This window comes from Sciurus vulgaris (assembly GCF_902686455.1).
Source record: "Sciurus vulgaris genome assembly, chromosome: 8".
Taxonomy (NCBI): Eukaryota; Metazoa; Chordata; class Mammalia; order Rodentia; family Sciuridae; genus Sciurus; species Sciurus vulgaris.
The window spans coordinates 96,226,993-96,371,171 of record NC_136468.1 but is presented as its reverse complement, the minus strand read 5'-3'; the positions used below and the strand labels follow the sequence as shown (position 1 = coordinate 96,371,171).

General features: G+C 35.1%; 1 protein-coding gene across 2 annotated transcripts; it reads right to left on the bottom strand.

Annotated features, from left to right (window-relative positions):
- Positions 1 to 23,353: 23,353 nt before the first annotated feature.
- On the bottom strand, positions 23,354 to 116,152 carry SEPTIN7 (septin 7; the record flags this gene model as incomplete). 2 transcript variants are annotated; one of them, XM_079151506.1, is made up of 14 exons in its annotated part: positions 23,354 to 24,249; positions 25,119 to 25,258; positions 29,144 to 29,279; positions 34,754 to 34,879; positions 38,900 to 38,951; positions 40,593 to 40,689; positions 41,806 to 41,898; positions 44,995 to 45,112; positions 50,602 to 50,736; positions 51,806 to 51,906; positions 62,750 to 62,856; positions 89,654 to 89,756; positions 98,486 to 98,490; positions 115,964 to 116,024. In XM_079151506.1, the coding sequence occupies 14 exons, from the start codon at positions 116,022 to 116,024 to the stop codon at positions 24,210 to 24,212; spliced, it is 1,314 nt and encodes a 437-aa protein (XP_079007632.1). In that variant the 3' UTR covers positions 23,354 to 24,209. The 2 variants fall into 2 exon arrangements, with proteins under 2 accessions (XP_079007632.1, XP_079007631.1); XM_079151505.1 differs by lacking the exons at positions 89,654 to 89,756; positions 98,486 to 98,490 and having other exon boundaries at positions 115,964 to 116,152.
- Positions 116,153 to 144,179: the final 28,027 nt, after the last annotated feature.

The window sequence follows — 144,179 nt, the reverse complement described above, 5'->3', positions numbered from 1 at the left end:
AACTGTCTGAGGAAAGGGCAGTAAATAATCACCCATAGACAGAATGACCAGCTGCTGTAACCAAGAGCCATCCATCCTGTGTAGTATCAAGTTCCCTATAAGACACTTGGCACACACTAAGCAGTCATTGTTGATATCAGACTCAGTAGTCAGGAAACTTTTGTTCTTAAACTCCATATCCAAAATAGATACACTATGTTTTTTGGGGGGTGGGGTGGTGTACCAGGGATTGAACTCAGGGGCACTTGACCACTGAGCCAGAACCACAGCCCTATTTTGTATTTTATGTAGAAACAGGGTCTCACTAAATTGCTTAGAGCCCCACTTTTGCTGAGGCTGGCTTTGAACTTACTATCCTGCTGCCTCAGCCTCCCAAGCCACTGGGATTATAGGGATTACAGGTGTTCGCTACCATACTTCCAAATGTTACATTAATTTAATGTTTACATTGTGAGACTTTTTTTTGGTATGATTTCTGCTCCTGGGAGCTTACATTTTAATTGAAGAGATACAATGTGAAATTTTAAAGCAAGAATAACAACAACTAAATCACAAGATGATAAACATGCAGGTCAGTAAAAAGAATAAAAGAATTGAAATGTTTCTAAACTTTAAACTCAGCTAATTTTTGCAGCTCAAGAAAGAAAGTCTTAGGCAGTCTATTTTATGCAAGTCTATAAGACTTAAAAGAAATGCAAAGCCTTTAAATATCAATTTGCCACCTGTAGTACAGAAAGCTACTTCCAACATGGCTTAGACAGAGTGTGTGAACTTCTGGAACATTCAGACTGCCTTCCCAAGTACAGTCAGCCCTCCATTTCTGTAGACTCCTTATCCATAGATTCAAACAACTGTGCTCAAAAATTTCCAAAATAATTTGAAAAGAAGATAGCATCTGTACTGAACATTTATAGACTTTTTCTCACCATTATTCTTTAAGCAATGCATTATGAAAACTATATACTTAGCATTTATGTATAATACATAATATTAGGAATGAAGATTGTAAGGAATCTGGCTTCCCTCACCACCTGTCAATCTGCGTTCGCCCGCCTCTCACTTTACAGGAATTTCCGGCTTACGTTGCCGTAATCTTCCTGTCTCCCACGTTACGTTCTAATATGTCATTGGTCCATCAGTCAGTCTGTAAGAATTCTCCTCCGTGATTGGTTCCTCTCAGCCTGCGAAATTCCTATGACTGAGAGAAACTTTGCGCCATGTTCTCTCTTTCTTTCTTCCCTTTCCCCAGTGCAGACGTGAATCATCTGCATAAAATAAAAGTTCCTTGTGTGAGACCTGTATCTGTGGAGCGTTTCTGGGAGCTAGCGAGGAACCATAACTGCGCCTTAACGCCTAACAAAGATGATTTAAAGTGTATGGGATAATGCACCTGGGTTATGTGCAAATGCTATCCCACTTTAGTAGTATTTGATCTCAATTAGAACTGGAGATCCAAGCATTTTAGTGTCCTTTCAAGTGGGGAGGACATCCTCCATGGATACCAAAGGATGATTGTACCTGAAGTGGGAGGGAAAATAAACATGCCAGACAGATGCTGTTTCCTTCCATGAGCACCCCTCTTCTGCATGGTTTGATATTCAGTGACCCAGACCTTGGGGTGGAATCCCACCACACTGGTTGGACCAGAACTGAAACCTAGTGTTTTCAAGTTGAGAGCAGGAGCTTAACCTAGCAGTGACTTGGACTGCTTGAGTGTAGTAGGACTGTGAAGTTACTATCTGGGAAAAGTCAGTTTTTCATCTGATTTCACTTTCTGGTTGATCCCTTACATCCTCCCTGTGCAGTAGGCAGGGCCAGTACTTTGATCCCAATTTTGCAGAAAAAGTTACTGAATCTTTTAAAAGTCATCACAATTAGTTCAAGCTCACCGACTAAATTCAGAAGCATGTTTTAAATCTACCTCCTGTGACTGCAAGGACAATACATTATTTCTATGCCCTTTCTCCTTCATTTGTTGTTGTCCCCAGAGGGAGCTAAGCATGGCCCCTGTCAGATATTATTCTTCTTGTATTCTTTCCTGGTACCCTGACCCTTTAGTTTGCTATGAATTCCACGCTGAGTTTTGTCCCTCAATATAAAAATGGTATTTAATTTTGGCAAAGCACATATAATATAAAATCTACTCTCTTAACCATGTTTAAATGTGCAGTTCAGTAATGTTAATTATATTCACACTGTGTGCACATGCTACTCTTAATGGATTAGGGAATGTAAAATAAAAACAAAACAGAAATTCTGGACTTTACTGCTTGTCATTTCTACTTTTCACACACAAAAAAATGAAAATAAATGTTTTTAATATTCGTGAGGCAAAAATCTGCTCGTCCCCTCTGAAAAGCTCCCTTCTCCTCTTGACTTGGCCCCTCCCTGCAGGCCCATGGCTCAGTGCACATTTCGCTCCTGCTGGATCCAGTCCCAACAGTCCTGACTGGGGCTTGCTGGTCCCCAGACCAAAAACTTTGATGGTTCCTCAGATCCTGCAGAAGAAAGTCCATGGCTCTTTGTGTTTTAGTCAGCTTTTTTACTGCTGTGACTAAAAGACCCAACCAGCACAACTGTAGAAGAGGAAAAGTTTATTTGAGGGCTCACAGTTTTAGAGGTCTCAGTCCATAGAAGGCCAGCTCCATTCCTCAAGGCTTGAGGTGAGGCAGCTGAAGAGTGTGGCAAAGGGAAGCAGCTCACATGGTGATCAGGAAGCAGAGAAAGTCTCCACTCACCAGATACAAATATATATACCCCATAGCCACATACCCAATTCCCACCTCCTCCAGTCACACCCCACCTGCCTCCAGTTACCACTCAATTAATCTCAATAGAGAGCAAGCCACTGATTAGGTTGAGGCTATACCCCAATCGTTTCTCCTCCAAACCTTCTTGCATTGTCTCACATGTGAGCTTTTGGGGGACACCACATCTAAACCATAATACTTAGGTTAGTGTTCACGAATCTTTATCCAGTGACTCCAATGTTGTGACATTATTCAACTGACCCAACATTCATTCCCAAGCCCCTTCTCCTTTGTTATCTTCCTGTATAAAGGTTAGAAAAATATCAAAACTCACTTTCACAGTCTATCTTGTAGCTATGAGTGACTTCAGGAAAAACTTTTACATTCGTAGTTAAAAGAACAGAAATAACTGGGACCACCTCTTCATCTCTCTTCCTGTCTTGGATGAGTATGTGATCTCAGGAACTGTGCCACCATTTTGTGACTATAAAGCAACAAGCATGAGAGATGGAACACCACATTGATGACATCATTAAGCCCCTGCATCATTTCTAGACTAGAGATAACATGCCTACCTCTAACATTCTTAAGTGAGAAAAGTAAATGAATAATCGCATATTCATTTAAGTCTCTGTTCATTTTCTGACTATTCTCTGATAGAAACACTCTTGCCCTAAAAATATAAAGAAACGAATAAGTAAGATAACTACATTGAAAAATGTTTTGTGAGTGCCAATGGCTATAGAAATCATTTGGCAAAAGTTGATGGAAATTTTTTTATAATATAGGATCAGGCTGAAGCACTTGAATCCTGGTCAAACATAACCAAAAGAGCAACAATTTTGTGCAACTGGTGTACACAACTGGGAACACTCAATGCTATTTATGAAGAGTTTTTGCCCAAAATTCAACTGGAATCTTACCGAATCCCTAAAGTTAATTACCAGATTATAGGAAATGTAAAGGAACCAGAAACAAGTTAAACACTAGCATGGGGTGCCATCCGGAAATCCAGAATGTGGAAAGTTCTGGAGAACATACCATGATTCTTCAACAGATAAAGAACAAGAGAAAGTCCCCCCTGACTAAAAAAGGAAAAACTAAATGGAAAGAAAGAGGAAAACTATTGATTGAAGGATCTAAGAGACATAACAATCAAATGTTGTGTTTCAACTCTGTTTAGTGCCTCTTTCAAACAGACCTGTACTTTAAAACACCTACAGGGCTGGGGGTGTGGCTCAGTGGTAAATAAAGCACCTGCCTAAAATCTGTGAGGCCCAAGGTACAATTAAATGAAGAAAAAAGGAAAACCTTATTAAAACAACCTCGCAGGGAATTTGAACACCGACTGGATACTTGATGTTATTGAAGGATCACTTCAATTAATTTTTACCTAGAGCAAGACTATTGTGGCAATATATTTTTAAAAACTAAGTTTAAGATACTGCAGTAGCATTCCAATTAATAAAGATAGAAGAAATGATAGAAATCAGAAATCACCATGAGGCAGATTCCATAGTCATATTAATTGTTCAGGCAACAACTATTAATGGATGCTAAATTTAGTGAGTAAAAGTAAGAAAAGAAATCTTGAAGTATCTTCTCATAATTATAAAGGGAAAAACAGAACTTTACAGAATAATCTGTAGCACACACCTATATTAATATTCCATTGCTACTGTAACAAATCATCACAAAACTTTAGTGGCTTAGAACAACTCATATGTATTTACTTGTAGTCTTGGAGGTTAGACATCCAAAAAGGAAATTTTCCTTCTATTTCTAGTTTGCATATTTAAAAAAGGAAACCTCAAAGCACATTTATGAAAATTAACAAGAGCATTTAGCAAAGTTACTAGACACAAAACAGAAAAATTATATTTCTACATACCTACAAGTTTTCATTGTAACTTTAAGTAAGGCACTTATAATAGCATAAAAATATTTTAAAACACCCAGCAATAAGTCAAATGAAAGATGTGCAAGATTTGAATGGTGACTATTATAAAACTTCACTGAAACTCCTAAAGATCTAAATAAGCTGAGAAATGTGTCATGTTTATGTATCAGAACAGTGGTTCTTAAACTTCAGTATCCATTAATACCCTAAAATACTAGAGGACCCCAAAGAGATTTTGTGTGAGTTAAGGCTACCTCTGTTTACCATAGTGAGTTAAAAGTGATATGGAAAATGTATTAATTTGTTGAAATATAACAACAAATTCATTATATGCTAACATGAATAACATTTGTATGAAAAATACATATTTTTTAAAAATAGTGAGGTAAGTAATTGCACTGCATCTGACAGAAAAGCGGACCCCTGAATAGGATATTGAGTCCTTCTCAATCCAACCATACCAGCAAAGCCTCAGTTCCATCCAGCGGGATCAAGTCTACTTCCGGCTTGTTAGGCTCACTTCCGGTAGGTCAGGCCAACTCTGAGAGGATCAAGCCAACTTCTGAATGGTGCTTAGGCTGGGTTGGTGGCTTCTGGAGAATGAGGACTGCCTTAGGCAGCCGGGGCTTTGGTCTCTGGCACCCCCTTGGCTGTTGGGGGAGGTTAAGCCTATGACGTTCCGGATGTTTCCCGATTTGGCAAGTGCAAGAAATGGAAGGAAGACAAAGCTCGAGGGGAAGAACCCAGCCTTCTGCACTCCATTATTATCTCCCCTTGGAAAGGGCCAGAGAGGAGGCAGCCCTAAGGACTGTCAGGCTCTTTAGTTCTTGCAGGTACTGCTATTGCTGCTAGAACAATTGCTAACGCCAACTACACTAATTCTATTAATGATAACTGCCATGGATAAGCCCTTATTTTGAGCCGAACTCCACAGGAGAAGATTTAGAATTCTTATTTAAACCCCTCATTAACATAAGGGGTGTAGGTGATAAGACTATTTTACAGGTCAGGAAATTGAGATGCCAAGAAGTTGAGTACCTTTCCTAAAATCTCATAACTAGGTGTGTGACAGCTGGTCTGAGCTTTGCTTTAGGCTGTTGGGGTCATCATACCTTCCGAATGCTGTCATAAAATGGGACACTAATATTTCTGTCAGCTACAGAACTCCTCACCCTCAGGGGAGAGGCCATCTCCAAATGCAGCCTCATTGAAAGAGAAAAAAAAAAGTTTTTTTTATAGCCTAAAGTCTGTCTGAATGGATAAAGGTACTTAGGAACCTCTTCTGGTACTTAGAAAAGCTACATAGCTCATGATCCAGCTGCTCTACTGCTAGGAGTATATCCTGAGGAAATAAGATGTGGAGACACATTTGTTCACAAGGTGCACAATGGAACATTATTTGTACTAGTAAAAACCATCTTCATGTCCAATGATAAAATGCTGATTAAATTATACATATAGTTCATATACATCCACATTATAATAATTGCTGAGATGTACTGGGTGATCTACCATGAGCTACTCACTGTTTTAAGAATTATACATGTACTAATTAATTTAACCTAAGTGAGAGGTTACAGAGTGATCCTTAGGAATAGATTGAACCAGGATATTTATGAGTTGAGAAAATGTTCATGATCTATTGTTGAATGAAAAATACATATTGCAAAACTACTTTTAAACTTAGATGTAAAAAGGCAGTAATTAGAACAACACGGAATTACTGCTTTTATTTTCTTCTTTGTGATTTGGATAATTTTACAAAATTTCCACAATAATAATCATCTATTGCTTTTTAAAAATAAATATATAGGACATGAGACCATGCCTGAGGACCTCATGGCCAAGCAGGGTCAGGCCTCTCCAGGAGGTGGGGCCACCGATAAACAAATGGGAGCCTGAATCTAGCTGGCGCCATGGCTAGGGAGCCAATGACCCCTGGGGCTAACGACGAGAGTCCTCAGCAAAGCCAGCAGACCCAAGGCAGCCGGGGTGTACCCTGGGCCGCGCCCCCTGCCGAGAACCTCCGCTGCTTCCGCGATCATCAGCGAGGGCGCCAGTCGTTTTGGCCAGCGCTGAAAAAGATCCAGAGCCTGATACGCTCAGGACTGACATCAGAGGTCTTGTTCCTGCTCTAAGAGGCATTCCCTGTCCCGCTCCTGCGGACTTCTTTAACTGTTTTCCGTGACTCCCCAGCCCTGCGCTCCAGAAAGGCCCTTTCCCTCTAACTCCCCAGGGATCCCTGGTGCTTTTTCCTCCTTCTCTACAAACATTCCTTTCCCATCCTCTGCTCCAAATATACATTTTCTTTATTCTCAGGCAAGGGATGATGCTGACAGAAATGACCACGGGGTTTATACACCTGCTGTAAGTGTAGTAGCAAAAATTAAGTAATTTCTCCAAGGTCAGCCCAAGCCTATAAGTGACACAAAGCACTTCCGCATCCATGACCTCCCCACATCTGTGAGGATGGCTGGGCAGGTAGGATTGTCTTTGTTTTATAGAGAGAAAGCTGAGTGAGTCTGGTTGCTGGGAAATGGTGGTGGTAGGAAGGGGCGGGGGGCGGTTACAAATCCAGGTTTCCTGAATCCCAGTGGGGACAGAAAGCATGTCTTTGTGGCACACTTGTCACAGCTGCCTGAGTCTGATTCAGAGCAATATGAGGTTCAGAATTTCCTCTCCTCTCTAAAACGTATCCTCTCTAAAACGTAATTCTGAAGGAGAAACGTAACCCTACCTCCAGGTGAGTCCTGTGTTCCAGGGTGGATGTGCTGATAAGCCAGTGCACAGTGAATACTTACGAGCCTGAACGACCTGTCTCCTTGCCCCCTGCGGTCTCCGACTGTTATTTGAAATATCTGACTTATTTCTTCCTTACAAACCCTCCTGGGTCACAGGTTTGTTGTGCTGTGTTGGCAGGCCTGGCCCTGGGGCTCATCTTTCTTATAAAGTGTCCAACTTGACAACTTCTAGTCAGTGTCTCAGGAGAGGCCAAAAGCAGTGCAGAAATGGAAAGAATTTTCAGGAAATCCTCAAGCCAGATCCTTTGTGTGACTTCACCTGTCACCAGGACTGGGACTCTGAGCCCACTCTTACTGGTCCTGAGTTCAATCAGGCCCCGTGCCCTGCTCAAGCTTGGCAGAAAAGAGAGCTTCAAAAACATGACTCCAACTTGAGGAGCTGTATAGAAAAGATTTCTGTAAATATATACATATATATTTTGGGGGGGGGGGGGCTGGGGATCAAACCCAGGGCCTTGTGCCTCCAAGGCAAGCACTCTACTGACTGAGCTATCTCCACAACCCCTGTAAATATGTTTTTGACAGACACCTGACTGACATTCTTTTCTTTTTATAGGGAATGTGGCACTCTGCTGGGGAGATTTATGAAGGAGTAGGTGACTACACCTTTTGTTTTATTTTCATACAAAGGGGTTGAATGAATTGAAGAATTGACATATTTTGCACAGGTGTTTCAGACAGCACATGAGCAAAATTGGTCCACACATGTATCCACACTTCTTGGAAAAATTCATGCCTAAAATATGTAGGAATTGAATCGTATTTTTAAATGCATCTATTAAATTTGAAATTAAGGGCATTCCACTATGAATAATTTTAAAATTATTAGCTCCTCCATTTTTTGTAAACAGCTTTGTCGAGATCCTCACATGCTGTATACTCAGAAATGTGCAAGTCAGCGGTTTTAGGTATATGCACAGTAATGTGGCCACCACTACAATCAAACTTAGAACATTTTTATCACCCCCAAAAGGTACCCTGTACCCTTCAGCTACCACTTCACAGTGTCCCTACCCCCTCCCAATCCTAGATAATCACTAATCCTTTTCCCATCCTTATAGATTTGCCTGTTGTGGACAGTTTATGTAAATGGAGTCATGCTCTCTGTGGTCTTTTGCAAATGATTTCTTTCATTTAGCAGTGTTTTCGAGGTTCTTCTATGTTGTAGCATGTATCAGTATTTTGTCCCTTTTTGTGACAAATAACATTCCACTGTATGAATATACTATATTTTGTTTACCCATCACTTAATGAACTTTGTGTTCCTTCTACTTTTGTGCTATTATAAATAATGCTGATATGACTATTCATGGGCAAGTTTTTCTGTGGACACATGCTTTCCATTTTCTTGGGTGTATACCTAGGAATGTGTTAAAACAATTAATTGGGAGGCCTTAGGCTGAAACATTTCCAGTAGCTTGGGTTCCTTCATAAGCAAACCCAAACCTAACGCAATGTAAACAGCAAAGCAAAACTTGAGTTCCACCAATCAGAAACCACCCACGAACCTCTAACTAGAGACTTTGCCAATCAGAAAGTTCCAAGTAACCTCCAACTAGGACTTTCCATTTTAATCAATCAACTTTTTCTTTGTCTTACTTCCTTAAACTTCTTAAAGTTTCTTCTTATGCCCTCTTGCTGAACTTCATGCCAATTCATGAATCGCTGAATGCTCAAACAAACTTGTTAAAATTTTAATGAGCCCAGGTTTATAGCTTAACAAGTGGAATTGTTGGATCAAACTGTATCTTTACCTTTTGGAGGAACTGTCAGACTATTTTCCCAAAGTGGACGCACCATTTTACATTTCTACCAGCAATGTATGCTTTCTGCATATCCTCACACCTGTTATTATGTGACTTTTTTATTAAAACCATCACAGCAGGTATGAAATGACATCTCATGGTTTTGATTTGCATTTCCCTCATGGTTAGTGGTGCTAAGCATCTTTTCATGCATTTGTATATTTGAATAGCTTCTTTGGACAAATGTCTGACACCTTTTGTCCACTTTTAAAATAATAATTAGGTTCTTTATCTTATTATTGAGTTACATGTATTTTACATTCAGGTTTCTTATCAGATATATGATTTGCAGTATTTTCTCCCATTCTGTATAATGACTTTTCACCGTCATTTGTCATGCGGTGCACTTTGAAGCACAAAAATTTTAATTTTGATGAAGATTATTTTCCTATTGTTGTTCATGTTGTTGATGTTATATCTCAGAAACTATTGCTAAAGCCAAAGTCATGAAGACTTACCCCTCTGACTTCTTCCAAGAGTCTTCTAGTTTTATCTCTTACGTTTAGGTCTTTGATCTGTTTTGAGTTAAATAGGAGTCTGAGTTAATTCTTTTGCATGTGGATATCCAGTTGTCCCAGCATCATTTGTTGAAAAGACTATTTCTCCTCATTGCATTGTTTTGACACTGTTGAAAATCAACTGACTATAAATGTAAGGGCTTAATTCTGGATTCTCAGATCTATTCTGTATGTCTGTCTTTATATCCAGTATCAAACTATCTTGGTTACTACAGATTGTAGGTTTTAAAATCAACTTCATTCTTCCTTTCCAATGGGAAAAACTGTTTTAGTTATTCTGGGTTTCTTGAGTTTTTATGTGAATATTAGTACTAGCATGCTCATTTTTGCAAAGAAGCCAGGTAGGGACCTTCCAAGGATTGTGTTAAATTTATAGACCAATTTGGGAAGGATTTCTACCTTAACATTTAGTCTTCTGATCCATGAATATGGGATATCTATTCGTTTAAATCGTCTAACATTTATCAGCAATGTTTTATAGTTCACAGAGGATAAGTTTTACACTTCTTTTATGAAATTTATTTCCACGTAGTTTGTTCTTTTTATTATAGTATAAATGGGAATTGCTTTTCTTAATTAAATTTTTAAGTTTTTCATTATGAATATATAGAAATTTAATTTATTTTTGCATATTGTGTTTATAATCTGCACCTTAATGAACTAATTTATTTGTTTCTAATAGTTCTTTAGTGGATTCCTTAGGATTTTCTATACACAAGATGATGTTATCTTCATATAGAGATAGTTTTACTTTTTCCTTTTCAATCAGCTTGCATTTTATCTTATTTTCTATACCCCTAATTTTTATTTTATTGTGTGCTATGTTGTTATATTATTTTATTTTATTTTACTTTTTATGTTATTTCACGTCATTGGTTTTTATGTTATTTTGTTATTTTATTTTATATTATGTTATTTTAGTTTATTTGGATGGGGTCTCACTGTGTAGCCCAGGCTTGTCGTAAACCTGTGTGCTCAAGTGAGCTTCCCTCCTGAGTAGCTGGGATCACAGATGTGAAACAGCACATCCGGTCAATCCTAATTTTAAAAAGTAAATCCTAATGTTCATATTTTGGTTTGCTTAAAACAAAGTCAAAAGAAAATATAGGGGAAAAAAAAGAAAACAAAGTTCGATGTCAAGTATACCTCATTAAAACTATTTTTTAAGGAAACAATTTAACTTCTCTTAAAGCCATCACACAGAGGAAGGGAAAGTGTTTAATATGCTAGTCCATTTCCTTATGAATTTTTTCTAGGTGAGTATTTAGATATTTAGCTATAAATATAATTGAACTCATACTATACAGGTAATTTACAACTCTATTCTTGGAAACTCATTGTTCAGTCAAGCCCTTTTCAAGATTAAGAGACTTTATGGATGTCTTTTTAAAAAATTCATAGCCTCATGGGGTGGGGGTGTTCTGGAGGGTTGTGGGTGAGGCTGACCCCAACCCTGCTCAGTGTTGCATGGTCACCAGGGATGACACACTGCCACAGGGCTTCCAACTGCCTTTCCACCCATGAGGAGCAGATGGTCCCTTCTATGGGATGAAAATGAGGATCCCACTGGCTGCCTGGATTTCTTGGACTTGTTTAAATATTCAAATACTCTTAATGTCTGTTTCTTCTGGTGCTTTTTAATCCATAGAGGAGGGTTCAGAGGCTGTTGCAGATGACCTCGAGGCCAGGGGCATTAGAAGGTGGGGAGACATAACCCTTGCCCACAGCCTGGCTGGGGAACTATCACCTCTCCAATCACTGATGGCCAATCAACCTGTGGTTTGCCAGGAATGAGGCTCTCCCTCTGCACCATCCTGGGCTGATCTCCTCTGGCTCTTGAGATATGAAAAGCAAACCAATCAGCTCTGGGATAGAAAACAGTTTGTCCTGCCAGATTTCTTTCCAGTGGTTTCTTTATGTGGCGTGTTTGTGCTTTTGCTTGTCTCTCCAATCAGTTTGTGTTCTGTACAGAGGCACTCCCTAAATGTTAGTTAAATAGATGTGACATTAGCATGTTTCCATGTCAATAAGAATACTTTCATAGGTGCAAAATGTTACATTGTCTGGTTATATCCTAACCAACTTAACTACTTCCCAGAAAGACACTGGAAGCACTTTGGAGAACTCAGCACTAAGTTCTTTTTCTTTTCTTTCTTTTTTTCTAAAAAAAAATTGAAAAAATTTTTTGAGGGCTGGGGAGATAGCTCAGTCAGTAGAGTGCTTGCCTTGCAAGCACAAGGCCCTGGGTTCGATCCCCAGCACCACAAAAAAAAAAAAAAAAAAAAAAAAAAAAAAAATTTGTTAGTTGTAGATGAATACAGTAACTTTATTTATTTTTATGTGGTGCTGAGGACTGAACCCAGGGCCTCATGCATGCTAGGCAAGTGCTCTACCACTGAGCCACAATCGCAGACCCTGAGTTCCTAATGTATTTCTTTGGAGAAGGCTGTGTGTCACCAGCACTTTTGACCAGAACTACCGTTATTCACCCCAGCTCTCCAACAAGGACAATCCACTGACAAACTCCAGCACTTAAGGGTTAGCAGCCAGATGTGACAAAGACAGTCTAGAGTGTAGCCCTCAGTTCAGGTTCTTCCATAAAAACCCACAAAGCCTGATAAGGCCAGGGCCACAGAAAAAGAGTTCTCCTAACGGGGTGTGTCAGGAGTCAACATTTAAGGAGAAGCTTTACATTTAATGTCCATCTTGAAAGAAGTCATAAGGCAATTCCTGTCAGACACAGGCTGTTCATGGCTTGGGGAACTTGAGAAAGTGCCAGGTGAGTTGGTGTGGACCCAACCAAAGGCATCTACCAGGTACTGAGCTCTGGAGGCATCAACTCAGGACACTTGGAATGAAGGCAGGGCAGGCACAGGTGCAGAAATCTCTGTGAACCCAACGACTTCCTGAAGTCACTGGTGGCTGAGTCACTGGTGGCTGAGTGTGGACACGGTTCATCACTCCTCATGCCTTGATCGGTTTCCTATCAAGGAAACCAAAACCACAGGAGAAAAAGACACTTCAGCTGGTGCTGACTGTGGTGATCCCAAGACCTGAGCAAACGTTATCCATGTTATCTCTGCATGTCACTCACAGGGAATTTGTCTCTTCTGGGTACAGAGAATGTCAATTTTTACCCCCTCTGATTTATTGTGAACTGGTTCCAGCTCCCGGTCATGAAGCTGATAGGTATTTAAATCAGGTGCTAGAGGATTCCTCCTTTGGATCCTACAAAATCCCTGGGTCATGGTGGGGGTTCCAGAGCCCCAAAGAAGTTCCCCAGGTGTTCAGACCTGGGGTTGCTCCCCACATCCCTACCCCCATAGCAGGCCTCACCCTGCCAAGAAGGGAGCTCTAGGGGGACTCACTCCCTCCAACCAGGGCCGCCTAGGCCTCCACGGCCCCATGGGACAGCAGCTGTCTTATTCTCTTACCTTGCCAGATTCGCTCAGCTCTCTGCTTGGTCCCTGACTCTGGGAGGCAGAGGCTGTGGTCCCTTTTCCAGTCTCCAAAACACAGTGCATTCATTCTGCCTCCTTGTCCCATGATGGGGCATCCATCTTAAAACCACAAAGGCACCTCTGTTTCTTTTCTGTCACTGGGGGACAGGATAGAGTGATGACCTTGAGCACAGGGGCTGTGATGTAGCTCAGTGGTAGAGTGCTTGCCCAATATGCATGAAGCCCTGAGTTCAGTCCCACTACCACAAAAACAAAACAAAGAAACATAAACCAGAGACCTTGAGAACAATAAACCTGCCTCTCTTCCTGGGAGGGGGAAATACCTCTCATTCTTTCTTAATAAGCCATGAGTCCACTCTTCCCCCTTCCAAGAGGATGAACAGAACAACACAGCATCCCTGGCTTCAGGAACTGCAGAAGCTGTGTGTTCCTGGGCCCCTGTTAGTGTTTTGGATTTTAAGACCTAAAAAGATTTTTTTTTTTTTTTTTTTTTTTTTTTTACTTCTCAATGTCACTCAACATCCTGTGGCACTGATGTTTATTGAGCATGTACTGTATCTGGATACTCTGCTAGGTAGATAACTAGATACGCTCACATTTTATTATCGCAATAATGCTGTGGGATAGAGATAACAGTTTCCATTCTCCAACTCATGAACATGAGACTTAAAAAAAAAAAAGTCAAGCAGTAGAGTCAAAACTGCCACCTACCTGTGGCTTACAGTTGAGGTTTATGTAAACACTATGGGTTGAAGAGAACTTTATATAACTTCATGCCTTTTAGAAAGTTGAATTCTGTCTGCAAAACCTTTTTCTGGCTAAAACTAAGGATGATTCAGTAAAGCAAGCTTGGCCTCACTGGGTTATTCCAGCACCTTCTGCTTGCACCATCCCCCGCCCCCCATGCCTGGATATATTCAAAACCTGGTTCTGCCAAAGCTTGGGGAATTCATCCTGTGGTTGTGTTATTCTGTGCTGGCCTCCCTGTGCTTTCAGAAAAGCTTGACAAGGAGTTCAGTCACCAGAAATGAGTCTCCTCTCATCTTACTTTCAGAGAATGGGTTATCATAGAACTTGTTGGTAAAGGGAAGGCTCTGGATTCAAACATCCCACAGAAGATAGCTACAGGCCGCCTCCCACTGTTGACCCCATGTGCTCCCAAAAGGAAACTCCCAGAGGTGGCTGAAGTGTCCTCCACCTGGTTAACTGGTGGAAGCAGGAAACATCTCACTGCCATCGTACGTTCCCATCTATGGCAAATGATTCCAATGGACAGCTAGCTCTTCAAAGTTCTGCCCTAACTGTCTTGTTTCTTCACCGTAGGGACTTAGTGACTTGGCCAGCTGCCTCTAACATAGGGAAATCATTTCATATGGGTTGTTGCTTTTTGCACAAGAGACCTTTGAGCAGTAGGTGGGAAGAGGTGTTTTAGTCCGACAGATGGAGAAACTGAGGCAAGGAGTAGATGAAAAGTTTGTTTTTCATCAGACAGTAGAACAGAACCTGGTCTCATTTTTATTCCCTGGACCAGATTTTTCCACCTGCTACTACATGGATCTGCTCCAAGGTCATGGCTCTCAAAATTTCTAACTTCTTAAAATCCAAAAACATTAGTATGGGCCCAGGAACCCAAGGATCTGGCAGCTACTGAAGCCAGGAGGGCTGTGTGAAGGGACTGACGCTGGGGCAGCACTGCCCCCTGGTGCTCAAGTGGATATATTCCCAGCTCTCCAAGGGGCTGGGTCCACACTTCACCTCCTTCTTCACCCTTCACTCACACACGCCATCTAAATGGGAAGAAGCAGATAGGGAACACCCTCCCATCCCCATAACCAAACCACCTGCCACATGATGCCAACAGGCTTTTAGAGCCAGAATAACCCTGGTGAGGGCCCAGTGTGTGTGGTCACAACTCCAGAAGGTCTGTCCACAAGTGTCTGTCAAACCCCAGCTGAGATTGTCTTGTCCCAGAGAGGTCCTCCATCCACCAAGGACAGGGTCTGAGAAGGGGCTAACTAGTGCTTCCTCCTTCAGAGTCACCAGGGAACTGATGCCCCTGCCTCTTGTCTTGGACCACTGCTGTAAATGGGAGCCACTACAGCGATCTGCCTCCCTCCCCTTCCCTCCACACTGGTCCCACCTTTCCTGAGCACTTCCACAGCCTGCTCTGGCTGCCCTGCTCCCCTTTCCACAGTCAACTGGAGGCTTCCACCTTGTGCTCTTCCTGGCTCTTCTCAGCCCCCCATGGAGTGAAAAGGTGGAAAGAAAAGATGGGCCAGTCGCATGCAGTCCATCTTCTGTAACAATATCTTTATCTTTTTTTAATCTCAAAATTTAATCTTTTTCCATTCTAAATTTTTTGGAAACTTAAGCAACATAGGGCAACACGTCAGGCGATGTGCACGGGGTTAGTTAGGAAGGGAGGGAAGTGTGAAAGGTGCTTTGATGCGCAGCCTGGTCCAGGCCAGGTATCTGAGGGTTGTGCAGGGGAGACTGCCCACTATGAGCTGGTTGGGTTTGTCATCAGCTCAACCCCATCTTCTGTTTGCAAGCTTACAATGAAACCTTTCAATTGCCCTTGACCTCAGAGATAGAATGGGAAGCAGAGAGTAAATTTAGTGTTACTTCATATGAAGTACAGTCCTCACTTCTTCCTCCCGATGTTTCCACCCTTCCAAACAGTTTCTGCCTAAGCAGTAATTCCCTACCTCTGCTCCTGGTAACCTCAAATCTACTCTGTCCCTATAAATTTGCCTACTTTACTTATTTCTTTTTTTAAAAATATTTTTTAATTGTAGATGGACACAATACCTCTATTTTATTCATTTATTTTTATGTGGTGCTGATGCTTGAACCCAGTGCCTCACATGTGCTAAGCAATGAATGCTACCACTGAGTTACAACCCCAGCCCTACTCTATATATTTCATTTGTAGATTCATGCAGTATTTGTCTTTTTGTGTCTGGCTTCTTTCACTTTTAGGATAATGTTTTCAAGGTTCATGCATGTTGCAACATGCATGGACCCTCTCTCTCTCTCTCTCTCTCTCTCTCTCTCTCTCTCTCTCTCTCTCTCTCTCTATATATATATATATATATATATATATATATATATATAGAACTCAAGAGTGCTTTACTTTCTGCCCTTTTTGTTGTTATTTTGTTTTGTTTTTATTTTTTATTTTGAGACAGGGTCTGTTAAGTTGCTGGTGAACTTGGGATTCTTCTGCTTCAGCCTCCCCAGTCACTGGCAAAAAAGGCTTGTACCACTGCATGGGGCTGGACCCTCATTATTTTTTAAAGGTTCAAAAATACTCTATTGTATGGCTATACCATATTTTGTTTATCTACTCATCCTTTGATGGGCAGGTGGACTGCTCCTGCTGCCCTTTGGCTGTGGCGAATGGTGCTGCTGTGAACACGTGGGCGAAGTCTCTGTTCTAGTCCCTGCCTTGACGTCTTGTGGACACATCCTGGGAGTGGAATTTCTGGGTCATACGAAAATTCTACATCTAACCTTTTGAGGAATCAAAACTTAGTTTTCCTTATGCTTGGTCATATGTTCTGAGTCTCGTTTTCTTTTATAACATTCCTAAACCTCTTTCTAAAAAAAAAAAAATATATATATATATATATAATATATATATATATATATATAATATATATATATATATTATATATATATATATATATATATATATATATATGTTTAAGGTCCTGCAGTATGTCCTGAAGTATTTTGGAAATGAAATAAAATCTGGGTGGTGTAGGAGGCATGCGCATGCTGCCACCTCCTGTCCCCATGGTCACTGCCTGCATGACGCTGGAATGGCAGCCCATGAGAAGAAGGGCAGCGACTGTGAGGGAGTAAGATCCCAGCCCGCTTGGTCCTCAAGCGACCCAAGGCCCAGGAGAAAAGGAGCCTGGGAGGCGCGGGAGGCCAGGACCTTGTGCAGGCAGCGACCGCCAGGGGTCGCAGAGGGGCGCGCCCGCCTGAGGCCACCTCGGTTTCGCCGTATCCTCGGAGCCACCGGGAGCAGGCAAGAGGAAGTTTTAGCGTCTGCGGAGGGTACCTGGGATCCAGGCCGAGGTCCAGCGCCGTCTTGGACGTAGGGACTAGAGCCTGAAAGGTTGGATCTTTACTGGAATGTTGAGCACACCCGATTTTCTGCTGACGGTGACCCAGCCCTTTGTCCCCCCAGAATGTCTCATGCCTGTTTCTCTCAGAGGTCGCGGGTTCCTAGACGGGGTAGGAGCATCGCACAGAGCAGAGCCGGCACAGGCAACCTATGCCTTCCCCATGACACTGTGATGGCCCCAATACTCAGAGAAGGTTCAACGGAATGAAGGAATGAATGAACAAATAAATGAAAATAATGGGGATGTTCCACTTGATGGTGAAAGAAGTGAGCTGTGAACCTGGACCCTAGACTCCAGCGTCAACCTACAGGGTTTATTGGCACCCAAGGGACCCAGGATCAAGGACTGGAGATAAAACACTCCTTAAATTTCATTTGAAGGAATGTAGTGTACTAATTCAAAAATAGTTCAGAAGAAAAGTACTTTTAGCAATTATGCCAAAAATTATGCCAAAATTATGCCAAAATTGAAAGTCAAAAGAAGAAAAAAGTTCTTGGACATTGGAAGCCAACCCTGGAGTGGGGGTCTTTGGGTCCACACATGGCCTGTGGATCAGGGGCCAGTGTAAATCTATACCCAGGTTGAGTAGTGAGAAGGGAAGGAGATGAGGGCTTATGAGGGCTCAGGTTCAAGGTCTGCCTGAGTGTGGGAAGAAGGGGGCACAGGTCACAAGCCAACACAGCAAAGCCCCAGGATTGCCTACCTGTTAGGCCCGGAGCTTCTATTTGAGGTGTAAGTCAAATGGATTCAAAGGCTCAGATTGGCTGCAGAACTGAAATCTTTTATCCACAATCTCTAGGGGTAGACAAGTTAGCAGCGTAGGGGGAAGGTGCTGTCTCATGTGTTTCTTAGTGACCATGTCTGTGCCACCCTTCATACTGGGACTGTCAAAGTTCTTTCCTGGGGTTTGTCAAGTACTATGGCAGAGGGAAGACCAAGTTCTCTTGTCTGGTTGTAAGCCTGGGGTTAACCAAGACCTGAGGGTTTGTACTATGAGGACATCTGATTTAAGTGTGGAGGGGTCAGGGGATTAAACATTCTGCATGATGCATCCCAGAAAACTTGTTAAGAGCCATGGTTTGAGAACTTTTCTACAGGCTGATACACAAGCCTACAGAAACTCTTGCATATTTGACCAAGGAGTGTACACTGCACATTAAGTGTGAAACTATGAAACTGTCTATTAGCCAGAAAGTGGATACAATGTTGTGGTTAAAACTCTCTAGTACTGGAGCTCTTGTACAGCCCCCTCCCACACTGAACAGGACTGAGCTGCAAAAGCAAGAGCACACTGGGAAATTATATTGTATGACTTTCAAAGCTGGGTAATAGAAGACATTACAGCTTGTGCCTTACTCTCTTGGCTCACTTGCTTTGGAAGAAAAGCTAACCACCAAGACATAAGGACACTCAAGGAGCCCTCAGGAAAAGTCTACCTGGCAAGGGACTGAGTCCTCTTAATGTCAGCTTGCCAGTGACATTAGAGAACCTCCTGGAAGCAGATCCTCCACCTCATTCAAGTTGGCTATGGCCTGGGTCAACATCTTTAGTCAGAACCTGCTAATCTGCTTAATTCCTGACATGCAGAAACTGAAATAATAAATGTTATTATGGTTTTATTATAGTTTAAATGTTATTGTTGCCAGGATTGAGAGGTATTAGCTATGCCACAATGGATAACTAATGTTACATAATTACACAGAATTTTAGCCTGCTTGCTTACAGAGGTTCAGATGGCCATGTCATGGAATTTTTAAGTTTACTTGGCTCATAGCAGGTACTTCACAAACATTTGTGCTGTATTTTTTTTTTATTTGCTCCCTCCCCTCAGATTTCCAAGTGAGTTTTCTCTCCCTTGACATATAGGAGTCCTTCTCAGTTTGAATATTGTCTGAAATACTCACATTCAGTAGGATGAGTTAGTTCCTGGAGTTAGGAAAGACCATCTCCTCTTCAGTATGAGCTGTAACCAGGCTAATCCAACCCAAACCAAGGTCCCAAAAGGTGAATTCTCATCAGTGACCTCCACTCTGTTTCTTCTGAGGGATGGAGTCTAATTTGGCACCAAGAAGGTAGAGATTCAGGTGAGAAAATGCCAATTTGAATTCCAGGAACCTCTGCCCAGCAAACTCCAGGGTAAAGGATTTCATTTTTGTATCTCAATGAAAGAAATGTGTTCCTGAAATGTTGATTACAACATTGTTTTTAAGTAAAACACAATTTAGATCTGTAGTCACACTAGATTTATTTCTGGGAGAGAAAAATGGGCAGTTCCCGCTATTCCCAACCAAAATATATTCCTTGATTTGTGAAAAGGGGGGGGGGGGAGCTCATATTAACACAGGGGCCATGCCAGAGTATCCATCACTTCACCTACCACTTGCCGAGTTGCTTAAGTCACTGGATTATTCAAAACAGGGACAATGGATTTAAATGCGAAAAAAATATTCTTTGCCAGAGCAACTGAGTTACTAGCTCATAGTTGAAAGTCAGACACTCAACCATGGGGACTGTGTGCCCTGCTTTTTACTTGTAAATATCCAGGGTGAAGACACTTCTGCTTAGTTAGGGAGCTAAGCAGGGTCCACTTTGAAGAGAAAGAAGCTACCTCAGCTAGCTCCCCATCCTGTGCAGTTGCCACATACCTCTGCTCTCAAAGGGTCAACTACTGGCTTTCACCACCACAAAGGATTTCAGGAAACAGGAGGGGCATTAGAGCCTACCAGTCCACAAACGCTGATTCTAAAACAGAGGTTCTGTGTGACCAGTAGTGTTTCAGGCTACCCTTTGAGAGTTGGGAGCAGAACAAGGTCTCCTTTCACTTGACCTTCCTTAGCTAATACAAGACTGTCTGGCTGGGTTCAGCACCCTACAGGGCAAATGTTCAGGCCAAGAATAGCCTTCATTCTTCCCATGAAGCTTTGAAAGGCTTCTAAAGAACACAGGAAATTGTTGAGCACTATTTTCTGCTGAAAATGGCTGACACTTGGTTCTTCTATGGATTAATCCCAAATTACAGGGAACCAAATTTCCTTCTTCATAAGCAGCAATGTTTTAATCAGCAATGACTGACAAACTGTCTCACCATTACCTGCAAACAATGACATTTTTTCCCCACAAGAATTAAGGGCAGAGTTTGGCCCTTGTATGAGCCAAACCCCCAACCCTAAATGGCATATTTTCTAACTCCCATTGCTAACACCTTTCTTTTCGTGACCAGTTGCCTTATTTCCACAAAGTGCCCTAGTGTTGAAACATGGTTCATTTATTAACTCCAAAAGGCTATCTCAAAGAAGCAGGACTGGTAATATCGCAGCGCCATGTGCACTTACTGAAAATGAATCATCACCAAAAACTGGGAAGAAACCAGACTTTTTGGTCATTCATTCAAGGACAGACTATCTTCAAAGGTCTGGACATGTTCGAGTAAGCAGTCACAATGTAATCATTATCTTAAATCAGCAAAAGGCATGAACTCTTATTTGCCAAGGAAAAGAATATCCAGAAAGAGTAACAAGCCCAATTCAGAGTGAGATTTGAATTCGGTGTTTTTTACTTCAGGCTGACCATGCTAACCAGTGAGCATCTGCTGTGCTAACAACCGTAGAACCTCATACTTCACAAGTGTGGAAGTACATCATAAGACTGAAGCACAGAGGCATTTTTGTCACCAGGACCAGTTCAAACTCAAAAACTGCCCATTACTGTTTATTGGTTAAGTCACCAAACAAACACCCCCCAACCATATCTGTAGGATTCCCTATTAAGGACTAAAGATAATGTGTGCAAACTGCTTCACTTACAGTCTAGAACAGTAGTTATGGTTAGTTATGATGAAATGGTCAGGGGAAAAATCATGAATGAAGTATAGGAACTTCTGCTTACACCTGCAAGCTATTTATTAGAAATAACTTCAGTTTACTGGTGCCAAATTTTCCTTTCAAATCAAGTAGGATCTCACAGCAGTCTTCATTAGGACTTTCCTTAGGGATTCAGCAATAACTGAATATTAACCATCCACATACTACTGAGAACAATGACCCAGAGATGGAGACTACGAATAATCCATTGGAGCCTGGGAAGAGTTAATTAACCTTTTAATTTCATGCTTAGAACTATTTTCATAATGTTCATGGTACCAGAGTACATTTACGTATTTTTTAAATTAATACATGTAATTATAGAATCTCAAAAATATTTTAATAAAAAGGGTCAGGTTTGGAGACAGTGTGGATATCCAGGCAACTGTCTGAGTCAACACTGCTCCTGTTGCACTCTGGCAGTTGTGCCTTCTTTTCTTCTTTCCATTTCTCACCTGACTTTATTCCTAGTTGTTTCTCTAAAAGGTTACAATGTATGAAAGGTGTAGCAAGTGTGCGGCTGGTGTGACATCCAGGTAATGAATCCAAGAGGAAAACGTCAACCCTCCCCCCGCAAAATAAGCAATGCCAAATTAATTATTGATGTAACCTGTTAAATGTAAACCTGATAGGAAAACAGATACCATTCCAGTAGGTGGCGGTAAAACCCTACCACAAGGTTTCCAGCAATTCAATGGGATCAGTGCCTATATTTGGTCAACCCCAGTTGATTAGTGGAAAGAAAATCACTGAAATCCTTAGACTGTATAGTGAAAATAGCCCTCAATATGCTTGAAAATTCTGGAGTCAACAATCAAAAGACCCAATAAAACTACAGAGAGCCCTTACATCAACTCAGGTAAAACTCTGGGCATGACATGGATAAAAGACAAAAAAGTTTCATTAGGGTGTTAGAATAAAGGTGATTGAACAATATATCATAATAAATAGAATTTTTAAATGGCAACTATATTCCCGAGGCAGCAGTACTTCACCAGTTAGACAGGCAGTCTATGTAACTTCACTAGCATTCTCCAACTTTGTTAGGTTGTTCATAATTCCCTAAAACTAAACCTTTGTGGCTAGGAGTGGTAAACCCAACCTCTAAACACAAGAACCAAACCAACAACAACAAAAAAAACATTCAAACAAACAAACAAACAAATCTTGCTATTGTAATTTTTCCTGAACATCTGATTCTGGTCTTGGAATTGTTAACAGCCACACTTCCGGGTAGGTATAGGGGAGGAAAATCACAGTTCTGCCTTGCATAAGACATGCATAACATACTCTTAAGCATATTTAGTAAGCATATAATCCCACTGAGATTTATTTTTTAAAAAGTCACACAGATGACATTTTAGAATTAACAAAACTTCCAAAGCAATTTTTAACTAGTCATAGCCATCAAATAAGGGTAAATGTTTAAATCATGGTTTTAATGCCTCATGAGATCTACTTCAAAAAATGGCCCTGGGGAGGTAGTATTTATGTAAAGTTAAGATTCTGTGAGTAATTTTTGTAATATGTTTAAAATTCAGATCTAAATATCTCTGAAAAGCAATAAGTATCTTTCCAGCATACTGATTTATTTAAATACTTCAGCCTCTGAATTAAAAATAGTGGCTAATTAGAATGATCACTTACTTCTGCTTAATTCAAAACAGTAAACATGGTAAAACATTTTGCCTTTAGTGGTGGTGGTGGGGGGGGGGTAATTTCCAGAAACTTGAATATGCCTAATCCAAATGGATTAGAAATTACTGAGAGAAATAAACATAGTAATGAGTCAGAGATGTCGTAATTCTTAAATCAGAAAGTCAGCTCATATGCATTCTAAACAAGACAAGCAACATTAGAGATGTTGCTGTGATGGAGGCAAATTTCAAGCTGAAAAGTTTCTTACCAAACGTAGTCTACTTGTGTATCAACTTTAGAATATTTAAGACTCTGCACTCTATTACATCACAACATTGTTTTATTATGTGAATTTTTTACAATACAACAAAAAAATACAGAAATGCAATATATGGATACAGCTAAATGCAGAATGGTGACTTTTTTCTCTTTAAGAGGCCATGATGCCCATTTCTAATAAAATAAAGAGACTGCATATAGGTAGAAACAGGTTGGTCGTTAGCTTCACAATTTGCCTAGAAATGATCTATAAATGCATTTTCCCCCTGCTACTTACCATAAAATGTAAAAAGGGAGTTAAAGGAAAGTTTCCTTGTTGGTTCCTACCATATGAAAGATGCTATATTCTATTTTAGCAGGGCCAATATATGGAAAATAACTAAATTAAATGTTATTACAAAAATGAAGCAGTAATGAAATTCTGACTAAAGAGGGCACTAAATGAGAATAATATATATTTAAAGAATCCAAAACAAACAAAAAAGAGGTTGTTATAAAAAAGCTCTAGGTGCACTGTAAGCATATAGGTTTTTTTTTCCATGTGTATTTTTAAACAATGGAAGTGTCAAAAAATAGGGTCAACTGTGTTAGACTAAATTACATTATTGTATAGGCTGCATTGAATGGAACCTTTGTATTATAATTATCATAGAGAAGCATAGTTTGCATCATATTATGGCAATTTATCCTCGATGAAAACCTTCAAGAGTCCTTTTATTCTGGAATATCCTGTAAACAATCAACCACCAGAACATGATTGTACAATAGTAAAATGTTCTCTTGCATTAAATTGAAGACGTCTTTTTAATAAAAATTAAAAAAAAGGAAAAGAAAATGTAGAAAGGTACTTAGAGCTGTTACTAAGTACACAACACCCTAGACAATTCAAGGCATCTTAATCTCCATCAAGAACAACAAAAAAAAAATAATTTTTGTCATGCTGTTAAATCCATCATTATGGATAAAACTGGTGCAAATTGGTCAAACGGATCCAACAAACACTGATGTCCAAGCTGGCATATTGGCAACTAATACATAACTGGTGGTCAAAAGAAAGTTTAAAAGATCTTCCCTTTCTTCTTGTTCTTTTCCAAGGTCCTGAGTGATTAGAAGAAAACATCTGAGATGAGTGACCATGTTATAAATATGAAAGACAACATATGGTAGCAATTGCTAACCAACTACATATGTTAGATTTTCAAACACTACTTTTTCATTAAAAAAATTGTAAGATGTAAACTATGAAGACAATGCTACTCTATATTAGTACTTTCAACCAAATATTAAACAAAATTTCAGGATAAGCATTAAAATATAGCAAAGCCATCTTAATAATTTTAATATTGAGAACAGTTCTTCCCAAATGAAATAGCACACTTTGAAAAACTTCAGCTAAGGGTGCCCTTTTCTTCTACTGCTATTTGCATTATGAAGTACCTTTGCTTTTCCAAATATATTTTTCATCATCTTTGAGCAAAAAGTTAATATATACTAAAATTGAGGAGGAATAGATTAACCGTAGTAGAAATCAGATATACATCATCATATCTTAAGCAGTCTATCTTAAAGAAACCATTTAATACAATTAAAATACCCCTGAATGTATAAACACCTTTTAGTAGCACTGTTCTCTATGTACACCAAAACCTGAAAATAACCATTATGTCCAACAACTGGGGGGAGAGAGGTAAGAAATCAATGAAGATGAGTAAACTGGAGAGAACATTATTGTGCTGTTAAATTGTAATTATAAATTATAGAGTAATTTATGGAAAATGTACTGGAAAAATACTGTTATAGTACACTAATGAATCCATCCATGTAAAAACCCCCATGAAAAAAACTGCGTTGAGGATGCATTATAGTAGGTGAGAACTTTTAACATGGTATTCTAATGTTTTTTAAATAGGGAAATAATTATTTAAAACATTAGTACACATATTTCTTAAGAATTTGATATGAGTTACCTTGAAGAGTTCTGTTGTTCTAAAATACGTTGTTGAGCTTCCCAGTTTGCTTTCTCCTCCTCAAACTGACGACGTTTTTCCTCTAATTCTTTATGCTGGGCTTCCAAATTCTTCTTCATTTGCTCATGGCGTCGCTGCAGCTAAACCACAGTATGATATATAATAAAAACTGTTTAAGAAATCAGAGGCAGAAAAATTTTCCATCCAGGCATCCTAATATTAAAGAGTATGGACACTGAGACATACTGCTATAAATTCAGAGTGCCACCTGAAAAGCACTGCTGAGGATTCCTCCTACTGTAGGACCTGCCACCCAAAGTACCAGTGACCCAAGAAAATAATCTTGGGAGACAAAAAAAAAAAAAAATGCAACAAACTTACAGTTGTGTAGTACTTTATAATGGACAATTATTATCTTATTATCTCATTTTTCTTTAGTCACAAATATGTTGGAGGCTGAGCAGGAAAAACATCATTGCTTCCACTGTACAGATGAGGAAATAGTTGCAGAATTTAAGTGACTTGCTCAAGATCACTAGCCAGAAAGTGACAATACCAGGACTTGAACCTAAGTCTCTTAATTCCAAGTTCAGAAAGCTGAGACAGGGGGAAAGAAAGAAGTTAATTAAGGACCTAAGAGCCCCAAGATCCCAGTAACGGGTAATGTCCCCTAATTCTTGTAAAGGAGTGGTTCTCAAACACTGGTCTTCATAGGAATCATCTGGGGTGCTTTTTAAGAAAACAGAAACCTGAACTCATACAGATATACTGAATTAGAACCTCTGGGTCCATAAATACAAGTTATAAATAAACTCCAGTGATTCTAATGCAGATAATGCATACTACACTAAGAATCAATGCTGTAAATAAAGACTGCTGACTGAGAGATGGGGAAACATTCATGCAAACTACCTTCACAGCCAAAAAGCTTAAGTCTAGTGAATCATTAGGTAAATAATAATTTCACTAAGAAACTAGTCAATCTATTCTGAATAGTCAATAAACAAAAAAAAAGTTTAGATTAAATCCTACTATACCAAATGCCCAAGGATTATTCAAAATTTTCAGCTGTCCAAAAATTATGTTCTATTAAATACTTATTGGTGAGTTAACATCTTGAATTTGGATAATTCTGCACACAATTTTTCTTATTTTACAAATCCACAAAAACTTCATATTTATTGCTACTGCAAACACTTCAAGCAATTCCTAGAAAAGAAAATCACCTAAGATACATTTAAGCAAAGATGAGTCGATTCTGAGGTAAAATCTTCCCGATGATGGCAAGTTAGTAAGAAAATAGGAACATAAGAACATGCTTCCAGTTATTTTTAAATGCCAGGGAATAATGCACATACAACTGATGCTGGATAGTTACTTCTAGTATTAGGAAAGAGAGGGATACAATAAGGGAAAGACTTTAAATGAGCTGATATGGCTGTATTTCTTAAGCTGCGCAATAGGCTCACAGACATTCATTACTCATAAACTTACATTTACATACAAATAAGCAATTATAGTTTGTGTCAACTGCATGTAAATAAAAATACAGGTCATAATCCCTTACTCTCAAGAAACCCTTGGGTCAAATATGTATTGAAGTTGAGAATTTTTCACATATTGAGGAGGCAATAACTACTTAGGAGGAGGTATGTAATGTTTAAAAACACCTCCTGGGCTATGTGGGTAACAACTGTAATTGAATACCTTGTTTTTTGCTGTAAAATGTGAAAATACAATAAGCAGGATAAAAACTTATAGTTCACACTGCATTTTTCACAGCCTTTATGCTTTGGAAATTGTGGAAAACAGGATTATGGACCTGTCTTGTGATTAATAGGAAATTTAAGCGTTAAGTGGGTTCAAATGCTGGCTTATGACTATGTAGCACTGACCAATTTAATTATCCTTCCTCTGATCTGAGAGGCGGATGAACAGTAATACCTACCTTGTAGGGCTATAATGTGGATTAAATAACATAATGCACAAGAGGTGTACTGTACCTGACACACTGTACTGCTAGGTATAAGTGGCTATGCCCACAAATATTTCCAGCAGAAAGAATTTGAGGATAAACTGTATTAAGCAAGGCTAAAAGGGTTTATTTTTAAAAAATCTGTATGTTTATATACATATTTATATGTCATGATGCTTTTCAAACTTATTACCACAGTTATGTTGGTAAGCACATCCTGGGGTGGAGAGTTCCACAAAACAAGAGGAATGAGCACACTTAATTAGATAGGCTTAGAGTATAGGGGGAAACTTGGCTCAGATCTCTTCACAGGTCCCTTTCAATACTTTCAAAAAGTAATTTCTCAAAACTGCTCTTGCTATTCAGAGTAATTATGAAAATTCCTGAAGGGGCCTTTGGCTACTGTTCCACAATTGCCTGTTTTATAATACTTAAGAACAGCTCCTAAACTATGTCTACATCAAATTAAGTTGAACTGTATCTAGATTTTTTGATGGACTCTCATTGTGGAGATAAACCAGTTGATTATTATTACTTTTCCCCCTCCTTTGGATATGGATTTTTCATATTATGCCATTAGTTAGGAGGTAGAGACTCAAAAGGTATACTTAAATGACATGCTGATAAATAAAGAGCAAACTTGACTCCAAAATATCCTCTTAATTATTTTAATTATTCATATTATAATAAGCATAAGAGAGATTCTTAATTAATTCTTAAGTAAGGGTATATGCCTGCACATTTTGGTTGGCAAATGATTAGGAGGGCACTACTACTAGCATTTAATGGCAGGTGACAGGGATGCTTTCCTACAGGCTCAGTAGTTTTAAACCAAGAGGAATTCTTCTATATGCCTACTAAATTAAACTCACAACAAATATGATAATAGTGAAGATTTTCATAAGAAATTACAAGAAAAGTTCAGTAATGTATGAGAAATGTAGAATAAAAACTTTCCTCAAAGTTATCGGATATTGACGTTATGCACTCTATCAATGGATTAGAGTGCTTTTGGTTATATTTTTAGTCAAAAAAGGTTTCAGTGTATTATTCAATAACTACAAAAGCAGTAAGATCAACTCTAAGGATATAAGGAGGAGATCTGAATATCTTTTTAATATATTTAGATAAAAACATTATTGATGAAGACACAGAAAAGGGATCTTGCTAAATTTTATCACTAAAGATTGTTTTAAAAATATTTGTTATTGTCATTCTATATGTTTAAAGACCATTATTATTTTATAATTTTTACTATAATAACTAATTTATATTGAGCAAACCTAATACTGAAATCACTTATTCGGGGCTATGAGTTTTCTTTGACTGTTCTCAGACATCTATCAAAACTATTCAAGGGATTCTTACCTTAAATATATCTTTCTCCATCTTTTCTTGTTACTTTAATAAAGGAAATTTCTCCAATTTTTTTTTTAATTAATAGAAACTACATGTAAGTCTCAACATCATGACGATTTTAAGATAGCACCATTGTGCCCTGATACTTTGGCACCACTGTGCCCCAGTATTAGGAATTAATTTGATATATATTATAAATAAGGTCCAACTTGTTCACAAGAATAATATTCCCTCATTTTCTCCCTTGCCATTGTCCATTTTATTCAGGCATGCCCTTAGTTCAATTAAGATATTTCTCATCACATATAAATTTGTTCAATTATTATTCTAACTAGTTTTTATTTTTACATCAATTCATAACTCTGATCTTCAGTTTTTAAATATTGCTTATGTAGAATGGCTTATATTTTGTTTTTCGTAAATCAAAAAAGTTTTTCATTGCTCATTATCACTCTTAATAATTCATTATAAGTATTCTGACTACTTTATATTAGGTCTCCCACCTAGCATACTGTATCCAAGTCCTTACATATTGAGTATACATTATTTTATAATAAATGTAACACTTGTTTTGATTTCTCCATTTTATTACACTAGTGCATGAAATTAATTTTGAAAAAAAATGCAAGCAGAAAGTTTACATTATTATTTTAAAAATACTATGTCTGTAAGAGATGGAATATTAGATTACCTCAGCTTCAGAGTCCTTCAGTTTTTGAACTTTTTCTTTGACTTTCATCTCAAACACCTGCTCCATCTCCATTTCCATCTTCTTCATCTTGGCTACATGCTCCCTCCTTTCTTCTTCCATTTGTGCCAGAGGGCTCCTGTCATGAACATTAAAAATAATCATTAAACATTTGTAAATGAAAATTGTAATACCAAAGTCTGAAAGAACTAAGGACACACATGAAATACTACAGACACCATTATTATTTATATGTACCAAAATAATTTTTGAAATATTTTACTTACAACATTTTAAGTGACACACAACATGGATTCTTTTATGTACAAATGGGTTATAAGATCCTTAGAAACTTTAAAATTTTAACCTAAAACTTCCTTCTGTGAGGAGTCACATATAAACTTCAATCACTAGTTAATAATTATAAGACCTAAAATAACCAAAGCAACTATGAGATGGCTCTTTGTTAACATCAACTGTAATGATACACAAAATGAACTGTAGAAGGAAAACAGAAAGGAAACATTCCCCAAATACAGTCACAAAATGGAAAAATAGAAAAAAATTAATTTTGCATTTTTTTTAAAGAAAAATTGAAATTGTGAAAAAAGAAACTGAGTTAATACATGAAGTATATTTTTAGTTCCACTAAAATTTCAGGTATTATAATCTCTGCAATAACTACTGCATCAAAATTACATTTTACTACAAAAATTCAAACTATCTGATAACTGAACTGATAATGCTTAAAAAAAACAAAAAACAAAAACACTACCAGTCAATACCTAGAATACTATTCAGGTGTGCAGAATATTTCTAGGCCTCTTACAATTTTAATGACTTTGAAATTTCATTCTACTGCATTCAAATATTTCAGTGTTTTAAGTCTTTAACATGTTCAGTGCCTTAAACACATACACGTGCATGAAATAATGACCAAATATTTTAAAATTCATTTTTGAAATGCCAGAAAATAGGCATTAAGCACAGTTAAATAAAAAAGCTTATTTTAGTTTAATTTGGACATTAAAGTTCATGAGTTCAAATCTCTCTGCATAATTAGGTTACCATTTTTCACATAATGAAAATATTTACAGGTAAGTTTTATTTTAAAGCTAGCACATTTAAACATATAAGAGAATGCCAAAATATCCAGGGGAGAGTGAAAAGTGGGTTCTGTTGTTTTGAGGCTATCTGAAAATTACCGAATACACTTAAATGGGTGATTTTATCTTAAGTGTTTTTTTTTAAAATTTCCCCATAATTTAAAGAGCTAATCACTTTAACCTTGTTGTGACACACTCTTATGGTGACTTCTCTCATTAGGCTGAATATTTCTGACTATCCACAGTACTTCTTTCCTATCAAGGAGGAGCAATATATACTAAATAAGTAAACAGGACAGAATATCAGCTATTACCAATATTTCTTAGCAAAAAGGGAGAACAAAGATGTACTGCTGTGATCAAGATGATTTGCTTATAAAGTGTAAACTAGAATGTTATTTAACTCAAGGATATTTCTTTCCAAAAGAAAACTTACTTCTATCTGCAGACCTGTAGTGTATTTTACCAATTAAACTAAGCAGAAGTTATGAAAATGAACTAAACCACGCATACTAACTTAGAACAAAAGCCTGCATTTATAAAGCAGGAAATTTTGTTGAAGGAAATTTTCAAGGGTAATATCATTATTTCATTAAAAGGTGATGAGAGCCAGGTGTGGTGGTGCTTACCTATAATCCCAGCTACTTGGGAAGCTAAGGCAGGAGGACTGAAAAGTTTTAGATCAGCCTGGGCAAATTAGTGTGGACCCTTTCTCAAAATGTTAAACAATAATAAAATAAAGGCTAGGAATATAGTTCAGTGGTAGAGTGCCCACTGGATTCAATTTTCAGTACCACCACAAGGAAAAAAAAAAAAACCCTTCTTAATATTTCTCATACTAATGGCAGGTGTTTTTAAACTATTTTTTTATTTTTTATGGTACTGGGGATTGAACTCAGGGGTACTTTGCCTGAGCTACAGCCCAATGCTCTTTTTTAAAAATTTGAGACAGTTGTACAACTTGCAACTCTACTGCCTCAGTCTCCCTAGTCACTGGGAATATAGGGGTGTATCTCCACACCCAGCTAATGGCAGGTGTTTTTAAAACACAGGGATCTCAGATCTCTTGGGCAGAGTGTCGGTGACTACCCTGAAGCAGCATCCCAAAAGATGTGTGCTTGAGTTCATTTTTCTGATTAGAGGACCCAAAGCTTTTGTTAGCTTTTCAAAGGGTTTCTAACCCCACTTCCCCCAACCCTCCCAAAAAAATCCTTGTTAGACTCTATAATCTAGTAACTATGCTTGAATTGACAGTCTTTAAATAATTGAGTATGTATACTTAAGCAACTTAGATTATCTAACAATATAGCCATGATTCAAAAACAAATATTTCAATATTATAAATAAATTAATTAGGACTTGAGAGAATCATAATTATTTTAATGTTAAATACATATTCCTACTTATAATAACCTATCTATAAAATACTAATTTTACTTAACTGGGAAGAAACAGGCAATTCACATAAAGAATTTACAGTAATCCATACATATTAAAGGCTACCAGTTTACAAAGAGTAAACCTTTTGTCACCTCAATTATATTTACATAACTATTGAGGAAAAATATGAAACTACAGAGAAACACTTAATGACACTTTGAAATCTACTTTTGAATTCATATTTTAAATATTAAGAATCTACACAGCAAAACTGCTTATATCTTTGGAAAAATAAATAATCCTTTACATGCCTTCCAACTGCATCATACCTAAAAGAATAAAAAATGGAGAGATTTAACATGCTTAAACAACACAAAAAGCAGCAAATAAAGGCAAATGTATAGCTTTGAGAATTAAATAAGGTATATGCCCTAAGTTAAAATTTCATGATAAAATTTGTTAAAATTTATTCCCCAAATTCTATTGTTAATAACTATTCCCACATCATTATGAAAATATGCTATGCAATTAATTATCTTCTGACAGCCTGTTCAAAGTTCCAAACCTATTAAATATGTGTACTTTTCAAAGAAATCTGCAATAGTTGATGTATGAGATACTTCTTCAGCCTTATAAAAATACTTGATCTCTGATCACATGAACTAATATTCAAATATTATGAGAAAAGTTCATGCATACCTAAATTAAATTTTTAAATTCTTCAATGTTTTATATTAGTATTCTACTTCCAGTCATCTTTATTAAAATATTTTAAAACTTTAATACAAAAATTGTGCTTATAATGTAGAAAATGTAGAAAAAAAGGATCATTTTTTGTCATCACACTTAGTATTATTTCTTTTTCACCAACTAAACCTATTTGATAGCTGTAAAAATCATTTAAATTTTATTACTGCCTGTCTGTTTTTTAATGGGAAATTCCTCTACCCCACAGATATACTAAAAGCTTATGAACCCAAACTTGTCAAAGAAATTAATAGCAACCCAAAGAAATGGAAAAGTTCATAAAAGGAAAAGAAAAAGGCTATTGTGTAACCTGAATATCAAATTAAATTCCCAAAGATATAATTTAGTTCCTTTCAGAGTTCTCTTTAACAGGGTTAGAATTCTTTAAAACCACCAGACAATTCACCCTTTGGGTGACCAGTAACAGAATCACAGCAAGGGCCACATGAAGCTGACCCAGCGAAGTTCTACCAGGCTTATATTTCATGATCCATATTTCATTCAAATTATGTGTGTGGTCTTCCTGAAGACTACGTTAAGCTAGTACCATTTAATACTTTTGCTCCAATGGTTAATTAGACACTATGTATTTGACACACTGTAGTTTGCTCATAAAATTTTCCAAAGGAATTTCATTTTAACTGAGATGAACAAAAATTTCCAAAAATTTTGGGAAACAGTATTTGTCAATATTTTATTTTGCCAAATGAAAGCATTAAAACCAATCATAAATAAAATAAAACCCCAACTATTATATTTTTATAAAAGAACACTTGAACAAAGAATGAAGGACATAATTGAATAAATTTAATTTTAGGGGGAAACTTTTATAATTGAAAACCTTTTCATGAAGAGTTATGAGGATTAGCTTTGGAACCTTTATTTTTATTCATTTTTAGGAACTTGGTTACTTGTAAAGTTATCCGAAGACCAGACGTGAAGAAGGCTATAGAAAACAGAAATGAACTGACAAGCAGGAAAGAAATAACAGGATGTGCCCCCAAACTTGGAGTGTTATCAACCGTCTTAATTAGTGCCCATGATAGACAAGAGTTCAGAAAAAGTGTCACCAATAAACCATGATTTTTAAGTAAAAGGTACAAGAAAGATAAAGGAAGAAAGCAGAAGATAAAACTCTAAAAAGCAGATTAGAAAAAAAAAAGTATAGCTCTCCTTATTGGGGATCATCTCCTTTCTTTAAGGAGCTCTGCAATCTGGATATGGCACTCTTCTCCTCCCCACCCCCCTTTTCTTTACAACCCCTTGTTGAATGTGTTTGATAGGGGAGGTCTCGCTTTCCGTGGCTTCCAACCACCTACCACCCCCCCACCGCCACACAGGAATGCGTAAGATGCACTCTCCCTGAGGATTTAAAAAGTACCAAAAACCTTTGTTAGATACAGGTAATACCTGGCTAGATATCAAGACAGTAAGTCTTTCTTGAGTCTCTAGAGAGCTTTAGACAAGCTAGTATTTGACTAGAGAAGCTCAGCTACCTTTCAGTGTTTAACCACATGTTCTCATTCTTAAGTCCTTCCAGAACAATTGTTCTAGGACCAATTTTCAGATATGCAAAACAAATATATTTTTACTTTTATTCCACAGTTCAGCACACTGTTTACCTAAAACTGCCTCAGAAATTAAATGATAAATTAATCCACCTTACCATCCAATGCCTAACATTTTTTAAATAATTTAGCTTATATTCTAAACCAAAATATGAATTTTTTCTTCTTTTTTGGGGGACACTAGGGATTGAACTCAGGAGCACTTGACCACTGAGCCACATCCCCAGCCCTATTTTGTATTTTATTTAGCAATTCGCACTGAGTTGCTTAGTGCCTCAACATTGCTGAAACTGGCTTTGAACTTGAGATCCTCCTGCCTTAGCCTCCTGAGGCTCTGGGATCACAGGCGTGCACCACCACATTTGGGGACAACATTAAATTTTGAATGCCATAATAGATCTGAAGTAATGGCAGAAAAAAAAAAAAAAAAGGAGTATTTACCTTAAAAGTAAAGTGATCTTAATGATAACTATTCTCTTTCCTCAAAAAACTTATCTGCTAAAAGATGTTTAGTTTCTAACTGGAATTCTATTAAATATGTGGTACATGGATTATTAAGATGATGGCAAATGAACAGAAGAGAAAGCATGATTAAGAAACAAAATTTAAAAAAAAATTCCTCCAACAATTAAAAAGCAATATATAAAACTATCAAAAAAAAAAAAACAAAAAAAAATTTCTGCTGTTATGCACAGGAAACTTTATCCAAATTTTCTAATGAGTACTAAGAAGAAATTTGATGAAAATGAAACAATATGATTATTTATGATATAAGTAATACCTTCTGTGGAGGAAAAAGCATATATACTTACTTCGTAAGCTGCCCTTTATTCTTGTTGTTATCAACTCCATTATAAGTCACAGCTGCCAGTTTTCTGCTTCTGTAGTTCTCATAGTGTACATTATTAGTGACATCTTTCAAGTCTTGCATGTGTGTTCTATCATAAACAAATAGGAAGAGTTTGCTTTTATTAATGCAAATTCAAAATTTTACCAAGACAAAAATTTCATACTTAGAGCAAAAGATTATTCTTAATGAAGAAGGTTTTCATCTATCTTTATTTATACTCAAAGCAGACCAAGATAAGATACACCAACTTAACCAACAGAAATTTAGATTCCAAATGAAATTTTAAGAGTCACAAATCCAGTTTCTGAAGGATGAAATGAGTATTCACCTTAATGGTATATATTTAATTTTATAAAGAAGGGAAATATTAGCCATTACTAAAACTCAAAACCTTACATAAATTGCTTTTCTTTAAGCAATTATTATTAAGGCAATACTACTTGAGTTTTTGATAGATTAATATACAGGAACACTTCAGATCACATATCAAGTTGTTTTCAAACTGAGGAATCAATTTAGAGTAAATTTTCTGTTTATTCAAACTCTCCAGTGATGAGCTATTTTGGTTAAATGAATTTTTCCTTGCTGTATTTGTATCATATATAAAATCAATACATAGGAGATATACTATACAATTTATATGAGATGATTTCATCATTCTTTAAAGATTAGAGTTCACTGAAGATACTCTGAAGCGGCTCTACTGATATTATTTAGCAACACAGTGTTCTTCCATATATGTGATATGGCAGTACTCTATCATTCCATCTTTTCTTTTCTCGTCACCCCTTTCATTTTGCATTTCTTGCACCTGCCATCTTCCATCCTTACTATTTTACACATTTCTCTTCTGGAAGATAAATCTAAAGCTATGCTATTTTCATATTTCCTTTTATCCAGAGAACATGACTGATCACTTCACTACCCAACTTTTTTTTTTTTTTTGCGGTGCTGGGGATTGAACCCAGGGCCTTGTGCTTTCGAGGCAGGCACTCTACCAACTGAGCTATATCCCCAGCCCTACTACTCTCAGTATGTAACATTTAATTATTCTGATTCATCTCCTACTTTGACATTTCCATAAGGTGCTTAGTTTACTCACCCTAGCCCTAAGTGGGTTTTCCACAGTCTAATCTCAATACTCTGTCCCTTGATAATTCATCCTCTCTTTAGCCATGACAGTTCCATTTAAAGTTCCACTGCCCTCCAGTCAAGTCAGAGAGCTCTCAATTCCTGGCATATTGGTAGGTGAAACTGAAACTCATGCTAATTTGTCTCTTCTTCAAAGAGTTCCACTTTCTCTTGGAAGTCTTCTTCCTGGCCTTGAAGTTAAGGCACTTCAACTCATGACAATTTTGTACTTGGTTGTTACATCTTTTGGGGACCAATATAAGTCATAGGCAATACTATCTTACCTCTTCAACTACAGTATAAAACCCCTTTTACCAAAAACATGCTATTTCTTTCATATCCTCACTATAGGTAAATAATAGTAACTTCAAAAACACCTGACAACTAAAGAATGAAGCTAAAATATAAATAATGTTGACTTTTGGGATAAATTACTGTTACCAGTTTCTCTAAACAGAGAATAAAAAAAGCTATGGCAACAAAAAATATTTTATAATTTTCATTATTATACATCACATGTCAGTGTATCACTGAAAAATCTTTAAAGCGCTTGAGGAAAAGTACTTAGTAAGAGTACTGAAACACAAAATACTTGAAATACAGATGTATAAAATAAAAATAGGGGAACTCATTGTTAAGCTACTTGTATGTCATCTAACATTTTAGGTAATGAAAGATTTTCCTAAGATAATCTTTTAAATGATTGCATAATTCTGATTTGTTTTTTGGTGGGAGGAATACCAGGATTGAATCCAGGGCCTTGCATATGCTAGGCAGGTGCTCTATCACTGAACCGAGCCTTTAACTTTTGCCAGATATAAAAGTCTTTATTTCTATTTAATCATGTTTCACTTTATCCTTTTAAGATTCAACTCACTCCTCCATTCTTAAAATAATTTGATAATTAGCTATACAGTTTTCCCTACTTTCAGGAATGTCTTTTCCATTTTCCATTGCTGATATCAAAGTGTTCTTCTCTTTTGTTTTTCCTTCTTGCTGTTATTTCTGTACCACCCATTCCCACACCCTAAAATATTTGGAACATTTTCTTCCTCTCTTGTTTTCCTTGATTTGCCTGCAGCAACCAGTTCTCTTAATTAGCAAAATGACACTTCTTTGAGGTTGAATCTGTCTTAGAAGCAATCATTATGCCTCTTTGGTGTGCAAGATTTAAATTACTTGGGGTTTATAGACATCTGCAATATTAGTATTGATATTCCTTTCCTTTGAGTATCTATTCACTTGGTGTTTTTGTTTGGAAGATATGAGCTACAAAATACACATCTTTCTGATAGCGTATAATATCAGATATTTTTATATATTTTCATACATGCATACTGTCTTGCTGCTTCATTGATTAAATCTTCCTATAGACATGGTCAATTTATTATAGAGCACTATAATACTTTTAAACTAGGGAGTTCCCCTCACCAGCTGCCAGGCTGTAAACATTCAAAGTAGTTTCCGGGCTGGCGGAAGCTCAGTGGTAGAGCACTTGCTAGTTGGGAGATCCTGGGCAAAACAAAACTAAGTAGCTTCTGGCTCAGTAAAATTAGCCTTCCCTTGGTAAGGGAAGATAATTGTTGATTATATATTTTCAAATATTTAAGAAAAATTTATAGAGTACCACTGTCAAGCACCACAGATTTAAAAAAGAGAGTAAAAGTAATGGCAATGAATATTTATTAAACACTTCCTTCACACAGGCTACCATGAGAGACTGCATTATTACCTCTTTTAAAGTCATATCTTAAGAATGGAAGAGAAAGAGAACTGCCTGTAACAGAACTGAAGCACTATATTATATTATGAAAATTCTGAGGATACCCTCTCATAATGTGAGGCCTGGCAACCCCAAAGGTTTAATCAATCTTATCCTCTACTTTCTACCAGAAACAACTGGTCATGTTCTCCTTTGAAAAAATACCAATTACATGCCAATTTCTTTGATTTCAAAATTTCTCTCTAGTTTACTTTTTTCCTAATGTACTTCTTGAGATAACAGACTTCTTAAAATTTACTCCTCACTTGTTAAGACTAGACATTTTATTATTCCATGATTTCTAATCATTGCCCATGTGTATATTACTATTGTAAATAGCTCAAGAGTCCTATACAATGGGAAAGTGGGTGGTCTTTATTTCCATTTAATTATGAGGGACATAATTGGTGGTTGAAGGAAGTCTGATGTGAGAGCCTGGAAAAGCAAGATGAAAGGGAGAACTGGTAAGAGGGATCAGGTAGGGAGAGGAAGCAGTGTGTCTCAAGACAACACTGCATTTCATTCTGTGCCCTTTCCTGTTTCTTACTAATGTTTGTAGAACTATTCAACTATTTTTTCCTCTCTGCTGCTGCTGTTTTGTTTGTTTGTTTTTTGGAGGTTGGGTGGGGTAGTCTAGGGATTGAACCCAGTGTATCACGCATGCTAGGTCAGCACTTTAACACTAAGCTATGTCCCCAACCCTCCAGCTGCTGCTTTTCTAATTCAAGTCCCTGGGTCTCTAATCAGGATAACCTCAATATCCTAGATTTGCTTTTCTTTCAGCAGGAGTGAAATGCACAATTTAGGGCTGTTTTCTCACCAGGTAGGAAGACTGGTTTTGTTCACAGTGTTACTGTATGAAAATTGCTCCACTCACCAGCTACTAAACTCTGCATCTTTTAACATACAAAGTACAGTTTTCCTGTCTATTCCACTCTTCATACCTATTTTCAGTTTTAAACCTCAACACAATGTATGTTGATAAACGAACTGATTTTCCATTGTATACTTAGTCACACAACTTATTTTGTATTTTTGCTAATGACTTTAACACCTTGGAGAAAGAATCTAGGGTGTCTCCATGAAGTACTTACTTCATCACTAAAATGAAAATACCAATTTAAATTAGCCACATTTATATAAGTAATCTGTACAATTCTAACTTTACTGAAGTAAAAAAAAAAACTTGCTATTTTCAACACTGTTTGAACTTACCTTATCAACATATTTCTTAGAATTGTAAAATCACAATGTTCACCATTTTCAACTGTAAAAAAAAAAAAAAAAAAAAAAAATAGACCACATATATTATTTCCACTAAACCCAGTCTTTCCAAAGGAAATTTCACAGGAACTTCAGAGTAAAAACAATGAAAGAATATATATATATAACTGGTTAGATCAAATTTTCATTAAGGTACAACTCTAACATAGTACTCAAAGGAATGACAAATAATTGCACAAAAATATTACTTTTCTGTAGCTGAATCCTCAGTGATAGACAAGTAAACCTAATAAATGAGCTCTGTTGAAACAAACAATTCTAAAAATTTAAAAGGAAAACGTATGCATTTTCTCACTGGTCAAGAATATATTTATTCTGTAACCAAATATATTTTTAAAAGTTAGTAGTCTGGATAAGGGGAGAGTCACTTCATAAAAACTTCCTTCAGAGGCTGAATTTGTGGTTCAGTGGTAGAGTGCTTGCCTAGCATGTGTGAGGCCCTGGGTTCATTCCTCAGTACTACATAAAAAAAGTAAATAAATAATATAAAGGCATTTTGTCCATCTATAATAACAACAACAACAACAAAAAAAAAGATAAAGAAAGCTCATAATTTCTAAAAAAAAAATTAAAAAATAAAAATAAAACTTTCTTCATAGGTAAACAGAATAAAAAGATGAGCCAAGAACTTCAAAATTCTTTATTTTAAAAATGTGTGTGTGTGTGTGTGTGTGTGTGTGTGTGTGTGTATGTGATAGGAATGCTACTTGGAAGTGGGAGAAAGACTGCAAACCAAAGATATAATTTCTCTAGTGTATATTTCTAAGGTGTACATAAACATAAGTTCTAAAGTCTCAGGACAGTAACTGGAGGTTCCCTGGGTCCAACAGAGAGATGGGAACAAAGGACAGGGTCACTGGTGGGATATCTAGAATGGACAATAATCTAGAATGATATCCTAAAAATCCCAGAATTCTTCAAAGTAATGCCAATGAAGAGATAAAATAATCATACTAGTTTATTATAATACAGAGTACTAAGTATTAGATCAAACCGATATTACAAACATAAATTTGAGGAAACACTTGTATTGCTAAGAGGTATTCTTAAGGTTTGCTGCTATAACATTTTATTGGCATTTAAAACCCTTTACAAAACTAATACAAAGGATCTCTTAAAATTTTTCTGTAAAGATGTGATGTCAAAAAAAAAGTGATTTCTGCTTTGAGGACTGAGTTTATAAATATTTTCAATCATTCTTCAAGGTTCATGACCCATCTGAGACTCAAATAAAAGTGATGGATCTTCTTTCCAAATTGTTTTATTTCAGAGATTTCATTAGAACTCTTAGAAGCAATGTTTTGGCCCTGAGTAAAGAAGTTCCGAATTATAAGAATGTTTTCAAACAAGAAAACAGAAATTGACTTAATGATGAGGTGAAGATGACAACTGACTTCTAAAGTATTACAATGTTAGAATTTAATATACTTACCTTAGTAAGACACAAAGTTTGAAATACAGAATGTACTTATGAAGAAAATGAGACTAAAGTTAAATGAAATCAGAACAATCCTTGAAAATCTAGATTGCTTCAATGCAGTACATGTATTATACTAATTATAAATACACATTTTTATCACATTTATGAGATCTTACAAAAGTCATTCACTGAAGAAAACCTTACCTTCAGCCACACCCCAAGGATACTGCCTTCCTCTGACCCTTTTGCCATTAACTTCAATGATAGTATTACTACCTACCACAGCAAGAGGTAAACGGTCCTATAAAATAAAGTATTCTTGTTCAAATACATCTCTTAGTCCTCACAAATCCAAGAATAAAATCACATAAGTTAACAAATTAACAAGGAAATTGATATAATTCAACACTTTTGTAGGCCATCAATAAATACTTAGTAAAGTGCCACATAGGATATTACCACTAAGGTAATCAGTGAATACAATTATATCTTTTTTCTGAAAATTTAAAAATACTAAGGTAGATTTTATCAAATTATTTGCTAAAAGTCACTCCATACTGGGGGGAAATGGGTAAACAATATATTGGCATTTAGGGGGAAAAAATGAAGCTTGTGATTAATTTTATCTGTCCTATCAATAAACCAACACTAACAATACAATACTAAAAACAAGAAATATTTTATTTGCTAAACTGACTTCAAAATTTCATATCCAAGAAACTTGATTTGTGTTTACCCACATTAACTCAGAGTATAAACCTTCCAAAATTCTTGTTTGCTTCCAGAAACGCAAGTAGCTATTTTATAAAACCTCAGAAATTCTTCATTGGTCAGATAAAAATATTTCATTAATTCAAATATAACTGGGTTATTTGCTTACATATTGCCATTATTCAGTATACCATTTTTAGGTCCAGAGTATTAGAAAACAATGAATTAAAATACAAAAAACTTGTTGGTGTGGATTTTTGGGTTGGCTTTTATAAAAGGACCAACAAAATACATTTTGTCTGGCCCTTACAAACTAAAACATAATAGAATGGTTGGGCTGAGGATGTACTCCATGGAGCTTGCCTAGCATAACAGAGGCCTTGGATTAGATCCACTACAATCAATCAATCAATAACAGAAAAAATCCTCTCCCTTGTCATCACTCATTTCTTAAGGGGAAAAATTATATAATATGAAACCAGTTAACTGAAAACCATTTAAGAAAGGCATGTGCTATTCACCTATTTTAAGCAATGCCTCATTACATGTAACAGCTAACCTGCAAAGCTGAATTCAACATTAAACAATCTTATTTTATAAACCAATTCCTTAAAACATTGATATTTTGGGTCTTTCCCAAATATTTTCACACACAGGTATATAAATGTATATGTATATATGTACATGTATATATTAATGAATCTACCTTTATCTTTTTAACCAGCTTATTTTCTTCTTCATCATCTGTTTCTGGAAATTCATATATTTTAATTTTATGTTCTTGAATTTCTTTCATTATCTAAAATGGAAGAAATAGTTAGCAAAAGAGCTCCATACATAATTAGTATGTTGGCCCTATTTTTATTAAATATTTCTTGGATTTTACATGAGACCACAGCTTCTGGCCCTTTACTGTTTTTCAAAGATGTAAAATTGTAATTTAAAATTTTAAAAATAGTATGCTAGTCTGTTTTTCTGGTACTGGGGACTGAACCCAGAGGCACCTTACCACTGAGCCACATCTCCCCAGACCTTTTTAGTTATTGAGTCAGGTCTCACCAACTTGCTAAGGCTGGCCTTGATCTTGCAATCCTCCTGCTTCAGCCTCCAAAGTTCTATTTTTTTTCTTTTAACTATAAAGTTGACATACAAAAACCAAAATCCAATTTCTTCAAAAATGTTAAAGTCATTTGGTTACAAAATGATGAGTTCCAAAATTACAAGATTCCAGAAAGGGATTTCACCAGTTGGTTTCTACCATAATGGCCTTAGGTCATTTATTTATAATGACTGAGATTCTTATTCTAGATATAACTCACCAACTGTCTTATTCAGCAGAATCAAGAGAAGTTAAAACTCACCTAAAAATTTTATACTATGTGGCCAGGATAAGTGAAACTAAGAATAACATTGGCCCCAGGAGAAAAAAATTATACTCTGATAGGTAAATATCCTTGCATGTACAAGTGTATACACACAAATCAAAGAGCAACATTCGAAGAAATGTTATTTCTTCAAATATGCCCTAGAAATTAACAAGCTCAAGAGTTAATAAGAATGCAAAAAATCAAAGAAGACAACATTAGTAGTGACTACGACTGAATTATATTATCCTGTCTGAAATCACTCCAAATTCAAAATGGAGTACAGACATCCAAATAATTTTCAACTACTTATACTGTCTGAACTTGCAACAAACAAAGAGCTAATGTACCTAGAACTCACTTCCTTGCTTACACTTATATTTTGGTGCTACTCTCAACGCAGGTGTTCTCAACAGCAAGGAGACAATAAACAAAATGAGTTACATGGTTACTATACTAGATAGAAATAAAGAGAACTAAAAATTGGCTGGGGTGGGGCGAGGGGAACCACACATCTTTTACTACTGGGGTATGTCCTGCATAGAAAAAAAAAACAGTAGAATAATTGATGAGATGATCAATACAAGACCAGCAAACAAAAAGAAGCAACAGTACTAAGCTCTAAGAGCAGTGGTTCTTAAGTAGAGCTTGTATATTAAAATGAACTGAGTGAGCATTTTCAAAATAAATACTAAAACCCTATCTTCACCTACAGGAACTGGTAGGGATAGGCCCCAACAACTCATTTGAAAAAGTTCTCTAGATGATTTTCATAGGGACTCCTGGATAGGAACATTATTCGAAATATACAAAAAAGATAACTGGGGTTAGGAGTACATCTCAGGGGTAAAGCACACACTTATTCGCATGTGTAAGGTTGTAGTTTAATTCCCAGAAAAATATGAAAGAAAAATATGAAAAAAAGAAAAAGAGAACTGTTTGCAACTACTAAAATGTGAAAAATTTAGAAGTAGAGATCATCATTTGTCTTTTTTATCTCTAAGCTCTCCTTACAAATCCCAATGGAGATACATACAATGCAAGATTTGATTAGTATTTGAAACTCACACCACACTATAGAACAAAAACAGGAATGATGGAAAACAGAAACATATTCCTAATGAAAATATTATATATTATGTAAAAACAATATAAAAGACATTTTCAAAATTTAACACAACTTCAAGGCAAATTTCAACAGGTTTTTCTGTAATAGGTTTCAAGGTATTCTAAAATTTATATTGAAAAAATGAAGAACAGTATTTTTTTTACAAAGAGAACTATTAAACAGGAGATAATTAACTGTAAAATCTATTTTTTAAATATAATACAAAGTTGCTGTGGTTTAAAAAATAAAACACAGGCCTAAAACAGAAAATATAAATACTAGTAGAATGGGAGATAGTTCCAGAAATTGACCCTACATTTCATAAAATGTCATGTATAACAAATCAACACAACAAAATGAGGAAAATGTATCATTATTTAACTTAATATTATTGACATAACTGGGTATGAGTTTAGATAAAAGTTTAAACTATGGAAGATATATATCTCTAATATATGAGAAAAAGATATATCTTCCATAAAGTGCAATAAAAATTAAGATAAAAGGAGCGAAAGAAATTACACAGTGAAATAAGAGAGAACTAGCAGGGCATGGTGGCACACCATGATCCCAGTGGATCAGGAGGCTGAGGCAGAAGGATTGCAAGTTCAAAGCCAGACTGAGCAATTTAATTTAGCAAAGCCCTGAACAACTTTGTGAGACCCTGTCTCAAATTAAAAAAATAAAAAGGGTTGGGGATGTGCCTCAGTAGTTAAATGCCCCTAGGTTTAACCAAAAAAAGAGAGAAAACTAAACAGCCAAAATGAAAAGAATCCATAAAAATACATACAGGAAATATTTAGTACTATTTATTCTTCAAAAGTACAAACGTTTTGAACAGGAAGTTCATGAAAGAAATTTAAAAATGAAAAAATCTGCCTTAAAAAATGTTCAGTCTTTCTGGAAAGTAAAATTAAAAGCTAAAGAATGATCAGGTACTACTTAATTCCAAAAGGTTTTTAATACAAAAATGACAGTAATGTTGGCAACGTTAAGTGAAACAAATATACTCATTACAGGAATTTGGCTGTTTTATTGGGAAAACACTATACAAAATGCAGAGACAGGGTGAAAAGGCCATAAAAATAATCAGCTATTTTCAATAAGCAATCCTACTTGTAGCAGTTCATTCTAAAATAATTCTATAAGGTGTGGAGAGGGGTGGTGATAGGGTTATTAAAATCATTTAATTAAAAAGTCATTTAAAAAATTGACAAAGCATCAGGGTGCTATGATAATGGGTAAGAATTTTGAGAAGAAAACTAAGGCAGAATATTATTTTCAGGAGTTATTTTTAATACAATTTGACAATACCATAAATCCCAAAAAGAAATGTGTTGCAACAAATTATATGAAAAAATAGTAAAAACTGCAAATTACATGAATGACAGGAAAAACCCAGGAATTAACTTATTTTGCTCACCTGTTTTTTAAACTGTTGGCATTCTTCCGGTGTGAGTGTGTCTGCTTTGGCAATAAGTGGGATGATATTCACTTTTTCATGCAAACGCTTCATAAACTCAATATCCAATGGTTTAAGCCTGAAATACACAGTATTTAATATAAACTGATCAATTTGGGGAAACAGATTCTTCACATTCCCAATGACCAGTAAATACAATTAACTGCTTGACTTACTTATCAAAAACACTCTGATGAGGTATTAGGCCAGCCAACAGTTAGGTAGAACAGGACTTCAATCAAGAAACACTGGAGTGACTAAGAAGACTTTTTGATTCCTGCCCTTGAACACCTGGTTCATAGGGGTTTGGCCCTAATAAAGAATTGAAAAAACCAGAAAGGCTCCTAGTAGAATTTCTTAGAATCAGCTATGTATTAAATTTCACAATCTTCTCAGACAAGATACTCAAGAGAATCTTCAAAATTCCTTCTTCCATTATAATCTGGCTGCTGCCACTACTTTGCCACTATACTTTTCAAGTCACAAATATTTCCATGTGGTGCTTACCATCACAAATTGCCCATTATGTACATCTAATATCACTGCCTCATAAGCTCTTTTATGATCCTTTAATGTACTTCTTAGGATTCTCTTTGTAATCTAGCCCCTTAAAGAAGTACATTCCTCAGAATTCTCTACCTGGCCTTCTTTTTATACTCTATATTCTGTATGATTATCATCATTACAATAGATTTTGATTATCCTCTGTAGACCAACAACTCCCAAATTTTATACACAATCTAGATCTCACCCAAGTCCAGATTTGTTTACCTAATGGTTAAAATGGAATATCCCATAGGGTCCCTAAAATCAAAAGCTGTATGTTATGGTTTAGATACGAGGTATCCTCCAAAATCTCATGTATGAGACGACGCAAGAATGTTTTGAGGCAAAGGGCTGGGGTTGTGGCTCAGTGGCACAGTGCTTGCTAGCACAGCTCTTGAGGCACTAGATTTCATCCTCAACACTACATAAAAATAAAATAAAGGTATTGTGTCTACCTACAACTAAAAAAAAAAAAAAATGTTTAGAGGTGATTATGAGAGTTGAATGTTGTAGTTTAGATGAGGTAGCCCCCAAAAGTTCACGTGAGAAAATGCCAGAATGTTCAGAGGTGAAATAATCAGAAGAATCATGATCTAATCAGTGGATTAATCCACTGATATGGATTAAACAGATAGTAACTATTGGTAGGGAGGTTGTGGTTGGAAAAGGTAGGTCACTGAGAGCATGACCCTAGGGTTTATATTTTGTTCCTGGTCAGTGGAGATATCTCTTTCCTTACTGGCTATCTTGTCCTGAGCTGCTTTACTCCACCACACCCTTTCACCATGATGTTCTGTCTCACCTTGGGCCCAGAGTTATGGAGTTGGCTAACATAGACTGAACCTCTAAAACTGTGAGCCAAAATAAGCTTGTCCTCCTCTACGATGTTTTTGTCAGGTATATTCATCACAGTGATGCAAAAACTAAAAGAACCTGAGTCTCAATATTTCCTCCTCTTGTATGCTTCCCAGCTCAGTGAATTTACCTGATTACTCAAGCCTGAAATCTAGGATTCCTCTCTCGTCTAATCCTCACTTTTGAAGATAAACCAAGATCTGATGCAGGGGAAAACCAATACACATGTGCACACACCTCCATTTCCATTACTTTAGTTTAGGCCACCAAGACCTCTGACATGGATAACTACGTGAGCTTTTTTGATTTCCCTATAAACCATCTACACTACAGTCATCAGTCATTATTTGACCAAAAGCCTTACTAAAGGACAGACCCTTAGCTTGTGTGGCTTACATGGCTAGTGAAGACAAAGATCCTCCAGTTGGATTCATTTCTCAGCATTCTTGACCTATCTTTTGCCATCTCCCACTTCCAATGTGCCAGTCTTTATTAATTTTTCACAATTCCTTGAAAGTACCATAACTGAACTGCTATTCACAGGCTACAACCTTTACCTGGAACATCTCCCAATCTCATCTTTCTCCTATTTAGTCTAATTCCTATTCTTCCTTTTGAATCTGGTTAATTTCTCTGTGAATCCTTCTCTAATCTAAGACTACACATTTTTCTAAGTGGCCATAACATTTAATGAACTGCATATTAATTGCCTGCCTATGTATTTGTTTTGCCCATCTTCTCACTAAAAGATCATCTCGAGTAAGGGTTTTCTCTCATTCATCTGTATCCTCAGCATACAGCACAATGTTGGACACCGGTGCCCAAATATTTATGGACAAAAAAAGTAAACTACTATGATTTTCTCTACATTGTTTAGGAACTACAATGAAAACCAAAGAAAGTTCTTACATCTACAGTCTATTTAGAACTAAATATTAATGTTCCAAAGAGTAAGTGAAGATAGTAAAAATAGCATTCTAAAGTAATATTCCTTAATTTTGATAAAGCAGTAAGAAAAAGTAGAATAAAGGTCTGTTGTTCCATTGACTAACATTGACTTAATTATATTGACTATTATTTTTAAATAAATAAACATATAGTTACAATTGGGAAGACTGGAGTCCAGGGATTGATACATAATTCTTTATACTTTAAAGACTACTATAGTTCATTGTGGTAGTGAGGCTGACCAACACAAAAACAGAGGTGAAGAAGAAAAGATACAAATATGAAAATTTAAGATGGTTGCTTCCTACTGCCAATCTCCCTATCTTCAATTCCTTGGAATTTGTTACTGGTATTCAGACAATAGGAAATACCATGGAAAAGAGTACAGCTGGAATAACACTACACTATTTATAAGAATGTATTTACCTCATTAGTACTGACAGGAAAAAAAAAAACCTATCCATATTTGTAAAAATATTAAACTTAAAATTTGCTTATTATCATAAATCATTACATCTATCATTAAATATAAAGTTGTGGCCTATTCAGTCTCAGATTTCTAAAGATTTACAGTACACTTTCCAATTTATACCCATGAAAAATTTAAATCATCCCTGCTTTATTAAGCTATCATATGATAGGCTTATAAAAACCAGTGTTAAAAGCAGAATTCAGTTAATTTTTTAATTACTCTTAAGAACATTTCAGAAAAAAATTAAAGTCAAAATACAAGTTAACTAGATTTTATATTTAAAACCAAACAGGACAAATTGAGTACTTATTATAATACCCCAACTTTTAAAGAGAAAGGTACTTCAAAAATAATCATGACAGGGAATCAGGGAAGTCAATTTTCTAAGTATAAAACAAGGGCCAAGGAACATTTAAATCAGTTTTTACTTTAGGGTAAAAGACAAAACCTCATAAAAGTCTCAATAAAACTCTTCTGACTTTTTAAATTAGTATACAAATTTCACAAGCTTACAAAATGACAACAGCAGAAAACATTTAGTTCACATGTTGACTATACACATACTGGTCAAAATTTTTCCTCTGTCCCTTTAATTTTGTACAGGTTTATCTGTTCAACAACAAATTTAGCTTTCAAACCTTGTTTGTAACCAACAGAAAGTCCTCTGTGAAATTTTTAAAAGATAAACCCCCATTAGAGAGAAAAAATTATTTAATCTCAAAGCATACATAGAGCAAAAACAATGATTATGGAACAAATGACAAATACTACGCACATACACTATAAAGTATGTGTATGTTTCTAAGGGAGAAAAAACCCTGTATAAAGCGCACTGAATTATATGTATATATACAATTTTTTTTACAAAATGGTGAAGTATTAAAAGAATGAAACACCATTTTAAAATTCAAGTTCTGAGTTGGTTTATAATTTTAATAGCAGCTATCTAACAGCGAATAAATATATTACTGGACCAATTTACTACTTTTTCAAAAAGGAGTTCTTCTAAAAAGGAAATCAAGGAACTACCCAAACAAGATAGAAGAGTCTTGATTCATTTACTAAAATGCATGGATTTTCAGTCTTGAGTGAGCAGGGTATTTGGAACTCTACATAAAATCAATGTCATATTCTTTTACTTAATTACAGTATCACATAATGGGTAAAACTTTGTTCCATTTCTAAAAATAGTTAAGCTGAGAAACTGTTCAAAAGCATATTTTTGCATATAGGAAATAAAATTTTTGAACTCCCATTCCTGTGACAAACAAATAATCACTCAAAGCCTCGACACATCATTTCAATTATAATTTTTTTTTCTTAAAAAAAAGGGGGGAGGGAGGGAGAAAAACCTTCATATTTCCCATGCAACTTTAAGAAATACATTTCCCCAGGGGGAATGGGAAGAATGCAATTTCATGAGAAATACTAACACTTGGAGAGAGTCCAAAAGATCTAAAATAATCAATCTGGTTATGAGCTGACTAATTTCTACTGACTTAACAGAAGATTAAAATTTCATTCAGCTGACTTCCAGAAATAAGTCCTAACAAGTTAAACTAGGATGATTTAAAAAAAATTATATTCAAGAAATAGATATCCAAGTACTCATAAAAGGCTTTATATAAAATACCATTTTTTAGGATTACTTTTTCTGAACCTTTTAACTAGATGAGTCATTTAAATGATACAAATATATAAACTTCTGAGAACAATGCAGAATATTAAAAGGAATATTTTCACCTCTCTAACCAGTTAGTGCAAAACTGTTAACTATGTAATTAAGGTTCCCTGTTCTACCAAGAAAGAAAATGGGCATCAGACTAAATAGGGAAAGATGGAGAGAGAAGTCAAAAGTATTAGAGAAAGGTGGCTTAAAGGAAACTGCTTTACATTACTATAATTTGAGTATTAGAGGAAAATGTCATACTATTTAATAGTCTAGTTCTTTTTGGTGGAGAGGTGATGGAGTTATCATTAGGTGACTGAATTATTCTGACTTACTGACCCAAAGAAAAAATTGAAGAGTAATTAAAAACATGCCCAGTTGATGATGACACACATATTTACTCAAAATGACAGAAAGGTACCAAGGGGCAAAAGGGGCAAAGGGTTGACAGGCTAACTACTAACAAGCAGAATCAAATTAGATGTACATCTAGACACGTGGTCTTAACTCCTAACAAATAAAAGGTAAGTATTAATGGTATGAAACCAAAATAACGCAACTTTGATAGCTAAGGTGAAACAAAAGCCAAATGTACTAACTGAAGAAATGGCACTAGAGAACAGTGGCACTTAGCTTTTTTTTTTTTTTAATTACATTTTTATGATTTATTACCAAACTACAATAAATAACATCTTTGGAGTTTCTTAGAATATGTCAAAACCCAATTGTTACTGTTACCCCTGCCTATTTGGTAGTTCAGTTAGTGACAAAGTATAGTCAAAATAAACATGGAATCGGTCATGTTCAGACCTCAAACCATGGGGAAAACCCTGCCACTGTCCATGGAAACAGGTAAAATTCTTACACATGAGGAACTAAGGGGTAAAATGATTGTTAGTTTACTTAGGACTTAAAAAAGTTTGTTGAAGGCATTTCTATAAGGAATCTGGTGCTTTATTATTGGTATAGTTACATGTTCAGAATCCTTATCTCTAGAGTAGGATTCTAAAATATGAACATAAAGGTGAGAAACAGTGAACAACAGCAACAAATGCATCAAAAGAATCAAGGTACTGACCCATGTCCTGAAGGAGCAACGAAGTATAAACAACACTGCACTCTGTTATCAGGCATCTGACGTCTGTTCACTCGAGATTCTGCATTTAGGTAATCCTCAAATTTACTATCAATGTAGTCAATAACAGGCTGCCAGCTGTAGAATGCAGATAAACAAAACAATCAAGTTGCAATTCCATAAATGAATACAAAAGTGATAATATTCAATATTTTTAATTAGGTAAAAACCAATCTACCAGTAGAAGGATAACACATTATTCTACTATTCAGAAACAGGTAAAAATTATGTTGAATAAATATCGTTCATTATTTCAAAACTTTTAAAATGAAGAAAAGTAAGTATGAAGAACTAGTTAATTATTAGTAAATTATTTGAATTGATAACTACATAAATGCTAAGATACTTTCCAATATGAAAACAATTATAGACAATTTTAATTTTCAAATATAAAAACATCAGGATAAGCTTATTTGGATGTTTTAAGAGTTGAGAGAAATTACCTCAAAAACACTGTGGAACTCAAACAAACAAACAAAATATCTTGTTTATAAAATACTAAGAGAGCTAGGCTCAGTGGCACATGCCTGTAATGCCTATGGCTCAGGAGGCTGAGGCAAGAGGATCACAAGTTCAAAGCCAGCCTTAGCAACTTGGCAAGACCCTGAGCAACTTAGTGAGATCCTAACTCTAAATAAAATTTTACAAAAGGGCTGGGGATGTGGCTCAGTGGTTAAACGCCCCTGGGTTCAATCTGAGGGTTAAAAACAAAACAAAACAAAAAAATACTAAGTTAACTATCTTATACTAGAACTTCATGAGTTAATTTATTTATAACATGAAAAAACTAAAGGTCTAAAAATTAGGCAAATTAGGATGTTACAGAAAATAACATATAAACAATTATAAATTATAGTAAAGGGAAAGTTGGCATTTATTATAATGAGAATTCTTGTATCTACCTGTTTGTTCTGCTTAAGATTTGTGTTAACATAATTATATGACAGGTAGAAACTCCATTGTATAGAAAAGAAAATTTGTTCAAAGTAGTCAATATTTGTGGCAACACTGGCATATAAATCCAAGTCATATCACTTAAAGTTCAATGCTCCTTGCTAACATAAGTTTTAAAATGATAAGTAAAAGAAATCTAACCACACTGGTCTCTCAAAAGCCCTAGAAAGCACTGAGGACAAACACATCTTACCAATTACTATTATCCACTGCATCTCCAAATCCTGGGGTATCAACTATTGTGAGCAGCAACTGAACACCACCTTCTTTGATTAAAACTTTGGATTGTTCCACCTGTAAGGGTCGTTGGTGCAGATGTTAGTATCGTGCATTATACCAGTGATTTCTTAGAAGGGCTATAAATAGGGCACATTTTTCCAAACCAATTTGGAAATTATGTACAAATTAAATCTACCCAGTTCCACATTTTCTTTAGAATCAATCACTGCAGCCATTGGAGTCCTCATTACTTGAAAGAAAAGCAGGTATGTAAATAGTATACCATTCTCTTGGTAACTCATACTGGGTTTATGGCTCATACTTGGTATAAAAAAGGAAAGAGGAACTAATGAAATAGTAAAACCCAGTAAAGTCGTATAATACTATATGACCCAATGCAAAAACAATACAAATAATTTGAATAATTTGGTAATTTATCAAGTTCAGATGTGACTAACCAGACAAGCACCTCTAATCTACCATTTATAATAAATGTCTTCCTGGACTATTCTCCATTTAGTTTGGTCCAAACTAATTACTCAAGCAAACTTATTGCCACTCCCCAAATTTTTTTCAGCCTACTTATATACTCCATATTCTGGACAACACAATCAACAGAGGTCCAGATAATGAAAATGTATTCTGATAAGACTGAAACTCTACTAATTAAAATCTTCAGCTACCTTTCTAATTTTGATTGAGGGTTTTAAACTTACACAACAATGATTCTTGGCACAATTTGTTTTCTGTAATTCCCAACTCTGTACTAGAAGGTATACATCATTCATCCTGAGCATATTTTACTGCTAAATGCAAACTATCCATTTTTTGGAGCCTGAGATAAAACAGACACTTGATTCAAGCAGAAAAAGGGAATAATTCCACTAAATAACAAATGTTCATTAGGGCCCGAAGCTTCAGGCATGCTGACAGGCTAACTTAAGAGACAATAATTATACTTAATTCTTTTTTTTTTTTAAACCAACTTTTTTTTTTTTTTATTAACGTAACAAATAATTTCTTCCACAAATAGCAACTGTGGTTAAAAATGCCAATAATATTAGCCAACCTGCCAACACATCCTATGGTCTTTTAATTAATATAGTGCATAGACATTTATAAACTACACAGTCATACCAATTTGTAAGCAACTAATAAATTTTGAAATGTTAGGAATATAACAAAGTTACACAGTAATAGTTTATTTTCCTCTTTTCCTCATACTATTTTTTTCATATTCACATGACCCACACATTGTTTTACTAGACTCCATTAAATTCTAGATTTAAATAGGGCTAAGCATAAAACAAAATAGAGATGAGTGTGAACAAAATAGCTTTTATCAGTGTCTAAGCCACTTAAAGCTATTCTCTAAAAACTAAGTTATTTGAACTAAGGCAAACATGGAGAAAGCTGGATCTGAAGCTTGCATTCTTAATAGTTTGATCTGTTAAAGCCATGAGAACTTTCCAGACTCAAGTTCTGAATAGCTTCATGCCCTAAAGGGAACTATCACTAGTGGAATGTCCATTTGCTAAAGACCCCCAGACACATCCAAAAGGAGGTTCAACCTGCAGAATATGGGGAGTTTGGAGTGGTATGCAATCAGATTAACAAGTTTTTAAGCCCCAAAGATAAAATGATATTTTACCTAAACAGCAATCTCAAAGGAACCGTTAGCTTAAATCATATGAACTGTATAACACCCGAAGAACTTAAAGGTTAACATTCTACACCGAAGTAAAATGCTAACCATTTAGTCAGTTTTCCACAGTGAATCACAGGCTGACTTTCCAGTTAGGTCAGAGACTACAGTGCTCACAATCATGGTCATCACCTATACTTAATTCTTGAGTGTTAAATGCAATCAAATGGCATAAATGAAGGCCACCCAACTAAAGGAGAAAATGTGATCATAACCAGGAGAAAAGCAACTTCATTATGTTGACTAACAAGGTTTGGAAAGGAAAAGTGATTAATTTCTGGGTAGAAAAAGTTTGATATACCATTAGAGTACGGAAACAATTATTCTATTTCCCTTTTGCATTTTTTAGATACTTGCTCTTGCATATAAAGAGACTGAGAAGCTGAGATTAAGACTGCTGAGCAAGAACACTGCAGCAACTATACCCAATAGTACTGAGATGGTGGAATTGTTCTGTATCAGCTCTGCCCAATAGTGTAACCACTTGGTCCTGTAGCTACTCAGTCCGTGAAATGGTGACTAATGCAACTGAAGAGCCACATGTATATTTGCATATTATTTTAATTAATTCAAAATTCCTATGTGGCTAGTACCAAAGTGGACAATGCAAATTTATAGCAATCAAGAGCTTTTCTATAAAAGAAGTTTATTATTAAGAAAATAAATTGTTAAATCTTGAAAAGAAAAAGAAAAAAAACACTCCCTAAGATTTAGACATGCATGTCTATCGAGGAGCTTCCTATCTTTCATACAATTAAGAAGTCAAGGTCTTATCCTTCAGATCAACTATCTTCAGACTACCTTGATTTTGGCATAAGCTATCAAGTAAAAATTTTGAGCATCCCAAATATAAGCATATTAATCTAGAAAACTGGCAATCTGAATATTAAATATTAATAAGTATTAATTTATTTGCAGGTTTAAAAAGCAAACATCAATATATGTTATAATATTCATCAGTATTAAAACAAATTTTTAAATGATTTTCTCTCTCTCCTGGCTTAGAAATTCACATTTTATTTATCTAGTGGTCCTCCAGTCAAAGGATAACCTGGTCAAATCTAACATTTCAAAATATTTTGAATTAATTCCCAGATCCTTCATAAAAACATTTTTAATAATCAGACTGTCTTTTTACTTGATGTAGAACATATTTATTCTACATGAATATTCTCTCAGTTTTACTTGAAATCATTTGTTTTCCTTATTAATAAACAAAGTCCAAATGCTATATGCTTATTACACACCTAATACAACAGCTTAAGTTTTATTTTTTTCTTTTTTGGTGGTACTGGAGATTTAACTCAGGGGTGCTTTATCATTGAGATACATCCCCAGCCCTTTTTATTTTGAGACAGGGTCTTGCTAAGTTGCTGAGGCTGGCTTTACAGATGTGTGCCACTATACCAGGCTAATTTTAAGATGTTTCTTACTTTCAAACAAAAACAAACAAAACAAAACAGGGACTAGGGATGTAGATCAGTGGTAGAGCACTTGCTTAGCATGCATGAGATCCTGGGGTTCATCTCCAACACAGCCCACCCCGACCACCCCCGCCACAACAACAAAAAAAAAAAAAAAAAAAAAAAAGAGGAAAGAAAGAAATCAGTTCAACCTAATTATTTACTGACTTGATAAGAAAAATGAATATTGTATGTTCTTTAAAGAGTGTGTTTATAAAGGTTTTTTTCTTCTTTGGCCTATCAAGTTCTGTGTATCCATACATGGTCAAATACAAAGTCAGCAACATATGGAAGAAGTCCAAAAAACTTAACTGTAAACAAGGGCCATTCACAGGAACCAACTGTATCCTATCATCTGGTTTTTCAAGTATCCTCATGGGATCCATGGAAAACAAATTAGTTCAAGTCCAGGAATTTCAAACTTTTCTTAACAAATCTATTCCAAATGGCCACTTTCCCATGCACTTTCTTTAAGCAGGTCAGTCGCATCAGCATATTTTATGGCATCACTCAGAATTGTAAGATTAAACGCATAATTTAATACCAAAGGAATGAAGCAAGGACATTTTCAATGGTTTCTCCCTAAAGAGTAAATCCATTATATATTAAGTTTTCTGAGGTTTCTTCTGGCTTCCTAGGTTCCAGAAATCTAAGGTTCTCCCCTTTTTCTAATACCGTTTAGTTCTTAATCAAAGAGAGGAAAACATACTTTCAACGTTTATTATACCATTTCATAACCAAAAGATTGCTAAGTACACTAAAACTTTCTAATCTAATGTTTATAAACCATTATTAGAATAAATTAAAATTGTTATTTAATTAAATGCATACAATCTTGGTGAGAAGTTTAAAATTTTGCCAAGAGCTCACTTCTTGCTTGCTCAGTAAATGGCATTACGACCAAAGCTCAGAAAAGACTTGAACAGTCCAATGTATTTCACTGAGATCAAATACAGGAATGATTATTTAATAGCTCAAAAGACAAATATCATCTTAAATGCTTCTTTAAATACCATAAAAAAGTAGAAATGACTACAGTATAAAAGTTATGCCTACTGCTTCTTTCTCATCAAGACCTACAACTATTTTAGTTTATACAAAAGAAAGTTGATCCAAAGATTCTAATTCTGCCTTCTACTCTCAACCACTACCCACTATTTCTGTCTCCTTACTCTGAGACCTCAAATCCCATGTCACTTGTATTTTCTATTAGCAACCCCCTCTTTCCAGAACCTTTCTTTCCCTTCCAGTTCAGATCCCTGTCTGGATTAGTTTATCTACTCACCCTTCTGTTCCTGTACCATAAAATTCATGACTGTCAACCTCAAGTCCTTTTATATGTTTCTTAGTCTCATGTTTCTCATTTTCCAATATGGCCTTCCCAAAGTCCTCTACCATGTCTGCCAACTATGCTGGTCAAAATACCTCATTCCCCTTTAAAGATAGAGAATTCCGAATCTGTTTGAATCAGCACTGAACCCTCCCTACAGTTCAGTGAGAGATTTGATTTTTCATAAAGCTAATTTCTCAATCTGCTGGGGATCTGATAAGTTCCCATTTTGGAATCATCTTGACGACTGTTTACACTATTTCCCATACATATTCAACGTCTCATCTCTCAGAAACTGAACATAACTATTCTTGGGTCTTTTGGAAATAACCAAACCACTCTCTCAGACCTTTGCACGTACTTCCAGTTATTTCCTTTTATCCTTTTCAACTTATCTTCACTACTTCACTTACCATTCACTTTTTAACCCACTGCCTCATTTTCTCCATTCCTTTCCCACTTCACTAATATCCACCTTGCCAAGGTCATCTCTTTAGTACATGACAGTAGCATCCATTCCCACTAAATCATAATTGATTATCTGTTTTTTAATTGAGAACTTTAGGAACTGTGTCCATCATTAATGTATCCATAAAGGCTGAGATGAAAGCATTCAAATGTCTTGACTGATTCAAAAAATTAAAACTGGGCTTATAACTACAGGAGAGTTTCCTGACTGGGGTCTGTAAATTTTTTCAAGGCAACTATAAAGCATGTTTTTCTACGACTAGGATACACTGCTTTCACCTTTTCTCACCTCCACAAATTTTGTACCAACTTAATCTAAAGTAATGATTACAGGACTTCATAGACCAAGAAAAGGTTTTAAAGTGGACCAACATAAAGTTGCCAACTAAGAACTCAATAAATAACCTTAACACTGTAGTTTCACAAAACAATTTTTTTTTTTAAATTTTTTGGTGGTGCTGGAAATTGAACCTAGGGCCTTGCACATGCTAGGCAAGCACTTTATCACTGAGCTATATTCCTAGCCCCATTAATTCTCTTGGTAGAATGTATTAAGGGAAGATTAAAATGGACTTAATCTTGAACAAAAGTTTTTCCCAAAAAAAGACAGTTGACAATTCTCTCACTAAATGATTTTCAAATACAACAAAGTTGTGAGATAAAATTTTTTATCACACATACAATATATGTGATGTTTTTCTTAAACATTTTGTCAATCTAGGGATCTAGATAAGAGATTAGAATACAAAGTGATGCTCACTTGACCGATTTTTTTCTATCACTTAATTTTAATCAACTACTGAAAAAAATATATAAACCCAAATAAGGAACATGGCACTTTTTCATCCAATTTGAAATATTCTGAAAGAAGTAAGAAAAAACTCTTCCCTCTTCTCCTTTCCCACATAGGACAAAACCAGTTTGCAGTAGGCCGGGAATACTACATAACAAGGATTCTCAAAGTGTGGTACCTAGGCTAGCAGTAGCAAATTAATAAATGTAAATTTGGGGGAAGTTGCCTTCAACATACTATACAGTAAACTTTGGGGAAGGAATCAGAAATCCGTTTGATAAGCCTTCCAGGTGACTGTGATGCACACTGGTGTTTTGAGATGTCAGTTCACATCTGGAAATGCACATCTCAGGGGCCTTAGGTTCAAGATGGGAGGTTATGAATTAATCTCAGAGAGCTTCATAATTAATAGTTCAAATAGAACTACTGATAAAACAGGAGTCTCAGAATTAGCTCTCTGTTCAGTGTAATACTTGACTGTCTTCCAAGACTATGAACGTGAACAAATTTCTCTTAAGATACAAGTCTCTTATAAATAGATAATCCTCAGAGAGGCGAATATGAGATCATGAAAATTTCATTCCCTGTTTGGGCACATTGCAGGAGAGGATTTTTTTTTTTTTCTTGTTTTTTGTTTTGTTTTTGAGAGATGGAAGTTCCAGAAAGCATTGGGTCAGGAAAATTGAAAATATTTGCCTTCTGAAACTCAAGATTGTATGTTTTTATTGGTCTAATATTTCTAGTGATCATGCTTCCCTGCTGAAAGAATTTATTGGCTTCCAAGGGCAGATTATCTGCTAAACTACTAGGCTGGTAAAGAGACAGTCAACTGTAAAAAATAATTATTTCCTTGGTCTCCTGAATGATTCCAGTCTAGTATATGTCATGCTTAAGAGCATAGCTGGTCTTCAACTTGCTCCCATTATAGAAAGGAATACCTCCAGGATTCACTTTGGAAAGGACACTTCTCTAGGATACTAGTCAGGATCATTCTGATTCTCAGATATCATAGGTCATATTTCTGATAAGGAAGATATGACAGTGGTAAACAAAACTCTTCCTTAAAACTTTTGCTAGGGATATGTTCAACCCCCATTACTCCTTTGTCCTCAAGACAGGGAAGTCAGAAATATATTCACAATAGAAGAGGACATTTTTGGAGAGCTTCTTAAAGGAAAGCAAACTGAGTTCAGAGATATATTTTTCAAGCATGTCACATCTTCAGAACAGTAGTTAGGCTGGGAGAAGATACACACAATGCCCAAAATGTAAGCAATTACTATTTAGATAAGAAATTCCTATAAATCAGTAAGAAAAAGATAGCAAATATTAAAACAACCAGAGTAATTCAATGAAACCCAAGCAGTTAATGAATAGATACGCTGGTTCAATCTCATTAACAATGAAAGAAACATACTGACACAATGAAACACCTTTATATTGTTATGCATATGCATGTGATATGTTCACCAAAGACATAAACAAGAATGTTCCCATTGGTAAAAACCTGAAAATTCACATGCCTGTCTAAAACAGAAGAAAAGTCATGTGCCACTGCATGTACACACCTCTAATCCCAGCAACTTGTGAGGCCAAAACAGGAGGATTACAAGTTACAGGTCAGCCTGAGCACTTTAGTAAGACCTAGTCTCAAAAAATTTAAATAAACAAAAAAACAAGCAAACAAAGGGCCTGGGGATTTAGCTCAGTGGTAGAAGGCACCTGGGTTTAATCTCCTGGACCACAAAAAAATAAAATAAAATAAAATAAAAATAAATAAGAAGAGATATGCTGTGATGTATTCCTACAAAAAATTTTTATAGAATAATGAAAAAAAAACTTACAACTATAACCAACATAAATAAATAATACAGACATAATCTTTGGTAAAGAAACCAGCTCCAAGAGTCCAAAGAGTCTATATGAGTTCAAAACAGTCAAAATTAATCTATGGAGACAGAAGTCCACAAAGTATCTATCTTGGGGAGTACAATACTGAAAGGGAAACTCATGGAAACCTTCTGGGATGCTACAAATGTATTGTATCTTAATTTAAGCGATGATTCTGTGGACATATGTATACATATATGAAAATTCATAAAACTCTATGCTTAAAATTTGTATCCCTAAAAGGCAATATTTTCCAATTAAAAAAGAATGCCCACTATAAAACTGAGTAAGATAAAAAGGAAAAACATATTCATAATCACACAATGTAGAGAATCAGTGATGATAATTTCATATGTACCCCATTTAATAGACTTCTAGCAATATGTGGACCATGATAGAATAAGCACACTTATGATTATATTACAAGCAATCTTTCATTATTTAAATAAATATTTTGTTGTACACATCAAACTAGATTTCTATGTGCTATCTTGAGATAATACATGCTCAGATACCAGCAAAGGTTACTGCATAGGTTAATCAACAGAGCTTTGAAAGATACTTTTATTGTTTTTATTTTTAAAAAAGGAATATAAAGCATGTAAAGTTCAAAGCTTTCATGAGTTCAATAATTTCCATTATCTACCCAGCAACTTACTAAAATTTTCACATCTAGTACCTAAAGGGAAGTCAATACCTCCCCCTAAGTCCAGCTTGCAAATTCAAACCTTAAAAATAACACTTAACCTCATGTGTACCAATTGAGATTTAAAAAAAGGTCCTATCTATTTTAAGTAACCTTCACTAAGTGCCATCAGACACAGGTAAGTCATGTGGCTATACTGGCATTTTCTATGGTTTTGTTTTTGTGTTTTGTTTTTTTGGTACTGGGAAATGAACTCCCAGTACCAAAAAGAATTAAGGGACACTGAACCACTGAGCTCCATCCCTAGCATTTTTTTTGTATTTTTTATTTTGAGACAGGATCTTGTTGAGTTGCTGAGGATTGCTTTGAACTTGTGATCCTCCCGCCTTAGTCTCCCTAGCAGCTGGGATTACAGAGGTGTACCACCATGCCTGGCTTTATGTTCTTTTAATTACCTACATGAATAATGTATCTATGATGAAGAGATTACTTCACTGATCAAATCCTTTTGCCTTTGAGCAAAGTCTTAACTGCCTTGTTGGGAAAACTATGTCACTATGTCAAAATTTAAAAGGAAAATCCCAAATAAACCAAAACAACATAAGTGGTCAATTATAAGATTATACATTACCCATAGGGGGGAGAAATAGTAATGAAAAATTATTCTACTTATTAAGAACTGGTTAACTCATTCAGCTAACATTCATTAAGTATCTATGGTTTAGATACATACTACATACAGTTTGACAGAATATAGACTGCACCTGACTATTTGGATTTGAATTGTATCTCTGCCACTCACTAACTACATGATCTCAGGCATATCACCCACTTTGTACCTCAATTTCTTCATTTGTAAGCTGAGGATAACACTATTACCTACTACAAAAAAATTTTATTAACAATCAAATAAATTAATGCATCTAAAGTGCTTTGAATAGCTTCTGGAAAATAATAATAACTAAATGTTAAGTTTTACTATTAAGGTATGTCTGGTACTATGCAGAGGTTAGAACAATAACAAGAACTCAAAGTTTGCTGATCTTGAATTTAAATACCAAAATTAAGAAAGTTAAGTTCATTTTCTTGCTTAGGATTAAAATTTCCAATATTGATCACAAAATAAGCCATGTGGGATCAAACTTTTAGAGAATATTATTGCAGGTAATTTCAAATCAAGCACTATAAAGGCTATAAAGGTTACCAAAAGAAAAACAAAAACAAAAACAAAAAAACCCTGAGACATAGAGAAAACTTAATAAAGGAAAATTACTTCCTTGGGCTCTAATTACTAAACTGCATCATAGTTTGATATATGTGAGTTTCTTTCCACATTATGAAGACTATCTTTCCATTTGGACAAGGAAATAATTACTACAACTTTTCCAAACCCAGTTCTAAGTCTTACAGCCTCAAAAGTCTGCTTCAGAAACTGTTCACTTCCTTCCTCTCCTGATCATGTTCTGTATCAGTCCACCAACAATTTTTTTAACAGGTTAAAGCAGTGTTACCAAATAAAAATACAACATGAGCCAAATAATTTTAAATTTTTAGTGGCTACGTTAAAATAAGAAACAAATGAAATAAATGTGTTGAACCCAATGTTTCCAAAATATTATCAATGAACCAAATAATCAAAACAAAAATTATCAATGAGGTATTTTACAAGTGTTCAAAACCAGGGAGTATTTTTATACTTGCAGAACATTTCAATTTGAACTCCTCTCATTTCAAAAGGTCAAGAGGCTACTGTGCTGAAAAACAGAAATCTAGATCCTAGACTCCACTGCTTTGCTAAATAATATCAAGTATGATCCACCACCCAGCACTACCAGCATCACCTGAAATCCTGTTAGAAATGCAGAAACTCAAGTCTACTTAAGACCTTCTAGAATAGGAACTAATTTAACTAGGTGATCTGGACACATATAATACTGACAATCACTAAATTAAACCACACATAGCTTGGGAATCTTACATAATTGCTACTGCCATTCAACTATCATATGGAATTATTATCATATAGTCCCTTAAATTCAGTATAGAATTGATATTTAAATACTTTTCTTTAAATCATATGGAATTATTATAATATGGTCCTTTAAATTCAGTACAGTACTGTTATTTAAATACTTTTCATTAAATCATGTTTTCTTTACACTGTCCAACAGAACTTCCTGCAATGGTGGAAATACTCTATATATGTGCTGCCCCAAATGGCAGCCATGTGTTTGTAGCTATTGAGCACTTCAAATGTGTCTGTTGCAATTGAGAAACTACATTTTAAATTTTATTTAATTTTAATTGATTTAAACCTAGTCCCATGTGATAAGGGGCTTCCATAGTAGATAGAACAATTCTAAGGTTATCATTTACTGAGAGTCATGGTGTCATCTCTACGAGTCCTCAGGACAATTCTGGAAGGTCCCAATCAAGACAATTCCTTTGATTAGCTGTACTTTATAGAGATTTTGTTTTTAATTTTATGAGAGTCATGTTTATCCCTTTACACTAAGGTGAAATTTGCATCCTACCTCTCAGCAAATAAAAGGTATAGCATGAGTTCTCTCTTATGTTAACAATATTCCAGCTTATCATTAATTAATAATAACAACATAAATACCTGAACAGTCTTTTTTATTCTATGGGAAGGACCTGGATACTCTGGAGAATACAAATCTGTGAGGAATAATGAGTTGATTAATGTTGATTTTCCCAGTCCAGATTCACCTAAAAGAAACAGGGGAGAAGTTTGTCAAACTCAACCACTTTATTCAGTGAATATTACAATCAAACTTGTTTCATGCAAGTAGTTCTTGATGGAAAAAAACAACATTAGAAAATATATTACAAAGACTACCTATTAGAATAAGTTTTTCGTCCTCAGTTTGTTATTGATCAAATGAGATTACTATTTTCTTTTATAACTTTTATAATTTTACCATTTGTCTTTTACTGTATTGTACATATATGGCATAGCAAATCCCACTATTATGTATAATTATAATGTACCAATAGAACTAAAATAATTTGTATTAAAAAGTAATGTATCAAAATACTATGACAGAAATTTAAGCAGTAATGTACTCCTAGGGACCAAAATCGACCATTATTAAAAAAATCCTAGTTGGATTATATATTGCTGTTTCAGTGAAATAAAATAGAAAGTATAAATCTTTATTATAGAAAATAATGAATACCCAAAGAAATAATGTAGCTCTGAAAGTAGAAAATTGCTGATACAAAGAAAAATTAATCACAATGCTCCTCAGTATAAAACTTAAAATGACAAAAAATATTTTCTAATTTATCTACCCATATACTAATCAGCTTAAGTATAAGAATATCTCTCCTCCATGAGCCAGAATCCAAAAAACTTAGGTAATTACTCTTTACAGCACTTTTGTCTGCGGTAGGAAACAGAAGCAGTAGAAAAGAAGGCATGATTTCTAATTTGACCACATACTTTTATTTGACCTTCCATGTCTAGTCTAATAAACAGCACCAAGCACAAAATCCATCTTTACCCAAAATATAATAACTACGAAGCATACATCATGTAATCTGAAAAAAAACCTGTAAATCATAATATGATAATGTAATACAGGGTTAAAGTGTTTCTTGTTAGTAATTCTTTTATAATAATTTGGGGCTAAACAATATTTATATGTATAGGCTGAGTTCTTTTTATATTAGCTCTCAAAAAAGGTAAGATCCTGCTGAGTGCAGTGGTACACACCTGTAATTCCGTGGCAGAAGGATCACAAGTTTGAGACCAGTTTTGGAACTTAGTACAACCTTCTTCTAAAACTAAAAAAATAGTTTGGGGGTGTGGCTGAGTAGTAGAGGACCTCTGGGCTCAATTCCCTGTCTCTCTTTCTCTCTCACACACACACACACACACTTTTTAGGTGGTCTGGGCCTGCTCTCCTATGACTGAGGGAGATGCTACTTTTTCCTAAATGTAAAAATGTCTAAGTCACAGGAAAACTCATAGGTTATCCATTTTTGCTTCTTTCTTGACTTGAATAAAGAAGACTAAAATAAAATCTAAGTTTTTGATGATAATCAAAAATAAAAAATATCTAAAATATTTAGAAATGCGAACAATTTTTAGTACTTATAAAAATATTTTGGAAAGTTATAATAAAAGCACTGTATTAAAAAATTAATACTGAGAAAGCAGAAGAAAGGGAAAGTATAGATGAAGAAAAAAGCCTTAAAGGCAATATATTAAAATGTAAAGAGTGGCTACTCTGGTGTGGTAGAAGTGTGCAGGGGAAGAGGAGGTTGTTTATTTTAAGCTTTCTACATTTCAAGTGTTCTAAATTTCCTTCAATAATATTATTTTTGTAAAATTAGAAAACATTCAAGGGTAACAGCAAAATGGCAAATAAAGAAGCTCCAAGTTCTTATCCCTCAGAGGAACATTAAAAAAAAAAAAAGTCAGTTGAACTGACCTTACAAGAGTGGTAGAAAACAGTGAAAGACCTATAAACAATAACAATGTCCAAACTGAGAAAAACTATAGGTAAAGATAGCCTGGCATTTTTCTGCATTCTTGTTCCATCCGTTCCATGGGTTTGTCTGGGTCACAAAAGCCTAGTTACGAATTTCTTCCCTTCAAAGAGAAGGAAAGAGAGCTGACCTTTGTTTTAACATTTTAATCTATTTTAGGTCTGCAAGGACTGGTCCCTGTCTTGCCTAATTTGGATCTCAGGTGGAAGAAGTGATATTCACCATTTATGAAAATGGCAAGGAGACCACAAGTCTGCCGCCTAGGATCACAGCCTATGGTAAAGAGCTACAACAGACCATCTAGAGACACAGAAGAAACGGTGAGTCTTTCGGAAATTATGACATTCAAAAGCAGGCATGTATACAGGATCCATTTAAAAAGACACACACAGGTTCAGGCAAAATTCATGTTCAGAAAAGTCCTAAGAACTTTAGTTTTCACCTTGAGCTGATCCTTAGCCTCAGAGCATGCCCAGTCATGCCCAGTCAATCAGGAAAGGATTGCCCAGCACAGTAATGGAGGAAATGAGGGACAAAACTGCTACAAGATATCCAAGTACATACTATCTATCAGACTCACTTCAGATCTAAGGACACAAATGGGTTGAAAGTAGAGGGTGAAAAAGATATTCCAAGCAAACAGTAACCAAAAGAGTTAAAGACAAGGCTACCATCAGACAAAATAGACAACTCAAAAACTGTTGTGATAGTCAAAGGACTTTATGTATGTTGATAAATAAAAGTATCAATTCACAAGAAGACAAAATTCTAAATCTACATACACCAAACACCAACTTCAAAATATGTGATGCCAACCCTGATGGAACTGAACACAGACAGAGTTTTATAATAATAGAGACTTCTATACTCTGATTTCAATAATGAACAGAACCACTAGACAGAAGACAATTAGGAAAACAAAGGACTTAAATATCACAAGTCAATTGGGTATAACAGACATAGATAAAATACTGAATCCAACAACAGAATACACAATTTTCTCAAGTGCACAAAGAACGTTTTTCAGGAATGATTAAACCAAGTCTTAATAAATCCAAAAAGAGCAGGGAGCAGTGGCATATGCCTGTAAACCTGTGACGTGGGAGGCTCAGGCAGAAGGGTTGCAAGTTCAAAGCCAACCTCAGTATCTCTGCAAGACCCTATCTCAAAATTTAAAAATGAAAAAAAGGGCCAGGGATGCAGCTCAGTGGTAAAGTGTCTCTGGGCTCAGTCCCCAGTACCTAAAACCAAAAACCAAAGACTAAAATCAAATTTACTTTATTTCATAACGAAATGAAACTAAAAATCAACAACAGAATGATAACCAGAAAATGTATACATATCTGAAAATTAACCAACACATTCTTAAATAATAAATGGGTCAAAGAAGAAATCATAAGAGAAATTAGAACACATACTGAGACAAATGAAAATGAAAACACACACATCCCCAAACTTACAGGGTGAAGAAACCACAATGTTAAGACAGAAGATTTATAGTGGTAAATGATTATATTAAAATAAACAATCTTATTCAAGAATCTATCTTTACACCACAAGGAACTAGAAAAAGAACAGAAAATAAAACCCAAAAACATCAAAAAGAGGGAAATTAAAAAAAAAAAAGATTAGTGCAGACAGATGAAAAAAACCAATAGAAAAAAATTAATAAAAATTAGAAGTTATCCAAAAGTATCAACTAGATAAAGAATAGAAAAAGATTCAAATTACCAAAATTAAAAATTAAAGTAGGGCTACTTCTCCTAATTTTGCATTAATAGGAAGGTTAATATAGAGTACTGTGAACAACTGTATGCCAACAAACTGGGAACCTAAATGACAAATTCCCAGCAATATATAACCCATGAAGCCTGACTCATGAAAAAGAAAAGATCTATAATTAGCCAGGCGCAGCGGTGCACACCTGTAATCTCAGCAGTTGAGGAGGCTGAGGAAGGACCACAAATTCAGTCAGACTCAGCAACTTAGTGAGGTCCTGACAACTTAGCAAGACCCTGTCTCAGAATAAGAAATAAAAAAAATAGGTTGTGAATGTGGCTCAGTAGTAAAAGTCCCTCTGAGTTCAAACCCTGGTATCCCCCCACCAAAAAAAAAAAAAAAAAAATTTATAATTACAGGAGGAAGATTAAAGCAGTAACCAAAAACATTCCAACAAAGAAAAGTCCTGGACCAAATGGCTTCACTGGTGAAGTCTATCCGAATTTAAAGAATTAAAAATCAATTCTCCCCAAACTCTTCCAAGAAATTAAAGAGAAAGGATGACAATCCCAAAGCTAATATCACACTCAACTGCAAGATGTTTAAAACATCCTCTAAGAACTTAAGACATGATGCACACTCTCATCATTTCTATTGCCTGTTTGTGGATGACATGATTTTATATTTAGAAAACCCGAAGCCTTTACCTAAAAAGATGAAGTATTTCTAAGTACTAACAATGAACCACCCAAAAGAGAAATCAAGTGGGGGAGGGGGGTACCTTTAATAATAGCTAACAAAAGAATAAAACTTAGGAATAAATTTACCCAGAGATAAAGACTTCTACAATAAAACTGTGAAACAAGAAAGAAACTGAAGATGACACAAATATCTAAATTAATGTCTATCAGTGCTTGGATTACTTATACTGAAATTATGGACCAAAGCTTCCAAATCAATTCACATGTGGCATCCTCTAAGGTTGGACATACAAACAAGAGACAAGCTATCTTGTTCAAAAATCAAAGAGCTATTTCAGGAAACTTTATCAACAGTTTTATGGAAGTTTTTTTAAAAACGAGTATGAGTTTGTATGTGGAAAAACTGCATTTTTAAGGGTAACAATTAACTTTAGATTTTACCAACTTACTATTTCTTACCTCTTCCATATCAAATTTGATTATGTTTCATAATACATTGTTTTATTACATATTCAGATGGGTAATATAGCAGAGATGGAAATTCTAAGAAAGGCCACAAAGAAATGCCAGCAATCAAAAACATTTCAACAGAAATGAAGAATGTCTAGTAAACTAGACAGAGATGAGAAAATAAATCTTTGAATTTGAGGACATCTCCACAGAAACCTCTAAAACTGAAAACTAAAGAGATTTTTTAAATGGGCAAAAGAGCTACTTATATATGAAAAAAATTATTCAAAGACTGACATAACTAAAAAAGGTACAAATATGAATAGTGAGAATATAAAAAAGAGAAGAGGGGAACAAAATATTTGAAATAATATTTTGGAGATATTCTCAGTGATATGTCAGACACCAAACCACAGATCCAGAAAGCTCAGGGACACCAAGCAGAATAAATGACAAAAGGACTAAAACAAGGCATATCATTAAAAAAAAAAAAAAAATTTTAAAAACTAAAAATACAGGTGTAGGGGGAACTACTACTTATCTAAAGAATAACACACACAAAAAAAGAATTACATCTGACTTCTCAGAAACCATGTAAGAGAATGGAGTAAAAAAATTAAGGTGTTGAGAGAGAGAGGGAGAAGGAAAGGGAGAAAGAAGAAGAAAGACAAAGCACTAACTAACCTAGAATTCTGTACATTATGAAATTATCCTTCAAAAGTGAAGCCAGGTGGGTGGTGCATGACTCTGAGGCATTAAGGATCACAAGTTTAAGCCCAACCTGGGCAACTTAGTGAGACCCTGTCTCAAAATAAATAAAAAAAAAAAGGCTGGGGATGTAGTCCATTGGTAGAGTGCCCCTAGATTCAAAAAAGGAAAGAAAGTGAAGGAGAAATAGACTTTCTCAAGACAAAAACTGAAGAAATTTGTTGCAAATAAATACTTACAAGAAATGTCAAAAATTCTTTAGAAGAAAATATAGGTCAAAAATTTGGATCTACATAAAGGAAAAGTACTGAAGGAGTAAGTATAATAAAATAAAAACATTCATTTTTCTTATTCTAATCTAAGAGAATATTTCATTCAAAATAAGAGTGACTTCAATTATGCATGTTTGTGCATATAGTGATATATATACATACACACATATGTACATTATTATACACACACACACACACACACACACACACACATGCCTGTAAACAAATGAAATGAACATACCATGGAGCAGTGGAACAGAATGAAGAGAAATATACTCACATAAATAGTCAATTGATCTGTCACAAAGGAGCAAAGAAAATAAAATGGAGTAAAAATAATATTTACAACACATGGTGCTAGAACAACTGTGTATACATACACTACAAAATGAACCTAGACATAGACCTCAAACCCTTTGTAATAATTTACCCAAAAGAGCTGGATGTGGTGGCACACACCTGTAATCCCAGCCGCTCAGGAGGCTGAGGCGAGAGGATTGCAAGTTCAAGATAAGCCTCAGCAACTTAGAGAGGTCCTAAGCAATTTAGTGAGACCCTGTTTCAAAATTTTTAAAAAATTTATTTATTTTGATTCATTGTAAACAAATGGGGTAAAACTTTTTTCTCTGTATATGAAGAAGAGTCATACCATTTGTGTAATCATACATGTACACAGGGTAATGATGTTTGTCTCAATCTGTTATTTTTCCCTCCCCACACCCCTTTCCTCTATACAAGCCATCCTTCCTCCATTCCTGTCTCCCTCTCACCCCCCATTATGTATCATCATCCGCTTATCAGAGAGATCATTCGGTCTTTGGTTTTTTGGGATTGGCTTATCTCCCTTAGCATGATATTTGAGCAGTTATGAACACTGATGTGGCTGCATCATTGTAGTATGCTGATTTTAAGTCCTTTGGGTATAGGCCAAGGAGTGGGATAGCTGGGTCAAATGGTGGTTCCATTCCAAGTTTTCTAAGGAAACTCCACATTGCTTTCCAGAGTGGCTGCACTAATTTGCATCCCCAGCAGTGTACCTTCAAAATTTTAAAGGGCTAGGGATGTGGCTCAGTGGTTAAGCATCCCTAAGTTCAATTCCCCAGTACCAAAAAATAAATAAATAAAAATCAAAAATACCAAAAATGGATCATACTATTAAGTTTAAAATGAAAACTATAAAACTCTTAAAAGATAACAGAAAGAAACCTGGATGATCTTAAGTATAGCAACGACTTTTTTATAATTTTTAAAAATTTGTTCTAATTAGTTATGTGTGACAGTGGAATGTATTTATATATTTTGAAAAATCATACACACAAATGGAGTACTAATTCTCATTTTTCTGATTGAACATGTTGTAGGATCACACGGGTCATGCAGTCATATATGTACATGGGGTAATAATGTCTGCTGCACTCTAATATCCTTCATACCCCCATATCTTCCCCTCCCTTCACTCCCCTCTACCTAATCTAAAGTAATTCTATTCTTCCCTAGTACCCCGCTCCCTTATTGTGAATTAGCATCTGAATATTAAAGAAAACATTCAGTCTTTGTTTTTTTGGGTTTGGCTTATTTCACTTAGCATGATATTCTCGTAATCCATCCATTTACCAGCAAATGCCATAATTCATTCTTCTTTAAAACTGAGTAATAGTACATTTTGTGTTTGTGTGTGTGTGTATGTGTATCACATTTTCTTTTTCCATTCATCTGTTGAAAGACCCCTAAATTGGTTCCTTCATTTAGTTATTCTGAGTTGAGCTGCTATAAACACTGATGTGGCTGTGTCAATATAGTATGCTGACTTTATGTCCTTTGTATATAAACCCAGGAGTTGGACAGCTGGGTCAAATGGTGGTTCCATTCCAAGTTTTCTGAGGAATTTCCATACTGCCTTCCATAATGGTTGCACCATTTTGCATTCCTACCAGCAATGTATAAGAGTACCTTTTCTCCCACATCCTTGCCAACATTTATTGTTGCTTGTATTCTTGATAATTGCCATTCTGATTGGAGTGAGATGAAATCTTAGAGTAGTTTTGATTGCTAGAGATGATATAATATTTTTTCATATATTTGTTGACTGATTGTATTTCTTCTTCTGTGAAGTGTTGTTCAGTTCCTTAGAGAAACTTCTAGAACTAATAAATTAATTCAGCAAAGTAGCATGGTATAAAATCAATACCTATAAATCAAACATGTTCCTATACATCAGTAATGAATCCACTGAAAGAGAAATTTTAAAAACTACCCCATTTACAGTAGTCTCAAAACAAAAAAAATACACAGGAATCAATCTAACAGAAGAGGTGAAAGACCTCTGCAATGAAAACTACAGAACACTAAAGAGAAAATGAAGAAGATCTTAGAAGATGGAAAGACCTCCCATGTTCCTGGATAGGCGGAATTAAAACTGTCAAAATGACCATGCTATCAAAAGCATACAAATTTAATGCAATAATGACATTATTCATAGAACTAGAAAAAGCAATCATGAAATTCATTTGAAAAAATAAGAAACCCAGAATAGCCAAAGCAACCCTTAGCAAGAAAAGTGAAGTAGGAGGCATCACAATACCAAACCTTAAACTATACAGCACGGCACTGGCACACAACTTTTTAGATGTAACACAAAGGCAAAATTTATCAAAGAAATCATTGATAAACTGGACTTCATTAAAATTAAAAAAAAAAAACTTCTACTCAGTTAAAGACAATGTCAAGAGAATGAGAAGACACAGCCTAAAAGAAAACATTGGATAAAAGACTATTATCCAAAATATAAGTCTTAAAACTCAACAATAGAAAAATAACCTGCTTTAAAAATGATTCAAAGACCTTAACAGACACCTTACCAAAGACATACATTAGCCAAATAAGCATATGAAAAGATGCTCCACTTCATATGTTATTAGGGGAAATATAAAATCAAACAATAAGCTATCATATGCCTATTAAAATGGCCCAAGTTAGAGGTGACAGTATCAAATGCTAGGAAGGATGTGAAGTAATAGAACTTTCGATTACTGCTGATGGAAATGTATACCAGAGCTACTGTGGAAGACAGTTTGGCAGATTCTTATAAAACATACTCTTACCATACAATTCAGCAATCATGCTCTTTGTTATTTACCCAAAGAGTAGAAAGCTTATGTCCACACAAAAACCGGCACGTGAATGTTTACTGTAGTTCCATTTATAATTGCCAAAACTCGGAAGCAACCAAGATGTCTTTTAATTGGTGAATGAATAAACAAACATTGGCATATTCAGACAATGAGAAACTTCAGCAACAAAAATAAATGAGCTATTTTAGGGTGCTGGGGATGTGGCTCAGAGGAACAGCACTTGCCTAGTATGCATGAAGCCCTGCACTGAATCCCCAGCAGTGTAAAAACATGGAATAACATGAAATGCATATTCTAAATTTCGAAAGCCAATGTGAAAATGATATATACTGTATGACTCAAATTCTATGACATAGGAAAGGCAAAACCAGAGAAACCATAAAATCACCAATAGTTACTGGGGTTTGTGATGCAGGGACCAATAGGTAGAGCAGAGGATATTTAGGGCAGTGACAATACTCTAAATGAGATTACAATGATGAAAATGTCATTTATATTTACCTAAATCCACAGAATATACAACACTAAGAATGAGTCCTAGGGTAAATTATGTCTTTGGTTGATCACAATGTATCGATGTAGGTTCACAATTTAACAAATGTAAAAAAACTGTGAGTGGGTGAGGGGAGGGTGCAGCTATGCATGTATAGGGAAACGAATATGAGAAATCTATTATCTTCTTCCCAATTTTGCTGTGTACCTAAAACTGCTCTAAAAACAGTTTTTTTCTTTTCCTTTTTTTTTTTTTTTTTTTGGTATCAGGGATTGATACCACTTAACCACTGAACCAAATTCCTAGTCCACTTTTATTTTTTATTTTAAGATAGGGTCTTGCTAAGTTGCTGAGGCTGGTTTTGAACTTGCTATCCTCCTGCCTCAGCCCCCAAGTCACTGGGATTACAGGTGTGTGCCACCATGCCTGGCTAAAAAACCAAAAGAAGAAAAAGAATCCAATCTAAGGGAATATGGTGAACATGGCATGGGAGATCCACAGAAAATCATGGAGAGGTTGGTGGAGTGGTTGAGCAAGGAATTAGAGCCTAAAAGTACAGGAGAGAACCCAACTCTGCACAAAGGAAGATTAAATATGGGGAATGGAGGCTACTGTTACTACAACTTCTTAAAGAAATGGGGATGTTTCACTGCTGATGTAAAAGGGAACCCCAGGTTGTATTGAGAACCTAGCTTTCTTTTCCCCTATATCAACATTTTCTATTTACAAAACTTTCTAAAAGGAACATGTATTCTCCACTTTATGAATAGTCAAGGTAATCAATAAGCATATTGCAAAATATGCTTTACAGAGAGTTATAATAAGTTAACTTCTAGTAATGGAAAAACTGGATAACTTGCCATTTTTGCTCCTAGATATTCAAACACCCTCATAATGAACAAAATTCACAAGATTACGATCAATAACTCATAAATAAGGCCCAACACAGACCAAAAGTCCATAAACACATGGCCAATGAGGAATTCTTTTAGTAATAATTTTTCTTTTACTTATCATGACAAAGGCTGTATAATCACATTGAAAACTGAAAACACTGCCCAATTTTGAATACAAAATAACCTCAGAGAGCAATGAGAAAATGCTTTACATAAAATACAATTCAGTACATATTTATTACTCTTTATCAGTCATGAAATCAAAAAAGTATGAACAGAATCGACCTCCAACTTATGCCACAGACTTACAGGTAAGACAGACAAGTAAAATACCATGAGCTCTATATTTATGTATATTTAGAATGGTAGAAAACACAGAAAAGTAACTCGTCAAGAGGTGATTAGAGATAGTTTGTAGAGAGGTTACAACAAAGATGAATCATGAATGATGAACAAAACTTAGCAACATTAGGAAAAGTTACATAAAATAATTCAAGGATAGATAATAGAATCAATTTTAATCAAAACTCTACATGAGGTTCTTTCCCAATTTTACAGATTAAAAAAAAAAAAAAAAACCTCTTGAGGAGTTAAATAACCAACTAAAGACAAATATTTGTCAAATAGTAAAGCTCTATCTCAACCTGAATGGCAAGGTTCATTTCTTAAACCACCAGGTTATATTGTCCATACTCTGAAGAGACTAAAGAACATGCTTCTTGTTCTCTTTGTCCTCTCCTACTTAGTCTTAATAGTGAGAACGGCCCACTGCTTTTATGCACTATAACAAAGAGTTTCAAATGGGAAAAGTAAAGGTCAAATCAATTCAATATTTAAAAGAGGTAGGAGAGAGAAAGCCCAAGTTTAATCTCTTTAGATCTCTTCAGATTGAGTATTCTCTATCTATCCAAGCATCAAATCCCACATGTGAACTGGACCCAAATTAGAACCTACTTTTTAGTAGGTTGATTAAGAGGGAAAAGAACTTTTCATAACACAATAATACTCAGCCAGAATAACACTGTTTCAATCTTTTTTCTAAAGCACTACCAGAAGAAAAAAAAAAAAAAAAAAAAAAAACTATGCAAGCTCAGACAAATGAGATTAGCAGGCTACTATATTGTTTTAATGATTCTATTATCATATTGTAGAGGTTACCAAAATGTCATTCAAATAAAACTGATAAAATGGAGTTTATTTCCTATAAGCAAGGTCACCTTACTCAAATCACTTGACAAATGTGACACTGACATGGGAAGTCTTTAAGAACACAAGCTATTTTGTAATAAATATGTAGTTCTTTTATTTGGTATACCAGTTAATACAGTATCTGAGAATATTATAGAAGTAGTCTAATAGAATAGCCCAAAGGTGTAATAAAGTGTATCCCAGCCTTCTCAATGCTTCCACCAGTACCACATATCTTACACTCCAAGTTATCGCAACCATTTTTTTTTTTTTTTTAGTATGCCTAGTTTTAAGAAAGTAGTTGTATAACTTTGGAAAAGGCTGGAGGCAAAGGCCACAGCAGTCCATTAGAGCTTAAAGTTTCTTTGAAATCTCTTATCCCCCTTCCACCTTAACCTATTTTGTGACCTTGAGCAAACCACAATTTCAATGCCTCAGCATCCTTACCAATAAAATACAGATAAAGGGAATATCTTCAACATCACAGAATTGTTCAGAGGAAAAAGTGATTTATTAGACCCATAGGTCAGTACAATATATACTTGACTATTAGATTAATTTAAAGAGTATAGATATAATGAAAAGTGTATGATTACTTTTCATTTTTTCTCACAGAAAAAAAAAAAGGACAAATTATTAAGACTAAGATTCAGAACTAAGTAGAAAACCTCCAGAAGGGGATAAAGACAGGAGAACAGAGTGGAACAGTAAGGTGAACACCATGACACTGAAGGATACTAGTCTTAAAAGATAAATAACATGTAATTAGGGGTGAGAGGGGGGCAAGAATGGAGGAAGGAGGGACTGTATAGAGGGAAAAGAGAGGTGGGAGGGGTGGGGGGGGAAGGAATAAAATAACGGAATGAATCAAACATCATTACTCTATGTAAATGTATGAATATGCAAATGGTATGCTGTTACTCCGTGTACAAACAGAAACAACATGTATTCCATTTGTTTACAATAAAAATAAATTTAAAAAAATAAAAAATGTTGAAAGCACTGAGGCTATGCTCAAGTTTGGACATACACTTATTAATTACTACTTATATTTTATAAAGTAATATTTACTTCCATACCAAAATGTCAGACATCCTATAAGATATAACATTATATAAGACAAAATATAGTAGCAGTCTTGTTCTAATACTCTCAAAGTGACTTGCAACTACACCCAATTCTTAGCCACTGTTTTTACTAAAGGGAAAGCAGTCATTAACACAAAATAACAGAACTATAATCAATCATTTCTAGCAACTCAAACACTACTTAAAGAATTTGTGAAAACAAATCAAGTTAGACTGCACTATTTAGAAACATTTAATAATAATAAAGTTTGGAATTATATAATCTGGCTTAAAAATATTGAAGAAAATATAATAGAATATCTAACAATTTATATTTCTTTATAAATAATATTTTTTAAAATTCTGGATGATCTGTTTATTGATTCAAATTAATATTTTACATTATCTTGACTTTGATATGCCCTATATACATATACTGCACAACAAAGTCATTATCATTACCTTGTTTTGTTAGACTTTAAGGGGAAATAACTGGATCAATTTTTTTCTGACCTGGCTAAAACAAAATATTATACTACTTACAAGATGTTAAATACCTTACGAAATAACAGTAACTAAAATCTGTAATATAACACATGTACTTTAACATTGAGAAGCAGGTTAAAACAACCTGTTTTTCTCATCTTTGAGGTCTAGTCCATGAAAACCATGTATATTCTACCATATTCAAGAATATTAAATTTCTAGCCTAAGAATAAAACATTCATAAAATGTTTATATATGAGATTTTGAAGAAAACTACAATATTTGCTTGTAAGAGTTAAGGTCAAGTTCTTTCAAGTTCTTGGGACTGGGATCCTTTAGGATCTCCAAGATTTATAGGACAAGCCAGGCTTGGTGGCACATGGCTATAATTGCAGAGGCTCAGGAGTCTGAGGCAGGAGAATCGCAAGTTCAAAGCCAGCCTCAGCAACTTAGCAAGGCCCTAAGTAACTCAGTGAGACCTTGTCTCTAAATAAAATTTTAAAAAGGGCTGGAAATCTGACTCAGTGCTTAAGTGTCCCTGAGTTGAATCCCTAGTACCCCTCCCCGCAAAAAAAGATTTATAGAATTAAATATTCTGAAAAGTCCTCAAATCAAAGATACATGTTTATTTTTGTTTTACTTAGCATCTCCTCAGTTTGCAGCCATGTCTTATTAATCTTAAGATTTTCAGGGACTAGAAGAATATCTGACACTTTTTGAGTGGTCATTAAATTTTTATCACATGAATAGGTAATGCAAAATAAGCAGTTCTTGCCCTCAAAAATTTTAAGTATGGTACGAAATTTAAGTTAGTAAACAAACAATAATACAAGGCAGAATTTGATCAAAACCATGAATCCAAGAGCACCAGAATTTCAAAAACCTGAGAGAAATGACAAAAGCCCGGAAAGGAGAGCACATTTCAATGAGGCTTTGAAAGATGGGAGTGCCAGTTCAGTACCCATCTCAACTTTTTAGTGTGTTTGTGGTTAGATGTCACTTTTACCATCTTGCAACAATAGTGTGGGAAAGAAAGCAAAGAATGTTTAAAAACAGGATCTTTGAGTTCGAGATGTCTGGTCATGATGCAATTAAGGCCTGGGGGTGTTTGTGAAAATGGTGACCACATTGTATACCTTTTCTATCTTGTTCCTCGTACTCCTTCTTCTCTCCCTTTTCCTGGGTTTTGTTCAATTAAAATCCTAACTAAATCACAATACAAGTATATGACCTCAATTAAGATACTTATTTTATTAATTAGCAGTGTTTAACATAAAAACAAAAATATCTCAAATGTTACCTATTATTAAAATACAGGTGTTAATTTTAACTGATCAAGATGAGACAGCATCAAACTACAGTTTTGTTTTTTAATAAGTATCTTTTCTTTTTGGCACCAGGGATTAATCCCAGGGGTGCTTAACCACTGAGCAACATCCCCAGTCTTTCTATTTTTTTATTTTTAGAGACAGAGTCTCACTAAATTGTTTAGGGCCTTACTAAGTTGCTGAGGCTGGCTTTGAACTTGATATCGTCCAGCCTCTGCCTCTCAAGTATCTGGGATTACAGGCATACACCACTGTGTGGGGTAAACTACAGTTTTTTAACCAGAATTCATATTAGTGTCATTAAATAGCTAAGGAGCTACTTCAAAATTAATGGCTACATCACACCCCAGAACCTCTAAAGCCCAGAATATCCAGGCAAGTACTTTCAGATATATTATGATGAGGCATTCCAAAAGATTCAAAAAACAGATAAAATTAAGACAATCTAGCAAACAAGAAAACATGGAAATATGCCAAATTACAGCAACATAAAAATGGTCAGGGGAAATAGATCCTAGTAAAGTAGGCCTTAAGACAATCAATTATCCAGAAATTCTTAGAAGGAAAAAAAAAAGGTCAAAAATGCCACCCAGGTAACAGGTTAAAGAAAAAGTGACTAAAGTTCAAGAAAAAGACTTGCTAACCTTTAGTAAAAAGCAACTTTAAAGTAAAGGAGGAAGCCAAATGGTGAGGAGTTCAGTATGGGTGTGCAAAATTAAAAAGTAGAGATTTATCCTTCCTTTGATCTACCTGTAAAAGAAAAGATACCACCCATGGATAAAGATGTGTTATCAAGGAAGGTGTTATTCTTTTGTTTTGCTTTTCAACATGCTTATCTGATAAAGATTTAATCTATCAAGAACTGATTATAATTAGACACTGATTATTTTCAAGGCATTCCATACCTATGTGATCTGGAATTTGCTAAAAGACTATCACATCTTTAAAATCCGTTAGGAGAGCCTTCAGTGTGCAGACTGATATACATACTATTCCTCAAATGCAAGCTAAACAGGTTCTCTATGAGCTGGCTCTATAATTATCTTAAATTAAGTTCATTTGTGTTACAATAATTGACCAACAGTCCTAAGATCTAAGAAACAAATCTGCAACACAACTAGCAGCAAAGTTTCCAACCGGACACTCAATAATTACCCCACTGGCCAAGTCCAACAGCTCTTCTCACTTGCAACCTCTTTCTTATTATATTCAGAGATAAAAGTACTCTTTATATAGCCTGGTTCACAAGGATAGCTACATTTTTAATTCCTTATATTATCAGAAAATTCTGCCTCTATTTGGAAAATTTTCTTCATGATTAGTTATTTTAAAATAAATATTTTTTAAAATGGTTATCATCACTTTGTGGTTAAAGTATTGTTTGATTTAGGCTAGGGTCTTCTACCTTTCATAACAAGTTTCTGTAAGTTCTTTTGCTAAACTGAAATGTGCTGAAATCAACTTTTTAGATACTATTTCTCCTTTAATGTTACTCTAAATTCTTCCATTACCTCAAGTTGTAGTTGTTCATTCAATAAACATTCCTCCTTAAAAATTGAGTATTCTTGTGAATATTGTTAGTCTTTCATATCTTGGAAAAAATAAGACTTCTAGTTGCAATCAGCATTCACTAAATTTCAGTTTGGGGGAATTAGGCCTACTTTTGAATTATCTGAATTAAGAGAAAGTAGAGATGTTGTGGAAATAGAGTTGGAAGGCTCTATGAAGCTAGAGAACAGCTTAAGGCCACTGGGAAAATGAGGGCGTAGATGAATGGAAGTCAGGAAAGGTGCTCGGAAAAAATTTTTTTAAAAGTTTTTACTTGGCTATCCAGAAGAGGGGAAACAAGATATCCTTTTATTCTTGAGCAAGGTGTGTGTTTTTCCTACACTAAGAAAAAAAGAGTGCTAAGGAGTGGCTTTCAAACCAGAAGAGGGCAGTATTGAATTATTTGAACAACGACCCAGTCTTTCCAATTTTACCATTCTATAAAGTTCATATTCCAAAATAACCTACGAACCCTTACCTGTACAAAATAGGTAGGTAAAAACATCATATTTTGAATACAAGAACACAATGTATCCCTGGTCTTTCTTTTTCTCATTCCCAGTTTTAGATCTTAAAACTAAGTCATTAAAAATGTAAAAATAAACAATCTAGGTGTAAAATTAACATGCAATTTACAGACTTACTAGGTATATTCTATATACAGTATATACACATTCACATACATGATTATATTAAGTCCTCTTTGAGGTAGGGGTGATCACAAAGAGCACACTGGTTACACAAGTGTCTTCACTCCACCATCATACCATACTTACAGGAGCTGAAGGAACACTATACCACAATTCTTTCATTATCATTATTGTTGTTGTTGTCATTATTGTATCACAGTGCAGTGCCTGACTAGAAAAGACTAGGTAAGTTTGCTTAAGAAGGAAATAGATTCAAAATGATCTATTCCAAGGCCGTACAACTCATCTGTAGCAGAACTAAAGTTTAAAACTAAAATAAGTATGGTATTCAAGTATCATAGCTGCTGTACTTGGTATTATAAGGTAGTTTTAAAAGTCATTTAAATGCAGAGAACTGATGTTCATGGTAAACAAACCAAAACATGAGTATAACGAGTTCTTTTAAAATTTCCAAAATAAATTGCATACTTCAAATTTAAACACAATAAGTCACTACTTTAGGAAATCTAATCTATCCTAACAGACCAGTAAGATATACTACCCCTAAATCCAAATAATAACTTTCATATACATACACACACATGTATGTGTATATACCACTTATTACATTGCAATTAGTTGGTGTGTTTCTTCCCTGGAAATTCCTTTGAGGGTAGAATTAACCATTGTCATTTTTATATCATTGGAATTGATCCAGAATTTCTAGCAATTACTGTTGAGCAGTGTATGTAAGCTGAATTACTGATCACTCAATTAAAATCTATTCTCTGAATTATGATAAGCATGCTATGGAAGATCTCACCCTTTATGTTACTACTGTAATTATTTCCACTCGTAATACAATATATAATGTGCAGTCTTCTATCACTAAAAGATTTAAGGAGTCACAAATCATACTTTGCATTTGATTCCTTGATGTGTACAACTTGTATTTATTATCATCTACTTACTTGAGAGTTCTACACAGTGCAAGAACAGAAGCCCCAGCAGGGCACAATGGTGTAGACTTGTTGTCTCAGTGACATGGGAAGCTGAGGCATGAGGTGCAAGTTTAAGAACAGCCCTACCAATTTAGCGTGAACCTCAGCAACCAAGCAACCACATGTCTCAAAATAAAAAACAAAAAGGACTGGGGATATACAGCTCAGTAAAAAAGTATCTCTGGGTTCAATCACCAGTACCAAAAAACAAAAACAAAAGAAATCCACAAAAACCCACAAGTCCCAAAATCTCAAATTTCTTCCTTCTAAATATTAACCAATTGGTTCCAATTGTTGGCAAATATGGGAATCATACTCAAGTTCTCTAAATTCAGTTTGTCAAAACTTATGTAAGGACAATCAACAGTAACTCTAACATTACACATATATGCAGATAACTTCCATTTCTGAGTTAAATTTTTCCAGATATTTTATTTCCACTGGTCTTTTTCCCATCTGTCCAAAATTATAATTTTACCAATTTTCTACATTTTATATGCAATAAAAAGGAGATTATTCCTTCTATTTCTATACAATATAGTCAATTACTGGGCTTTTTAACTCTTCAAAATTATTTTACCTCTTTCTCTTCCACTTTCCTTCCTGAATATTCACAGGATTGATCAAATTGGTATACATATAGAGGATAATGGTTTCTCACCATCAAAAAGCTAATACTAATATGGAAAGGATGAAACTACAATGACCCATCTGGTGATGGATTAAAATTAGAAATATCATTGTGAACTTCCTTTTTTCCATACATACAGATACAGATGTAATGTAAACATTTGTTTACATTACACACACACATAAGCACATTAGTTTTTTTCTGATTTTAATTGTATGTATAATTATACAGGAGAATATCCTTGAGGAAAGCAAATATATTATAAAAGATGCAATAAATAATCATGTACCTCAAATATTTCAGGGGAAAAAAAGTTATGTATGTATTGTACTTGTAATTTTTGCTTAGAATTGCTTCAAAAATTTCATTACATAACCAGTAAAAATTAATGCCACATGATCCCAATTACATACTTCATATCTGTAACACTCAATATTTTAGGTAGGTAGATAAGAATACCTTTGAGACTTATTCAATGTCTCCTCAGAAAATGATTACATAACAAAAATCTCTATTATATTTCAGAAAGTTTAGAAAGTCAGTGAAACCATTGAACATTCCCCTTTCTTGCTAAAAATATGGTCCATGGTCTTCAATACTTTCACCATAGCTTTAAATATTCACTCTCATATAGTAAAATAAAATGAAAAAACTCAGATGTAAATATATGGAACTTATATTTTAAATGTGCTCCTATTGTTTAAAAAGCAAAGCTTGAGTAAAATTAACAAGATTATTAATTTTTACCACTATAAAGGTCTTTCATGGAATGTAGATTATAAATTTGCCATCTTTCAAATAATTCTGAGTTTCTATAGTTCAATAATGAACAAGAATGATATAAGGGCATAAAACTCTCTTTCCAACAAATCTATGCTGCATACCAAAAAATGTAATAATAGAGAACTTCCTGCTTTGGCAAAGAATAAACCTTATTCATAACACAAAAACTACTCAAAATACAAAAATGGTGGCGAGAAAGACGCCTTAAGGGTTAGAAGAGGTAAAATGATCAATCACTTCAACCTCAATAGGTATTTTAAATTGTTCTTGTTAGGTATTTTTGCGACCAAAAGTTGACTGACACACTTGCCAACAGGAAAACTACATATTAAACGAATCTTCTGTGTAATAATTTTTTTCCATAAGTTGGGTTATCATATGACTCCATTCAAGACTTGTCTTAGTCTTAACATCTTTCCATTCTTAATTTTAAACTAGGTACTGACAGACGATGTGGAACTCTCATTTACATCTCAAAGTCTAGCTAATTAAACCCAACAAACATGCCATCATTTTATTTCTGTCTACCTACCCAATCAATACTGAGTATATTCAATACGCAAAGAACAATTTCTCTAGAAACAATTTCTCTAGGGCTGAAAAACATGAGTGTTCTTATCTTTCCTCTTGGATGTAGTACATATAAAGTTTATCTAAGGGTTCTCAGAAAGTCTGCAAAAAGGTGGTTAGGTTTTCCAAAATTAGAGTATCTTAAATTGTCTATTTTCCAAATACCATATTAGGATATAACATGTATGAGAGGTAAAAATATATAAAAATTGTAATTCAAAGATTTACTAATATATATTTTGCAAATCATACTGAATAATAACATTTGTAAAGCTTCTGAAAATAGGATATTATTAAAATTTTTTCTTACATATGTTAATCTAAATGCTTGTTATAAAACCAAACAGACTCCATTATAAGATTATTTTACAAGTATTTTTCTGAATTACATTATTTCATGACTAGGACACTGAAACTAAATGAAATAAAGAATTAAGTGAACAAAACATGAATATACTTATTTCTGGGGAAAAAAAAAACAATGCTTTATTTCTCTCATAAACGAGCAATGACTTAAGATGGTGGCATGTGCTTTTTAAGTTTACCTTTTCTAAACTCCTACAGCATTTGGCTTAGACATTCCTTATATCACTTATAATATCAGATTTATGATGGAGATAGTTGTACACTTTTTCTTCTAGTTGTTTAAAATGTTTTTGTGTATCTTTACATTCTTCACTCACGATCTGAAAGTTATAGCATCCACAGGATGAACAGCCTCACCTTCGAATATGCAATAAATCACTTTATATTGTCAAAAATAAAAACTTTAAAGAACTAATCTGCCAATATTCAAGAGCCACAATATGTTCAAATGCTTAGTGAACATACTTCAGAGAATATAACAATAACACAGATCTCTGTTTCCCAACATATATGCTCCAAAACCTGTGGGTTTAAAGATCTTCACCACCATGTCACTTACAGCAAGGTACCAGTAAAAACAAACTTCATACATGTTGGTGGAAAACTAAATCATAAAAAACATGATATATCTTGTCACAGTCATTAAAAATCACAGATAAAAGGCTGAGGGCATGGCTTGGTGGTAGAACTTGCCAAGCATACATTAGGCCAAGTTTGATCCTCAGTACCACTAAATAAATAAATATAAAAATTATAATTAAAATGTTGTCCAAAATTTCCATTCTATAAAATCTTTACTGCAGCAATATGATGATATCAAGCTAACCAAATCAGTCCAATGTCAATTGATAAAAAATGACAAAATATGATAGCCACAGCTGAAAATATTATGCAGCTATCAAAAGTAAATAATATGGAGGATCAATATAGCAAAAAATGTTAATGATAATCTCTGATTGGTAAGTCACTTTCAATTCTTTGTAATTTTTTATTTCCTAATTTTCATGTAATTTCAGGCATTATCATAAAAAACTTCCTTTTTCAGAAAGGCAGATTTCCCTTGACAATTAAGTAGGTATCACTATGTTTATTTCCTTCTAGAAAATACAGCATTCTAGAATTATTTTACTACTGTTTATTTGTTTGCCTATCTCCATAAATTAAACATAAACTCCAGTCACCTTTCCTACCAAATAACACAAAATTACTATAATTTATAACTGTAATAATGTAATATTTACATAGCAAGATCAATGAACTAAACTAAATAAAGGACAAGAAAATGAAAACCAGGCATCTATGTTTTCAAAAATCAAGCTTGTAACACACAGTTTTAGGAGGACTATTTAGCCATTTTTTAAAAAAAAATGAAAATTTTATTACAAATTACACCAAAATAAATCCATACAGATTTAAGATTTCAAAATAAAACTTAAGCAGGGTTCAGAGGCATATACTTGTAGTCCCAGCTACTTGGCAGGTAGATGCAGGAAGATCACTTGAGCCACAGAAGTTCAAGGCTAGCTTAGGCAACATATCAAGACCCTGTCCTAAAAATAGATAAAATACAAAAAAATTAAACCTTTAGTCTATATATTTAAATATAGTGGAATTACTAATACTCTTGAATCAAGCAAAAGATGATTAAGGACAACATCCCTAAGACAGACTCAGTGGATGATGATAAAATCAAGTTAACATAAAATATAATACAAAAAATTATGGAAAAAAATGTTGATGCCTAACAAAATGATAATAGTCATTAGAGTTACCTACATATCATTTAAAAAATAAACAGTTTTTAAAAGTAAACTGAAATATACCATTTACAAATAGGGCAAATGGGTTTAGGAGTAGAGCTCAATGCTAGAGTACCCAGGGTTTATTCTGCAGCAGCACAAAAACAAACAAGCAAACAAACAAACAAAAAAGCAGCAGTAATATCAAAGATAAATAAACATTTAAAAAACAACAACAATAAAATACAGAGGGTAATAAGACATCAACATTTTTGGCAATAAATTGTCAAAGGAAGAATATAATATCCAATGTTGGCAGTATTCAGAGAAGTGGGTGTTAAAAACAGTGTGTAAAATGGTACAAGCTGTTTTAGGGCAATTTTTATTTGTATCAAATCCCTTTAAAAAATGGTCTTAAAAAACAGCAATTCATACTTCCAAAATTTTAACCAAAAGGAAATAACTGCAAATGCAAGCAAAAACACAACTATAACCATGTTTATTCTGGTATTACTATTAACTATCAAGTATGACTATCCTGACAACATGGCCAAGTACAGTAGACATACAATCTTAAAACTGAACTAAACCAAAGGGAGAGAGAAAACAAGCATCTATGTTTTAAAAAATCAAGTTTATAATAAATAGTTCTGGGAAGATTACTTAAGTCATTTTTCAAAAAATAAAATGAATTAAAAACCACAATTTGACCCACAGTCAGGTCAACTGACACTGAAAGATGACCACAACTTCCTGGTAAATTAAAAAAAGCAATCATAGAATATTACAGACACACACAAACAAGATTACATGTTTCTATACTTAAGTGTTATGATGGGTGAAATGGTAACATTTATTCCCATTTTGCTTTTCTGCATTTCCTAATTTCTGCAATGAAACTGATCAAACACCTGGAAAGAATGCATAAAATTACAAAAGTGGATGCATGAATTATATAGTTGCTTTTTCCTCTGAATTTTCTTTTCTTTGGTTAAATTACTTTTTATTTTAAGTGAGAAAAAAATCACTATTTTATCAACTAGACAAATGAGTGATTTCAGTATATTCATAATGTTGTGCAGTCATTATTCATTAAATTACTTCTATTATTTAAAGTAAAATAAAAATATCTCAAGGAAGAATTTTTTTAAAACACTACTTAAAGCATTCCAACAAACTATATCTTAAAAATACCATTAACAACCCAACAGCCTACATATAAAATGAGTCAAAAATACCTTTCAGGTTTGAGTGGGGGGTTTTTTGTTGTTATTATTGTTTGGTTTTTTTGAGGTGATGAAGGTTGAACCCAGGACATTTCATATGCTAAGTCCAAGTTTTACCATTGACCTACATCCTCAAGACTTACCCTACCTTCAGCTTTTTCAAATAACTGGCTATTATTAAATCACTTAAAATATCAACAGTATGATGGAGAAAAATGAAAACCGAGACAGTCATTGTATATACTAACACTGACTACTTCCTAAACTATCTCTAATAAAGCATATACAAAAAATACTTTATGATAAACCCTGAATTCTGAAAATGGCTAAACTAATGTTCTAAGCTTTTTCACACTGAAAAACAGAAATGCCAATCTGCTACTAAAGATAACTGGTATAGGTCAATCATGATATATCATTAAACTAAAACAAAAACAAAGTGTCTACCATAGAAATCCTGCAAACCTCAAGATTACAGAAATAATCAAATTTTGAATTTAATCTTCAAAGAAATTAATAGTTTTAATACCACCTGTTCTCGAAATATTTAGAGACAAAGCAACCTATAATCTTCTGTGTTCTACCTCCTTGAAGGATTCTAGTAAAATCATAACTTTTACAATTAACATTTTATTCTCAATTATACTCATATCTAATTAGGAAGCACACAAAAACAAAAGCCTTATTTTAAATGCATTGTGACATCTTAGGGATCATATCCTAAAGTCAATGTGAAATGAAAATTAATCCTATTATCATCCATACAGCACAATGAAATATAATCTAGCAACTTGTTTTCTCGTGCACTAAAATAAGTAACTATTCCTTTGAGCACATAACTCAAATAAATCCATGACTGGACTTAGCCTGTGGATTAGTTCAGTGGCAGAGCATTTGCCTAGCATGCCTGAGGTACTGGGTTCAATCCCAAGCACCACAAACAAAGTGGTGGCATACTCACCAGATTAATATTCAATAAGGTGAAATGCTCATATGCTATGAAAGTATGTGGAAGCTAACAGTGACTAGTAAAATAGTAAATTCTCTTCTTCCATTTCATGACACTCTAGGCAGACACTCATTCCTGTGAATGGCAGGAAAAAAATTCTTCATATTAAGTTCTATAGTTTTCATTTTTAAATCCTGTCCCCACTTTCACATATACCCACACTTCTTCCTCTCCCCCTTCCCACTTTTTTTAGGGAAAACAAAGTGTGTAGTTGAATTCACATAAGCTCAAGGCATTATGGTTGCCCTCTACTGACTGCACTGTGCACTACAACCAGTATCTCTAAATAAGGCTCTCTGCATGATGGTTAAGAATATAACAAACCAGGCACCACTGCCTGTAATCTCAGCTACTTCAAGAGGCTGAGAGGAGTCAGGCAGGAGGATCACAAGTCTGAGACGAGCCTGGCAATTCAGCAAGACCCTGTCTCAAAATGCAGAAAACAGACTAAGAAGCAGACTGATTTTGCTTCTGTCACCTGCTAGTAATGCAACCAAAGACAGTAACCTGATCTAATACCTCAGTTCCTTCATCTCTAAAATGGGGTACTTCATAAGATTATTTTATGAACTGTATAAATCAATAGCCATAATAAACATTGCCTGGCACATAAATTTTGTGCTAGGTTACTATTTTTAAAATTAGAATGCTCGCTTGATCTCAACTTCAAATCTATTCTCAAAACTCTGCCCTAATATCTCACAATAATCTGCAACCAGGGTAAACTCTCCCACAGTCTTAAACTTCTACAGATCTTCAATTTTTGTATGAGTCTATTTACTTGTGTTCATTTCCTAGAAATGTTGCCTATTTTTTTAATCTGTAGTTTATCTTGTCATGCCAATTATACGCTCCTTTAAGACAGAAAATATGGAAATTCACACCACACCTCTTAAATAAAATAAAAGGTACTCAAGTAAGTACTCAATATATATTGTTTGAGGCAAGGTTACTGAACAAAGGTTTTACAACAAAGTAGAGTATCAAAAGGAAATCACTGATACAGATTCTCAATTTGTAACAATGTTTAAGTCTTTTAATTATTTATTTGTTCTTTTTAGTTATACATGACAGTAGAATGTATTCTGACATATCATACATACATGGAATATAATCAATGTTTTAAGTCTTAAGAATTAAGAGTCAGAATTGTTCTGAATTTAGATCTCACAAATGAGGGCTTATAAGGAATTGCTTGTAGTTTTTAAGTTAAGAATTCTAAAACAAAGATTGACTTTTAGCTTTCCATGATTTATGCTGTAAGATTCGGTCTGTCTGAAAACCAGATCAACATACCAAGACACTTAAAAAATGACTGACTATATATTAGGCACAACTATCATGCAGATGAAAAGATTTAATCTCTGCACACGTCTATATAAATATAGCTAATTAAACAAATGCTCAAGAGCTGGGGATGTAGTTCAGTAGTAGGGCCCTTGCCTATCATAGTGCTGGGTTTGATCTCTAGCACTGCAAAAGACAAGTTCAATGTGCAGTAGAATAGAGTAAGGATGTAAGGACATGGATACCTCTTTTCCTTTAACCTCTGTTGAGACTCAGGAAGTTAAAAAAAAGAAACTGAATTTCCCAGAAGAGATGATCACAAAACTTAAAGATACATTTAAAGACTGCATATTTAGTCTAAAAAGCAAGATCAAATGACTTATCAGATTTTATCTGAAAAAATGACACAGAAATTTTAAATCATCTGGCCTTGATCACCACACATTATTCTACTAAGTTCAAGAACTTATTACCATTCTATTGTTCTGGTTCTCCTAATGGACCTACGTTAGAGAGCTATAACAATTCATTATTTACAACCACTAAGGTAAGATCCAATGTTTCTTCATACATAATGATGATGCTATAAACCTACAGAAAAGGTACTCTTGTTCTTTATTTTGTCCATGTATCTTGCATCTAGACCCAGCTCTGCTCCACAGCAGGAATTTGTAAGCTAGATATACTGCGCTTCTACCAAACCAGAGTGAGGCAAGTTAATCAACTCTATCAACATCAGCTTTGCAAACTTTGAACCAAGTTTTAACTATGCACTATTACAAAGTGTACAACTTCCAAACAGCCACAAACTGACAAACAGGTAAAATAATTCTTCCCCTCAATAAAGGACTATATCATAGCTAATTGAAGGAATTCAATTCAACACCAAAATAAAAATACTATACAGTGAAATATGATTAGCAAAACCTAATAAACACTATCTTAACAGCCCAACATCAAATCAATTTTATTTGTGAAAGGTAATTGATCCACAACCCTCCTATTTACTTTCTTAAAAAAAAAAAAGTACAAAAAAGTTGCAACATACTCCTGACAGGTTCTAAAATTAGTCTATATGAGGTAAAAATATTATGTAGTCACTTAAGAATAAAACTATCACTTTAAATTACTAATCTTACTCATAGGAAAAGGTAGAATGTTTTTTTACATGTATTAATGATGTTACCAACCTATAGCCAAATAGTCCTTAATATCTCCAAATGGACTATAAAACAGAATAAGGTGCTCATGACATAAAATACCAAAGAAAAAGGAGACCGACTTACAGAACAAGGAGCGTCATATTTAATTCATTCAAGGGCTCATATTCAATGGATGTATATGTAAGCATATTCATTTGGATTATGATTCTTCACTCCACCTCTCAATTTAGAGCACATATTTGTTTGTTAAATGCTCACTTGACGTGACATGACTTCATTATAGTAGATAAGGCACAGAACAAACTTATCCTAGAGTAATGAGTAAGCACCAGATACTATTTTCTTTTGTTATATTATTAATTGAAGAGAATCTCTCTTGGGTTCTACTTCACCTCTACTGATCACCATTTCTCAAATTTTGGTTTCCAACAGATAAGATATATAAATCTCATTATACCACTATGTTAAATTTGAAGATCTAATCATATAAATTAATAGATAAAAGATAACATACATTCACTATAGTTATTTGGGCTGCTATTGTCTTAACTTTATTCAGAGCTAATCAACAATTTAACTTAGACCAAAACTCCACTTTAGTGCAGAATCATATCTTACCTACTACCATAAGTGTGAATTCAAACCCTCTCTTCACTGATTTTCTGTAAACTTGATTTGGGAGATTGGCAAATCCCACATAGCCTTCAAGGTTCTTCGGTTGCTGAGAAAGGTAAAAAGAGACAAGTTATTCATGTATCAACAACAGTATTCTACCACACATTTCCAATTTTATTTACTGATCTATATTTTTTAATTATATGAAATATTATTCATAGAAAATCCAACTATTTTTATGTTGGTACTAATAAAAAGTATTACCAGCAAAATGAATGAACAGAGCTTAAATTGATTGACAACACAATGGCTAATTACAAAAATCCCAAGGGAATGAAAAGAAAAGTGAACCTCCCTCACAGTGGATTTCAACTGACAAAAAATTAGTAATAAGATTCTGACCAACCAACTAAAACAACAAAATAACAAAGCACTTTTCCCAACAAAAATTCAAATCCCCTGAAAATATATTAAGAACCCTTTATAATTATCACCTTTACTTACACTAATCACTGTTTTCTGATTCATGAAATAAGAAAGTTTAGTTTAAAGCAATTTTTTCATAAATTCTTTGAAAGCTCTCAACATCAATGTCAATCAACAAACAATAGCTTTCAAGCTACAATGCCAGGTTCAATTACGTCACTTCAAGGTTTTACATGATCTGTTACCTCTAATCTTCAAGGAAATCAAACGTATCCATATTTTTAAGTACATTATAATTTCCTTGCTATGTGAGTTTTTGACTCTCTGATGACCTCTATGACTGTTTAATAAATAATTTTTAAAAATCTAATTCTAAATTGTTAACAATAAATAAGTCTGAGTTTTAACTTGCCCTTTGGGGAGAAACACTGTCCACAGCTCAGACCACCTGAGTGAGTAGAGTCTTACTGGCTAATTTTACTTTAGAGGTAATCTTATTCATCACGACAATATAACGGCAAATATTCTTAGAGGTACACATTTCTTTTAAAAGGTTTGGTCACTTTTACATTGGTATTTAAAAGAAAAAAAAATTCAGGAGATGAATTCAACACATTTGTGTTTAACAAAGTCATCTAAATTCTTTACTAGAATCATCTGTGTAGCTAAATATTCCAATCACAATCTTTTTTAATTGATATAGTTTTTAAGCCAATGTTGATAAGCCAACTCAATTGATTAAATTGAAAAGCTAATTTTAAAGCTAATGATTAGGAGACTGCTCAGAAAACAGCATTTTAGAGTCAATATTTGAAAGCCTACTATGAGTACAGCTAAAGTATGTATTAAATTTAAGATTTCCTAAGTACATATTTCATCCAACTCTAAGTTAAATTTAAGTTAACTTAGACTGAAAAAGTGTCTCTGTATAAATTATGTAGTATACTTACAGCTACTTTGTAAAGAATACATTTCCATCATTCCAGTGTTCCAGATTCCAACAGAACAAATTCCCAGAGGAACAGTAAACGAGGAATTCCAAGAATTGTAATGACAATTCAGTCCAAACAGGAGTGGCAAATCCATTGGAACACAGCAAAAGGTAGAAAAATGAAAGTTACTTACATGTAACTCAACAAATTAGATGTAAATTACAAATAAACTGAGGACAGACTTCTCTACACATATCATAGTGTTTTTTGTGTGTTTATGGGACATCAAGTGGTGTGAGTTAAAATCCATTTTCAATGGCTCTCCTGCTGAAATATAAAACAAATGACTCCTATGTTTTTATAAGGCCAAATACTATGTACCTGCACAATTACCTGCACCTAAGTCTTACATGAAATGGTGGAAAAGATGTAGAAGTAGTTTCAGGAAGACATCCAGGCAACCGTTTCTAATTTTCAATAAGAAAAAAAAGTAAATTTCATAGTTTCTTTTTTTTTTTTTTTTTTTTTTTTGTCAATCACTGCATTAAGGCAGCCCAGATCAGATAAACTTAAATGTTTTAGCTAAAATCTTCTTGTAAAATGTTGATTTTCAATTCCATTAAAGTGAAGTTCAAGTTCAGAATTGGAAGAAATGCAGACTGTGGATACAGGAAAGGGAAGAAAGCTAAAGATGGTAAGCAGTAACATACGGCAAGATGGGGTAAAAATTGTGGGTTACCAAAACTGAAAGGCAATTATGAAACAGAAGAAAAGAAAATCACTGGACAAACTTGCTGTGAAAAATGTACACATTTATACAAATACAAATCTGTGAGCTACATCACAACCAACTTCCAACAATTTGAGACAGTTAAGGTATTACTGTTTTATAAGTTTTATAGTTGATTAAATTTAATAAATGATCATTTTAAACTTAATTAATTACAAAATTATTTTTCCCATGACAAAGCCCTCCAATGACTTCTTCCTCAAAGGTAAAATTGAAATTCCTAACAAAAGACCTACGGTGGTTCTCAATTTTAGCTACATCTTAAAAATCACCTAGGGAGTTTTTATAAAATCCTAATGCCCTGATTATACTCCATTCAGATCAATTATGTCCATCTCTAAGAACAGGACTCACCCATTAGTACTTTTAAAGCTCTTCAGATAGTTCACATGAACAGCCAAAGCTGAGAACCACCAGCTGACAAGGCCCTGCAAGATCTAGCTCCACTGTTACTCTGGCCAGGTCTCCCACAATTCTCCATCCTCATTTCTATTCCAGTTACCCTGAACTCCTAACCACTTTTCAAACACATTAGGATGCTTTAACTTCATGACTTTTAAAACTCATTGCTTTTTCTCTCTGGAAGAGATTAACTTTATTATGAAAATGTCAACTTCAAAGAGAGATGTGCCTGTCCGGTCTATTTAAAATTAATCCACTCCTCACCAGTACTTTGCTGCTTGCTTTGCACTTAAATTTACCACCATCTAATATACATTTTATTCATCTTGTTTATTAGTTATCTCCACCCCACCTCCAACAAGAATGTAAGGTCCATCAAGGCAGAAATTAAATGAATTACATAAATTGCAGCAGAAAAATGAAGCCATCTTAGAAAGTTGAAAACGCTTCAGAAATAGTCTGCACCTTCAAGGAATCTACCAGACAAAAGGACATAACAAAAACATCTCAGGAGTATAGCTCTGTGTCTTATTCACTTTTTTTAGCCTCAGTATAGTCTTCTGCATATAAGATTCAATTATGAAAGGGAGGAAAGGCATTCTAGGTAAAGAGTGAACCCTAAATTGGAGATAAATTTGGTATTTCTAGGAGTAAAAAGAAGAAGTCATATGAACTGAAGTATAAAAGAAGGTATATGAACAAAGCAAAGTCTGGACAAGGGTATGAGTGATGGAAAATGAGGTCAGGGAGGCAGGCAGGGTATGATTATGTGGGACTCAGCCAAAGTAGGAAGTCTGGATATTATTTTAGGCAGATGGGAAGCCACTGGAGGGTTTTCACAAGCAAGTGACCTGATTAGTGTTTTAAAGATAGTTCTCTCTGCAAGGTGAAGAAAGAGTGGAAATAAGAAAACTAGTAAAGAGGTTACTGTAATAGTCCAGTAAAGAAAGGTATAATGAACTAAAATGGTATGGAAGCAATGGCAGATTAAGGATTCAAAATGTTTTGAAGATAAAGTTGACACATGGACTGAATGTGATTAGTGAAGGAAAAAGAGATGAAGGATAACTCCTAGGTTTTTGGCTTGAACAACTCAATGGCTAGTGACGTCTTCTAGGGAAATAAGGAGCAATGGTGGAAGAAAAGATTGGACGGTAAAAGGCAAAATCAAAAGTAACTTTGAACATGTTTTTTGAGGTGCCTATTAGCTATATGATATGTCCAATAGGCAGAAATTCTGAGACTGGTTAGTGCTGAAAATACAGATTACTACTGGGAAGGGACTGTATTTCACAAAGAGAGATTGTAGATAAAGAAGAAGGGAATTCAGAGCCCTGGAACCCTAAAATACTGACAGGATGTGAAAGATTAGCCAATGAGAAGATATGAGGAAAACCAAAACCATTTCAAGGATGGATAGCTGATCAACTGTCTGAAATGCTACAGAGAAGTCAAAATGTGACCAGTAAACTTTGAAAGTAAGGTTGCTAATAACTTTTAACAAATGCAGTCACTGTTACACAGTAAGGAAGAAGAGTGACTAGGTTGGTTTAGAGTAGACAATTTTTTGCACTTACTAAATATTAAAACATTTTATATTATCTCAAAAATTAAATTATTTAAAACATTTTACAGTGCCCTCATATGACTGATATCCTAGATGAACAGAACTCAAATTCATCTCTATCATACTAGCAAAGTGTCATTTACACAGTTGATAAGCAAAAATATTTGAGAAATATCTTCAAGAACATTTCTTCTGAATAGAGTCCAAAGATCAAAGACAAATTTGTTTGACTATTGCTGTAAAACAAATTATCCCAGAATTTGCATAAAAGTGTCCCATCAAATAGTCCAAAATACTATTTAGAGACTATGCTAATCACAATATTGCTTGACTAAGGCACAAACTTTTCATATCTCATAAGAACCTTTCCTTACCCCAAATGCTAAAATAACCACAGTCTGTAATTCTGAAGACTTAACCACCCACTAATTCTTTCCCTGAACAAACAAAATGTTCACAATGCCAGTTGTGAAACATAATCTCTGGGTAAGGAAACATTATTTATAGATGTGAGTGATATAACTATGGTATTTATGAGAGTATAAATAAATATATATTCACCCAGATTTCTACCTAAAACCTTAAGATCTTAAAAGCATTCTTTGATATTAAAAATCAATTCTGTTAAAAGAAACCTTGGGGCTGGGGAGATAGCTCAGTCAGTAGAGTGCTTGCCTTGTAAGCACAAGGCCCTGGGTTTGATCCCCAGCACCGCAAAAAAAAAAAAAAGAAAAAAAAAAAAGAAAACTTAATCAACTTTTCTAAGAGCATATATTTATAATTTTTAGTTATATCCTATTTCTGTGAAAATTCATATTTAAGAAAAAACTAGAGGTGGGCACAGTGGTGCACACCTGTAATCCCAGAGGCTTGGAAGGCTGAGGCAGGAGGATCATGAGTTCAAAGTCAGCCTCAGCAAAAGCGAGGCACTAAGCAACTCAGTGAGATCCTGTCTCTAAATAAAATACAAAATAGGGTTGGGTGTGTGACTCAGTGGCCGAGTACCCGGTACAAAAGAAAAACAAAAAAGAAAAAACTACAATGCCATTGCTTGATAGAAATTAAATACAACATGGAATAAGTTCAATGTTTAACTTATTTAACCTTATTTCTAAAAATTAAAACTACTCAAAGAACAAGATGCTTATATACTGAAACTTGTCCAGAATTCTTTGTTCTTTTGCCATGTTCTTCTTCCAAAGAATAAAGTCAACAAAACTTGATATCTAAAATCAAATTCTGATGAGTCATCATTATTTAAAAATATGATTATATTTGTTTTAACAAATCTTTCCATCAGTCAAAATACCACAACATATTTTGAAATCTGCTCAATATGCTTTTTGGTAATAACAAAAACGAAAACAAAAAAACTAAGCAAGGGAACTGTAAAATAATGGAAGCCTAATAAATATCAGAATTTCAGGAAAATTAAAAATAATCCTCAAAGAATTTATGTCAACCCTTCAACTCCCCCAATCTTTGAGAAATAAGATGTTCAATAAAAAAACAAAATGGTTAGAAATAATAACATACAACCCAAATTGCCTTAATATGCCAGAATTCTATTTCACCTCTTGGCAATTACAATTTTAAAAATCAGGTTACAAAGACCCAAGAATTACATCAATTACTTTAAAATTCAATGATAAACATTTGGTCTTTCCAAAATAACTTTTAAGTTCCATTCACCTTCCTTTGGATTTTAAAATATAATTATATGTATATATCTACATACATATATATAGATATATATATGCACACTTACAATGATACATTGTTTTAAACATTGAAAGAAAAAAATTTAATTTTTTTCCTCCTAAAAACTCAGCTTTTTTTCTTAAATATTCCCTGAATTGCTACAAGTTTTTGGTTAATTTCCAGAGTTCTAAAAAAAGTTAATTTTGACCATACTTGCCCATTTTCTCATTGATTTTAACAGTGGAGAGATTTTCTGAGATCTATTCTAATGTCTTTGATGTGACTCTGCCAACTGTCTGAAAATGGTTTTTCTATTCAGTATACCATTATCTGTTCATGTCTATTCTTCTAAACCTTTGCTTTTAATATCTGCATGACATTTAACATGTGAAGTACTATATTGTTTTTTGTTTCACTTGTCCAAGGAACTTGTTTTGTAATTTTTTACTTTTATTAACAGGGCTTTGTTGAATAATCTTTTATTTAAATCTTAATATTCTCAAGATGATAAATTTGTGGGACTGTAATTTGCTGAATCAAAGGGAATGAAGACTTAAAACTTTTGGTCGACAAAAATCAAACTGCTCCACAAGTAAGTGGTTTAAATTCTGCCAATCATGTAACAGAATGCCTATGTTCATAATCCTCATCCAGTACTGGGTCCTTCTATTCATTTCGATCTATTCTCTCAAATAGATCTTTTGGCAACTGTGAAAATGTTCTATATCTGTGCTGATTATGTTAGCCACTGATATTATATGCCTGTTGTGCACTTGAAATGTGACCAGTTACACTTACACACACACACTTTTTGGGGGGACGGGGGTTTCTGGGAACTGAACCCAGGAGCACTTCACTTAAGCTACATTCCCAGTTTTTCTTATTTTTTGAGACAAAGTCTCACTAAATCGCAAAGGTTGGCCTCAAACTTACAATCCTCTTGCCTAGTCTCCCAAGTCCTGGTTTTACTGTACCTGGCTTGTAATGTGACCAGTTCTAAATGAGGCATTATTAACACATACATCAGATTTCACAGGTTTATTACAAATAAAAAGAATGCAGAATAATAATGTTAGTCATTATTTTTTATATTGACTACATGCTGAAAAGATAGTATTACGAATACATTTGGTAAAGTAAAATATGAGAGTTTTTATTAGCTAATTTCACCTTTTTACCTTCACTTTCTTAATGTATCTACTAGACTATATAACTGCATATACTGTTATATATGTGATTCACTTATGTTTCTACTAGACAGTGATGGCTGAGACACTAGTAGACCACTCTAGTGTCTTAGAAAGAACCCTTGCTTTTTAAAAATATCTGTTTAACAGTATTTTCTCTCCCTATTTAAAATTTGTCAGATACCATACTCCTGTTTTCTCCTGATGGTTAAAGATATCTGACAATTCTCCTTTCTGCTCCAAACTCTGTCATCATTCCAGTACATTTTTAGCACCTATGTGTTAAGTCTTTCAATAAGTTAGCCTAATTTTTTTGGTTGTGCTCAAGCCATCACTTTAATAATTTCGAGATCACATATATTTTATACTTATTAAAAATGATGTGCTGGAGTTGGCTCCCTCTTTTCATTAGGCTCAACAGACTAGATCCGGCAGAAGAAAAAAAAATCAGCAAACCTGAAAATAGATCAAATAACATTAACCAATCTAAGTAAAATATGAAAAGCGGGCAGAGCCACAGAAATCTATGAGACAAAATCAATCATGCCAACATATGTATAACGGGAATCCCTAGAGTAAGGGAGAAAGACAGGGGAGAGGAAGAGAAAGGGAGGAAGTGAGAGAAAGTATTGAACATTGGCAGAAAACTTCCCACCAAGTTTGTAAAAGATTAGTAAACTCCTAGCAAGATAAAATGAGATCCACACCTCATTATCAAACCATCAAAAAACAAAGCAAAGAAAATGAGAACCCTGAAAGAAGCAAGTGAGAAGCAACTGACCATGTGCAGTTGTTTCTTCTCAAGAATCTAGAAAAAGAACAAATCAAACCCAAAACAAACAAAAATAAGAAGATGATAAAGGTCTGATCAGAAATAAAGGAAATACATAAAAGCAATGAGGAAAAAAAAAATCAACAAAACTATAATTTGGTTCACTGAAAACAACAGATTTGACAAATTTATGCAAGACTGACAAAAAAAGTGACAAACTACTGAAGTCAAGAATAAAAGAGAAAATCACTACCAAACTTAAGAGAAAAATTTTAAAATATTACAAGGCAACCTATGAACAATTGTATGCCAACAAATTAGATAACCTTTATTAAGAAATATAAAAATTCCTAGAAAGACACAAACTACCAAAACTGACTCAAGCAGTCAATCAACAAATGGGTTGGGGATACAGCTCTATGTCAGCACATTTGTCTGCCCTGGGTTCCAACCCCAGCACTGCAAAAACAAAAACAATTCAGAAAATTGGAATTGTCCTATAACAAATAAAAGCTTAAATTAATCATCAAAAATTCTCTCACACATGCACACAAAGATAACCAAAACAAAACTAAACTAAACAAAAGCATAAAACTGCCCACAAAGACAAACTCAAGCCCAGATGTCTTCACTGGTATATTTTACCAAATGCTTAAAGATTGCCTAATCCTTCACAAACTACTGCAAGAAACAGAAGAGGAAACAATTTCCAATTTCTTTTATGAGACCAACTTTACCCTGATACCAAAATCAAATGCACAAAAGGAAACAACAAACCAGTGTTCTTACAGACCCAAAAACCATCATCAAAATACTAACCACAGATTCCAGCAATATGGAAGGAATTATACCATGACCAGAGTGGGATTTATCTCAGAATATGCTGGATTAACATGTAAAAATTAACTAATATAAAACACTAAATTAAACTAACCACACACAACAACCATATGACCATCTCTGAGAAAAGGAAAGTGTATTTGACAAAAATTCAACACTCTTTCATGATAAACACACTTAACAGATGAGGCACAGAAGGGAACTCCTCAAACTCACACAGCATCTAAGAAAACCCACAACTATATACTTAATGGTATAAACTTAATGGTATAAGTATATAACTATATACTTAATGGTAAAAGACTATTCAGTCTTTCACTCTAAAATCAAGAACAAGACCAAGTTGTTCACTCATGCCACTTCTAATCAACACTTTTTGGAGGTTCAAGAAAAGGCAATTGGCAAGATAAATAAAAGATATCCAGATTGTAAATATAAAAAGTAAAACTATCTCTAATTGCAGATGACATGAACTTTTAAATGGGAAATTGATTTATAAATTCAGCACTGTGCCTATCAAAATGCATGAATATCTGCATAAAAAGAAAAGATTCCCTAGCTCACATCACATTTAAAAATTAAAATGGACCAAAGATTTAAATGTTAGATATAAGATTATTCAACTCTTAAAAGAAAACAAGAATAGATCTTCATGATCTTGGATGAAGTTTCTTAAATATGAATATTAAAAGCACAAGTGTTTTTTTAAAAGCAGATAAACTGAATTTCATCCAAACTAAAAACATTTATGCTTCACAGACCACCATCAAGTAAGTGAAAAGACAATTGGAAATTAAAGAAAATATTCACAAACCACCATCTGATATCAAATTTATATCCAGAACATATCATAAGTTTTTTTACAACTTATTAAGAAGACAACATGATTGAAGACTGGGTAAAGAATTTTAATGGACATTCCTGCAAAGATAATGTTTAACATCATTAGCCATTAGGGAAATGCAAATTAAAACCACAATGATAAGCACCTCATACCCAACAGGATAAGTAAAATTTAAGAGACAATCCCAAGTGTAAACAAGAATGTGGAGAAATTAAAATTCTCATATATTGCTGGTGGTAATTAAGAAACAGTTCACAGTTTCTCAGAAAGTTGAAATGAAGTAACTCTAGGGTCTAGATATTCTATTCTTAGGTATATATCCAAGACAACTGGAAATATGTCCACATAAAAACTTGTATTCAAATGTTCACAGCAGAATTTTCCTAATAACAAAAATAAATAAATAAACAAATAAATAAATAAATCCCCAATGCATACAACCAACTGATGAATGGATAAATGAAGTTTCATATTATCTATACAGTGGAATAACATCCAGCAATAAAATAGAATAAAGTACTACTAACATATGGATAATCTTCAAAACATTAGTTAAGTGTAAGAAGCCACTTGAAAAAGATCACATTTATATTAAATGTCCAGGATAGGCAAATCCATAGAAATAAAAAATTGATTAGTAATTGCCAGGAGCTGAGAAGAGGTACAGTGAATCAGTACAGTGACTGATTACTAATGAGTAATTTCTTTTTAGTGATGAAAATGTACTAAAAGCAGATGATGGCAATGGTTGCAAACCCTTTATGTATTAAAACCACAGAGCTGTGTATATAAAAGGAATTTTAAGATATATAAATTATATCTGAATACAGGTGTTATAAGAACAAGCATGTGTTGTCTAACATGCTACCTTGCAAGTATAATTTTTATGTGTCCTTTCTCACACATATCTTCTTTTTGTCCAAAAAGATAGGAGGAAAAAGTCAGAAACTTATACAACTAGTAACCTCTACGGGCAGAGTGGAAAGAGGTAGAAAGAAAAGGGAAATGAGAGCAGGGAAAGGAAATGCATACTGTATACACTGTTTATAGAGGTGACTATAACACCATACTATGTTTCACATATCCTGACTACAACAAAAAAAAAATCAAAATCAACCAAGTGAGAAGAACCCAAAACAGAATACAAAAAAATAACAAATGACACTAACTGTATTTCAAATTAACATACAGACACTGAAGGGAGTGAAAGAAAATTTTGGAAAAGAGTATTTTGACTATAATGGCCTAAGGCTAAAGACAAAAAAAATTTTTACACAAAAACTATAATAAGTAAATATATATTTATAAGAGCAGTTCTGAAGCTCTACCTATGTGTAACTTTTTTTTTTTCTTTTTAATTTTGAGACAGGGTCTCGCTAAGTTGCTGCGGCTGCGTTTGAACTTGAGATCCTCCTGCCTCCGCCTCCCAAACTGCTGCGATTAGCGTAGGCCACTGCACCCCGCTGTATAACAATTTTATAAATATGTAAGTAAACTGTGAGATTTCTAAAAGGAAGAGAAAGGAGTTACAAATAAGAAAAGCAGAAACACTCGAGTGAACCCTAAAATAACACATGGGAATTCATATACCAGTTATGAATTCAAGGTTCACAACTGTACACACATGCAGAAATAAAAATGTACATATGTACATAAATACATGTATTTCCTGTCTGCTCAAAACAGTAGAAGCATGATACTCCCATAGCAGTGCTTCTAATGCCCAGATTTATTATGTAAATACTATTCTCAAATAAAAGTGACCTTAGATAATGGCTGATTCCAAGTCTTAAGCAGGAAAAATACAAGATAAATCAGAAAATAAGGAAGAACTCAGAAAAAATGACGGGGGCACATTGAAAAGATGAACAAAAGTCAATATGAAAGAGCAACCAATTAACATTCATGTGTCCATACTAATAACTGATGAATTAATGAATAAATTAAAAGCTCTTCCTTACAACATAACCCCCTTAAAATGTAACATGATGTAAACAGAAACTATTAAGACAAATGACATAGTAACAATTGCCACAGGCAAGAATTATTGACAAATGCTAAAATTAGAAGGTAAAAATATGAGAAATAAGATATTTGCATATTTCAACAAACTAGCATCTAAAATATAAAGAACTCTTACAACTCAGTAAGACGAACAACCCAATTTAAAACTGAACCAAAGATTTCCACAGACCACCAAAGATGATCTATGGATGGCAAATAAGCAAAGAAGATGCTCAACATTATTAGTCACTAAGAAAATCCACAATGAGTTACCTGTACAGACCTACGATAATGAATAAAATTAAGGGTCACTCTAAGGGTTGGTGAGTATGTAGAGCAAGTACAATTCTCATACAGTGCTGACAGACATGTAAAATGTTACCAGTACACTGGAAACAAGTTTTGCAATTTCTTAAAAAGATAAACATACATCTACCATATGATTTAGCCCAAGTATTTTCCCAAGAAAAATGAAATCATGAGCCATCTTATTACAGCTTTTTTAAAAGTCTATAAAAATAAAAGGACTGAAAGAAAAAACCCCCAAATTTTAACACTGGTTGTATTTTACTGTTTAGAGATCATTCAGTTTTAATTTTACATTTTCAAGTTATTATTAAAAAATCTGAAATATTTCCCTTTTGAAGAAATTACATAGAAAAAAATGAAGTAATGTACACCAAAAATCACTACAGGTTTACTTTTCAACAGGCAAGTCTGATGTTTTCTATTTTTATTTCTGACAAGTTCATTTGACTGCCAAGTAAGAAATTATAGGTAATAATTCCGACAAGATCTCAATCATGATGTGAACAAAGACAAAGTAGAGAAATAAAGACTAAAATATTAATAAAGTAAGATGAATTAATAGCTGCTTAATTGCAGGCCAACTTCAGAAGAAATATATAATCACAAGAAAGCAGTGATCTTTATGTCCTCGATTAAGCCAAGATATTATTGAATAATTTGATGAAAACATAGAAGGTATAAGTGTGTCAAACATGCAAATGATAAAAGCTGAGAAAGCTAACAAACACTTCATAAAACACTCAGAATTCAAATAAAATTTAGGCATCCAAATCACATGCTTTGGCCCCACCTTATTCCAAACTGGAATCCCAAAGATGAAGTCTGAAGGAAATCAGAACTCTTAAAGATGGAACAGCAGAAATAAGAGGGGCATTGGGATATATTTCATATATTCAATCAACAAATTCCTCTAAATTAAAAGGAAAAAAAAAAAACAGCAGCAGAAGAGGGAAAAGGCAGAGATAGCTTAGTTGAAAGTATGCTCCATAAGTCAATAAGAAAATTAAGTTGCCCTTTTTAAAAGGTAATTTAACTTTAAGCCTGATTAGCAGACTTATAATGCATGCAGAACCAGAAAGAAGATAGACCTATTCAGATTTGTAAATTTTAAGATCACAGATATTCAGTTACTGATGTCAGCAGGGATCATGCAAAATAAAGTTTGGAGGGTGTAAACCAACAGTTGAAGAGAGATAATCCTCTGCCGTATAAATATTATTAAAGGAAATAGAAGACTCAAAGACTTACAAGTTGTCTTAAAATGATTAATATTAAAAAGGAAAGTTAGACTTTTGTTCTCAAGAGGCAAATGAGAATCTTTGAGTAAAAACATTCAGCTCCATCTAAAAATAGAGGCAATAAAGTTCACAGTTATTCGAAGATGAAATCTGTTTCCTCAGAAGGTAGTGAATTTCTAATACAGGTTAGACCAGTTCTGTCCATTAGAAATATAATGCAAGTCACTTAGGTAATTTAAAATATTTTAATATTTAATATTTTAGTCACATTAAAAAAGCAAAAGTGGGTAAAATTAATTGTAATAATACATTTTCTTTATCTCAGTAAATCCAAAGTATTTCAAAATGTAATTTCTATGAAATGAGATATCATAATGGGAATATGTGGATCCCAACCATGATCCACATCTCAGTTCAGACTAGCCTAATCTAAAGTGCTCAACAGCCATATATGCTCATAAACACCTTATTGGACAGTTTGGGGTTAGACAACTATTTGGCAGTTATACTGCAGAGGAATTAAAGTACTGTGTGCATGACTAGACTAAAGGACTAAATGCATCTTCCAATCCTGTGATCTCATGAAAATATCAGAAGACATACTCAAATTTATTAACCAAATACTCAAAAATTTTAAAGACTGACTTTATTCCATTTTAATCAGTCACTATTGTACTCTATGCCCACATGATATATATGCACTGTATTTTATTATAGAATTCTGATCACAATCTACCAGTTTCATAAGAAAATTCAAGTTATTTCTAGTAACTGATATATATTTCTCTAACTAGCTTCTTAAAGACATCAAAAATCATTTTTTGTCAAATATTCAAATCCTATGGTTCATAAAATAGTTTCTAATCATCTTATCTTTACCTGCCTAATAAACAGAAATATTGTTATTTGTTCTTTCAAAATTTTCTACGACTTTTCTGTATTATTACAATGCCATTCAGAAAAATAGAAAGTCAATCACTGGTATGGACTAGAATATTATCCCCTTAAATTCATGTTAAAGCCCTAACCCTAATGTGACTACAGTATTTAGGGACAGGGCCTGTTAGGAAGTAATTAAAGTTAAATGAGGTCATAGGGTGGGGTCCTAATACCATAGGACTCATCTAAGAAGAGAAAAGACATTAGAGATTAAAAACCAACCCTACTGGCACACTGACCTTGGACTTCCGTTCTCCAGAACTGTCAGAAAATAAATGTAGTTTAATGAAAGAACGAGGTGACACCAACTGCCAGTCCACCGGAGAAGTTCCGCCACACAATCTGTGGTATTGTTATTTCAGCCCTAGCAGACTAAAACAATTACTAGGAAAATGCTTTTTAAAAAATTGTGTAGCAAACCAAAATTATATTATATTAAAATTCTTAATAAACTATGATAAAAGTTTCTGTATTTATATATTTATCAAAGATTTGAAATGTGCTTTGTTAAGGTACTGAAGTACAAAATAATCTGATTATCCCACAACGGCGAATTCTAATTTTACTAATAATCTAGGTCTTCAACACATATTTCCTTGTAAGAACAACATTCTATCCAAGATCATTGCTATATATACTGAAGTTAGAGACTGTGGGAGCTACAAAGGGCATGCCGTTTGTCACAATTCTGCAATACAATCCCAATGACAATAACTGCAACATTAAGTATAAACAATAACTGACAATACATAAAAATTAATAGTACACCTATGCTGTTATCTGCTAAAAGAGCAGTCTTATGGGAATTCAGAGTAAATGAAGACTCATTAAGGATTCACATAGTTGGAGAAAATCTTCCAGAATAGGTAATTATTAGCTGGGCCCTCCTTAATAGGTGATGGAACCTCAAGAACATCATAAGCAGAGGCAAGAATACTAAATATGATTCAATTTGAGTAAGAGAAGGCCAAATTAACAAAGTCCTAAAATGACTCCCTAAATACTTTAAAGAAAATATAAGACAATTATAAGGCAGTTTAAGCATACTAAGAAATCTGGATTTCAGTATCTGCTGAAACTGAGAGATATGTTCTGGTAGATAAATTATACAAACTTTCTGAGCCTTACAGCAGAACAATATTCCTACCAGGTTACTGTAGGGCATATATGAAATAACACAAAGGGTTTGATATTTCACATGCAGTAAGTACAAATAAATGACAGTTGTTACAGTGGTTGTGCTATAGATGATAGCCTCTGGACTTTTATCTTGCAAATAATTCCTAATCTTGGCTGTAATCAGAAGTATATGAAAAGCTTTTGATACATATACCTGGGTCCCAGCCTAGAAGTAGGGAATTAAAATCTTGGTGTTATAGCCCAAGAAATAGTGTGTATGTGGGTGTATTGTGTATATATATGTAGTATATGTAGCATATATATGCACACCACATTTATATACATGTATATGCATGTAATATATATATACTACACATATATATAGAATACAAACACACACACACACACACACACACACGCACACACATACATATTCATAACCCTAGAAGCCCATACTATAAGAAAGATATTTCAAGTTCTGCCAGAGGTAAATTATTTTATAAAGTATAGTTTTAGACATAATAATCTTAAAGATTTATTAATTAAAGTAGGAAGAGACTGGAAGCAATAAGATCAATGAAGAAATTACATGCAAGAAAGTCCTGTTTATCTTGGATTCTAATTTGTTAAATGAAATCCAAGTGACCAACTATACTTAGAATATCCACTTCTTCAAAAAGCAGTGTAACCTCCCAACCCTACTAAAAAATTTCCAACACACATTCAAATAAAAGAAGTCTTATCATTAAAGTCAGCATAGTATAGGATGCATGCATATCCTTGTTTATAGCAGGATAATTCACAATAGCCAAACAATGGACCAGCCTAGGTGTCCATCAATGAAAGAATGGATAAAGAAATTGTGGTATATACGCACAAAGGATTTTACTGTGCCATAAAAAAGAATGAAATTATGTCATCTGCAGGAAAACGGATGGAACTTAAGAACATTATGAAAAAGGAAACAAGTCAAACACAGAAAGTCAAGGTTCATATGTCTTCTCTTTTATGTGGAAGCTAGAGAGGAAAAGGAAAAAGACAGGTTGTGGGGAAGGGTAGATCACTTGAAAACTGAAGATGGGTAGAGGAGAGGAAAGGGACCAGCAGGAGGAAGGAAAAAGGAGGGAAAGGTGAAATACTAGGAAATGATATTGACCAAATTATAATGTTACATGGTATACATGTATGAATATGTGACACCAAATCCCACCAGTATGTATCATTATAATGAACCAATAAAAATAAGGGGAAAAGATGCTCTTATCAAGCATAAAATACCTATTCCCCTGATATTTCCCTTAATCCTGGTCAGTACTAATGCAGATGGTGCATTTATCTTATATACGATGATATGTGAGATATAGACAATGGTATATGAGATATACTACTACCATATGACATGGTAGTATATCTGCATGTTTGTGAAATTATTTCTGCATTTCCTTTATGTTAACCAAATATTTAACTTTCATAAGATAGGTCTACAACTTTTCAGCAAGTCTACAAATTATTCCAAACTTCAAAAAGGAAGGGACTATAACTATGTAATTATCTAACACCACCAAACTCGAACACAAATGTAAGTATTGGGGGCAGAGGGGTTCTACATGCCAGCTAAATCATTCTAGTTATCTTGTTGGCTCCAGTTGAATCATCTCCCCAAGGTAACATATAATTGTTCTGCATTAGACCAACTTTTACATTCTGTTACAAACACTCCAATACAAGACTAATTCTGTGCAGTATAACTATAGTACTCAATTTCATTCATTGGGAATGTCATTCCCAACAATGAGAAAGCTACCATACACCTTATCCTTTACCTGCAGTCTTTGCAAACTACAAAAAATGACCTACATTCTTTTGGTAGTCCTTTGATTTACATCATTTTATACATCTATAGAACAGTAACTATTCCTACTTAGATTTATTTCCCTTTCACCAAGCAAACTGATTATAGAGAATAAAGCTGGGAACCAGACAGGCAAATATAGCTCAACAATTAACAGACAGCTGAATCTCAATTAAGGAAAAAAAAAAAAAAAAAAATGTGGGGGGGGAGAGCAACAAAAGCAAAAGACTTTGTAACAGTAAACTTGAAGAACAGAGGAAGGCAGGTACATTTATAAGAGTAGAAAAATGTAAAAAAAACTACGTACAGTTTAAAACAAAACTCATATTGTATTTTTAATAACCCCATATCATAAATCACAGCAGAAAACCAAATATTCCTAATAATGATTTTTAAAAGTTCAGTGTACCTTCAATAGATGAATAGATAAAGAAACTGTGGTATATACACACAATGGAGTATTATTAAGCAATAAAGAAGAGTAATACTATGGCATTTGCAGGTAAATGGATGGAGTTGAAGAACAACATGCTAAGTGAAATAAGCCAATCCCCAAAACCAAAGGCCAAAGTGATTTCTCTGATAAGCGAATGATGATACATAATGGGGGGCAGAGGCAAGAGTGGAAGAAGGATGGATTATAAGGAGGAAAATGAGAGGTGGGGAGGGGACGGGAAGAAAAGATAATAGAATGAGACAAACATCATTACCCTACGTATATGTATGATTACACAAACGGTGTGACTCCGTGTACTACCAGAGAAATGAAAGTTGTACCCCATTTGTGTACAATGAATCAAAAAGAAAAAGGTCAGTGTATTCTACTTAAAGCAGAGAAGATAATCAGTTTATACTTATCAATTTATATGTATGCAGTATGTAAATGAAAACAAGCTTAAACTGGACACCGTGGCACAGGCCTGTAATCCCAGCAGCTCAGGAGGCTGAGGCAGGAGGGTCTTGAGTTCAAAGCCAAACTCAGCAAAAGTGAGGCACTAAGCAACTCAGTGAGAGCCCCTTTCTAAATAAAATACAAAATAGGGCTGGGGAAGTGGTTCAGTGGTCGAGTGCTCCTGAGTTCAATCACCAGTGTCCTCTCCCCCCACAAAAAAATAAACAAGCTTTAAAAAATAACTAGAGAAGGATGAAGAGGTTTGTTAAAGACACTCTTTAAAAAGAAATTTATTATTCTGAAATACTGAAACTATGAAGTGCACACAGAAAAAAATGACTAAAATTATAACACTGGAATATCATATACATATTTAAAATAAATTGCATAAATATATCAAAACTATATTAAGTATCAATTGAATGCCTTGCTTTTATATAAAAATTAAGAGCTTAAAGACTATATTTACATGTATCACCTTGTTATATAATATACACAAAGGTTCTTAATCCTAACTGTTCGTCAGAATTACCTATGAAACCTAAAATGCAAATCTCTAGGCCTTACCTCCTACCTAGTAAATTAATGAGCCTCCAAGTATGTTACCACTGGAAATGTTTCAAATGCCCAACCAGGGTTTAGGACCACTAACCACTAATATACCACTAATAACAACCATGGAAAAATATATGTAATTAAGGAAAAACACAAATTAACCTTGTAAGAATAAAATAATTTAAGGGAGTTTTCGTGTTCCTGGTAAAATATTTTGTAATTAATCATTAAAGTATTGATTAAGCTTTCTACATTACCATTAAAAATGGTTTAAAATGCTGATGTTTGAGAGTACATTAGTAACTGAAGGATTTTTTTTCTTGTACAGATCAACTTACATCCCAGAATGCTACATGTAACAAATGAGGTGGTACCTGGTTATTTTTTAAATATGATAAACAGCACTAAAATAAGTTTGCTACAAAGATTTGTGTATCCTTTTTTTTTTTTTTTTTAAATACTGGGGATTGAATTTAGGGTTGCTTAATCACTAAGCCTCACCCCAGCCCTTTTTAAATTTTATATAGAGACAGTGTCTCCCTGAGTTGCTTAGGGCCTCACTAAGTTGTTGAGGCTGGCTTTCAATTTGCAATCCTCCTGCCTCAAAGCCACTGGGATTACAGGAATGCCCCACAGCACCGGCCTTTGTCTCCTCTTAAACAAACAAATAATCTCATTCAAAATATTTAGTATTCTTTAAAATTGGTGGTACATACCAAAATCATCCTCAAAAAGAAAAGAACTACACTATAATCTGAAAACAATTTATATATATATATATGTATATATATAAAGATATGAAATGTCACTCATGCAAAGAAACTTGAGCACAAACAACTGCTGCTATAAAATGTACCAACTGAAATTTTAAATAAGTAAACTTTTTTTAGTACTACACAAGAAACTAGTGACTTTGGTCTAACTTCAAAGAATATGTAAAAGTTATACAAATAACTTTATTTCAATTTCCTTCAATTCTGCTCACAATTCACTTGCTCTGACATAGAAATCCAAAGCACAAATGAATACATTTCAATCTTATTGTTTCTTTTCTTTAAAGGTACATACTATATACCTTTAAATGATTAACTTTATTAATAAGTATATGCCAGCCCTGAGGATACAAAAGGATATAAAACAGTTCTTAACTTACCATAGAGTCAGAAAAGTAAAAAGTCAACTGCAAATATATAATGACATATTTTTTCAAGCTAATATTTCTAAGTGTTTGTTATATACCAGTCATCACTCTAGGGATTTTTCCACGAATAATCTCATTTAATTCTCTAAAAACCTTATGATTCCCACTTTAAGCTAAGGAACAGTAATCTCTGTTATTTGCCCGAGGTTCAGTAGAGCTTTGGAGATGACATGTGAATCCAGATTTGACTCCATAATCTAAGCCTTTTATCACCATGCCTCTATTTCTACTGTCCTAAAATAAATTACCATGTATTACCATAAATTACCATTTATGTTATGGTTTGTAATAGCACAATACTGTAAATGAAAGTCTATCAAAAGGGGACATGTCAAACAAATCATGTTCTATCCATTTGCTACGGCATGAGTTTGTCCCCCCAAAATTCATGTTGAAAATTAGTCACCAATGTGATAGAATTCATGGATTAATAACCTTACAGAAGAGAAACAAGGAAGTTGTTCAATCTTCCTACCCCTTCTGCCATGTGAGTACTCAGCATTTGTCTCTTCTAAGGAAAAAAGAGTTGGCCATCAACAGATAAGTGAACCTGCCAGCACTCATTCTTGAACTTTCCACTCTGCAGAACTATAAGAAATGCATTTCTGTCCTTTATAAATTACCTAGTCTGAGGAATTTCGTTATAGCAGCACAAATGAACTGAAACACCATAAAATGGATTTATGTAGTTGTATAAAATAAGAATGTGCTTTAAATACTGATATGAGGTAATTCAAGATGCAGTAACAAGAAAAAATTAGGTAAGAAAGAATGTATGTTATATGCTACCAAGGGCAGGGGCAAGAACAACATACATTTTTTATTTTCATATGCCCCACTCCCCCATCAAAAAAAGGAAACAAAAACAAAACCTTTAGAAGAACATATAAAAAACTATTACCATAGATTGCCTGAAGAGTATGAAACTGGGTGATTTGAAGATAGGAGTAGAAAAGTGATTTGATTTTATCCCTTTTTAATCTTTTGTATTGTGAACCAAGTGATTATATTACCTATTCAAAAAAAAAAAAAAAAAAACCTAAATAAATAAGAAGCAATTTCAGAAATGAAAACACCAACATCCATGAGGGCATGGACTTGTCTTAATTTCATACTGTCTGACCTAAACCCAAAAACAAGGTTTACAAAAACCTCCAACTGTCCCTCCAGGAATATTTCAAATATATTTTACAAAGAAAAATAAAACTAGGGAAAAGTGGTTTCAATTTTGTTGAAAAAGTCAATCAGAAACAAAGATCTTTAAGGGCCCATTCCAAGTTTACTGTTTATCAAACTCTGGAACACTAATAAAATCTATGCTCTTTTAAAGTACCAAAGTAATCATTTTAACTACTCATATTTTAGGCACATGTGAAATCTTATGTAATAAAGAAGTTAGAGAAAGGAAAAAAAAACTTCAAAAACCTACCCAGAAAAAAAAAAAAACACTTCAAATGAGTCAAAGGTATATATTCAATAAATGTATATATCCCAATAAAGCTGTTTAAAAAATAATAATTATAATCTGTGGCTATTTAAAAATGAGATCTGGCTGGGTGTGGTGGCTCATGCCATAATCTCAGCAACTCAGGAGGCCAATGCAGGAGGATTGCAAATTTGAGGCCAGGTCCAGCAACTCAGTGAGACCCTGTCTCAAAATCAAAAGCTAAAAAGGTCTGGATATTGTAGCGCTGAGGTAAAGCATCCTGGGTTCAATCCCCAGTACAAAAAAGAGGGGCGGGGGTAGTTTCCTGGAACAACAGGGGAATAACTACAAAGGAACATAAAGAAACTTCAGGATGGTGGAAATGTCTTATATCTTGATTGAATATAGGTAACAAGATGTGCATCTATATGTCAAAGTGCACTAAATCAGATATTTATAATATGCATATTTTATTTTATGAAAGCTATACCTCAATTGTTTCTTAACATGGGAAGCATTTAGATATACAGATTCCTGGGCCCTCTCCCCAGAGACTAGGAATCAGTGAGTCTGCAGTAGAAACCAGTTAATCTGCATTTTTAGCACAAGGCTATATGACTGACAGATCCTTTATGTGTGAGGGTCTTTAGTTATACTTTGGAAAACACTGACCTAGCATAATAATGCTGAATGTCCAGTAATTACTGATAATATTTTACCAAAAAAGTCTGCCTTGATGATTCAATTACAAAAAATGAAAACAAAAACAAAACAGCTATTTAGATGATTCTGATTTTCAGTTTTGGAAAACACTAAGAATATTAAATGATTGGAGTTCCAGGAGAAAGAGTTATGCACTAAGTTGGTTTTAAGAAAGACTTCTTCCCCACCTCCTACAATCCTTCAATGGCTCTCCATCACCTAGTACAGTGGTTCTCACTTAAGATAATTCTGCAACCTTATTGCCCACCAACAGGGCATTCACAAAGTCTGCATACACTTTTTCATTGTCACAAGAGAGGAGCATCTTAGTGGGTAGGGGCTCAGGATACTGGTAAATGATGCATAGGACAGCACCCAACAACCAACAAAGAATTAAAACCCTAATGTCAATATCACCAAGAATGAGAAACTGATCTTGGAGCCTCACCTCAAATGAACCTACCAAAATACTCGGTAATGATCACAAAGTTAAACAAAACAACAGAATGAACTATTCTATCTTTGAGTGAGTCCATTTTTACTTCTGGATTACTGAAGAAGGAGGGGTATCATCTTAACATTCTGTCTAAAGCAAATAAATATAGAATAAAACTCAAAGGTCATATAAATACTAAAGATTTTTAGAACTTCAAAATGCCCTAAGTGGGAGCAGCCTCATGCTATACTCTCAATTACAGGGTATACTTACTTCTTCTCCTCATCCTTTAAAGTACTTTTGAAGTTAAGAAACACTGGCTTAAAACACAGTACATAAACTTCAGCATGGCAGATAACACCCCATCTTAGGTGCCCCCCACTGAGATTTCTAAGGATACTGGTTACTGCAGAATAGTCAAACCCAGTGCTATTAAAAGTGTAGTCTGTAGACTACATGTGGGAAATGCATACCGTTTATATCAGAAGTATAGAAATTGTGACCACAGAAATGGAAAAAGAATTTTTTTCTTGTGGTACTGAGGACCACAAATTGAGGACATCAGTCATGCTAGGCAAGTACTCTACCACTGACCTACATCCCCTACATTCTCAGGCCCCAAAGTGGATATTGATAACAGAATAATTTTATGTCTAATGGACCTAATAAAAAGATGGGGCTTTTATTTTGTCTTTCTTATTCCATCATCATTTAAAATTTTTTGCCTTTTTTAAAAAATACATTTTACAATATCAGTCCACAATGGATTGGAAGTGAGAGAAAGGAAAGAATCAGGATGAAGGCACTAACCTATCCTGACTATGCATCTAGTAAACTGACAAAGTCAAGATGACTCCATGTCTGTCATAAAAGTCCATGTTCCTTAATCACTATAGTGTATAGTTCCATTATCATTAAGATTTTGAACTCAAAGCCCCTATATGTAATCTCTACTTCTGAAGAGCTAGACAAAACCAATATGAGTCACAAAGACTTTTTGTGTGTCTGGTCTAAGGCCTCCAACACTGTAAAGGAGCCAAGCATACTCCTTTGGTTCTTTTTCTTAAGGCTAAAGCTCAAAACTTAGTCTCCAGATATACGATGATGAAAAAGAACAAGACAAGACAAAAACAAAAGACCATTTCTCCTCAAAGCCTAGTAAATAGTCACTGAATCCTACTATTTTCTCTTGGGACCCACATTTGTTTCTACCTGGTTTTGAAAGATGACCTCCTCTCAAGCAGGAATAGATCCTACATCTCTCTAACCACATTAGACACATGGTAAATTAATCCAAAATAAGAAAAAAACACATGGACTTAACAGTCATCTACTAAAGGCTTCCTTCCTCATACCAAGACCACCAATCCCTACCATAAGGATTAAAGTCCTTAGATTTAACCTGTCCATACTGCACTTTTTGACAATACCTAGTTTAAAATGAAACAAAAGTTACATTTTAATACAATACATAATAGTCACAAAAAAATTCAACTCCCTTCCAAAAAACCCATAATAAGTACAATGTCCTTATATTTTCTATTTTCTTTCTTAAGAAAAAAGTGTCAGTAGAAATACACAAATTTGATTTCAAGATCCACTAGTGGGTCAAAACCTGCAGTCTTTGAAACGCTGTAGAATCCAACTGTCTACATTTAACAATATGCTCTCATCCAGTAAATGAAACCCATAAAACAATTTTTCTACACCAGATTCCATTATACAATAAGTCTGCAACAATCAATCTGTAACAACCTGCAGTTCAAAATTAGCACAGAAAAACATGCAAATATACTTTCATTTCAAAACAGTAAAATATATAAACGCATGATTAAAGTTAAAATAAGTGTTCGACTTCTAATAAAAAATTGAAGATAGCTAGCTTATTATGTCAAATGTGAAATATGGGTCCCTGCTGGTAATCAAGTGAATTAACAATACTGTACCACCAGAATACAGTTTATGTGAATACGTATACCATCACAAATGTCTGAAATCAAACTTCTTTCCCACTACCTTCATTCTGACTGGTCCCCTCATCTGATCATTCCCTATTACTGAGAACTTAAAAACCACAGATCTAACTCTTCCTCCTTCCTTCCTCCCCAAGCTTTGTTGCTGTTACAGCAGAACCCTTTAAGCTGCCCTAAGTTCTATAAGAAGTCCTATCTTATCTCAGACTAGCTCAGAGGTTCCCCCAAATCATTCCTATGGAAAAATGCAAAAATCCAAACAACCAATTTTATAACAAATTTACAAAATCCATTGACAATACTACCTTTCATGTAGCTACATATCAAATATCTCTAAACCAAAATCAATAACCAAAACTGTTCAATTATATTAAGAAAACATTTTCTGTAAATTAACATCAACTTATATACTGAATAAATTGCTGTTATAAATTCAATTCTGTAAGCATAAGACATACATTTTTAATAACCATTAAGAGGACCTGCCTCCATCACCTTGTCCTATCCTAGAATGACACAATGCTATCATGCAAACCATCTATGCAGCTTCCACGTTTATTTCATAGCTCCATTCAACCCTATCTCCTTCAGTCCCACCCACTGAACAGCTGGGCTGAATGAAAGACTGCTTCCTGCTACCCACCCCCACCCAATACACTACCCCTTGCTCCTTGCTGTTTAGGGAAATAAGGAATCCAGGAGGCAGTGACTGGTTTAGAAATTGTTTATTTCCACCCTTCCACCTATCAGGATTCTATAAATCTCATCACTAAAGACATGAGATTTAAAGCCTAACAGTTTCTTCTCAAGCTGTGTATAATCTTCATGAGGAGAAAAATCTGACTATACCCATCCCCTGTGCACACAAAAACACGTAGAACAAGCAAAATCTTGTGAATCTAGATTACCTGTTCATTTGGATACTCAAGGGCACTCAGGAAGTTATTCTTAATTTCATCAAAAACAAAGTAAAAAAAAAATTCTTAAAGCTGAACTATTTAGCAATGCTCTTGCAAAATTTTAAGTAATAAGTTATCATTTCAGTAACTAAGCAAACACCTGGACAGATATCAGATTCTTTCCCTGCAGCTATAAAAAGCCAGATCTGAAACAGTGTATTCTAAAAAAGTAACTTAGCAAATGGAAATGTGTTAGTTTAAAAAAAAAAATCTCAGTTGCTTATTTCATACTACACACAGTATGAAATGGAACTCAAGAGTGGAAAATGTGAATGAAATGGCCTGTTCTTTTTCCAATATGTGGGGGAGGAAAGGAAATGAAAGAGCTTCTTAAGAGAATAACTAAGAATACTGAAATTACTTTCAAAAATTAATTTCCTTAACCTTCCCCAATCCGTATCTACATTCCCTCCCTTTCCAGGGACCCTTCCCACCCTTCCCACTTCCTCCGGGGGGCGCCCTTCCAGACATTCTCTTTCCCCTTTTCCTAAAAATTAAGCCCAAACCTCGAGCCAAGTCCCGGATCCTCTGTCCTCAATACTCGCCAGCCATCCACCGGCCTTCTGGATTGCGCCCCAGGAAAGGCAACGCCGAGAAAGAGGGAAGGGGAAGGGGAAGGGAATAGACAACGCGGTTGTGGGAGCTGCAGCAGCCGCTGCCGCTGCCGCTGCCTCCACCGCAGCCTCAGCCTGGTGCATCCTTCTTCCTCCCTCCCCGCCGCCGCCCTCCGGGGCCGGCCCACACAGCACCGTCGCCCGAGTGCGCACACACATCCCCATCCTCCTAGCCAGGCCCACTCCCCACGAGAGGACCTCTGCCCAGGGTGCTACGGCCGGCGACTTAGAGAAAGCAGGGCCGCGGGAGTGGTGGGCCCGGGAGGAGGCTGAGGAAAGGCGAGGGAACAGAGGGAGGGAAGGCAAGGTTGGACGACCCGGCTCGGGCTGCTCCGGCCGCAGAGGCCGCGGCTCACGTCTCCCCGCGCCCCGGGCCCGCCCGCCGCTGCACAGGAAATGCCGCCGCCTGGGCTCTCCACACGTTCAATTCAAACTGTCACCGCCGCCACCTCCCCTCCCCCCGGGCCCGCCGCCGCCGCGCCCGGGGCCCGCCGTCGCTCCCACCTCCCCTCCCCTCCCCATTGCCCCCCGCCTCGCCTCAGGGCGTTCCCCCAGGTCCGCACAGCAGCAGCAGAGCCCCCAGCATCCGGAGCCACCAACCCCGAGCCGCGGCTGCCCGAAGCTGAGACTCACCCATGGTGCTGCTGTTGACGCTCCTCTCCTCAGCAGCAACGGATCTCGCACTGACCGACATCCCCTCCCCCCTCCGCGACCAGCCCCGGCGCAGCGCAGCCCGCCGATTCTCCAAAGCCGCCTACGCCAATTCCGCGGCGTAGCTTCCCCGCGTCTCTACCCCGTTTACGCAAGCGACAGCGGGCGGACTCCTCCACTGGCTGTAGCCTGACTCCGCTCCCTCCTCCGTCCCCCGCCCCCTCAGAGGAGGCTTCCGGGCCGAGCCAGGCTGCCTACAATCTCGCGAGATTACTCCCTCCTCAGCCCCGTCGCCGCACTGCATTTCGAGTATGACTTCATTGGCGTCCGTGCTGTTTCGCTACTCGGGGTTAGCCGCCATGTTTAAATTGGCCGCATTTGGTACTTCCATGGTTGTGGATAGTCGAGTCTCTTTGTATGTTTCTTCAACAGTGCCTCTAAGGCTTACTGCATTACGTTTGTCGGTGAAAATCCTGGAGACATTGAGGGAGTGGTCGGTGGGGTAGGAGGGTGGGGTCTTGCCCGGATTAAAGATGGCCGCCTTCAGTGCCGCCCCGCGAATTTTCACGTCAACTTTGTAACTGCGGGAGCCGCCCGGTTGGCCTCAGTTCCTCCTTACGGAATTGGCGTAAAGCAGAGGCGCCGCTGAAAGAGCCAGACTGGGAAGCTGCTCTCAGGGCGGGGGCGGTGTGGGCCCCTCGGCTCCTGGCTGCAGACCTAGCGCCTTTGTAAGTGAAAGTTAAGAGACAACTTAGAAGCAGGTGTCCATGTCTCCATCTATCCTCATTTCCCTGACTCCCCGGATCACAGTGAAATTAGGCCCTGATTGCCCCGACTTTTCCCTCTGTCACTTCTAGTGGCCTGGCACAGCCTCGAGGTTGGCTGCGGCAGCCTCCTTTCTAGACTCCACGGTCACACTCATGTTGGCTTGTCTTGTTAGTTCCTGGGTTCGGTTCTCCTACAACTCACGCTCTAGTTGAGGAAATGAATGGGCACACGTGAAACTATTTGGTAACGAGTAATGAAAGGCTAACTGATCTTGTACTGTAGCGATAAATATCACTGTTATATGGGAACCTTACCCAGTTGCTTCCTACTGAAAGTAGCCTCACTTTGCTCAGAACAACCCATAGTCTTTTGTACCATTCTTGAAACTGCTGGCTCTCTTGGTTATAAAGAGTATGCACGTGTGTGATCTTTCCTATTCAACTGCATGTTAAGGAATTTTATGTACAGATATATATAAAGTTACCATGAGCACGCTCAAGAATTTTCATAGCCACATAGTTTATATTAGTGAAACAACTAATGTCCACTAACAATGGATGAATAAGTTACATTGTTGGAAAAACTGACATACCTAGATTATTAAACAATGAAAATCAATAAACTAAAACTACTAGTATTAACATAAAGTGCATTAACTTGACATTGGGGTGGGGGAGCAAGTTGCAGAAAGTTGTATGTGGTATACCACAAAAGTTCAAAAATAATGAACTTGAACTCAAACTGTAAAAGTTACATGAAGAAAGGATACATATCAATTCAGAATAATGGTTACTTCCAGAGAGGAAGAGAAGGGAATGTAACAGGAAGGGTTCAATTGTATCTCTAATGTTTTATTTTCTACTAAAAGTAATCTGCAGGAAATGTGGCAGGCAAAACTTTAAGATTTGTTAAAGCTGGGTGAAGGGTACTGGGTTGTTCAATTGTATTTTCTATACTTTTCTGTGTGCTTGAAATATTTCCAAGTAAATCTTCTTAAGGAAGGAATTTTTATCTAAGAAAACAACTTGTGTCTTGATATATGCTGTTTTATAAGTCTAGATTTTTACTGAATTGCTCATCTAGTCTGTTAGAACTTATCTGGCCAACCTGTCATTGTGTTAAATTTCTGAAACTTCAAGTGAGCGTTTTTACTTTGGGAAATTTCATAACTTTCTATTTTGAAAAAGTAGTGTAGTGGAAAGGGTAAATGTATGGATCTCTGAAGTCAGAATGCCTGATTTCAAATCCCAGCTCACCATATATTAGGTATTTGACCACAGACAGTTGACTTAACCTTTTGTGATCTGGTTTCCTTATCTATAAATGGAGATAATATTTATCTAATAAGTTTTTTTGTGAGAGTTCAATAGACTTATAACATGTACCTAGTGCATAATAAATGTGTAATAATATTACTGACATTTAGTTGACTTGGAATATAAAAGTAAATCAACTACTATTACTGATATAATAGTTGGTAAAGAAGAAAATATTTATTCCTGCTCCCCATCTCTCTTGATTTGTTTGAGAGAGATCTCATAATGGATATGAGAGAATGAATTGTCATTTGTGCTCTGAAAAGGATACATTTTTAATGTAAATATTAATAACTAGCTCACCTGAAATTTGCTCATGTATGATAACACAAACTCCACCCCACACAATAACTTCATGGCTTTCTATGAAAATTACATGGAGGATTACAGATAATAAGATGATGATATCCTATGGAACTTTATAAGGAGGTTTAATAGCCAGGTTCTGTAGTGTATGTGTGTGGGTGTGTGTGTGTGTGTATGTGTGCATGTATATGTGTATGTGTGTACTTGTGTGTTATGCAAATTATATGTGGGGTTGTACAAAGAATGAGAAAAAAATTTGATCTTATAATCTCTTTATTGTACTGTCTACAGGATTACATTTGTTTAAAAAATATAACCTAGACCTTAACCTTTTGATTTAGATATAGGTCTAAAAGAGAAAGAAAGAAAACCAAATTTCCAGACAGTCCATGTAAATTGCTTCCACTACATTTGTATAGTGTCCAACATCAAGTAAGCCTTCAATTTTGCCAAGCAATCCTTCTTTCCTCAGCTCTTTTCCCATTTTCTACAACAGCTTCTTCAGATTTTCTCCATTAGTTTCAAACCTTTGTCCTCATTATTCTCAACAAAAAAATATAAACCATCAAAGAGGAACTCCAACAATTTCCTGCCTTCACACTCATAAACCTACCTGCATCCACACTTGGCTCTATAAAGTACATCCCCCACATCCCCTGCCATCTTCTGAGGTATAGATTTCTGTCTCTTTTCTGTCTCTTTGTGAATGATAGGTCTGTGTTCTGTGCTCCCTGGAACTTTGCTCAAAGGGTTATTTATTCAATAAGTTTCTGGATTCTACCTATGCCACTCAACTGAAATCCTCAATAAGGTCACCAGAAACCTCTGATTCTGTCAGGTGGACCGTTTTTCTTATTTTTCTTGACCTCTCTGCAGCACTTGATACTAATAACCTTGGCCTCCCGAATTCACATCCCTTGAAAGTGTGAAACTACACTTTCCTACTTTTCCTCCTAGATATCTGGCCTCTATTTTACCTTCCAGTACCTCTGTCTGGCCTATCACTTAAATGTCAATGTGCCTCAGAGTTATGGCATAGTCAAATTGTTTTTATCTCTTTGTACTCTCCCTTTGTGCTCTCCTTCAGTTCAATATGCCAGCATATGTGCTAGTGTCTCCTGAATCTAATTTCTAGTTCATTTGTCTCTTCTGATTACAAATATACATACTTGATTATCTTCAAAATGTCTATCCTGGATGTTCCACAATATCTTGAAATAATATATCCCAAACTAAAATTCTCATTTTCTTTACACCTACTTTTATGTTTCCAATCTCTAACTGGTATCATCATCAAAACACTTATGTAAGTCAAAAATTAGGTTATTATACTCAGTCCCTTCCTCTTTCTAACCTCTTCCTTCAACCATCAGAAAATCTATCATATTTGCCTTCCTCTCTCTATCTACAATCTCCATTTCTCTCCATCTTCTTTACTACTCTAGTTAGGCCAAAGTGTTACATGCCTCAGGTCCTAACCATTCTGTGGTGCCTAAAACTCATTCACATTATACCTAGAATGTCTTTTCTAAACTTTATCTATTTTAATCTCCCATTTAATGTCTTCAGACTTTTTTTCAGGAAACTTATATGATACAGTAACTTATTTCTGGCCAACCTACTATGACTCATGTCTCTAAACTACAGCAGTCTTTGCTGCTACCTCCATCTGGAACTCCATTCTCCTTTCTATCCTTACATTCCTCACCTGGCTTTTAAATGTCAGCTTAGTCATTATTTTCTCTAGAAGTCTTCCTTGGTCTCCCAAGATTGGGTGGGTATCCTCTAATTTCCAAAAGCATCTTTGTATTATTCCTATAGTGGTACTAAAAGCACAGTTTTGTAAATACCTCTCTTCCAATGGAGTCTAAACTCCTTAAGGGCAGGGACTCTTGTCTTGTTCACCTGTGTAATCCCAGCACAAGGTATGGTGTTCATTACTTCATTCAGCAGCTATTTCTTGAGTGATAGCAGGATATTAAGTACTAGCAAAGAAGCTAAAGTATGGAAGGGGGAACCCTGGCAGAAGGGGATCTCTGAGATGTGCAGTGGTCCCCACAGTCAATATTTTATTGTTGATCTTTAAGGTGAATTTAATTGGAATTCCAGACTTTAAAAAAATTTTTTTCATTCTCTCATGAACATATACTAGCATTTTCTAGGAACCACGAAAGTATATAATTTAACAGATTTAATGCAAAAACACAAAACAATAAAGCTGTCTTCTATTAAGCCATAGAGTAAAAGGATTTGCAAATATAAAAAAAAAAGGTAGACCAACAGCATCTTTCGAGCTAATTTTTAATTTTGGAAGATACAATTATTTCTCATAAAAATGTTATTTATGTGGGCATATATTTAGTGGATTGTAATGAATTCTTTTTAAAATAAGTTAGTAAATAATATTTTTTTAAATTTTAATTTCTAATACAGTGAATATCAATAGTTACACATAAACCTAAAGCTCTTTGCAGTTCTCTATAATTTTTAAGAATGAAAAGGAATCCTGAGACCAAAAGATTGATAATTGCTGCCATAGCACATATGTGCTCAAAGTAGATGTGTTAAATAGTGAATGTCAGTTTGCCAAAATTCTAGCATACAGCTGCTTAATTTTCTATTATTGGATGGGAGGGAGAATTCTGGTGATTGAACCTGGGACTTCACATATGCTAAGCATGAATTCCACAACCAGGTTGTATTCCCTGCCAGCTTAATGTTTCTTAATTCAAATATTTCCTCCAAAATCCCAAAATTTATATCATATTCAATTAAAAACAAAGATCAAAACTCAGGGTTAATAAGTTAGTATACACAAGTAAAATATTTTTTAGGTAAATGTACTTTGTAAGCTATGGAGTGTTACACAAATATTCTTGTTTCGATGATTATGATAAGAATGGACCATCATGCTGTCTTGAGTGGTAGAACCAAGACTACCTGTAATAACATCATAGTTAACATGAAAATGAGAATTTTTATAGCCAGTCATTTCACAACAATCTAATTAAATCCATATAATTTTGTGAAATGGGTGTTACTCTCAATTTTAGGTTGAAGAAACCACCAGAGAAGTGAACTGATTTTATTTAAGGTTTTAAAAGATTATAAGGGCCTAAGACAAGGTTTAGCAAACTCGCATTTTTCTAATACCTAGGAATTCAGTGGAAGAGATTTGTTCCTCTTTTGTCTTGAATCCTATTTATCGTTTGTTAGAGGTTTGTCTAATGAGAGGGTAAGATGTTTTCAGGTACATTTTACCTTTAGTGCAAGAAGAGGGACCCGTGAATGATATTACGTCTATATGAAGTTTCTCCATAAAGACTGACTCAAAACGGGACAGTAGAAATGAGATGGCACCTTCCATTGAATGAATCTGCCCTATCTTCTACTTTGCCCAAAATTAGCAGACATAGGTTGGATGGTGGGATATGGAGCTTGAGATTTCAAATGTGTATTTTATGAAGTAAGTTAAGTAATTTGCAATATGTTCTGTTAACAATAATAGCCAAGTAGCTAAAAAGCCCTTGACTGCTTTTTATTCGGCATTTGAAGGACCATGGAAGAGGATTGAAAAATGATATGGAAAAGAAAAAGTCACTAAATAGAACTTTTTTCTTGTGAATATTAAAGACATAAAAGTTATTCACAAAAGCTAAAACTATAACTTAGTTTATAGGAATGTAGGGGCATTTTTTTCAAGTCAAATTTTACATATGAAAACTCATAATTCAAGATATTACACAAGAATATCTTGACTATGCAAGCTCAGTGATACAGCATGTGTTTGGCAGTTATTAGACTCTGAATTCCAACCTCAGCCCCAAAATATTAAAAGTTGTAAAGGTATTTTGTAAGAGAATTATTCTATCATCCACAAAATCTCTTAATTCATGAAACACAAAATATAGAATCAGGAAAAGTATGGTTTAAATATTTATGTTCAACTTTAAAGTATTTGGAAACTGTATTCTAATGTTATATCCATGGTTAAATAGTATATTAGAGGAAAGTTCTGTTGAGATCAAAGAATCTAACTAAAATAATTGATAATGCTCTGCAAATGAAAAGGAATGAATATTGGCATGCCCTTTTATAGATTAAAAATCTTTAGATTACTGGAAAGTGACACTTGCAAGTTTATAGAATTAATGAACAAATATTAGAAAAAAGTAAAATTTAATACTTCATCTTTGTAAAGATCAAACTTCACAGTAGAAAAAACAAAAGACACAGCAATAATAATAAAATAAAATGAGAGAAATATGCAACTTGAAGACCAGAAATTCAAACCAAACAGCAAAAAAAAAAAAAAAAAATTAGAACAAACAGCTCCCATTCTTAAATTCTTTACCTCAGGAGGGGTTTTTCTTTTTCCCAACAGCCAATAGGGGAGTAGGGGAGGAAGCAGCACAGAAATAGGGTTTTTGAATCCAGACTGCCCCAAAAGGCCAGATTTATCTCAGTTTATCACTGGAGTCTCAAGAAGTTTTGAAATTCCAAGGCTGTCCTGGAAATAGTTCTCACGCATATGACAGTCCCACTTCTCTCTGAGTACTCCTATCCTTGTTAAGAGACTGGCAGCACAGTTGCCTCTGGGACTAAAGGAAGAGAGGGAAACCTCAGAGTTTTCTTGCTAATCAGCACCTTGCTATAGAGCTGTCCAATCTGATTACATAGTAGAAACACCACTGAACACAATACTGGAGAAAAATTCAAAGTACATAAAAGAAAGTCTATTATAAGTGAAAAAGGCCATTGCTGCCAACTCTGGTGTTTCCTACTACTGCATCAGGAACTGACTGAAATAGGAAGTATGGACACATGGTTCTATGGGAAACCAGCTGCCTTCAACAACCAGACTTAATATATTGACTTTGGCAGTGATTGAATATCTCCTGCTATATAAGAGTTTCCTGAAAGTGAATTGAATTGAACTTAAGTAAGTTTATGTAGATGTAGTAGTTTAGAACTTGGCTATCATTTAAGCAAGCAGTAGGAAAACAGCCCTCTCCAAATTGTCCTTTTCGAGGTCTACGTGAGTGACTATTTTCTGAAGGTGTACCTCAGAGAACTCATACCCAGGAAAACTGGAAATGCAGAAAGGAAGCAAAATCCCTGAACCAGATTAATATTCTTGCCATAAGTGAAGCAAATGCATTGACTTACCATGGAGACTGGTGGAGGACAAATGCTTAGTAATAGTTAAAATAGTAGGTCCTTAAGCTAGGGTTGTGACTCAGTGGTAGAGCACCCACCTAGCACATGTGAAGCACTGGGTTCAATCCTCAACACCACAAAAAATAAATAAATAAAATAAAGGTATTGTGTCTATGACTAAAAAAATTTAAGAAAAAAATAGTATGTTCTTTTTTCCCTCCTTTATTAGGCTCCCAGCAACTCAGAAATTCTTATACTATACCTCTAATCATTTGATATTGATTGGATCTAGTGTTAAGGAGGCACTTAAGCATCTGATAAAAAGAGCACATGATGGTTTTTGTGATTGTTACCTCTGACATGATCCATTCCACGGAAGGAATCATGACTGTGTCTTATTTATGGTATTTGATTGATACTCTTGTGGCCTTTATTTGCTTCCAGAAATTTGGCAATAAATAATAACATCCGGCCAGTAGAACACTATAAACAGATAAACATTTTACAAAATCAAAATAATGATTATCTTTATCATCCAAAATGGCAGCAGTATAGCATTAAACACTAGTGTTCAACTGTAGATATTTTTCATTTGAGTTCTTATTACAAAAGGGTATATTTTTGTGTTCTAGAATATGTTGCAGAATTAGAAAATACCTTATAAATCTAAATCAGCTACCTACCAAATCTCAAACTTCCTCAAATATGATTTTTTCATATCATGTATACAGCCCACCATTAAAGCTATAAATGTTAGAATCTGAATTTAAATGAAGCAGCTGTATTGCAGATGATATGATATTACTGTGTAGCTCTGTAATTCACATGTGGCATGGGTGTAACTTCCCCTTTCATGATTTATGACACACAAGTGAATAAACTCTTCTGAAATCCTTGTTTCTAATGAAAGTGTTTATTTAATTGTTCATTATTTCAAAATAAGTTTTTGGTTTGAGCTAAATGTCAGTGACATTTAGTTGCTGTCAATGAGCACTAGACAATTAAAACGTTTTCTCTTATGAAATAGCTGTTTTTCCAAATCTGTGAGCACACATGACCATGAGTTACTCTCACTGACATTGCAGACCCTGAGGCAGACTTAGCTGTCTAATGCAGAACCTTATATAATGACTTGTACATCTCATTTAGAACCTAGCATAATTCCTTGTAGGCACTCCTATTTATTGGAAATAATTCCATTTATTTTAGAGACTCATATGTGGCTTAGAAAATTGAATAAAAAATCAAAAAAGGCAAAAAATAGAACTTGAATATTACAAAACAGGGAGAGATTATTTTGATATCTTCACGTTTGCTCCTTAATTTATCCCCAATTTCCATTGCACATCCATAGAAACACATTGAGAAGTATGATGTGGTAGCACACATTTGTAATCCCAGCAACTCTGGAGGTCAGAAGAGGATCACAAGTTTGAAGCCAGCCTCAGCAACTTAGCAAGACCCTGTCTCAAAAAATAAAAAAGGGCTGGGAATGTGACTCAGTGGTTGAACATTCCTGAGTTCAATCCCTAGTACCACGCCCCACCCCCAAAAAAAGAAAGAAAGAAAAAGAAAAGAAACATTGAGGGGAAAAGAAAAAAAAAAAAAAAAAAAAAAAAAGGAATGAAGTCAGGAAACAACAAAATCTTCCCTAAATAATTTCCCCCAGAGTTCAAATGGTAGTTGTTCTCTGCTTTTTTTCCTCCCTCATTTCCATGCAATCAAATGAAAAGTTTATCTGCCTCTGCCATTGGTGAGGTGGGCCAAGGGAACAAGTCTGCCTTGTCTTTTCTTGTTTTAACCCAGCTGCTTGTAGTTCTTTTTCCTTCTGCCCGGTTCTGGATAAGAGGCAGACATGACTCAGTTTCTAAAACATACAGTAACCTGTTAGTGAAAAGTAAACACAACCCTTCACAGACCTATGGTACTTAAGTAACTCTGAAAAGAGAAGGGGGAGCGTCGGGGCGGCTTTAGGAATCACAAAAGTAAAACTCTTTTCAATCCCTGGCAAGTACTACTTTTTCTCTTCATCTCCTTTTTTCACCAACATGCAATAATCTTCAGCAAAGCAATCTTTCACTTTACAAGTAAGATGAATTGCTGAAGGAAAAAAAAATATCAGAAGACCTTGAGACCAATTATTCCAGCTACTCTGGCTATAATTCTGGGTGAGTCACTTCTTCAGGAAATCAAAAGAATGTCAAATATGTGAAGGTTACTGAGGATGGCTACAGATTCTTGCAGATCCTCAAGTAATTTTAAGTTTCCTTCCTACCTCTTTCTCAAAGGAGCACAAACATCAGATTTCAAGGAATGAGAGAAGAGAGGTGGTCAGGGAAAAGAAATATGTTAAAGTTCAGTTTTAAAGGGTGTATTAACTTTACTTAACCACTAGGTTAATTATGTGAATCAAAAGACTTATTTAATGAACTTAAAATGATCAACCAAAAGTGAGTTATTTACTCCCATCAATCAAAGAAAGAAATGTGGAAGACTTTTTGTGATAAAGATTTTCTTAATTTTCTTCTTGCGATTTTGTAGTTCATAAAATGAAAGGTAAGGATAATTGAATGGGAAAATATCTTAATAACATCTTCCTGTAATCTAATGCCAGTGGAAGGTATATCAAAAAAATAAACTGTGGGCTGGGTTTGGGGCTCAGTGGTAGAGCACTTGCCTAGCATGTGTGAGGTACTAAGTTCAATCCTCAGTACCACATGAAAAATAAAAGAATAAAATAAAGGTATTGTGTCCATCTACAACTAAAAATATTCTTAAAAAAAAATAAATTGTTCACAAAACCCCAAAGATGTTTGAGAGTCTCCAAGTTTCCTAATAAATACTTTATTAAATAAACTGTAACAAGGAAGGAAGGTAAGGACGATGAAGGGAGGGATTAGGTGGGGAAGCAAGTGACTAGATCATCTCCCTTCATACCACAAGGGCCTTACCTCAAAACAAGAGGGCCCCCAAGGCTTTGAGAATAACTTGGTTTGCTAGGGCAGCTATAACAAATTAGCACAGAGTGAGTGACTTCAACAACCAAAATCTATTTTCTTGCAGTTCTAGAGGCTAAAAGTCCAAGATCAAGGTATTAGGTTCTCCCTAGGCCTTTCTCCTTTGTTTTTGGGTAGGCATCTTCTCACTATGTCCTCTCATAGTCTTTTCTCTGTGCTTGAGCATCTTTGGTTCTCTTTGTGCATCCAAATTTGCTTTTCTGACAGTCAGACTGGATTAAGACCTACAATAATGATCATGTTTTGGCTTAATCACCCTTCTGAGGGCCCCATCTTTAAATTTGGAGTCATGCAGTATTGGGGGGCTGTTGTTAAGGGATTCAAATATAAATTCTTGAGGGACATAATTCATTACGTAATATTCTTTCTGCAAGTTAGTGAAGTCTAATTAATATGTGTACTCTTTGGGCAATTTCTTTTCTAGATATTTATCCTAGAAAAAAAGAACTAATACATATGTCAAAGAATGTTTACACAAGGATGCTCACAGCAGCAGTGGTTGAAACTGCAAAAATTAGGAAATAACCTAATTGTCCCTTAATAGGAGAGTTGTGTCATAAATTACGGAGTTCAACTATGTGAAGGGAATACAAGACCTGAAAAAAATGTTCACAATGTTAAGTGAAAACCTCGAGTTGCAGAATACTGAGTAGAACCCAAACTTGTGTTTTAAAATTATTTATTGGTACATACTAGAGAAAGATTTGAAAGGATATATATCAAACTGTTAAGAATGGTTACCCCTAAAGTATGGGCTGAGCAATGGAATCTTTCACTTTTGAATTTTTTTTAATACTTTTTTTAGTTGTCAATGGATCTTTTATTTTATTTATTTATATGAAGTGCTAAGTATCGAACCCAGGGCCTCACACATGCCAGGCAAGTGCTCTACTACTGAGTCACAACTCCAGTCCAATCTTTCACTTTTGATTTGTCCACTTAGTGTAACTGAATTTTTGTAGCAGCTGTGTTTGTTTTTGTTAATTGAAAATGAAAACAATAATTTTTAAATTATTCCTTTAAAAGCATGGATAGACAAGTAAAAGGTGTCTAAAGTGTGATGTACACTGGACTAAATAATCAAAGGCACCCTCATTAAGCATTGACTACCTGAATTCACTCAACAAATATTGTTGAGCCCCTTCACATATATTATAAGCAGTCCTCACAAAATCTTCTCAAAGCAAGAATTAATATTTTTTTTTTGCTTGTTTGCTTGTTTGATCATGGCAGAAAGCAAGATTCAGAAAAGTCATTTGCAGAAGTTGCACAGTTAATAAGCAACAAAGTCAAGTCTTTGATCAGCTTTATCATGCTGCCTTGTAAGTTTACTTTCTCCTATTAGGTACAGGATTCAAAAAGTTATCATCCACTTTGCATTGTGCAGAGGGGAGTGAGGGGAGAGGAGGGGTATGGGGATGGAAAGGATGGTGAAAAGAGACTGATATTATTACCCTATATACATGTATATTACACTAACAGTGTGACTCTGCACCATGTTCACCCAGAGGAAGGAGAAGCTGTACTCCAATTGTGTACAATGTGTCAAAATGTATTCTATTGTCATATATAATAAATTTAAGAAAAAGCAAAAAAAACTTGCTTTATAATTAAAAAAAAGTTATCACCTAGCTGGACATTTTCTTAGAATATCATTTACAGATCATTACTACATTCCCTCAGCAAATAAACTACCACTTCTAAATCTGAACAATATGTAAATACGTTTGCTAGCTACTAGTCAGAAGTATTTGCTGGGCAACGTAGAATTCAGAAATGATATTGATAAATTGAAAATTTTGTGGTCTTGAACACAGAATTGGTCATTGGACTATGTTGGTGGTGAGGTTTGGGGAGCACCACCAGAGCCACTAATGCATACTCTGTTTATTGTAGGGTAGGGCTGCCCTGGTATTTGGAATACTAATAAAGCATTGTCTGGTCTATAACTTCAGTTATCAAAAGAAAGAGGCTTTGATGGATTATGACCACTGATGACCCGCCTTTGTGAGAAGCGTACACACACTTATTGTTCCCTGTGATAAATGAGGACTTTGTACAAATCCGCTTGTACAGTGGTAGGAAAAGTACTTCAAGAGAATCTCTGAAGCAGCAGAACTCTTGATCATCCCATCTTCTGAAATCTTATCATTTCTCTTCAGATAGCAATAGAATCGGGTTCCAGCCTATCTACAAGTGTGATTTCAGGGAATTCAGCGTATCTTCCAAATTCTTCCTATCCCCTGCCCTTCATGTCACTTTCATTCCTCTATGCATATGGTCTTTGTTTAAAGGCAGAGGCTTCCCAAAGCACAACACTTTCATTTACACAACATCAAACTTTTACTCCTTGAGGTGAATGGAAGTAAGTATCATGAGGACAATCCTAAGGGATTGGGGAAGAAATAGGTAAAATCTGGGAGGTGGTGGACACAGAGACAACCTCTGTAATTTCCCTGTGTTGCCTGGGCATGATGCTGGAAATAATGAGAACCCTGACGGGAGTCACTGAGAGTTTATTTTACCCGCAAGTGAATAGAGTGTGGATACAGCCAGCTGCCAGCTGCCTCCTCATACTTAAATGGTCTCGCTAGCTATCACCTGGATAAGTCCAACAAGGCTTTGCCCATATTTGTCGGCACTATGAAAAGGCAGAGGGAGCAGGGCCTTCGCAGTTAGAATGGATTTAAGCTCAAATCACAGCTCTGACACTGACTGACTTTGGGCAAATCAGCAAGTCACACAGATTGTCATGAAGATTAAATGAGATTATACGAGTAAAGAAATGTGCATAGTTCTACACAAAAGGGGCAGAATATACAATTGATCTTTTCAGGGTCCCTGCTTAGTATTCCACTAGTACCAAAGCCCAGCCTTGAAGCTACACCCCATAAACTCTGAGTTCTGAACCATTGCCTACATCCTGCTGATTCCTTCCTCTAGCCTTAACCCTATTTTCATATTCTTTCCAGCACCAGGATGCACTTTCAAACACATATCCTGCCTACACCTGCCAACTACACTCTAAGTTGAAGGCAATGCCAGCTTCAGTCAAATTAGAGTCTGCTGGGCCCCTCAGACTTGATGACTTAGACCAGTGGTTTGCAAACTTTCCTGGCACCACCCCAGACTTAAGCCCTCCTTTGGGTTGGAACTGGGAATCAGTATTTTAAAAGCCCTGACTTAGAAGGGCCACCTCACTGTTCTTCACTTACTCTTGCTTCTCTGCAGAAGTTCTTAGCATGCCAAACAAAGCCTGGGAATCTGCTTTGCAGATAGTACATGCTTAATAGAAATTTATTGAGTGATTATCAGCTTTCTATTGGATGCTATTTTTTCCTTACAAAGACATGTAGCCATGGCATTTATAAAATCATTTTAAAATAATGACACATGCTAGGGCCTGATAAATATTGGTTCCTGAATGATTGAAACTGGTTTCATTTATGATGAATGACTGGAAGAATACCTCTGAGTACAGAGGTTCCAGAGAAGTAAAGGATTTGATGGTACATAGAAGAGTTTTATGAAGCATGAAGGACTGTGAGGAATAAGAATGATATTATCCTATCCATATCTGAGTTTCAGTTCACACAAGTTTATTCTAGAGAAAAAGGAACTGGAGTAAGCAACTTCTCAAAGGTTACAGCACGTGTCAACAGGAAGGAAAAAACTAAGGCAGGAGCCTCACTACTTCCAGCTATATAAGCAGAATAAAGGGACTTATCTCCCCCAACCTTTTTAATTTTTTTATTGTGGACAATTTCAAATATACACAAAAGAAGAAACCCTCATCTCCACCACCCAGCTTAGCAATTATCAACATTTTGTCTATATTGGACTAACCTATGTAATGCAAACTAGGGCGGTTTACTTTAAAGATTGAAAAGAATGTGTAAATAGATGCTCTGAGACTAGGTCAACATTCTTTGGGAAGATTTTAGAGATAGCATGTACTCCCAGAGCCTATTTACATATATTTTCAACATCTGCCTAACAATTCCTCTTTGAGTTGGATGATCACAACATCCCAAACTCTGCACAATCTCCTGATGAGTGTATATAATAGAGTCACTGTACTTGTCTCTAAAAATAACAACTTATTTATTTTGCAAACTTCAGAAAATTGTGGCTGTGTCCTCATCGGGGGTACAAAGGACCAGTAAGCCCAGTTTGTTGTGGTTCCTGCATTCAATGGCTCCAAATGTGCCACCACCAAGCTAGTCTTATGACAACCCAGAAGGAGTGTTGATGAGACAGGCTGCATTTCTGAGTTCATTGACTGTAGAGTCTGTAAGTGTGAATGTTTATACTCCACGGCAAAACATTAGGGAATGATTAGCAGTTTTATAATGAATATGAGTAATTCTTGGGAATCAAGTATTAATAAATAAAAGTAAATAATCAAGTATTATTTACTTGATTCAACTATTTATTTCCATATAGAGTGATATTTCATAATGAGTTGTTTTAGCTTCCCTGTCTTTTTCCCCCTCTTCTTCTTCAAAGTGATCAGTTTGTATTTTCTACTCCTAGTGTAAGGTCGGCCATCAGGTGCTAAATTGTGCTCTGTCAGTGGGAACTAAAATCTTAAAAGTTAACTAAGCCATCACTTAGAGAAGAATCCACCATATTATAATTATTTTTTTTTGTAGTGCAAGCATTTAATTTTTTTTTTTATTTTTAATTTGTTGTTTTTAGATATACATTACAGTATGTATTTTAACATATTATATACACTTGGAGTGCAACCCATTACAATTTTGATCCCATTCTTGTGGCCGAACATGATGTGGAGTTACATTGGTTGTGTATTCATATGTGAGCATGGGAAAGTTATGTCCGATTCATTCTACTGTCTTTCCTATTCCCATCCCCCCCTTCATTCTCCTTTGTCTAATCTGATGAACTTCTGTATTTTCCCTCTCTACCCTCCCTTGTTACGGGTTAGCATTCACATATCAGAGAGAACATTTGACCTTTGATTTTTTGGGACTGGCTGGCTTATTTCACTTAGCATGATATCTCCAGTTCCATTCCTTTGCCTGCAAATGCCATAACTCCATTCTTCTTTATGGCCAAGTAATATTCCATTGGGTATATAGTCCACATTTTCTTTGTCCATTCATCTTTTGACAGGCACCCTCTGTTGGTTCCATATCTTGGCTATTATGAATTGAGCTGCTATAAACACTGATGTGACTGCATCACTCTAGTATACAAAGAACTCAAAAAACTTAACACCAAAAAAACCAAATAACCCAATCAATAAATGGGCAAAGGAACCAAATATAGTTTTACATTGAGTACATCATAGCACTCAATATATTTACTGAGTGAACAGGTTGAATGTCTTTCCAGATATTTTTCTAGTCACTCATTTCAATACCATGTTAGAGTGATTTTTGTAATACCAAGAAAACTGTGCTATAACCAGAGTATTCTTTGGAACTCAAAGTCCTTTCTAACTCTCCGATCTATCATTTTCTTATCGTGGCTTTGGGGACTTCCACATCATTCTGCCTCGATTCCTCCTTTGTGAAGCCAGCAACACCCTCATTTCAACATCACCCACAACTTCTCCAAACTGGAGACACTCAAGCTTTAAGTTTCCTTCCATCTCTCTACCTAACATCTTACTCCTTCTGACTCACTCTGCACACTTCTTTTGATTAGAGCATTGTAGTTATACATAGTAGTTGGGTTCATCCCAACAAAATCATACATGCATGGAATTTGATTTCCGTTCACTTTCCTCACCTTTTCCCTCCCCTCTTCCCTCCCAGCATTGTCCTTCCTCAGCTCTCCTGGTCTTCTTTTCACTCATCTATTTATTTATTTTTGATTGGTTCTTTCTATGTATACGTAAAGGACTCTTCACACTTTTTGATGCAGTCCCTTTTCTCTTTCCCCATCCACCTGGTTTCCTGGCCTCACAGGATGCAGGACATCATAAGGCCCCTCCTGAATATCTCAGGGACAACTCTTTCAACTGTGCACTCATCTGCATCTTAATGACTCAACTTAACTCCTATCACCCCTGTTCTCTCACCCCTGTTCTGCCCTGGTTAAAGCATCCGTTTGTATCTCCTTTTCCCTTTTCTAGACAGACGAATGTTTCTGGAATATGTAGCAAAACCAGGCCACCTGGATGCCCTAGAACGTATTCCATCAAATTTGCCTGGACTCACCTTGTACCGATCCACTGTTTGTGTGTGTGTGTGTGTGTTTGTGTGTGTGTGGTATTACGCTCTACCACTGAGCTACATCTCCAGCCCTTTTATTTTACTTTGAGACAGGGGTCTCACTAAGTTGTTGAGGCTGACCTTGGACTTATGATCCTCCTGCCTAAGCCTCCCAGGTTACTGGGATTACAGGTGTGTGCCACCATACCTGGCTATTTTATTGATTTATCTTCATAATAATCATGCCTATTTTTCAATTCTCTGGCTTTTCATTAAATTTCTACACTTACCTCCACCCTCTTTTGCCACCTAATTTAAAAGAAGATAGAGGTCATTTAATATGCATATTTATAATTTTCATTTTGTCCATTCCCTTTATCTTCAGTCTTAGTGTTTGAAATATTTTCCTATTTCCTTGTAAATCCAGTGTTTTTTATCTATCCTTTTCTCGCTTCCTTTCTCATGTCCTTCATGACTTTGCTCTATTAATCTATTCTGTATATATTTTCTGGGCTATCCTTCCTTCCGGTCCCTCCCTTGATATGTGCAACCCTTTGCTCTTCTGCCCTAAGGAGAGTATTCCATGACTCTAATTTCCATCCCTGGTCTCCTTCTTTTTCTACTAGCTTCATCCTTTTTGGTTTCTTCTTCCACTTGATTCTCAGCACCATCAGCCAGTGGAAAGTCCTAAAGCCAAAAACTTTCTAGACCTTTGGCTTAAATTCTGTTTTCACTAGATTTTGACAACAGTGGTCATCCTTTCCTTACTAGAACTCTTATCTCCACTGATGTTCATGTTACATTCTTCTGGCTCTCCTGCATTGTGAACTGCTTCTGTTGGATTTCCTTCCAGGATTCTGCTTCCCCTCTGAAAGGAAAAACAAACAAACAAACAAACAAACAACAACAAAAAAACCTTTTAAATATGGACTTTCTGAAGATTTAGTTGCTCAGTCCTCTCTGTTTTAACTCTCAACAGTCCCTTGGGAATCTCATTCTATCTTCTGGCTCTATTTATCTACCTATCACATTTATAGGAATGACTCCCAGCCCTGTACCTTATGCCCTCATCTGTCTTCCCCTAATCAAACCCTTATTTCTAGTTCAATGCTGAGCATCCCACACTGATGTGTTGCAAACACCTTAAACTCTGATCTAAATTCAATCATCTCTTTTTATGCCTGTGGTTTTTATCTTGGCTAATCAATCCAATGAAATATCCTTCCACCATTATCTTCCAAAGCAATCTGCTCTGTTCACTACCCTCCAAAAGTCTATTAACTCTTGGTGTGGACTATTGCAATAGCCTTCCTCCCCTTGCTTCCATTTGTCTTTCCTTTAGTTAGTGAAATCACATGTTAAGTGATTTTGCATATTAGAAAGCACTTTGCTATTCTTTGGCTTACTTAATTATCTTTCTCCACCAATATCTTACATGTTGCTTTTTTTTAAACACTGCTGCTGGTTTCATCTTCCTAAGGATCAGATATGACCACGTCATGCTTTCCAGCTCAAAGATTTTCATCCGGCTGTATATAATCAAAGTCCTCCATGATTTGATCTGAATTCACTCTTCAGTCTTACTTCCTTTCCCATTCTTACAGCCTAATCTGTGACAAGTCCCCCAAACAGACCTTGCACTTAGTTGCCTTTTCTTAAACTACTACCTCTGTCTAGTTGTCTTCTTCCCAGATGAGTTTTTGTAAGACCCAAGGAAGACCAAAGTAGGGTCCTCAAACATTCGGGCCCCAGGTCAGGGACATTTCAAGCCAGATTCAAATCATTCTCCAAAATTCTCTGTTCCCATCAACAAAGTCAGAACAGGAGCCTCCCCACGTTATCAAGAACTTGGCTGCTATATGGAACAAAAATCTTCCCACAATCTGTCTTGACACCCAAATGTTTCTCCATTAAAGCACATATTCTTGGAAGAGAGGGACAGAGTAATTCATTTTTGTACCCTAGCTAATGAAAGTGAAGCATTTCCATAATAGGTGTTTATTGCTTATTGAAATGTTGAATTCTGTATCAAGGGTTGCCTTGATTTAATTCATAAAATTAAGAATGATTTTTATTTATTTGGGGGGAGAAAGATTTTTTTCATCAATAATATGGCCTTCATTGTAATGTAAGTTTCCACCCAAATTTCTAATACTAGGAATTATTCAGTGGACAAAAATTTATTATATTCTTCATATCAAAACTAGTCACTGGCCTGAGGTGGTGGTGCACACGTGTAATCCCAGCCGCTTGGAGGCTGAGGCAGGAGGATCTTGAGTTCAAAGCCAGCCTCAGCAAAAGTGAGGCACTAAGCAACTCAGTGAGACCCTGTCTCTAAATAAAATACAAAATAGGGCTGGGGATGTGGCCCAGTGATTGAGTGCCCCTGAGTTCAATCCCCTGTAACCAAAAAACAAAACAACAACAACAACAACAACAACAAAAAAAACCAGGTCATTGGCTAATATAACAAATAGTAGCATGTTAAAAAGAAGACTCAGTGCAGGTGAAAGAATATGCACTTATTAGGGAAGTTTCTGATAATAATTGAAAGAGAAAATGTACATAGAGTACTTACTCATTATCTGGTACAGAATAGGCATTTAGTGAATGTTTCTTAGTATTATTATATAGTAAATAAAGTGTCTGGAAAAAATAATTTTCTTTTTCCTATGTAGTCTACATAATTTTGTGTGACAACTGATATTAACCTTGAACAGCATTCACTTTTTAAGTCAGAGTCAGATGTCTTTTTATGACACTTTCAAGAGCAAGTAACAAAGAATAAGGCACTTGAGGAGATACATGATGTAATTAACCATGTGCACTATTGATGAGGCTTGGCTTCCCTCTGAACCACTTGATATTCAGTGAAATAAATAATGGCAATAATTGTCACATTCCTAACAAAGACATCTGCTAAACCAGGCAACTCAGTCAAAGCTGTTTGCTACTGACAGATTGCTTCAAATGTGAATGTTGCCATTAAGAAAAAATAGAGTTTCTGTATTTATCACATTACCTAATATGTTGTGTTGGCAGTATTTCATCTGGGGATGAAAAGACTATACCCAATAAATAAATTCAAGTTCTAACCTTTATATTTGCTTAAGGGACTATTACCAGATCTTGATGTTTGTGTGTGTGTGTGTGTGTGTTATGGTAAATACAATATATCTACATTATAAAAGAAAAAAAAACAGTTCAGAATAGTGTTAACTGATGAATAAATCTCCTTTTCCATTCTTCCTCTTCCTTTATTTCTTCTCTCTAGAGATTATCTTTTGAATTATATACTGTGTAAACACTACACAAAACAATAATAAAAATCAACCCAAACCACCTTACTATATTTTACACATGACCTTGAATTTCAGAAAATCCCAATATTGCATGATGCTAAAAGACAAATCACTACATTTTTTATTTGTCTCTGTTTGTCAGCATTTCAATAAAAAAATCTCTGTTCCAAAGCAATATTCCAAAAGACCTAGACAAGGGAAAGCTTTATTCTCTATTCCTTTTTTTGGAAAAGAGAATTTGGTGATTGATCACCATGAAGTATCTGAAGCAGTATCACCCTTAGGGCAGAAGAAGAAGAGTCCCTGACCTGAAGCCCTGAAGCCCTTACTTTGGCCTTCTTGGGTCTGCTTCTCCCAGTGGGGGTCTGGTCTGTGTTGCTGAGGGGATGTACCCTCTCAGAGCCTGTGTAGCCTCACCAGGCTACATTCACAGTAACCAGGACAGAGGAATTCCCAACTCCATGGCTTCTTTCCTACCTCTTTCCTCCCAATGATGGGTAGGCCATAGGCTGGGGACTAGGGGCCAGCTCTTTCCTCTTTCCCTAGTATGGAGCACTACAGAGGCTAGAAATCTAGATTCAAACCTGATCTTTCAGGTCCCTATGAAGGTGTCAAGGTAGGATTTCTAATTGATCTTTGAAACAAAGGCAAATAAATCTTATTATTTAAATCACTATATACTACTTTTAAAAATAATAATTTCTGATTTCAAATTATTCTGTCCTCTTATATATATATACTATTGAAATATTCAGTGAGGGAATATTATACTGGAGGTAGACCAGAGTTTAACTTTGCTAATCTTTTTTTTTTTTTTAAATAACAAATTTTTATAGCTTGTTTTTCATTTCAAAAACTGTTTTAAGGATCTGACATTCTGTATTCACTTCTTTTTTTTTCTTCTATCTATAAAGTCTTTCTCTTTTAGTGGACAACAAGAGTTTTTCAGAATAGAAAATTTTATTTAGGTCTACCTGAGTATACTGTGGAAGGGTAGCATTATCTTTTAGGCAGTCATTTTGAGTTCGGGTTGTGAAAGATGAGTTCATACAGGTTGGCAGGCTTAAAATTGCTGGCTTTTAACTTTCTACATATTTTTTTAAAAAATTCACTTGTAGAGATTCAGGGATAGAAAATCGATCATTTGAGGAAGGGACTGTGTCCTTGGTTTACCCAGGGGTCCATCTCAGTACTTATTTATAGAGTTCTATAGGCAGGTAAATAGATATTTCATTCACATGCTATTTGTATGTGTGTGTGTGTGTGTGTGTGTGTGTGTGTTTCTGCTCACCCTCTTTTCCATCCATTCTGTTTTCTCCACTTTTCCCTTGACAGATGGCCACTGCTACACTGCTATTAGGTACTTGTATGTACATGCAGGGTTTATTTAGGCAAATACAAGTTCTTATGCAACTGCTTTTTTTACTTAACCACCTTGAATATCTTTCCTTATCAGTTCTACAAGAGCTTCCTTATTCCTTCTTGAGCATTTCATAGAATTATTCCATTATATGGCTATACTATATTTATTTATTTAATTAATCACCTTTATTTTTAAGAACAGTTTTATATTTGCAAAGAAAGCAAAGGTAGTGCAGAGAATTCCCATGCTTCTTGTGTTATTTCCCTATTATGAGCATCTTAATTTAGTATGCTGTGCTTATTGTAATTATTAAACCAATATTGATATATCTTTATTAACTAAAGTGTACACATTATTCATATGCATTATCTTTTCCTGTTCCAAGATATCATGCTAAATTTAGTTATGAATCCATCAATGGGTTAATCCTTCGGTGAGATCAGAGCCCTCTTGATCCAATCACCTTCTAAAGGCCCCACTTCTGAACATGCTGCACTTCAGCACATGATCTTTCATGAGACATTTAAGATCCAAACCATGACAGGTTTCTTCTCATTATTCAGATCTCTCCTCAAGTAAAGCTTTCCTTGATTACACTATTTAAAGCAGTCCCCATCAATTCTGTCTTTTTCTACATATTACTCTTTTGTCCCCTTCATAGCATTAATTTCCCTGGAAGAATTCTTGTTCATTTATTTATTGACTGATTTCTACTTCTTGAACGTAAGCACCCTTTCTTTCCCACTGTTAAATCTCTAGTAGTTAGTACAGTGCCTCATGCATAGGAAGCACTCAATAAATATTTGTTGAATGAGCAAACTTATTCTTAATCTGAATAACCAGAAAAATATTCCTAGATTTCTGATTGTAAAGTAATAGAACCTAGTAATCAAAACTAATTTTTTGTTGTTTTCCAGATGTCTCAAATTTTCCTTACCATGATCTGTATCATAAGATAATAAATCCAATTTGTATTTTGATGGTAGGCCAAGGAGACAGTTCCTTTTCGTTGTCTTTAATGTGGACTGTAAAATTATGTATGATTTGATCTGTCTGTGCTTTAATATACTGTCACATGACCATTGTGAATTGTGTTGTTTTTTTACTCTACTTTCTGAAAACACCAATCTAGAAAAATATCAACTATCATTTCCTTTCTAGAATATAGGCATAATCCAAGGGTATTCTGTTATATTCCTACTTGTTGTAAGTAGAACTATGAACAATTATTGATATTGTAAAATGTTTTTTAAACATACAATCCTTAGTGAGACCAACTTTAGACCTTTACAGACAATGAAGTTTCTTTTGTTATGAAAGTCCTCTTGATTAGGAGTGATATCTCTAAGGACAAGATCAGCCCTACCGAAGCTGCCTGAGATAACAAAGCTTGTGATGCATAGCTAACTTAATGAATTTTCCTTTGGAAGTTACTTCAGATCTTTATTTTTCAAATAAAGACATTTTTCACAATTGAACCTGTGCCACACATTCTCGGCTTCATCACCTAACTCGATAGTAATTCAAAAAATCTTCCAAGATTTATAAATTTGATCTTTAGGTTAAAGATAAATATATATGCTTTTCTTCTTTCTGGCTAGGCCTAGCTTGGCAGCTAAGCAACAGAGCATATGTCTTACATTAGAGACCCTTATCAGGCTCAGAAGATGTACTCCCATTTCCTGTTCATACCATGCTTACGTGCTGGGGAGCTAAATTATAATCATAGCTGCTAAGCTATTTTTAAAATGCAGTTACAGTTCTCGAGTTCCTGGCTGCCTTTTAGAACTGTGACCATACTGCCACTTTATCCTCAAAGGTGCTATCTTACTGTATTTGTATGGCTAAAATAAGAGACAGCTTTACGTTAACATCATTCTGGAAACAAATAAATCTTGCTACTTTGCTGAGAAATTTATTTGGTAAATGAGGTGTATAAGTAGTTTTTTTGGAAGTTGATCAAAGCAATTGGATGGTATAAATTACATTCATTTGTTTAATAGATGAGAGGGAGTTAATCTGAAAGCTAATAAAAACAACCTTGCTTTAGAATGAAATGGTATAATATTTAATTCTATATTTACATGTTTTAATCAAGTAAAGCAGAGATTTGACAGATATTTGTTACCTATTTAATCTTAAGTAAAATAGCTTGCAAAGAAGAATTTGCTTATTTATTGATGGTGGGAGTTAGTATTTATTGGCTTTTGTTTGCTTACTTGCAATGTCTGGCTTGGCTGTTTTTAACTATAAAATTAGTTAGAAAATTCTGTATTGTGTAGGTATATACATATGTGATATATTGTATGTAATAGTTATTGTTACGTATATATTTTTGTATTGTAATAGTTTGAGGAAATAATGTTCAGAAGGGTCCTTCTCCTGATTCATAATTCAGTTAGAGACAGAGTGCTCAAAGAGGAGAAGAGATCGAAGTCAGACCTAGAAAAAAGACTTGGGTTTTATTTATTAATATTCCCATTTGACAGAAATTTTTATCACTTTGTAAATAAATGGGCACAGATAAAAGGGTAGGTCAGCAAGCAGTAGAATAAATCTCTTTGAACTGTTTGCCTGGAGAAGAGTTACTGACATTATGCTTCATAAGTTACGTTCCTCTTCGGAGCCCTAATTTTGGCATCAAGAAGTTAGATCATTTAGGTTCAAACATCTGTTGTTTCTGGATGGCTTTAAAATTCCATTGCAAGCTCAAAAATGCTCAAATTGCAAAGCAAGTCCTTATGCGAAGTATCAACTTGGTGTATATTTGCCCCTCTCACAAATCTTCCAAGAACACTCCATTTGGGCCTACAATTTGTTTTGTTTCTCTCCATATATCAATAACATAATGTATTTCTTTCACTCAGATCCCAGTTTAAAATACAATTTTGGGCATGGAATGCCTTTTCTCCCTAAGTTTATTCTTTGTGTGTTTGGAATGCTCTGGAATGTATGTAAATACTTTTCAAAGTCAGGACTTACTGTTTTTTTCCCCCCTCTTGAACTTGCCATTGCTTGACTGCTCCATACCAATTTCTGTTAGAACTTTTCAAGTTCTAGCAAGATTTTTTGGAAAAAGATAATTGCAATCAGATAACCATTAAAGGACAAATGGAGTACAAATGAACTTTTTTTGTTTGTTTATTTGAAAACTCTTCACATTTTAGTGTACAATTCCATGCAGCATGTGACAGAGATGAGATTAAAAGTAGCAATTGAATTATCAAATTATGTTTTTTAGTTTGAAGAAATAATCTTTGATGAATAAATATTGAAGGGGGTCAAATTCTTAAAACTCTTCCACCAAGGTCCTGAACTCCCTAGTTCTGCATTCTTCCAATTTTTAGTTTTTTTCCATTTTTAAAAATAATTTAAAAGTAAAGGCCTATGGTTGTGGCTCAGTGGTAGTGTCGCCCTAGTATGCGGGAGGCACTGGGTTTTATCCTCAGCACCACATAAAAATAAATAAAATAAAGGTATTGTGTCTGTCTACAACTAAAAAAAATTTAAAAACTAACAATTTTAAAGTAAAAACAAATAGGCATTTATGAAAAGTAGTTTTTTGGTGGAGACCACTTCAACTGCCAAATTGGAGTTGGAAGTCATTTAAAAACTGGTGGTGTTTATACAGTGATATAGTGATTCCCACCTTCAAAAATGACTCTTGGCATAATTTTCCCCACACAGTCACCTATCAAAAGAAAACAGTTTGGGTGTTTTTTTTTTTCTGTACATAAACTTTGTGTTTTCTTTCTCAGTCCAGTGATGATCATAAATTAATACAGTATATACTGTCATAAAAACTACAGTATAGTAAGTAAATGATTTATAGCAAAACAAAATAAACCACAAAAAGGTTTTGGCCTTCAAGGGTCTTCCAGTGCTAGTTGTTAATTCTTGGATTCTCCATGTCTGTGCTATCTTGATAGTAGCAGCCACCCGTCTTGTATTAGGAGTTACTGCTGGAGGATTTCTAATCCTGTGGGTCATTAGTGCTAATCTTTCCTCAGCCCTTCTGACCTCTTTATCTCCAGATGCACATACAACTTTTAAGTCCATCCCAGCCACTGACTTTCTGGACTTTCCCCCTCAGTCTTGGCTCTGCTTTTCCACCAGGTAATTGTGATGTTTGGGAGTCTGCCTGTCTTATAATATGCTCTGCGGTTTCCTCTTTCTAAGTTCTTTTAAAGAGCATCACACACAAATTGAAGGTTTTCTTTTTTAAAGAAATAATCATTATTCCTTATCTGCTGCACAGAGAGGGCCATATTAGGTTGCATTCTGCCTTTTATTATTACATTCATGAAACTTTCAAAACATCTGTGCTCATGGATTTCACATTCCTTGAGGGAGTCATTCCTTCTTGTCTTCTACAGGGATGGCCCAGACTTGTCACAGAGTAGAAGGGCTTGTAGGCCCTGACCAGAGGCCTGCCTTTACAGGATAACTGGCTCTGCTAGTGACTAGTAACTTACAATTGGGATGGTGTCCAATCCTTGTAAGCCTTGAATGATTAATGCATGTGAACCACTGAGCATTATCTTGTAGAGTTATCACTCAAAAATGTTGCGCTGGGTTATAGGTCAGTGATAGAGCGCTTGCCTAGCATGTGTGAAGCACTGGGTTTGATCCTCAGCACCACATATAAATAAATAAAATAAAGATATTGTGTCCGTCTACAACTAAAAATATTTTTTAAAAATGTTACAGACTATTAGTATGTTTCTCTATGTTGAATCAAATGAAAAAGTGTAATTGCAATCTGGGTAGTGATTGGATCCTTAAACTGTCTGGAATGTGAAGAGTATTTCTACAGAAGAACCCAAGCAAATCTCTGATGCAAATTATTTATATCAATAGCACATGTTTATAAAAACTAGTAGACCAAAATCTAAGTGGCAGCCATTTCTAAATACTGCTTTTATAATTAATGATCACCATCTTCGTATCCAAGTGAAACAAGTGAACAACCCCAGCTCAGGCAGATTCTGTGAGCTTGGGATGCGCCCAATAGCTGGTTAGTGACTGAAGAATGGACTGGCAGCTGAGATATCAAACATCCTGCTTGTGTATGAGTCTAGGACTGGCAAGGCTCTATGGCAGTGGAAATTTGTGGATTATGGAAATCTTCGACAATGTGAAGAAAGCTATGCATAGATCAGCATATATGGAGAGATAGAGAGAGAGAGAGAGAGAGAGAGAGAGAGAGAGAGAGAGAGAGAGAGAGAGGAGAGGGGAGGGCCTTGTGCTTGCAAGGGAAGCACTCTACTGACCGAGCTATCTCCCCAGCCCCCCTAATAAGGTTTTTTGAAGATCAAAGGAGATAGTACATTTAAAATCACTTGGCCCAATGAATGTAGTATTACACATGAAAGACCTTTCCACATACATGGTATTTTTAAATGTTTACTTATTTATTTATACTTAGGTCTTCGTTTTATTAGGAAGGGGCATTACTAGAACCAGATGTATGTGGTCCCTCGTCAATGTGAAAGGATTCTTCTTGGTGGTTTTGCAGGAGAAATGACAGGTAGTTAATGCTAGGGTCTCTTTTCTAAAGGGGCTGATGGTGCCATTTTAGGAAGCATTGATTTAATGGTTCAAACACCAAAATGGGAACCACATGATTCCCATTCATTTGTTCTTTCATTTGATCTGAGTTCACTAATGCTGAATCAAGTGCTCAGTTGGGTAGGCACTGGGCATGTGGGTTAGAGGTATATTTATGATGGTGAACAAAACAGAATCTAAGTCCAGTGATTTGGCTCTTTGCTCTGCCCATTCTGATGTACAGGGGAGATTTTTCTTAGTATGCCAGAGTACAATGTGAGGGGTTCCTAGGTTGTTATGTAGTCAAAGTGGCAAGGAGATAGAAAAGGAGCCCATTGTAGATTCTGGGCAGTTAATTTGCTCCCTCTGTTCTACCTCACATCATGCTATTCTGACTGATATGCAGACTCATCCCAAGTTACATCTGTAAAATGAGATGATGACAATTGTCATTTCTCTTTCATCAGGGACTATTATATCTTGGAAACATTAATGAGTTATACTTGAAGAGCATTTTACTTTCATAATTGAAAAGCAGAAAAGTGGCTCAAGATATAGTCATGTATTGCATTTGATAATTTCCATTCAGATAATTTTCTTCAAAATGGGCATGAATGTTTTAATCTAATACTATTGTGATCACTTATAAAAAAAAAGAGGAAAATAAATAAGACTCCATCTTTGTCCCTCTGTTGGTAGATTCAACTGCTTCAGATTTTACTTGGGTACCCCAAAATGACCTGTATATCGGATAGAAAATATAAATTAACATTTATATCATTATTGGTTTCTTATTCTCTCATATATACCTACAGATAAGTCAGAAAGAAATTTGATTTTTAAGTCTCCTGGTAAAGATTTCCAACAAGGAGAGAGATCTTAATTTATCCTACTTACTAGTTTGTATCTAGGTAAAATGGTAGAGGAAGGAAGGAGTGTGCAGGGAGAGCTGTCGGTTGATACTTGGAAACCTATTGTCATTAGCAGGAAGAACTCAGTAATTTCTCACGTGCGATTCTTCTGTGCTATGGGCTTACTCAAGTCCTTGCTGAAATTTGAAACTTTTTCTATTCCTTAACGGTTAAAATCAAGATACGAGGATGGGCATCAGGCTTACTTTCAGCCTGTCTCTGTAGTGGTCAGTTTTCTGTCAGGCTGATGAAATAGTTGATAAACAACTTAAATGAGGAAAAGTTTATTTTGGTTCACAGTTCAGAGGTTTAGTCCATAA